This window comes from Trichosurus vulpecula, chromosome 6 (genome assembly GCF_011100635.1).
Source record: "Trichosurus vulpecula isolate mTriVul1 chromosome 6, mTriVul1.pri, whole genome shotgun sequence".
Lineage (NCBI taxonomy): Eukaryota > Metazoa > Chordata > Mammalia > Diprotodontia > Phalangeridae > Trichosurus > Trichosurus vulpecula.
Genome location: NC_050578.1, coordinates 139,250,788 through 139,394,966, shown reverse-complemented (window position 1 = coordinate 139,394,966; position 144,179 = coordinate 139,250,788). Strand labels below are relative to the sequence as shown.

General features: G+C 39.4%; 1 protein-coding gene and 1 pseudogene across 1 annotated transcript; one reads left to right on the top strand and one right to left on the bottom strand.

Annotated features, from left to right (window-relative positions):
- Positions 1–44,963: 44,963 nt before the first annotated feature.
- Positions 44,964–129,405, bottom strand: QRFPR (pyroglutamylated RFamide peptide receptor). The gene is made up of 6 exons (XM_036764801.1): positions 129,066–129,405; positions 67,182–67,340; positions 54,787–54,848; positions 51,928–52,163; positions 48,384–48,481; positions 44,964–45,241 (listed from the first exon to the last, which is right to left on the bottom strand). The coding sequence occupies exons 1-6, from the start codon at positions 129,403–129,405 to the stop codon at positions 44,964–44,966; spliced, it is 1,173 nt and encodes a 390-aa protein (XP_036620696.1).
- On the top strand, positions 72,114–77,113 carry LOC118853236 (annotated as a pseudogene).
- Positions 129,406–144,179: the final 14,774 nt, after the last annotated feature.

Here is a 144,179-nt window from a genome sequence, read left to right as displayed (position 1 = left end):
TGGAAAAAAACTGTATTCCTGTACCAATAATTACTATATAATGAAGCAAACAGCACCTAATAAACAACACCATTTTCACACACAAACTTAATTTGTTAATTAGCAATAATGATAATAGTCACTTTGTATGTAAGTCCTATGAGTGCAGGAGATGAATGAGAAGAAAAACAAAAAGTGAAACTAACACATAACAAAAAACAGAAACAAAATTAACATAATAAATGGGGTTTAAAAAAGAAACAAAACTAAACTAATAAACAGATTTTCCCTCAATTTTTTAATATTTTTATTTAAAGTTTTGAGTTCCAAATTCTATCCATTCCTCCCTCCCTCCTTCCCTCTCCTTCACCCTCCCTAAGACGGAAAACAATCAGATCTAGGCTATACATGTGCAATTGTGTGAAACATTTCCATATTAGTCATTTTGTACAAGAAAGACTCAAAAGAAAAAGAAAGTGGAAAATGGCATGTTTCAGTCTGTATTCAATCAATATCAGTTCTTTCTCAGGAGGCAGATGGTATGCTTCATCATTAGTCCTTTGGGATTGTCTTGAATCACTGTATTGCTGAGAATAGCTAAGTCATTCACAATTCTTCATCGAACAATATTGCTGCTACTGTGTGCAATGTTCTCCTGTTTCTGTTAACAGATTTTTTTAAAAAAAATCAAGACTACAAAAAACTTCTGAAGAAACATAAAAATATTTTGCTCTTTATTAGTGTTAGAAATCATTAATATAAAGAAATTTATTAGGGTTAAAAAATCAAAAAGGAAAATATTTTTAAAAGAGAAAATTTGGGCTAATATTAAGCTTATAATTTGAAAGTATCAAGGAAAAAGAAATCATCCAAGTGAGAGTGATCCACAGTGCCACCAGCTTCAGTTTTGTGAAGCGTTCTGCTTTAAAACTCTATTTGAATAGTAAAAGGATATGAAATACACTTTTAAAATTCAAACAATCAGGAAAAATAACTTTAAAATCCTATAAATGGAGTTTCCATATGTCTATGGAGTGTGTTTTAAAGGGTCCATGGATAGGGGGTGCTGTGTTCTCTTTGGACTTCCCTTTGTGTGGTAAACTGAGTTTTCAATGGGCCAGAAGCCTTCTAGCACCAAAGGCATGGACCAAAGGCACTTTCAGGTAAAAAATTGCCCAAACCCTTCCTCCACACTCTCTTTCTGGAAAGAGCTCAAACTAGCTCTCCAGAGCTGACTATTAAATTTTCACTGTGAGCATTTACAACTCAGCAACCAGCCAAGGCTACAAATCACAGCTTAATTCATTGCTTTGTTGATTGTCCAATCTTTTAAAAAATGATGGAGAAAATGTTAGGAATATAGATTAAAATTAAGCATGCCCTGTACTCATCAAACATTTAGCAGCACATCACTGCTTCCCTGCATTGCCTTATTGCCCTTACTAGCTCTTCTTGTACTAAGTTTAAAAAAAGTCCAATAAAATATGATTTGATCATGTATCTCTACAAAAACACCTAAGCAATTTTGTATTTTTTTAAATAGCAGGCACACTGTTATAACCCACTCCCACCACAGCCAAAATGTTGAAAGTGAAAACACAAAAAACAAAAAACTTCCTCTCTTAATCTTGAGCCTTTCACTCAAGGTGTTGGATGCAAATCATAGTGAAGGGCCATAAGCTTCTTAACAGCCTTATATAAAATGCAAAATCCAATAAGCACCAAAGAACAAACAAGCTTTCAATTGTAGTATAATTGTAGCCATAGGGTCCTTGGGTCCCTTTTACTTTCCTTTCTTTCCCTCACCTCTGATCAACTAGTGCTCTCAGAGGAATGATGGGAAGGATGGCTTTGGAGAGCTGAACAGGAAATAGGCAGCAGCTTCCACTACCTAAACTCCCACCGAAGGAAAGGAACAAAAAGGACTTCTGATCATCCTCCGGGCATCTCACAGACAACAGGATTCTTGTTCCTCATAGTCTCTCACCAGTCGCTAGACTGGGACTGTCTATCCATCATATCTTCACGTCTGGCCAATGCCCTCCTGTCTCCTTTGCTCTCCTTATCCCACTGTCTTCCACATGACTGTTCAGTTAGCAATGGTGTCATGCCACCACTCTACTCTCCATTTCATTGGGCAAGATAAGAGTCTGGCCCTAAGGAACATAAATTATAAGGTTCATTAGCTGGCAGAGGTGAAATCAAATCAAATGCCTTTTTAAAAATAAGATATCTGGGAGGGCAGAGCCAAGATGGTGGCTGGAAAGCAGGGACTTGTGTGAGCTCCCCACACCAGGTCCTTCCAAAAACCTATTAAAATGGCTCTGAACAAATTCTAGAGCTGCAGAACCCATGGAATAGCAGAGGGAAGCAGGGCTCTAGCCCAGGACAGCCTGGATGATCATTGGGTAAGGTTTATCCCACAGGGCTGGGAGTGGAGAGGAGCAGAGACCAGCCTGGGCGGCACCCAGACCAACTAGATGGGGAGCCAGGTAGAACAGGCCCTAGCACCCTTAATCAGTGAGCTGTGACAGTTTCCAGACTTCTCAATCTACAAACACCAAAGACAACAGAGAAGGTTAGTGGGAAAAGCTGTTGGGACAGAGTGAAAGGAGTTCAAGGTTCGGCCACTGCCCCAGAGGCAGCCAAGGTGGTGCAGCTCTGAGGACAGAATTACAACTGCAGTTGCTTCCAGGCCCCAGGCCCACCTGATGGGAGGAATTAAGAGGTGGATCAGAGCAGGAGTACAGAGCCTGCTCAAGATCTGAGTCTCGGTCCGGGTTGGCAGTTCTTGGGAGAGGAGGAGAGCTGGTGTGGCAGAGCTTGCTGTGTAGAAATAGCTCTGAAAACAACAGCACATGCCCTCAAGCTTGGGACAAAGTACTCTCTACTCTACAAGCAGTCATACCCTGGCAAAAAACTCAAGGGTCAAGTAGTTGGCTGGGAACATGGCCAGGCAGCGAAAATGGACTCAGATTCAGACTCAGACTTTGGAATCTTTCTTTGGTGACTAAGAAGAAAAAAACATACAGCCAGAAGAAGTCAACAAAGTCAAAGAGCCTATATCAAAAGTCTCCAAGGAAAACATGAACCAGTCTCAGGCCATGGAAGGGCTCAAAAAGGATTTAGAAAAGCAAGTTAGAGAAGTAGAGGAAAAATTGGGAAGAGAAATGACAGTTATGCGAGAAAACCACAAAAAAACAAGTCAAGCACTTGCTAAAGGAGACCCAAAATATACTGAAGAAAATAACACCTTAAGAATCAGACTAACTCACATGGCAAAAGAGCTCCAAAAAGCCAATGAGGAGAAGGATGCCTTGAAAAGCAGAATTAGCCAAGTGGTAAAGAAGGTCCAAAAGACCACTGAAGAAAATACCACCTCAAAAATTAGATTGGAGCAAGTGGAAGCTAGTGACTTGATAAGAAATCAAGATATTATAAAACAGAATCAAAGGAATGAAAAAATGGAAGACAATGTGAACTATCTCATTGGAAAAACCACTGACCTGGAAACTAGATCCAGGAGAGATAATTTAAAAATTGTTAGACTACCTGAAAGCCATGATCAAAAAAAGAGCCTAGATATTATCTTTCAAGAAATTATCAAGGAGAAGTGACCTGATATTCTAGAGCCAGAGAGTAAAATAGAAATTCAAAGAATACACCAATTGCGTCCTCAAAAAGATCCCCAAAAGAAAACTCCTAGGAATATTGTCACCTAATTCCAGAGCTCCCAGATCAAGGAGAAAATACTGCAAGCAGCCAGAAAGATACAATTTTAGTATTGTGGAAACACAATCAGAATAACACAAGATCTAGCGGTTTCTACATTAAGGGACTGAAGGCTTGGAGTATGATATTCCAGAGGTCAATGGAGCTAAGATTAAAACCAAGAATTACCTACCCAGCAAAACTGAATATAATGCTCCAAGGCAAAATATGGATTTTCAATAAAATAGAGGCCTTTCAAGCTTTCTCAGTGAAAAGACCAGAGCTGAATAGAAAATTTGACTTTCAAACACAAGAATCAAGAGAAGTATGAAAAGGTAATCAACAAAGAGAAACCATAAGGGACTTACTAAATTTGAACTATTTTGTTTACATACCTACATGGAAAGATGATGTGTATAATTCTTGAGACCTCTGTATTAGGGTAGCTGAAGAGAATATACATACATATACATATGTATGTATGTGTATATATATATATATATATATACGTATATGTATATATGTGTGTATATATGTATATGGGGCACAGTTGAATATGAAGGGATGATATCTAAAAAAAATCAAATCAAATTAAGGGATGAGAGAGAGAGAGAGAAAGGGTGAGATAGAATGGGGTAAATTATCTCACATAAAAGTGGCAAGAAAAAGCAGTTCTATTGGGAGGGAAGAGGGGGCAGGTGAGGGGGAATCGGTGAATCTTGCTCTCATCGGAATTGACCTGAGGAGGGAACAACATACACACTCAATTGGGTATCTTACCCCACAGGAAAGAAGGAGGAAGGAGATAAAAAAAGGGAGAATGATAGAAGTGAAGGCAGATAGGGGGAGGAGGTAATCAAAAGGAAACACTTTTGAAAAGGACAGGGTCAAGGGAGAAAATTGGATAAAGGGGGATAGGATAGGAAGGAGCAAAATATAGTTAGTATTTCACAACATGAGTATTGTGGAAAGGTTTTGCATAATGATACACATGTGGCCTATGTTGAATTGCTTGCCTTCTTAGGGAGGGTGGGTGGGGAGGGAAGAGGGGAGAGAATTTGGAACTAAAAGTTTTAAAAGCAGATGTTCAAAAAAAAGTTTTTGCATGCAACTAGGAAGTAAGATATACAGGCAATGGGGCATAAAAAATCTATCTTGCCCTACAAGAAAGTAAGGGAAAAGGGACTGGGGGGAGTGGGGTGACAGAAGGGAAGGTTGACTGGGGGATGGGGCAATCAGAATATATGCCTTCTTGGAGTGGGGGGAGGGTAGAAATGGGGAGAAAATTTGTAATTCAAACTCTTGTAAAAATTAATGCTGAAAACTAAAAATAGTAAATAAATAAATAATGATTTAAAAAATAACTTAACAAAAGAATCTGAAAAAAAAGAATAGTAAAAATCAAATAAAGCGTTAATTAGATGCTCTAAAAAAGCAAAATAAAATATCTGCTTTTGAGAGCTATCTGTTAATAGTCGAAGCATAGAATTGAGGAGGTATGGAAATATGGGGGACCATTTGGGAGCATCTGAAGGTTCTTGGAGGAGATTGGTGAGCACTGCTGGAAAGGGTAGTCTACATGGGGGAGATTGAGTAGAGAAGCAGGAAAAATAGCAGGCTAGAAAAAGATCAGAAATGATAGTAGAGTCATATATTTCAGTAGGTAATGCTGAATGTAACAGTGTAATGAGAGCATAGTCATTATCATGGGAGGGGAGCAAAGATAGAAATCACTGGGAACACTGAGAATGTTCATGTTGAATTAGAAATGTACCCTAAAAGCAGCCACTAATTTTAATTAGATTGCCTTCCAACACTTGAAACTAGGACATTTGGAGAGTGACACATATGGGACTTGGGGGTGGGGTGAGGATGGATGTGTATGTAGAAGCATGAGACATAAGAAGAAAGGAGAGAGAACTAGGTGGATAGATCTGCATATGCTGCTACAGCAGAGATTCCTGCATGCATTCAGTCTATGTGTGCTATGAATAGGGTCACCAAAGCCAATACTATAGAAAGTCATTCTAGCAGAAGAGGCAAAGTGCCCTGCACCAAGTCTTATAGGCTGAGAGCTGGAAAGGACCCTAAAGGTCAAACTGGTGGCCCCTCAAATTTTCCAAGGACATGGAGGACCAGAGTCACAAAGGAAACAGAGCTAGAGTTTAGACCTGGGTGATTGGAATCCAAATACAAAGATCATTCCAACTCCTTCCAGGGCTCACCCTCCTTCTGTTACTGAGCCCAGACTGGTCAAATGCCAGTTAGGGAGCAGCCCTGATTCTGAGGAGAATAAAGGAGTTAGAGCATTGCAAATGCTGTGGAGATTAAAAACCACAAGAAAACCACATACATCTACTGGGGTAATTTGCCTCCTAGATGGCTTTTCTTCACCTCCTAGCAGTCAAAGCAGTTGTTGGGTTATTCAATAACTCCCCGTCTCTCTGTCTCTCCCTCTCCATGTCTCTGTGTGTCTCTCTGTCTCTGTCCTTGTGTCTCTCTCTGTCTCTCTGTCTCTCTCTCTCTTTCTCCTCTGACTTTCTCATTCCCCTCCCCAAGTAGGTGGTGTAGTAAAATATAGTAGACAGTATAATCTGAGATTGAATCTTGCCTATTATCAGCTATGTGACCCTAGGCAAATTGCTTAATCACTCTCTGCCTCAGTTTCCTTATCTGTAAAATGTAGATAATTGTAACACTTACCTCCCAGGGTTAATGTGAGGATCGAATGAAATAATACAAAATTTTATATTACATTCATTATATTATATTATATTATATTATATTATATTATATTATATTATATTATATTATATTATATTATGACAAATAAAATATATATTACTGTTATAAGATAATAAATGCTCTGCAAACCTTTAAGTGTTAGATAAATGCTAGTAAATACCATAACTACCTTACTACCACCCCCACTAAAGATAGGACCATCACCACCACTACCTTCCACCACACCATTACTCTTAGTGATTCTTGATTATGGGCTCCAGATTTTCATGCTACCGAACTTGAAAGAGTGGACAATTTTGGGAGGTATAGTAGTAGTGCCAGAGGATTACATTTCTTGCCACTATCCTTGCCTATCATTAACATTAATTAACACTTAAGTGAGAGAGAGGGGCAATGTAAGTACTAGTAAGTACTAGTAAGGGTAATGAATCTCAAGTCATAAGATTGGAGTTTAAATCCCAACTCTGCCTCTTATGCCTCTTGGAAAAAGCTATTTATTTTCTCTGCACATCAAGTTCCTTGTCTACGAAATGAAGGTCATTAAGACTTTCACGCCATGTGAGGATCAGTTGAACGAACCAATAGATGCTTTGGTGGGCAAAGAGAAGTCTCAGGAGAGATGGGAAGATTGTCTATAAATATTTGAAAGGCAATTTGTGGAAGAAGCATCAGGCTTGTTCTAGTCCTCCCCAGAAGTAATTCAGAGTAATGAATACAAGTTCTACAAAGGCAAATTCAGGCTTTAGAACAGAGAAAAAATTTTAATGGTGTCAGCCCAAAGCAGGAGAAGGCCCCAGGAGGTAGCAGCTTCCCACTTTTGTTGGATATCTTCAAAGGCTGGATGACTATATGTTGGTGTTCTGGGAAGCTATTTCGGATGTCATGGGTTAGACTGGATAGCCATTGACACCTCCTCTAACTCTGACAGTCTGTTATACATATGAAATGGTAGTGAGCTATGAATTAGTTGAGTATGGATAGCAGAAAGACAAGAGAGCAAGGAGATCTCAGTGGTAGAGAAAGAGCAAGGAATAGTTAAACTTAGAGGCAAGAGGGTAAAGACTGAAAAGTGAAGGCAGAGTAGTAGAAGTTCTGAGGCCTGAGAAATAAAGTGAGAGGATGATAATGGGGGTTTTGATGAGGATAAAGAAAATATGTAGGTGAGAAGATGGAAGGACTAGACATTATGATCAAATAGGGAAATTTCAAAGTTCAAGGTGCCTGAGGCAGCATTTATGGATATTAGGGGTCTAAGGCAGCCACCATGTGGGTGACCAAAGCTGGTTAAGGATGAAGATTATGGAAGTAGAGAAAACTGATCATCTGGGAAGTCAAAGAGTATTTGAGTGGAAATCATTGTAAATGGTAAAGTCCATAGGAATGAGAACAGAGTGGAGAAGTAGATAAGTCATGTACATGCAAAGATTGATGGTCAACATTGGGTTCAACGTTAATATCTAAAATATCACTATGTATGTTTCAGATTCTAAAATGTCTATTATTGTGAGTGCCAGATTGTATAAATATTACATACTGTGCTGCTGTGCTACCTTGTGAATGTCTGGTTATATAAATAGGAAATCCATTAGACTGATCCTCAAGAGCTAGAGTGATGAGTAAGAATATTATATTGCTTCTCAACAGTGTTGCCCTAGGATCTGAGTGTTTGAATGCAACTATGTAGTGGTAGTCTATCTCTGGTAATATAGACTAGCAGGAGTGCAGGTTGAACAGAGGAAACCAACCCAAACAGTAGTAAGTATGGACATGCTTCATGAGAGTAGTAATGGATTTGGACATTGTGTAACATTGGGGGTTGGCATGTCAAGGAATATGCCATACCCCAGGTACCTGTAGTGTCTTGGCATTTCTCTTGTTATGGGTATCATTGCTCCCACTATCAGTACCTGTGAACTCCCTACCCTGCAATCAGAACAAAACTCTGAATGAACAATTGATACCTGTCACTGGCTTTCTACCCTTATCCTTCAATAAGGGCTTGGATTTTCAATTTTTATGCCTCAGAAAATAAGAAAACAGAGGAAGAAAAGTATAGCAGTGTGTAAGAACACAGCTGACCAAGAACTCTTTCCATTTCATATCTCTACATGGAAGTGGCTCGTTGGCAGTGGATTTGGCGGGGGAGGAGAAATGGAAATGGGGATTTCCTATTAAACCATAATACTAAAGATACCTAAATAGACCCATCATGGAGGAGTTGTGGGGAAGTATGGACAGGAAATATATAGTAAGTGAAGGAATGGAGGAGCTGTGATCTACATCTGTGAAGTGAATGCATACCCCAACAAAATAATGAATCTTTCCAAGCCTAGAGGAATGTGAGAGAGGATGGGGACAAGAATGAGGGGAAAGAGACAGACAGACAGACAGAAAGAGAGAGACAGAAAGAGACAGGGACAGAGAGACAGACAGAGACAGAGAGAGAGAGAGAGAGAGAGAGAGAGAGAGAGAGAGAGAGAGAGAGATGTTATCTCAGATAACTATGAGCCTTGGTGACAGAGACAGTACAGAGCAAGTCATGTGGATCTAGTGAAAAAAGTGTTGGATCCAAATTCAGTAAGACCTAGATTCAAATCCTTCCTCAGATACTTAATGGCCATATGATCCTAGACAAGTCACTTTCCTGGTTTGTGCCTCAGTTTCCTTATCTGTAAAATGAGAGAGGAGAGAAATTGATTTTCCTCTAAGGAACATTCAGCTCTTAATCTATGATCATACGATTCTTTCCATTTCTATGTCTTTCATCATTTGAACCTTCACCCTCTGTCAAAATACATATTTCACTCTTGAACTTTCAAACCGAAATATGAGTTCTGGAGTCCCTAATCTCAGGATTTAGTTTCAGAAATTGGAACGAATGCCTTACTGAAGGCATTCTGAAACAGTCTTCTGAAGCTGTTTTAGACAATTCTCTTCCTCCCTGTGGGTTCAGAAAGCATTAACAAAGCTAAGTTGCTTCATATGATCATAGTAGTTTCTGAAATGCCACTGAAAGCTTCAAGTCAAAGATAAAAGGCCACTTTTCAAAACATACACAACCACTTCAAAGAAGGAAAAAAGAAGAAAGGAAGCCCCAAATTTAGGCTGATCAAATTAACAAGATTTTATACCCAGCCTCCATTTCTCATATGGAAAAGGAAATGGTGATTCATCACAGTTTCAACCTCTCCCCAGAATGCTCAATCTCATTTTGGCTAGACTGGGTCAATCACAGACTGGAGTGGGAGGGCGTGTGGGAGCCATCGATGGGGCACTGGGGGAGGCTTTAAAATGCTTCTATTCTTTCCATTTATTTGTTAACATCATATGAGTACTCAGCAGCCACAGCCAATGCCACATTCACTTCTGCCAACTCTAGCTCCAATCTCACAGCTAGCTGCTCCAATTCCCCCTTGGAGTCATGGAACTCAATAGCACAATCTCAAGCCACTCTAGCCTGAGGAACTTCACCTTGCCCAGCCGTGTACCAAAAGCACATGGATCACATCTGACTGTTTCCCAACCTATTTGGTGGTGATCTAAAATGGTCACTACAGTGACACCCCCTCTCCCCATGCCTGCAGCATTATTTCTTGTTTAAAACTCACCAAAAATCAAAGCAGAATTCAATAGGGGACAGAATAGTGCCTTGGAATGCCAGGGCTCTCTTGCATCTCACGGAGGAACTTTGGCTCTGGCATCAGTATCCATGCTCCCTGTATGATTTTTGGCAATAAGCTGTTTCCCTCTTCAGATTTTAGTTGCCTCATCAATAAAACTAAGGGCTCAGATGAGATGGTTTCCAAGGACCCTTCCATCCAGGATGCCATAGGATTTTATTTGGCTTATTTGTTTTGTTTTTTGGTTTGGTTTGACCTCCCCCATTTACAAGCCCTTTCCAGGTTTGTATCTTGCATTCCCTTCCTATTTTCTAAGGTTCCCTAAGGCCTTGAAAGGGCAGCTAAATGGAACAGAGGATAGAACATGGGGCCTGGAATCAGGAAGACCTGAGTTCAAATCTGGTCTAAGACACTTACTAGCTGAGTGACCCTGGACAAGTGAGCTGTTTACTTCAGTTTTCTCATCTAAAAAATGAGCTGTAGAAGAAAATGGTAAACCACTCCAGTAGCTCTGCCAAAAAACCCAAATGGGGTCACAAAGAGTTGGACATGACTGAAATGATTGAACAACAATAAAGCCTTGAAAGCTTTGCTTTACTCCCACCCCTTCTCCTCCTCCCTAGTAACAATGCATCACATGTAAGGTAAACTAAAGGAGGTTTGCTAGGAAATACCATAAGCAAACATCCAGGCAAGTTAGGTAGGGCAGAAAAGGCAGGCCAGGGGAATTGGGTACCCTATCTCATATTCTTCAATTTCACCTTGGGCCCTGGTATTGCTATCTACTGTTGTCCAAGGCTCCCTTCAGCCTAACTTTCTTTGACCCCCTTTTGGCTTTCCTATTAACCCAGAACCGGATCTTTTGATGATTTGCCCCCTGCCCAGGGCTGCTGTCCTCAGTGTTCAGAAATTTCCATCTGCAATTCTCAGGTATGGAATATGAGAGTCTAGGGCTTAAGTAATGTTGGTGCTTGCCTGTTTAGCTGTCCTTGACCACGTTGTAATTCCTAGCTATTTGTAAGGGATCTTTCCTCTACTCATCTCTGATGAGAACAACAGGTGTCCAAAAAGGAAAGCAACAAATCACATGAAAGGATTGTGTGGGTAGTTTTCCCTGTTAACAGGTTTGGATCTCCCTCCTTGATCTGAAATCTTTTTTCATCAAAAGATAACAGTGCCTACCAAAAACCCTCTGATCTGGCACAGAACTTGTAATACATAAAGTGATATATTTGCCTCCAATCCTCATGGGCTTTAAAGGTGCTGGTTCTAGAGATGCCTTCTTAATAGAAAAATAAAATGGAGAGTCTCTTGGAATGTGTGCCTTTTCCTTACAAATTCTTTTTCATAAGATTTATACTTAGAAAAAATATTCAAGGTGATCTGGTCCAACCCTTCCATTTTGATACATGAGGAAACTGAAGCCTTGAGACAAAATGTGTCCTGCCCAAGGTGACAAGGATAGCAAATGGCAGAGCCAAGGATCAAATTCTTGTCTTCCTGATTTCTATATTGCCACAAAAGATGATCTGTGCCCCTAAGTGGAATCAGGACAAGTACTTGAACACTCTAGTCCAGCTATAATCATAGTTAATGGCAAAGGGAGATGGAAATGAGGCTACCTGTGAAGGCTCCTATATTCAGAGACTCTAAGACACAACCTGATCTTTGAGTCAGAAAATCTAGGCTTCACGCCTGGCTCTAACATTTTCTCATTGTGTGACTGAACAAGTCACTACCATTTCTAAGGGTCAGTTTACTTACCTGTAAAACACTTGTAAGGGACTTGGTTTCTATAAACCCAATACCTAATCAAAGAAAGTAAGGCATCAGTAAATTATATGTATAAAAAGTTTACCATGTTCAATGATCTTTTTCAAAAGAATGAACAAATCTTTGCATTAGAAAGGCCAAAGAATGATTGCCCACACCTCCAGACAATCCTTCAAAAGGAAGTTGGTTCAAGTGGGTCTAGGCAAGAGAGGAAAGTTAGCTCCTGATGAGAGGGTATGCATCTGAGAAGAAGGGGCTGCAAGAGGCTATGTGTAAGAGGGAAAGTGGAAGCACTGGAGAATCCTCTTTAATCTCCCTTCTTTTCTTTTGGTCCATTCTCCAAAGAAGATCCAGTTAATGCATTAAAACAGGACTCTAGTGGGTTAACCTCGTATGGGGTTAGCATAACTGAATGAGAAAAATTTGGCAACAGTAAAAGGTTTCTGAGTGCACAGCAACCAAAAATTAATTCAAAATCAAATGTGTAATGAATCTGAAGTGTTTATGGCAGTTCTTGCCCGTGTTGCATTGCATGACTTCACTGCAGCCTTGGTTCTGACAACCTCAATTGCTTCAATGAAATATGAAGCAAGATTCTTATCTGGGGAAAAGGGAAGAGATGGGAGGCTTGAGGTGGAATAAAAAGGTTTGAAACAGTTGCTGTAGAGAGTTGGATAATAAACTGAGTAGAAAGTTGTAAAAGAATTGCCTAATCACAGTAGGGGTCAATTAAAATTATGTAACATAAATTTGTAGTGGACCCAGTCAGCATAGTTTCAATATATCTTCCAGATTTTCAACAGCACACAAGTAGGAATAACAGTTGGTTGTTCTCCTTCATTCTTGAAGAGGACCAAAATGGTATCACTGTGATGGAGTCAAGTGTGTCTGACTGTGGCTGATCAGACCAATATGAGCTCGGAAGGCTTTACCACAAGTTGGACACAAATAATCCACATCAACATTTGGAGATGTCTCTAAATTTGCAAACCTCACATTTCTTTTGAACTGCTGTAATTCTGCTTTGCTCATAGAGCTGGTCAGTCCTGCACCAGTGTCCCTCATGTCTCACAATTGATTCCAAAGTCTTTCAGGGAGATCTTGAGAATGTCCTTGTATCAGTTCTTCTGACCTCCATATGAATGTTTGCTGTGTGTGAGTTCTCTGTAAAATAGTCTTTTAAGCATTCAAACAATGTGGCCAACCCATTGGAGTTACACTCTCTGCAGTAGAGTTGAAATGTTTGGCAGTTTAGCTGGAGAAAGAATCTCTGTGTCTAGTAGCTTATCTTGCCAGGATATCTTCAGAATCTTCCTAAGACAATTCAAATGGAAGCAATTCAGTTTGGCAAGCAATCCAATACTCTTTTCTCCCACACTTGACTGCCCACCTTCTTTACATCTGGTGTTTTTTCCTGCACTACTCTCAACACTTCAAATTAGAGCCTCTTGGGAGTCAATGATTCATCTTTTCTTGTGAAGTACAACTCATTTAATGTACCTTTCCATCACTTATGAAACCACTGTCCTTGTATTTAATCACCCCATAACCTCGAAAAATGTGACTTAGTTGACCACTGTCACATTTCACCCCTCAAGCTCCCCAAAACAGTGGCATATAAATGGGCTGAGGAGCCAAAATGCTCTTCAGTCTCAGTCATTTCTTTATCCCTAAACTGATTTTTTTCAGTCCATTCCTCTCTGTGCCACATCTCTCTCCATACTTTTTAAGAGTCTGCCTCACTTTGATGTTTCCATGAAAATACTGTGCTTCTTTACATGAAGATTTTATTAGTTTTTCCTGCACAAAAGTTATTTTTTACCCCCTTTTAGTGACCAATTTGCTTACATATGGAAGGGGAAACCTTTTATATGCATATAACATTGTATTTGCATTTCAGAAATACAAAGCAGTTGTACAGGATATGTGTGTATTATATATTATTACTTCATAATGTATATGTATAAGTGCAGGTGTGTATATATAATATATATTCTCTAATGCACTTAACATAGTCACATTTGGAACAGAAAACAGCTCGGGTTCTCTGCTCATGTCTTGATGTGATATTGTTATATTGAATCATTGTGATCTAGGTCATGACTTCCATCTCTAACGCTATCTTCATTTCCTCTTGCTGATGATTTGGGCCTCAGCTTCACTAACACCAAAATTGCATTCTTTTCAGTGCATAGCCAATCTGTTCAGAATCATCTTCTCTGCAGTTGTAAGAAATCATTAACCTTGCCAGAAATTACCAAGCAGTCTCTGAATGTTTGACTTCCCTTTTAAATATTTTCATAATGCCCTAGTTTGTATTTTCTAGCACTAAAATCAAGAGACCTCTATTTCCAGATTGTATATTGAAATAGTGATAAGATAAAATTCAAAGTTAAAAAGCCCACAATGCTAATAATTAAACATACATTCTATACAAAAATAAATAATTAAAAAAGGATTACATGCAACTGATATGTTGCAAACCTGAGAGTGATATGGCATAGTAGAAGCGTGCTCTTCTCAGACTTAGAAAGACCCATATTCACATTCCACCTGTAACATATACTATCTGTAGGTTGGGGCAAGTTACACAGCTTCTCAGTGACTTAGTCAGCTCTTGGATAGTATAAATTGAAGAGAAGGTGGTGACTTGCATTGGTAGAAGGAGGGATTTTTTTCATCTAGGGGGTCATCACACTAATGAAATCCCAGCTCCAGCCCTCATCCATAGAGAAAATGGTTTGAGTCAAGTCAACATTGCTCAGCAGCAGCAGTACTGTCAGAGACTTTGCATTTATGAGTCTTTGAGAATATCTCTATGAAAAAGAAAGGACAATAAAATATTTTAAACTTTGGACAAATCCCCGCATTTATGTAACAGGCTTTTAGTATGGACCTCTCTCAATGGTTAGCCTACATGGGATAGTAAGTCCTAAGCCACTATCTGCATCATTACAATTGACATGATCATCATCCAAAAGTCTAAGGGAATCTTTGGATATTTCCTTAACAAATATTAAAATTGTAACGTCTTTCTCATTGACGATTTAATTCTAAGCCCCCATCCTAGTATAGTAAATATTAATAATTTTGTAAGCTGGTGAAAACTCTGTGGTCATAAGCAGTTGCTTCTCTCTGTCTCTGTCTATGTGTGGGCATGTGTGTGTCTCTCTCAGTCTCTCTGTGTCTCTGTCTCTCTCTCTCTCTCTCTCTCTCTCTGTCTGTCTCTGCTTCTCTCTGTCTCCCTCTCTGTCTCTATCCATCTCTGTCTGTCTCTGTCTCTTTGCCTCTGTGTCTCTGTATCTGTGTCTCTATGTCTCTGTCTCTCTCCCTCTCTGTATCTCTGTATCTGTGTCTCTGTCTCTGTCTCTCTCCCTCTCTGTGTCTCTCTGTCTGTCTCTATCTCTCTGTCTCTCTCTCTCTCCCTCCCTCCCTCTCTCCCTCTCATATTCTTTAGACCTAAATAAGCATCAAAGTTACTGATAACACAATCTATTAACCACAGAGAATAATATCAGAAATATATAATTATTTAAGATGCTTTATTATAATTGCAAGCAAGTTCTCATCACTTCTGAAAATAAAGTCATACTATTCAATTTACTCAGGACACCAATTGAAGTCTCTACTCAAAACAATCTTTTCCTCCTTTTTACAAGATGAGGGGAAAAAAATGAAAACAAGCCCGTCAAGAAAGATCTCTTCATCTTTTTCTCTTTTTGTCGGGCTTCGTTTAACCCATCACTTTCTACAACTACATTCCCCTGAAGTCTCTGCTTTCTCGCAGAATGACAATTAGCCTGTCAGTCCCTTTACTGTCGTCTCTGTGGGAGAGGCTATTAAAGATGCTGCTGCAGAAGTTTTTCTTTATCATTGAGCTGAAATCTGCCTTTTTGCAACTTCTACTTATTAATTCTCAGCCTGTCTGCTAGTGCCAAGAAGAACAATCTCTACCAAATCCCTTATCTACATCAAAGTCCTACATGTGGTTGGAAATAGCTACCATGTCTTGTCTTTTCCCAGGTTATACAACCTTGGGTTCTTCCATTAATAGTCATATGACGTGTTTCCCAAGCTTCCTGCTGTCCTGACCCCCCTCCTCTGGTTGCTGATAACAATAGCTGCTATTTATGGAGAAGCATACCATCTGACAGGCCAACATATATGGAAGCCAGCATCTCAAGCTGTGTTAGAGGGGAAAAGATTGTAGAACAAGTTCTGGAAGGAATCTCAGATGCCAACTAGCCCAAGCCCCTCATTTTGTCTGGGCCGCATAGAGTTTAAGTGTTTTACACAATGTCACACAGGTATCAGGCAGGATTTGTACCCAGAGGCTCTGAGTTAAGTCATTTTCTTTCCTTACACTACACTGCCTTCTTTCCTTCACTGGCCAGCCCTTGGCCATGACCCAAGGTCATTTTGCCATGACAAAAGCCTTTTCATGGGGCCTGCCTTTTATCACCAGATACCCTCCCTGATCCCTCCTCCTCTTTCTACCTTCTCCTTAAATTTGAGAATTGAAGGTACAGGACCACGACACAGTCCCCAAATTTGCATTTGCCATCCCCATCCCCACCCCAGGTGCCAGGATTCTACTTATGGTTAGTTCTAAATTAATTTATGATCTAATGAGGGGAATTCTGATGCCTTGTTAAGTTCATTCTATTGTGATGAACTGACATTTTCCCATTACAATGTGAACTTTCCCTTGTCCTATGGCCAGCTGCCATATTTTTTTTCTTTAGTGGAAAAATGCTGATGTTTCTTAGAATTGTCTTTGACCTTTGCCTCCATTAGTGAATGCCATTATATGTTTATTTGTTTTTCTCTTCAGATATAAGAACCTTTTAATTCTAGTATATATGAAGACAAGGTTACTCAGCTAAAGTTTTAGGGTAAGCAGAAAAAACCAATACAAAAAGGACACAGACTCATCTGATAAACTTTCCTGTCTTTCTGACACTGGGAACAGACATGAACCATCTCCAAGCTTACACAAACAGAACAGGTTCCATCTTGAGGCTACTCAATATCATATTGGTTTGGTTCATTTCTCCCTATCCAGATGTTCTTGTCAACCAAATTGGACGAGAGTAAAAAGGATCCCATGTCCCATGTAAGCATCCATTGGAATAAGGAATAACCTTTATTTTTTCCCCATGAAAAATGAAAGAAAAAAATGAGGACTCATAGCAACCCCAAACAATTCAGTTCTTTATCCCTCTCCAATGAATCCCATCTTCCCCCACAATAACCTACATGATATAGTCCCTCAGATTCATAGCATCATCTTTTGAGCTTAGATTACCCTCGAAAGGGAAATGAAGTTGGATTGTCTAGAGAGGCAATTCTCCAACATTCAAGTGAGTCCCATTATTACCTTCCCCCATCACATAGAGTCCTCCAGTCTTATAATACCATCCAAAGGTTTTAGACTCTCCTGCAGAAGAAATACACAATTTTTTATTTCTAAAGAGTCCAACTTCATCATCAGAAGCCTGATCACAAAGTGAAGATACTTTTTTCCCCAACAGAGCAACTCATAAAGACATTCAGATAAGTTGTAGAAGGGCTGGAACCCACAATGGTGGAGGTAACATACACATCCAGCAAATCATGGACCCTCAAAGGATGTTTTTTGCTAAAGGCACAAAATCAAAACTGAGATTGATTTCTTAATAATTGCAGTGATGATCATCATTATTCTGATTCTTTTAGTCTAGCTCCTCAGGATTCATTAGCAGAACTGACAATGTTGCATTAAGGGAAAACCTTTAATATTTTCTTTTAACCCAGGAAGAGCTTGATTGTCCAAACTCCGCATAATTTATAGCAAGGCTACACAGTTCTCAGGTAATAGCTTGAGCAATAATCATAATCATAATATCTAACATTTATATAACCTTTAAAATTAATTAAATTCATTAGTTCATTAAAAAACCATGATATAGATGCAATTTTTATTTTTATATTTTGTTTCTATGTTTTACATATGAGGAAACTGAGATAGAAGAAATTAAGTGACTTGCTCAGGGTCACACAGGTTGTAGGCTGGAGATGGGCAGAGAGCAACAGCAGGGCATGTCCAGGGCCAGAGACTCTACTAATCCGGCTGGAGTACAAATTACATAGCAAGGAATGATGTAAAATGAGGTTGCCAAGGTAACCTGCCCGAAAGAATGAGAAGCCCAAGTACAGGAGGGGCGGGGCCTGTGAAACACCTCACCAGAAGAGCAGGCCCAAGCCAGGCTTTAGCCACAATAATTTATGGAGGCCACTGCAATAGTTTAGGAACTTGGAGCCAAAGGGGAAACAGAGGCTCAGCTCTCCCCCATTTCTAACCCTGTGCTTTGTCCTTCTTCCTCTCCTCCTACTGGATATGACTCTCCACATCTGCTCTGCTTTTGATACTGTTCTGTGTCAGAGACACTGAAGAAGTTAGCAGCAGAGGAAAAGTGACAGAGACAGAAACATGGGGTATGAGGATGGAGACAAGGAGAGAGACCGGAATGTGGAGAGACAGAGACTGAGACAGTAGGAAAGAAAGATAAGAAAGCAGAGCCATCCCAAGAGAGGCCAGTTTGGTCCTTGGTAGGCTAGGACAATGTTTCCTGCTTTGGACAGTCCCAGGTGCCTGCTTCCCTCGTATTTAGGACTCAGTGCTTTCCAAAGCTGGAACCTAGGAGAAGGCATGCCCATCTGTCTAGAGTGGGGTGTTCAGTACTCTTGCAACCAATCAATGCCTCTCCTATTCTTCCATCATTTTGCTTACCACCAATAGGAACTCTGGTTCTGGAACCTTGGTCCAAGAGCTGTTGGGCTCTGGGAGCATAAAGGAAGCCCCTGAACTCATCGTTGAATCCCCATGGGCACAAGGCTGAAAGGTTTAGAGTCCAAGTTGTAATACGGGGCATTCCTAAAGTCTGGACACATAGGCAAAAATGCATATTTTCAAGAAATGAAGTGATTGAAATTTTCAACATTTTATTTAATTGGAATATTAACAAGTAACATATTCAACTTCAAATAACATCATAGGATTTAATATTCATACTCCAAGAGTGAATGTGCTAACATTGCCGGCAATGTGGAGTTCTTGAGCTATTGCATTGAGTTCACATGAATGTTGCAAAGCACATCAACCTTTGCATCACAAATGATGGAAATCATATTGAAGATGTTACTTGTTAATATTCCAATTAAATAAAATGTTGTTGAAAATTTTAATCATTTCATTTCATTTTGCCTATGTGTTCAGACTTTAGGAACACCCTGTAGATGTTACTCACCTGCCACAAGATCACAGAGTGTTTCGGCCACAAGCACAGGGACAGCAGGATCTTTCTTGGGCTTCACTTGAGTCTTATGTTTGAATGTCAAGTTTTCTGTTCAGCTCCGGTCTTTTCACCAGCAATGTTTAAAAGTCCTCAATTTCATTAAATATTCATTTTCCCCTAAAGAATTACACTCAGTTTTGCTGGATATATTATTCTTGATTGTAATCATATTCGCTCTTTATGGTCATGTTGTTTTATTGTGATTTGCTCATTTTCCCAGCCTATTTCTTGACTTTGCATTTTATGTTACAGTTGGGCTCTGCTCACCTTGGTGTGGGGAGGCACTGTCCCAAGCTTCAGGAATTTTTGTGCTGCTGTTTTCAGATCTAGTTCTGGGGGGCTGTAAGTTTTTGGTGCTTCCAAGATGGTGGATTTTGGAGAGAGATATGGCCACTGCTCTCCTGGCCTGCACTTTGGCCCCTGCTTTCCTACAGCCACAAGTGCTAGTGCTCTTCTCTGCCTTGTAGTTAAGACCAGAGCCCCTGCTCCCTTGTGAATGATGACAGGTGCTCCTTTCTGCCCTGGAACTGTGACCCAGGACTGTGTAGGAAGAATAGAGTTGCCAATCAGCACCAGCTGTACTCAGTGCCAGCAAAAGATCTCCCCTGTAATCTCTGACCAGTTGCCCACCCTCTTACCGTCTCTGGGCTGAGATGCTAGAGCTGCTGCTAATGCTGCAGATGCCTTCAAGGCCCACTCTTGGTGCTGTTATCATCTGTGTTATGGGCTTGTCCCCAACCTAGTGTCACAGACCTCTTCTGGTGACCTCTGAAGTTGTCTTAGGCTGGAAAACATCTCACTTTGACTTTTTGCTGTCTCTGCCACTCCAAAATTTGGTTTGAGAAGTTATTCTAAAATGTTTTGGAGAAGAATGTTGGAACAGCTCAGCTAGCATGCTGCCTGTACGCTACCATCTTGGCTCTGCACCTCCTTATACCCTTAAAAATTACTGAGGACCTGAAAGAACTTTTATGGGGGTTATAGCTATTGATACTTACCATTTTACAAATTAGCATCATTATAAAATGATTTTGACTTCATAGACCCCTTGAAATGATTTCAGGGTCCCTGGGGTCCCTGGCCCATAGCACTGAGGGGTTAAGTAACTTACCCAATGTCACAGGACCAGTATGTCAGAGGCAGGACTGGAACCCAGGTCCGGCTGGCTCTCTATCACACTCTGCTGCCTCTTCCTCTTCCTCTATCAAAGCTCTTAATAATAAGGTGCCTTTACATTTTCAACCTGTTTGCTCTTTTATTCCATTCAACCTGGTCTCCCCACTGACTCCCCCACTGTGTTGGTAAGCAAAATGGCCTTTGTTTTCTTTGAGTAATTCAATGAGCCTTACTAGGTGCTAAGCCCCAGGCCCAAACCCCTATTAGGTGTGGAACCTATGTGGGTGTGGATTGTTGACTGCGGTGGGGCCCAAGGTGGGGCTGGCTAAGGGGAGGTGCTAACTCCAGAGCCATGCCTTACTAAGTGCTAAGCCCTATTAGGTGTTAACCTAATCTATGTGGATGTGAACCTCCCAGGGTCCTAAGGGGAGGGGCCAACTCAAGAACCAATCACTAGAGCCTAAGCTCTGGTCATTCAGATGACGTTTGATGATGTCTGAAGCCCTATAAGAAGGGAGGACAGAGCCATTTGTGCAGGGCTCTGGAGATGTGTTGATGAGGAGACTCCGGGCAGCTGTAGCTAAGGAGCCCTCCAGCTTGTAAACCCGGATGCTGAGACCTTGTTGAACTCTGGTAACTATGTGCTGGGGTTTGAATCAGACAAGGTCTGTCTGTTGATGTTTGTAATTTGTTCGTATTTTGTTCTGAAGTTCAGGGTCCTGGCTTTTTCCTGTGAACTAAATGAATAATATTTGTATGCTGAATTAAAGTAAGCTTGTCAACCCCTTCACCTTGCTTTCTTTAGTTAAGCAGATCAAAAGAACCTGTGCTGTTGGCAGCTTTCCAGGTGCTGGCTGTGGGTGGATCTTGTACCCCCAAAGAAGCTGCTAGCCGGATTGTTGAAACACCCACTCATCATTCGAATTGCTCTTTTTATGATGTTGCCTTGAGCTCACCTGGCTTGGTTGACTTTTCTCTTCCTCCCTAACAAGCCCCACCTAATTCACAAAATCTGTTCCTGTCTCTCCAGAATACACTAATCCCTTCCTTCTCTGACCTTTAATTGCACTTATTGGACAGGAAAGTTGGTACATGATTTATTTGCTATTTAGTGATCTAATATCTCCATAACTTATTTCCTAAATTAGATTAGAAACTCTCTGTGTGCAGAGACCAGGATTTGTACTCTTTTAATACCCTTCCCAGCATGTAGCCTGACATTAGGAACATAAATACGTGCTCAACACATTTTATTCACCAAAAGCAATATCATTCATCCTGTCTGCCACTCATAGGTGCTTGCTCAAATTTGCATGAGATTCTTCTGTTCTCTAGTACTCAGCTTCCTCCTTGATAAATGAGAGCCTGGGACCAGATAATGATCTCTAAGATTCTTCCAGGTTTAAATGTATGATCCTATAACCCTAGGGTGGTCTGAATTTTCTTCATATTTATTTTCCTTTTAAATGGAATGGGCCAGATGGGTAGAGAGGATAGAGCACAGGAGTCCCAAAGCACAGGAGTCCCAAAGACCTGAAGGCAAATATTGGCTTCAACTCTTTGTAGCTGGGGGACCTGATTCTGGCTGGGCAAAACACTTCAGCTTCAATTTTGTCTTCTGTAAAGTGATAATCGAACCCTCTTCCTCCCCAGGTTGTTGTGAGAATCAAATAACATGATATAAGTAATGTGCTTTGCAAACCTTGCAGTGCCATAGAAATGACAACTCAGTACTAAACAGAGGATTTATTAACTTTAGTTTACCAAATAAGAAAACAACAAATTTTAAAGTAAAGGTTACATGAATTATTAATGAATGTCCCATTAGGACAACCTTTACCTGACTTGTCTAACCCAATTTTAATACAATGAAATAAAAATGTCATTTCTGTGTGGGTTTTTGTACAGTTAGTCATAACACACAAATAAAGCTGGGAGGGGCAAGGGAATATATGCAAATCCAATGTAGGAGCCCACTCATTGGTCCATTCACTGAAGACTAGATGTGGGCTTGGGCTCATTGGCTCCATTATCTTTCCAGGATTTTATTGTTAGCCTCAAAATTTTGGAAAACACAGACTAGAATTCCCAAAACAAATAGGGGAAGGCATCCAAGGACTTACTTTAGTGACATTTTGCTCTTCTGAATTGAGGCGAATGCTGGGGGTTTTAGTCAGAGAGGGCAGTACCTTCTTACTTAGAGTTGACAAAGGTCAGAACTTTGGCTTCTTCTCTCCTCCAAGGAGAGATCAGTCAGAAGCTTAGGATTATCTCCTTCATTGACAGTATGCAATAATACTCTAGCTGAAAAGAGCATGCTAACACTCCAATGGAGAGCCAGAATACCACCCTGCTGAGCCAGTGGGAGCCGTCTGTGAGAGAGAGAGTGATGTCCAAGCACACTGGCCCATCCAGCAAAGACTCTGTGCCTTCCAAGAGCCCAGTATCTATCTGGCCCAGCCCAGGAAGCTATAGCCCAAGTGCACTGGCCAAGCAATCTATCCTGTCCAACCCAGGCAGCTGCAGCCCAGCAGTACAGCAGTCTACCCAATCAAGTGTGGCAGCAGGCTATTGACCAAGCAACCTCAGAGCAGGCTAGTCAAGCAGCAGCCTAACCAAATGAGGAGCCAACACAATAGCCTAAGGAACTGCTTGGCCCTTCTCATGCACACATTGACTCATTGAACTGAGACATAGCACTCTACAAAGAGCAAGCCCAACTGAGCCCTCCTCCTATCCTATCAGTGGAGACACCAGACCCTGCAGGATGTCTGCACATCTCAAACATGGGGTCACATACCTGTAATCTTAGCTACTGAATGGCTAAAGCTAGTCAATCACTGAGTTCTTAACTGAGTTGGGTCATGACAATAATGTGTCTATTCAAATTTGACATCAAGGTAGTCAGCCTCCAGGAGCCAGGGGCTACTAGTTTGCCCAGGGATAGGAAAGAGGACCAGGTCAGAAACAAAAGAGATCAAATCTTCCCTGCTCATCCTGTACTTCCAGCCTGAACAACATAAGGACACCCAACCTTTAACACAAAATATAAAAGAAGCCAACCAAGCTGAGTAGCAGCATGGCACCTTCACTGGAAATATCCTACCCCACAGTTAACATCGTGAGGATCCTTGCTAAAAAAAAGGACCACAAAGCTTTGCAGTTTCAAAGCTATGATTCCCCTTCCCTTTATGTGTTTCCTACACATGTGCTATGCCTCAATTCCACTGCTATGTGAGTTTGTATTCCTTTCTCCCTCCATGGACTCCATGTGTATTAGTGCACACAGGGCACCCCTGGTTTTCTGGAAAATGCTTCGCAAATACTGTTCTTGCTGAGCTATTTGTGTAAAAGCCTTTGCTTCTAAATGAAGTGCTGGCTGAAGAGTAAAGGCATTGAAGTATAGATTAGGATAATAGCCACATAGAAAACATTTTGGGAGCAGAGTAGCCACCCCATGGAGACTCAAATGCCACTGCTGGTTTAGGTTGACAGAGTGAGCCCAGAGGGGCATTACAATTTCATGTGTATATACACACACACACACACACACACACACACACATATATATATATACACACACACACACATATATGCATATACATATGTATATGTACACACACTATTATATGTATTATACTATAGTATGTTATTATAATGTATATTATTTATATTGTATTAATAGTATAACATAAATATATAATATTAATATACTATGTATAATTATATGATTGCATGTATACATGATTGAATGAAAAAACATTTATTAAACACTTATGGGCCAAGCATTGTGCTAAGTTCTGAGGCTCCAAATGCAAAAGGAAGACAATCTCTGCCATCAAGGAACTTACATTATATTGAGGAGGAGACAATCCAGAGGGCAGAGTGGTATGCAGGGAAAGGTGCTTTGGTCCAGAAACCAGAAAATGTCGAGAACAATTGGGCAATAGACTGACATGATCCTTCCTAGAGACAGTGAGAGTGCTGGTGTGATTACAGTTTTCAGAACAATATGTAGAAACATGGGTTGGGAGGAGTACAGATGTGGTGGGGGTGAGAAGGGTGAACATACAGCAGTAGAGTGGAAAATTACCTGGGCGAAAAAGAGCCAAGGTTCTAAAGTGAAAGTTCCAATGGTTTAGTCCCTCCTGGTCATGGAGGTTTGGTTTAGAAAACTGAGCAACAACAGTGGCAGTATGATGGGAAAATGTATGAATATGTTTGTATGTTTGCATGTATGTGTGTATGCCAGGACTAAGTTTACATACAAAAGAAAAGATGCTAAGGTCTCCCAGGCCTTTCTTTCCAGGCAGTAAGTGAGGTAGAACTGTTATATGCCATCAGGTAGAGGGGGAGGGTGGGGCATGGTGCTGCCCCACCCCATCCTCCTACCTGGCCAGCAAGCATTGCATATAGCATACTTATTTGCTTGTGTTTATTCGTTCCTAATCTTGAATGAATGTTCCAAGGTTGGGTTGCATAGGCAGTAACTTTGTGAGTTATGGAGATCCTTAGGTCTCAGCAGAAGTCCCTCCAGTGAACAGTGCTATTAGCAGAACCTGATGGAGAGATAGTTACCAATAACAGAGAAAGCACCTGCAGGTGTACGTGGAAAGACAATCATGTGAGGAGAGCAGTGACATTAGGGAATATGGTGCCTCATAATAGAGAGAAACACTAACTAACTAGGCACTCTAGAAAGGCAATTATCCTTGGAGTCTAGTAGAGACCTACATTTATAAAAGTGGTACATGGAATGCACTCTTGGGTGCTTAGACACCTAGATACTCTCTGGGTTGGTCTGATAACTCTGACCTGTTCTCTAGGTTCTCAGGGAAGGAGCACCAGTATGTGGTTACATCCAAATTTTCTCAAAGTCCTAGGGATGACCCTGTTTAGGGAAACCATATCTTCCCTACTTACTACTCCAGCTTTCGAGCCCCCACTGATGTGTTTCTATATACAATACAAAGCACCTCATAATGATGACAAATCTTAAAGATAACCATTTAATTAAAAGTAAGGCAAAAGTAATGTCACTTGTATTCATATATTAAAGCAAATATATAAATAATAAGTACGCTATAATCCATACCCTAAAGGAAAGGAACACATTAACATAAGTGGAAATTTTTTAAAAGTGCATGTGCTCAGGATAACTCAAAACTCTGAAACTGGAAACCTTGGTGTTCTCATTCTATCTCAGGAACTGTCTGCATGCTTCTACTACTAAGTTTTGTTGATCCACACTATGATTGACCAACTCTTCACTGGGCATGATGTCTCAGTCAAACTAGGTGATCTGATAAGAAATTTATCTGATTCACTGCTTCCAGTCTGATCCTCTACTTAACTAGATTTTCACATCACTGGCAACTGTAATAGCCATCATTTCCATCCTGAAACTTAGCCATTATGAAATCTGTCCTTTTTCTTAACTTTCTGGATTCAGATCTACAAACAGATATTTAGATATATTTGTCCCATAATTATATAATAATTCTACTTTACCTATCTCTTCAATATATAACAGCTTGTCATATTCAAAACTCAATGATGACTCTCTCAGAACTTTGAATCAGGCTCACCCTCCAACAACTCTGTCTCAAAGAAAAGGATTTTCTCTTAGAACTCTGAACAAAATCATTCTAATTCAATGACAAACCTTAAAGAGACTGTGGATTACACCTGTAAAACTACTTAAATTTGGCTGTGTCATTTATTCCTGCTTACTTACATACCCAGTTCCCCTCCATTCATGAAGCAAAGTAGAAACACAATATGGTATCAACCAAAAGATATTTATTAAGCACCTATTATATACCAGGCACTGTGCTTAGCTCTGTGGATACAAAAAGAGACAAAAAGACAGTTGCTGTCCTCAAGGAGTTTACAATCAAATAAGGTACAGTGAAAAGCATGTCAATCTGGAATTTGACAAACCTGAGCTCAAATTTGTTTTGACATTTGCTACCTGTATAATCTCAGGCAAGTTAATGCCACTGAGCCATAGTTTCTCCATCTAAAATGGAAGAAAAGTGATGGGAGTTGCACTATGACTATATGATCTCTTAGGTCCCTCCCAGCTGTAAGTCTATCATCTTTCTGGGGTGAGGGTAAGACTCCTAGATCCATTAATATTGCGAATGTTGAGTAGTTTAATTTTTTTTAAATAGTGGTGATATATTTGCACTTAATAATACAACTCCCCCAACAAAAATATGATAGTATAAAGGGAAGAGTATTGTATTTGGAGTCAAAAAACCTGTCTTGAACCCCAGCTTTGTCATTGTGTTCCTTCTTTCTGAGCCTAAGTTTCATCTTCTATGAAATTAAGTATTTGGTCTGGATGCTCATTAAAGTTCTTTGGAGAAGTGATTCAATCTTATTATCATATTCTATGAACAAGTTTACTTTGTGTTTAGCCGATGAGATTTCTGCAAGAGGCCAGGCACTAGCTAGCAACACTGTAGAAAAGGAGAGAGGACAAATTCTTCTTTTATGATCTGTTCCTGATGAAACCATGTTGGCTCTTATTGGTCACTGTTTCCATTTCAAGATGTCAACAAATCATATATTCATATGTTCTAAAATTTGACAGGTATAGGAGTCAAAAATCACTGGCCTACAGTTTACATATTTCACTATGTTTCTTTTTCTAGTTGACAAGATAAATGCAAATTAAAAGAACTCTGAGGAAAGAATAGTTGTGGAACATAAACACTCTTGCCCATCAGGTTGGTAAAGATGACAGAAAAGGAAAATGACAATTTCTGAGAGGCTAAGTGAGGATAATCACACTGATGAACTGCTGCTTGCAGACCTGTACAACCATTCTAAAGAAGAATTGGGAATTATATCCCCAAAAGAACAAAGGAAAAGAGAAAGGAGACTTGTGTTGACAGTTACATTATTTGTACAGCAAAACAAACAAAAATGTAAATAAAATGGATGCCCATGAGTTAGGGAATGACTAAACAAACTGTGCTATCTGAATGTAATTAAATGTTATTGTTCTCCAAAAAATGATTAAAAAGAGGTAGATTCAGGGGTAGGGAACCTGTGGCCTTCTAGGTCCTTGTGTGTGGCCTTTTGACTGATTCCAAGTTTTACAGAAAAATCCTTTTATTAAGGGGGTTTATTCAGTGAAGTTTGGATTCAGTCAAAGGGCCACACTTGAGGACCTAGAGGGCCACATGTGACCTTGAAGCTGTAGATTCCCCACCCATGGATGAAGCCTGGAAAGACTTGTATGAACTGGCATAGAGTGAAGTAAGCAGAACAAGGAGCACAATTTACATGATGACTACAATATTGTAAAGGAAAAAAACATGAAACACTTAACTCAGTTGATTAGTCACTACTCCCAGTGATTAATAATCTAGCATACTTCCTATCTCTTGATGAACCACAGTTATGGAATGAGATGCACTGCTAAATATAACCAATACATACTGTATCTGTTTTGTTTGACTATACTTATTTATTATAATCAATGACATTTTTCAGTGAAAGAGATTATTTCGGGAGTGGGGAAGCTGAAGGATCTGGCTAGTGATTGTGACACAAGCTATACTGATTTTCTTAGGACAGTAGGGAGGACACAGAAAGGTAATTTAGGTTTAAAGGCAATTGGGCTACCTTCTCATGCATTGATGAGGCCAGGATTGTTTGGGGGCCTTTCTTCTCCTTACAGTCACAATACCTTCTTCTTCCTTTCCGTTCCATCCTTTGCTTCCATTTCTCTTTTGCTTCACCAAACTTACACAGCATTTTTATGCCTGGCTGCTTGAGATTTAAAAGACCAGGCCTAAAGAAAATGATAGTCTGAGGCTCTCCCTGAGCTCCATCTTCTTGAAAATTGCTTTCCTGCCTTCCTAACTTGGTAACCATGGAAAGAAATATTTTATATCCTTTTAACTTTGAAGTATGTTTTTTTAAATTCCTTATTAGTAAAGTGGCTTTTACTTGAATGTTTATGATCCACAAATACATCATTGTATTTTACTCTAAAGGATGAATCATTGGGCTAGCCTAGTTTAGGTCTGTCTTAGAATAGTGATTAAAAGAAAGAAAGGAGAAGGAAAAGAAGGATGAGGATGAGAAAGAGGAGAAAAAGAGGAAGAAGGAGGAGGAGGAGAGGAGGAGGGAGAGGGAGAAGAGGAGGAGGAGGAGGAGGAGGAGGAGGAGGAGGAGGAGGAAGAAGAAGAAGAAGAAGAAGAAGAAGAAGAAGAAGAAGAAGAAGAAGAAGAAGAAGAAGAAGAAGAAGAAGAAGAAGAAGAAGAAGAAGAAGAAGAAGAAGAAGGAGAAGGAGAGGAGGAAGAGGAGGAGGAAGAGGAGGAGGAGGGGAGAAGGAGGAGGAGGAGATATCAATGAAACTTTTTTCAATATACAAAAAGAGCAAAAGAAAGTTCAGAAGAAAACAAAGACAAAAAAGACTGTGATGGTACTAACATGTTAAAATTGATGTGTGCTTACAAAATCTTGTGTTTTGTGTGATAGATTCACAATTTCCTATGCAATCCCCTTTTTCTGTCCTTTGTGTATGTAAATGTTCATATTAGTTGATGACTGCAAATTCATAATAAAAAATAAAGTAGAGTTTGAATGTGACCACATTTGCTCTTTAATACTGCTTTGGCACTCCCCTTATTCCCCATGTAATTTTGAATTGTATCATCATAAAAATGTAAAATGCTTCCCCAGAAAAGCTCATATTGAGATGGAATTGTAGTTCTATGACTGTTTTGTGGAGATTTCTGAAAGAAAGAAATGAGAAGTTTAGAGCTGGAGAATGTGAGGTTCTCCTACCATTTAGGCACCATAGACTTATCAGGAATGAAGCATTATCTGGGTCTCTGGATAGCAAATCTGTTCTTTTTAAAGGTTTTGTCTGGTGTTGCCAATGTTTCTGTTGTCGTCAAGGCAGTATTTGCTGTGGGGATCAGACTAGGTTGTGAGCTGGTCCCCAACTTCTCTGCCCCTCCCACCATGAAACTCCTTCTACCATGACTCTGAGTTAGTAATATTCCAATTCCTTTAAAGTTTGGCCTCAATTCTTCTCCAAGAGAGGAAGGAATTAATGCAGGAAAAAACAAATTCTGACTACAGATAACAGCTCTCCATCTCTGACAGCAGTTATTTTCAAATTGTTTCCTTCACTTGTATTCCCTGCTTTTTTCTTTCTGCCTTTTCCTGATGTTATATAAAGAAAATAGTGGTTACTAAACCTTGTTGTATATGCTGTTAGAGATTTGGGAAAATAGATAAGGATGGAAGAGCTGAAAGAAATCAGATCCAAGCTAAGTGTGAGATAAAGAGGGAGGCTGCAGAGGTAGTGACCACTCCTCCTTGACCCAGGAAATCAAAAACTCTAGTGTCACTCTCTGGAGGATGGACCAAATATGCAGAATGACACACATTTTGGGGGCATATCCAACATGGAAACTTGTTTTCTTAACTATACATATTTGGTACATGATTTTTTTCTTTTATTTTTCTTTCAGTGGGAATGGAGTGTGGGAAGGAAAGAAAATAAATGCTTGTTAATTAAAAACATAAAATTTAAATTTTAAAAAGATTTTGCTCATTAGTCAGCTCAAGATGGATTTATAGGAGAAAGGAAAAGCAAAGTGAGGTGAATAATCTCAAATGAATCAAAATCTCCTAAAAGTAGTGAAGATGAGTGCCTTTGGACATATGAGAGCCAGCCTGGGGATCTGAGAAAGGGGCCCATCCCTCCACCTTGTGTAGGTCACCTTTTGAATTCCTTTACCAACGCCGCTGTATTCTAGTCCTCTTCCAACAGTTTACCAAAATGGGAGATGAAAGGGAATCACCTTATCGACCACCTTAATTCTACTTGTGGAAGCTATGTCGCATGGTATTATTGTTCTCCCTATAGAAGATCATATGTTATATCCACAGTCTTTCAAAGATCTCTGATGGTGGCTCAGCAATCACACCTACCAGTTCTTTCAAAACTTGGGATTTCAACTCCCTATTAGTTATTTTGATCTTGTCCTTTTCAGTCCAAAGATTCTTCTCCTTAGCAGAGAAACAGAAACAAAATAAACAAAAAATCTGCTTCACATCTTCAGCCACTATGTTCTCACACATCCACCACAAACATCTGTTCCTATGCCTTCTTTGATCTTTTTTTCCTAAAATCACTTTTAAAACTTTGTGGCTATTACTGTTCTTAGCATTCCTCTCTCATTCTTCTTCAAGCAAAAGGAGTTATAAGAGAAAGATGAGTTGTCTAAAAAGAAGCGGACATATAGGAAATTCAAAAACCAAATTCAATCTAAAAGTGTCTTCCACATAGAGGGAATGGAAGCCAGGATGTTTCATGCAAATGTGTGCCTTCTTTCTGTAAGAACAGTAACAAGAGTGCTGAAGCTCAGAAGGAGGGCAAGCTCCTTTCATCGTTACTGCCTTTCTTCATGACAGCTAGGCACTTCAGTGGACAGGGCACTGGAGCCAGAGGCAAGAAGACCTGACTTCGAATCTGACCTCAGACACTTACTAGCTATGAGACCCTGGACAAGGGTCTCTTAACCTCTGTCTACCTTTGTTTCTCCATCTGCAAAATGATGATAATAACAGCACCTATCTCTTAGGGCTGTTAGTAGGATAAAAAACTTATACATTACTTTGCAAACCTTAAAATACTATGTACATACATATCCACATGTACTCCTATGAGAATTTCATGTTTCTTTCTCTCTTGATTATCATCTAAGTGCTCCCCATCATAATTCCTCCTTCTGCTTGCAGAATTTCCTCAGATAAATATAAAAGCATTTTGTATGTAACATAAAACCTCTTTATGTAAATGCCATGGTGACATGAAGTGTACTATATTAATCTATGCTAAAGATCATTCAAACCACATATGATATTCTTCAGAGTGAGAGCCACAAATGAAGCTGTACTAAGAATGTGACCAACCTGGATACAGTCACATAGTACAAAAAGAGAATCATTTTTTAAAATATTTTCAAATAGTTTTCTTGAGCCTTCATATCCACATTTTTTCCATGCCCCAATGACTAAAACCTTTTAATCTCTTCTTACCCAAACTGTTCTTGGGCTGGGGACTTGAAAAACAAAGAAGAAGAAAAGATGGGCAAAGTCAAAATGTGTCCCTGGGTTTATTCAGAATTAGAACCCAAGTCTGAGAGACAGAGAGACAGAAACAGAGAGAAAGACAGGGAGAGACAGTGAGAGATGGTGACAGAGAAACAGAGACAGACATAAACAGAGATAGAGACAGTCAGAGACAGAAAAAGACAGAGAGGAGAGGGGGGAAGGAAGGGAGAGATGGAGAGACAGAAACAGACAGAAGAGACACACAGAAAAAAAGAATGAAAAGAGGGAGAGGAGGGTGGGATGAGAGAGGGAGAAAGAGGGACAGACAGACAAATAGTCAGAGACAGAGAGACACAGACAGAGACACAGAGATAGAGACTGAGAGAAAAGAGACAGAGTGAAGGGGAAGGAGGGAGAGAGAAAGGGAGGGAGAAACAGAGGCAGAAACAGACAGACAGAGAAGAGGTAGATGGAGAGAGGAACAGAAAAGGGAGAGAAAGAAGGGGGAGGGAGAGGGAAAGAGAAGGAGGGAGGGAGAGAGACAGAGACAGAAAGAGACAGAGACAGAGAAAGAAACACATTCTGGAGCAAGAATGAAAGCTATTTTTTGCCCACTCTCCACCCCAAACTCAACAAATCAACCAGGGCATATTTGACAAATTGTCCATATCCTCTTTCCTGGAAAGACATCTGGGGTCCTAGAGGACTCTCAAGTGTTATCCTTTCAAGTGCATCTCTCCAGTTCCTCGTACTAAAGAGTCTCAGCAAACTCTACTTGGCACAATTCTTAATTCTCTATAAAGAGTCTGAATCGGTCTTTTCAGCACAGTACTTAGGCAAGCTAAAATTTTTTATCATCCAGAGAGAATCCAGGTCTAAAATAGCTGACTTAGAGATCCCAATCACCTCCAAATACAAAGCTATACAAACTCAACAAAACACATTTTACAATGTTTACCATTTGGGGGACATCGTTTTTAAGGCACAAAATACATTCACATTTTGTTTTAGTTGCCAAAGACTCTCAGACACTTTACTTTCTAATCCCATTGAGTCGATGGGCCCCCTTCTTTTTTCTGTGAAGATGATCATAGAAAAAAATGAACTGAATGACTCAGCATTGTGTTGATGACCAGATCTATTAGAAACAATATCTTATTTTAAAAATGAGACAATAATATCTAAACAACACTTTGTAGGATTGTGGTCTGAGAGAAATCCATTTCTACCAAAAATTGTCCCAGTAAGACACAGGCGCCCTTTTGTATAAGAAAAGCTCTACCTATGACCTCAAGATGTTCAGTTTTAAGTTAGATTATAACAATATCAGACAGGGTATTTGTCAAACAGAAGGGAAAACAATAAAAAGAGCCTTTCTCTTCTTTCAGGTAGAAGATGATGTGTTTCTTCTACACACAAAAAAATGCTAAAAATACAAAAGACTCACACTCACACATTGCCAAATCCCTAAACAAGAAGCAACAATTTACAACTGCTGTACTGTGAGGCTGGGTGGAAGAAAAAAATCAGTGCTCCAATTCACAAATATGGCAGAGACAAATTGATTAATTCAATCATTCTAAGCATCTTCTTAAAGAAAATCCAAAGGAACAAAAATTTATGCTGCCTTTGAAAATTTCTATTCCCAACCTATGTTCTTTGTTTTGTTTTATTTTTTTAAGAAGCAAGGCTTTTTATTTATTAATCCATCTTTTCGATCTTTGAAAACATATCAATAAAACTGAAAGTGACAAAAATTAATCTCTCCCACTATTACTTATCCCTACTGAGTGTATATATGTACACATATATATACATATATGCATATGTATATATTTATACACATCATATGTGTATACCTGCATTGTGTGTTTGTAAAGACATGCATGTAAGCATGTTATACACTGTGTATGTGCACGTGTAAATATGTGTATGCTATACGTGAAATACACAATTTAACAACAAAAATAATTTAAAATATAGATAGATAAATCCTTTCATGATAAAGAATGGCATTGGGTTATAATATAATTGCAGTGGCTATGATCTATTGGAACTGACCTTTTGAGGGAAACATGCAAGAATCCAGCAGTCTGTTCAGTTAGAGACAGATATAGATAAGGAACTTCAGTGGCTTTTTTCCTCTGATAGATTTGGATAATACCAGACTTTAAACTGTCTATGCACCCTTTCAGAGAAGTTTAAGCAAAAGTGATAATGTCTTTGCTCAATATTAATTTCTTACAAAAAGGATAAATACATCAATCTGCAAATGCCCAAGGGAGAGGTAGCAACGGGCTACCAGGAACATGCATCCCAGAAAGCTGGGGACATGGGGACACACTCAGGATTTTTAAAAATTTGCATCTTTAACAAAACAGTGTGATATGCATAGAAAAATGCTATTATACTTCTTTTCAGTATACCAACCTCTTCTGACAACCTTGGTCAGTTCTTTTTAACTCTGATCAATAGCAAAGAAAATAATCCAAAATATTTCACTCAAGAATAGTCATAGAATAATCAGGCACGTTTACTTCAGGAACTAGGAGCTAGCAGGAGACTTTATGTTGATGTTGTGGCAAATGCTCTTTGCTTTAGAGAGGCAAAGATCCTTTTCACCACTGGAAACTTTGCTCACCACTTATCTCGCTGTATTTATATTACCCCTTGACTAGCACTCAACATGCTCCTAAGAGTAGTAAGAAAGGTGGCCAGAAGCATCACATTAATAGAGTGAAAGGCTCCCATATCAAGGCATATTGTCTTTCTACCACATCAGTCTAGAAGTCATTATGATCAAATCTGTACCATACATTCAGAGCCTTGCTTGACTCAGGTCCCTTGGTTTGGGATGTGGATGGTTTGATTGCCTTTTAGGGAAAAAAACTATTCCAACCTAAGTGAAGTTGGTGTTGCTCCTACCAGGGGGCACAAAAGCTGTATCTTTGTTGTTGTGGTGGTGGTTTTCCAGTGACTAGCATGTATCATGCTACAATTGTATGCTTGCTAGGATTAATGTTAATTTGAGAAACAAATGTATTCTGCTTCAGGTTGTAAGAAGTGGGATCTTGTTATATGAGATGGGAACTCAGAGCGTGCTTGAATTGATCTCAATAGGGCAACTGAGCCTGGAGTCAAGAAGACTCATCTTCCTGAGTTCAAATCTGATGTCAGACTCTTACTAGCTGTGTGACCCTGGGCAAAGCGCTTGACCCTGTTTGTCTCAGTTTCCTCATCTGTAAAATGAGCTGGAGAAGGAAATAGCAAACCACTCCAGTGTCTTTGTCAAGAATACCCAAAAAAGGGGTCATGAATAGTCAGACACAACTGAAACAACTGAACAACAAGAGTGTTGATCCAGGTAAGAGAGTTTATGCTGCTGTCCACCATACAAGATAAGGTGCCACAGCTGTCCACAAGAACTTCCAAATGTTATACATGGGTATAGATTGCTAGGAATATCAGGAGAAAAGGGAATGGCAGGATCTTCTTTTCTCCATTTCTTTACTACTTTTTATCCTTTGAATGGGAAAGTCTACACTTTAGCCCACAAGTTCTTAACCTCAGGTCCACAGTCCCCCAAGGGGGCACATGGATAGATTTCAGGAGATCTAAAAAAATTACCTTTTTATTTAAACAGAATCAGTTTCATCTCTAAACATAAGTGTTATATTTTACGCATTTTGCAACATGATACTGAGAAGGGTCCAGAGGCTTCAGCAGATTGACTGCCCAGAAGTTTAGGACACAAAAAGGGTTAAGAAGACCATGGGCCTGGTTATGATACAATTTTTAAAATGTGGAGTCCTGACAACTGACTTGGTTGTTCCCATAAGTACCTGCTAGTTACCTGCAATTAAGTAGAGCTAAGTGGGTTTTGTCCCATTATTCCTATGATAGGTCAATCTATTTCTTTCAGGTCAAAGCCTGAGAGAGCAGTATTAATGTTGTTACAAGCACAAAATTTTTCTCTTTTCACAGAAAATTTCTGTAACAGGGGCAAGAGCCACCCAAATATACAGCTATATCAATAACTATATAGATATCAGCATCTGTAGCTATATTTTTAGAGCTATATAAAAATATCTAGAGAAAAGTATTAATGAGCAATTAAAATATTATAATGAGATTCTAAAGAAATGTTTGCAAAGAACATGTAACGTATGTTTGGCCTTTGTATAGACCCATTGATGTTATCACTTTAGGACTCCATAATTATTATGATGTTGTAAAAAATCTAATGGATCTTGGAACAGTTTTTTAAAATGGATAACCAAGAATGTAAAGATGCACTGAATTTGCTGCAGATGTTCAGTTAATGTTTATGAATTCCTAAAAGTATAACCCTCCAGATCATGAGGTTGTAGCTTATGATGCTTTTGAGATGCAGTTTGCTAAGATCCCAGAGGAAACCATTGAAAGAATGCATATATGGTATGTTAAAAAGGATATCGCAAAAGCTTTTTGTAGAGAAAATAGTAGTGATGCTTCCTCTGAAGGCAACTCTGAAGAGTCACCTGATGAATGAGTACAGCACCTTGTAAAGCTTCATGAGCAGCTTACAGTCATTCATCAATATCTACAAGTTCTGGGTCAAGTGTCCTACCATAAGCTAAGAAAAATAATAAAAGATCTAATAGAGGGAAGAGGAAAGCAAATAGAAATTTATCAAGAAAGATGAAAGTCAGAGAGAAAAAAATAATCAAAAAGAAAAAAAATTAAATTCAAAAATTTAGGAAAAAATTAATCTCAACACTTGTCACATTTTACCCAAAATATGTTTGTATGAATTTTTGGTCTTTTTAATTAAAAATTTAGGTCTTATATTTATCACTATTAAATTCTATCTTATCAAATCCAGCCCATCATTCAGATATGTCAAGCTCCTTTGGGATCCTATTTCTATCTGTTTTTTGCTGCTTACTATTTCAGAGGTCTGCACTTAAATAACATTGCACTTGATTCTGACACCTCACTACCATCCCATTGACTTGCTAATTCGTAATTAGTAAAATCATTTTGGATGAAAATGTACTTCAGAAAGGGCTCTAAATCTCAGTTCCTATTCTGACCTGCACCTAAAATTATATGACTTAAAGCTTAAAAACAAAACAAATCTGCTTAAACATTGTCTGGGATCAACTGATGGACCATACCATGAGTAATTAGGCTCAAAAATCACCTCAAATCTTAATGATGTCTCTGAATCAGTAGGCCAGCCCATACTGGAACAGCAAGGAACTCTAAGAGAAAGAGGCAGCATGTGCCAGGAGAGTCAAACCATCATCACCATCTTGACTGTCACGGAAATAGCCAAGTATCCTGATTCTAGGAACCCTCAGAATATCTGTGTCTCCCTCCCCAGTCTACAAACCCACCTTCTAGCCTGCCCACCATTGCCATTGTTGAGGAGAGTATGCCCTGTGGAGAATGGACCTGCCATTTTCACCACCACCAACACTAACACCTAACCAACTACCATCAATAAATTTCCCTTGAAAATTCTCTGCCTTGTTGCTTCATGCCAAGGACTATGGGGTCTTTCCATCTCCCATCATGTGTGGTGTTGTTTCTCCCATTAGAATGTGAGCTCTTTGAGAGCAAGAGCTGTCTTTGCTTTTCTATTCCTATTCCCAGAGTGCTTAGGAAAGTGTTTTCTATATAGTAAGTGCTAAATAAATTGTTTTCCATTCAATCAATCATGATTTTGAGTTTGCAAGGAGGCTCAGGAGTCTTTCAGGTCAGTCAACCCTCCCATCTCCACTATAAAATACTTGACAAGTAATTGTCCTGTCTCTGAAGACCTACAAGGATAAGTCACCCACCACCTCTTGAGGCTCTGTGTTGTAATTTGAGGGAGCTGTACTTGTTACGAAGTGCTTTCTCACGTTAAGCCTAATTCCTCCTCTTGGCATCTTCCACCCATTTATCTTATTTCTGGCTTCTGGGGCCAAGCAGAACATGTTTAAATCCCTCTTTCTTTTTTTTGATTTAGTTATTTATTTAATATTTTTAGTTTTTAGCATTGATTTTCACAAGAGTTTGAATTACAAATTCTCTCCCCATTTCTACCCTCCCCACCCCACTCCAAGATGGCATATATTCTGGTTGATCCATTCCCCAGTCAGCCCTCCCTTCTGTCAACCCACTCCCCACCCCATCCCCTTTACCCTTACTTTCCTATAGGGCAAGATAGATTTCTATGCCCCATTGCCTACATATCTGATCTCCTAGTTGCATGCAAAAACTTTTTTTTTGAACATCTGTTTTTAAAACTTTGAGTTCCAAATTCTCTCCCCTCTTCCCTTCCCACCCACCCTCCCTAAGAAGGCAAGCAATTCAACATAGGCCACATGCATATCATTATGTAAAACCCTTCCACAAAACTCATGTTGTGAAAGACTAACTATATTTTGCTCCTTCCTATCCTAACCCCCTTTATTTAATTTTCTCCCTTGACCCTGTCCCTTTTCAAAAGTGTTTGCTTTTGATTACCTCCTCCCCCATCTGCCCTCCCTTCTATCGTCCCCCCTTTTTTATCTCCTTCCTCTTTCTTTCCTGTGGGGTAAGATGCCCAATTGAGTGTGTATGTTATTCCCTCCTCAGGTCAATTCCAATGAAAGCAAGATTCACTCATTCCCCCTCACCTGTCCCTTCTTCCCTTCCAACAGAACTGCTTTTTCTTGCCACTTTTATTCAAGATAATTTACCCCATTCTATCTCTCCCTTTCTCCTTCTCTCAATATATTCCTCTCTCATCCCTTAATTTTATTTTATTTTTTAGATATCATCCCTTCATATTCAACTCACCCTGTGCCCTCTGTCCACATTGTATATATTGTGCACATCATCTTTCCATGTAGGAATGTAAACAAAACAGTTCAACTTTAGTAAGTCCCTTATGATTTCTCTTTCTTGTTTACCTTTTCGTGCTTCTCTTGATTCTTCTGTTTGAAAGTCGAATTTTCTATTCAGCTCTGGTCTTTTCACTGAGAAAGATTGAAAGTCCCCTATTTTATTGAAAATCATATTTTGCCTTGGAGCATGATACTCAGTTTTGCTGGGTAGGTGATTATTGGTTTTAATCCTAGCTCCATTGACCTCTGGAATATCGTATTCCAAGCCCTTCAATCCCTTAATGTAGAAACTGCTATATCTTGTGTTATCCTGATTGTGTTTCCACAATACTCAAATTGTTTCTTTCTGATGGCTTGCAGTATTTTCTCCTTGATCTGAGAGCTCTGGAATTTGGCAATAATGTTCCTAGGAGTTTTCTTTTGGGGATCTTTTTCAGGAGGTGATCTGTGAATTCTTTCAATTTCTATTTTACCCTCTGGCTCTAGAATATCAGGGCAGTTCTCCTTGATAATTTCTTGAAAGATGATATCTAGGTTCTTTTTTTGATCATGGCTTTCAGGTAGTCCAATAATTTTTAAATTATCTCTGCTGGATCTATTTTCCAGGTCAGTGGTTTTCCAACGAGATATTTCACATTGTCTTCCATTTTTTCATTCCTTTGATTCTGTTTTATAATATCTTGATTTCTCATCAAGTCACTAGCTTCCACTTGCTCCAATCTAATTTTTAAGGTAGCATTTTCTTCAGTGGTCTTTTGGACCTCCTTTTCCATTTGGCTAATTCTGCCTTTTAAGGCATTCTTCTCCTCATTGGCTTTTTGGAGCTCTTTTGCCATTTGAGTTAGTCTATTTTTAAGGTGTTTTTTTCTTCAGTATTTTTGGGGTCTCCTTTAGCAAGTCATTGACTTGTTTTTCATTGTTTTCTTGCATCACTCTCATTTCTCTTCCCAATTTTTCCTCTACTTCCCTGACTTGCTTTTCCAAATCCTTTTTGAGCTCTTCCATGGCCTGAGACCAGTTCATGTTTTTCTTGGAGGCTTTTGCTGTAGGCTCTTTGACTTTGTTGACTTCTTCTGACTGTATTTTTTGGCCTTCTTTGTCACCAAAGAAAGATTCCAAAGTCTGAGTCTGAATCTGAGTCTGTTTTCACTGCCTAGCCCTGTTCCCAACCAAGTTACTTGACCCTTGAGTTTTTCATGTGGGTATGACTGCTTGTAGAGTATAGAGTACTTTGTCCCAAACTTAAGGGGCTGCACTGTTGTTTTCAGAGCTACACAGCAAGCTCTGACACACCAGTGCTCCTCCTCCCCCAAGAACCACCAACCCAGACCATGACTCAGATCTAAGCTGGCTCTGCACTCCTGCTCTGATCTGCCACTTAATTCCTCTCACTAGATGGGCCTGGGGCCAGAAGCAACTGCAGCTGCAGTTCTGTAGCTGAACCACTTCTGCTGCCCCCAGGGCAGTGGCCAAACCACAAACTCCTTTCACTCTGTCCCAACAACTTTTCCTACAAACCCTCTCTGTTGTCTTTGGTGTTTGCGGTAACTGTCACAGCTCACTGATTCAGGGCACTAGGGCCTGTTCCAACCAGCTCCCAGTCTGGTTAGTCTACGTGGTCCACACTGGGCTCTGATCTGCTCCCAGGTCCATGCAATAGACCTTACCCAGCAACCATCCAGGCTGTCCTGGCCTGGAGCCCTGCATCCCTCTGCTATTTCGTGGGTTCTGCAGTTCTAGAATTTGTTCAGAGCCATTTTTTATAGGTGTTTGGAGGGACCTGGGTGAGAGCTCGCACAAGTCCCTGCTTTCCAGCCACCATCTTGGCTCTGCCCCCCTCTAAATCCCTCTTTCTAATGACAGACTTCAAAAATTTGAAAATGGCATTCATGCTTTCCACCCAGCCACCCCATTTTGTCTTCTCCTCTCCCAGCTACCACCCAACCCATGTCCTTCAACTGATCTTTAAGTGACTCAAGACTTTTCACCACTCTGCCTTCCTCTGGACATTGGCCAACTAATCAGGGTATTCCCTAAGTTATGATCTCCCCAAACTGAATACAATAATCCCAATGAGGGCAGATTATGGAGAGACTTGCCCCTCCCATCCTGGAAGATATGCCTTCCTAGCTGCACCACAAAACTCTACAAATTTAGAAGTAGAGGACTTTAATGAGCTAGAAATACAAATTGCTGACATTCTGAATATGGAACTACATTCTGATTAGATTTTGTAAGGAACAAACCATATGGCATGAGATGAAGGATTTAATTCTATTCCATGAGTAAGTATGAAGAGCTTTATATGTGGTAGGTCTAAGAAATGCCCCTCTAATCATAAATATCTCCCCACTACCATGACTTGTCTCGATACCTATTATACTGTATCACCAAAGGTCTGTCCCTATAATTCTCAAAAGCATTTTCAATTTTCAAGAGCTTCTAATAAAATGCAAATATACACGAGAAGGGTAACACCCTAGACCTTAGTCAGATTAATGAAATAATACCTCAGTACAAAGCCTTATAAAAAATGGAATAGGACACAAGTAACAGCAGTCAGTCAACAAACTTTTATTAAGCAGGTATCATGTGCCAGATACTGTAACAATCCCTAGGGATACAGAGAAAGGCAAAAATTGTCTCTCCTTTGTCTCAAGGAGCTCACATTCTAATGGAAGAAATAACATGCAATAACCATGTACGTACAAGATATATACAATGTAAAATGAAGGTTGTCTCTGAATGAAGACACTAGCAGAGGGGTGGAGGGGGAAGAGGTAGCAAAGGCCTTCTGCAAAAGGTAGGATTTAAGCTGAGTCTTAAAGGAAGCCAGGTGAGGTTGGAAAGCCATTCTAAGCATAGGGGGACAGATAGAGAAAAAGTAGTCAGAAAATGGAATATCATGTATGAGGAACAGCAAGAAGAGCAGTATTGATAGACTATAAAATATGTGGAGTCAATCAATAAACATGTATTAAGCACCTACTGTTTACCAAGCACTGCAAAAAGCATGGGCATACAAAGAAAGCCAAAAGAGAGCAAGGCTCTGCCCTCAAACTCACAGTCTAATGGGGGCAATAATATACAAACAACTATGTACAAACAAGCTAGATACAAAATTCTTGGGAGATAAATTAGAGTTTATTTCCAGCTAGAATTAAGGGGGTTTGGGAAAAGCTTCCTGCAGACGGTGGGATTTTAGTTGTGACTGGAAGGAATTCAGGAATTGAACATGAGGAGGGAGAGAGCTCCAGGCACTGGGGACAGTCAGAAAACGTTTTTGGATCCAAGAAATAGTATTTTGTTCATGGATCAGTCAGGAGACAAATGTCTCTGGTTTGAAGAGTATGGGGTGGGGTATCAAGGTAAGAAAACTGGAAGGGGAGGTATGAATGGCTTTGAGTGCTGAACATAATACATTGTATTTGGTCCTGGAGTTGAGAGGGAGCCAATGGAGTTTATTGAGTGTGAGGGTGACATGGTCAGCTCTTCACTTTAGGAAGATCACTGTAACAGCTGGATGGAGGATGGGCTGGAGAAGAGAGAGACTTGAGGCAGGTAGTACAACCAGGAGGCTGTTGTAATAGTCTAGGCATGAAGTGCTGAAGGCCTGTACTAGGGTGGTGGCTGTGTCAAAGAAAAGGGGGTATATATAAGAAATGTTTTGAAACTAAAATCAACAGGCCTTGGTGGCAGAATGAATATAGGGGTGAGAAAGCCAAAGACAACATCTAGGTTATGATCCTGAGGGACTAGGAGGAAGGGGATGCCCTTGACATTAATGATGAAGGTAGGAAGGATTGAGAAGAAAGATGAGTTCAGTTTTGGATGTGTAGTATCTAAGATGGATGTCTAAAGGCCATCCAATTTTAAATTGGTCCAATATGCCATTGGAGGTACCAAACTGGAGATCAGGGGAGAGGTTAGGTGGAGAAAAGTAAGGCTTAAGAAGACTAAAAAGGGAACAAGCATTTATTAAGCCCAAAACTAGAGCAGGGCAAAATCAGAGGGGACAGAAGGAACAGGAAAACTAAGAACCAAAGAAGGAGTCTAGCTGCCAAGCTTTACCTCCTTCAACAGCCCAAGAAGGGCAAGACAAAGGTCAAGGGAGAGCTTTCAACTCTTTCTCTCTTGCTAGGAGCAAAGTCAGAAACCATGGAAAGAGCAAGAGAAAATCAATGCTTTCTTCTCCCTGAGGCAAGCCAAGGACCAAAGGAGGAGCCCAACTATGAGATTCTGCTTTTCCCAATAGGCCCTAGGCCAGAGGACCCAAGCTGAGGCAGAACCTCAGGCTTGGGATCCCTAACCAACGGCAAGAATAGCAAATATAGGAGTAAAAGGAGAGCCTTCAGGACATTTTTCCAAGGGTGAGAGAAAGCAAAAAGAACAGCCATCCACCCATCTTTTAATTCACTCATCCATTCCCCTCTCAATTCAGAAGTCTGACCTGTGGTGAGGAAGGGAAAGAATTTACATCTTGGGCTCATACTTGGGTCCAGAAAAATTCTCTTCACTTTCCTAGACCTTTATTTTCTACTTTGAAAAATGTAGTCTTGCACAATGGCTTTTAATATCTTTACCAGCTCTAAATCTGTCATCCTAGGAGCAAGCAATTCTGTCTCTGGTGGGGTCATGGGAGAGGTTGCTTAAAAAAATCAGAACATACATGAATCTGTCCATCCATCCATCCAACCATTCATCCATCCATCCATCCATCCATCCATCCACCTGCTAGTCATTCTCTCACTTAGTTGCTAAGTCTTTCATTTCTTTGTGTCTAGTCTCTGTGGTCTATGGCAAATAGGAATGAAATGGGATATTAACTGATCTGGGTATAGACAGAAGAGAAAGCTGTTGAGTCAGTATACCAAATAATCATAGTGAACTGCACTCAAAAATTAGTACTTTCCTGCAGGAATACACATGTACACACATTCTCTGCTCCTTTCAAGCTTGAGGGCACATCTCATTACCCTTGCTGGGAGGCATAGATAGAATGACTTCCTAGGTACTGACCAAAATGGCAATTACCAAAAATTCCATAGAGGCAGCTTAGAAAAGTAAAGATAAAATGGATTCAAATACCACCTGGAACCCTGAATGGATGACACTGTTTGCCTCTGAGCAAAGTTCCCCAGGGAACTCTTGAAGACTGAAAGTGGTAGGAGTGGTGCCAAGAATGAATACTATATAGATATGGAACATTATATACACTTTCAGGCTGAATGTATGAGTTGGAAGCTTGTGATGAATTGCCTCTTTCCTCTCACCCTCTTTTGAATTCTTTATCTAAGGAATAAATGAGGGAGGAGCTGAGGGTCCTCTCAGGAAATGAAGGTGATGTCCAAACAACAGAAATTTCTAAAACTTCCCTTAATCTTTCAATGTTTTAAATTAATTATCTTTAAAGGGGGTGGTCTCTTATTTGCCTAAGTCATAAGTCCCTACCATTTCCAAAACTCTTTGAATTCATCATAGCCATCAAAGGAGAATCTCATTCTACCTGGAGAATGACAATAATGGAAGGGATATCCCAAAGTGCATCTAGGACTGTGTGGAGCCAAATCCACCTAGTATGGGGATGGGGACACTCTTTCAGAACAAATCCTGGGTTCTCCTAGAGGAACCCTCTTGCCACAACCAGAAGATCAGCTGGAGCTCTCTGTGGGGCAATGCTTCATTCCCCCGGCACATGCCCCATGAAAACAGAAACCCTTAGAGTATGTTCCAGAGCTCTAAACAGAATTAGTTACAAGCATATGATCTCAATATAGACAAACACATGTAGAGCAATAGATTGTTTCATTTCTCAACATCCCCCCTCCCACCTTTGTCAAGTGTCAGAACATTTGGATTGGATTGGAGTGGAAGTGGACTTGCAGGATTGGACATGAATAATGATTTTACCAAAATTTACTTTGTAATCCTCCAAGTCTTTTACATTCCTTTTCAATGACTTTATATCATCAGAATGGATTTTTTTATTCTTTGGTCATTTTTCAGTCTTATCCAACTCTTTGTGACCCCATTTGGGGTGTTCTTGACAAATACGCTGTAGTAGCTTGCCATTTCCTTCTCTGGCTCATTTTACAGTTGAAGAAACTGAGGCAAACAGGGTTAAGAGACCTGCCCATGGTTGCACAGCTAGTAAGTGTCTGAGGTTAGATTTGGGCTCAGGAAGATGAGTCTTCCTGACTTCAAGTCCAGCACTCAATCCACTGTGCCACCCAGCTACCCTTGTACTGGCTAGTTACTCTGAATACCAAAAGATCTCTATACATTTAAGCTGATAACACTACAATATTTTTCAACGAATTCAGTACCCATCCTTTAAAGAAATGGCTCCATATTTTAGAAATCCAACAAAATCATCAATGTCCATTTTGCTTACATCACATGGAAACATGTATTTAGTTCTCCTAGCAACTTCTGGAGACATTAGCACTTTTGGATATACTCCAATCCAACACTCACTGCAACAAATATCCAAAATAACCACAGACCCATTAAACACTCTACCATTCAAAGCTGACAAAAAGCCTTTAACCTTTCTTCCTCCAAATGGAAATTGCCCAAAATGATTCTGTATAATGCACAGAAGTGCCAAATGTGAGCTGCAATTAATGTCCATTTCCAAATACAGAGTTCTCCAAATAGAGAATTCTCCAAAAGGTCAGAGCTAAGCTAGGTGAGATGCCTTTGGGCCTTCATGCTACTTCTGGTTGCTAGCACAATTTGACTTCTATGTTGCCATCACTGAAGGCTTCTCTCCTCACTTCCTCCACTGGACCCTTCCGATGATTCAGCCTGCCGCGCCTTCTGCCTGGAGAGAGAGACCCTTTGACAAAGCAAAAGCAGATCGCAGAGAGGTAATTCTTTTTGAAGTTTTCATTCATGAAAGCATAAATGATAGGATTGCAGATAGAATTGGAGAAGCCAATGATCTGCACGATGGCAAAAATCATCTTGATTGTGACATCATCATATTCCTTTTCAAAATTACCTAGAAAAGAAAACCAATAGTTTTAGGACACAGCTTCATTGAGTAGGGATAGTGATAAAATATCACCACCCATTTTCCTGGTTTTCCAAAAGATATCCTGATACTATGAGCAGTGCATTGGTGTAAGTGGCAGAAGATGGGATTTGCCCATTAGCTGCTGAAACTCACTGGCTGTGGGAGCGCATGTAAGTCCCTAAGCCTCAGGCCCACAAAATGGAAAAACACACTTTTTTCATAAAATCAACTTCTAGTTGTATTTATTAATGAAATAGGTTTTTTTACACTCAATCTCCAAACTTGAGCAGCTTAGAAGGGAAACAGATCATCCACTCCAACCACCTCTTTTTACAGATCAGTAAATTGAGAATGATGTGAAGTGACTTCTCTAGGTCCACCTAGACAGGAAATGATAGAGCTGGAACTCAGAACCAAGATTTTGGACTCTAAACCCAGTATTTCTTTCCACCATGTCACAAAGTGTTGAGTGCACATCACAGGAAGATTTTTATGGACTTTGGAAATTTAAAATTCCTTTGATGTAACAATGTGCCTGTCACATAGGAGGCTGCAAATTTTTTTTCTTCCTGGCAAGGCAATATTACAGAAGGTCTTGGTAACCCTTGCCTTCCTTCCCATTTTTCTCTTCTGTATATCAAGGAAAGGAGGTTCAGGTAATTCAAAAAATTTCACCCAGTTTTTTCCAAGACTTATGAGTCTTAAGGACCCAAATGAGAAGGGAACACTAAATTAGAGGTCCTACTGAACCTCTAGAGTGGGGTTTCTGAATCTGAAGTCCACAGATGATTTGTGGACAGATTTAAGGGACTCCATGAACTTGGACAGAAAAAAAATTTACATCTTTATTTTCACTAACCTCTAACTGAAATTTAGCATCTCCTTCATTTAAGAATTTTTAAAAATATTCTGAGAAAGGTCCCATAGGCTTCACCAGATTGTCAATGGGATTCATGACACAAAAATAGTTAAAAACCCCTGCTCTAGACAGATGGGAGTCATTAAGACAGGTAGGAGACACACTGTTCTGATACTGGTGGGGGGCAGGGGGAGAGCACTGAGCAGTCAACCCTGACCCAACCTGATATCGGGGACAGGGCTACAATTTAGAAGATCCATGGGGGTCAAGTGGTTCCATCTATTGAGAAGGATTCTATGAAGGTACAATTCAGAAGGTCTGTAGGAACCTTTGTGAGTCACAGAATTAAGAGCAGGATGGATTCAGAAGGCCAAGTATCTCTGCCAAGACAGGGCAATTTTGGAATATGTCCTATGATTCCTGGACTACTTTCTGGGACCACCATGAGCTGGGAATGGCAAAAGAAGGTCACTGTCAACTGCTGAAGAGAGGTACTAGTCCCTGACCAGCAGCAGAACCACAATGGGAAGTGGGAATGTGGAGTGCTTACCCACATCGCTTCATCTATGGCATGGAAAGCCATAAGCTATATTGTATAACTATCCAAAGGAACTGGAAAGTGAATGAGACACTAATTAGGGGAAACCATGAGAGCTTCAGCAGGAGAATCATACTGAGCAACACTCAAGAAGCAACACTTCCTGGGGTACTACCAAGGGCATGACTCAGTTACTCAGATTTCTTATTTAGGTAGCTTGTAGATAGATGCCACTGTTTCCCATGAGGTCTGTGGAACCTCATTTGCTTTATTTATCCTAGAACAGAGGTTTTCAAACTTATTTGACCTGCTGCTCCCTTTTAAAAAGAAATTGTTCAGAGCCCCCTGGAAATCTACTTTCTTTAACACTTTAATGTTTTTTTCTTAATTTGCATCATTTCAAAAAATATATTTTTCAAATGACACATCTCAAATTTAATCCTTTATGTAAATTTCTGGGGTTTTCCTGCATTGAAATTTTGATGATGCAATATTGTATCATGTAACTGCATGGTATCATATTACAAACAAGACATTACAAACGCATATTCCCACTGATGCTTGCTGGACTTCACAACAATGTGTGGCATGCTTGCCTACCAACACTTGCTTGTTAAGATCTGTCAGCAGACTTGACTACTGATTGTTTATCACTTGCATTTTGGGTGTTCGTTTGGAAAAAAAATGTAATCCCTATGACTTTAACTGTTATACAATAGATGAAACTTGTAAGAATGCTTTTTCGAAATTTTATCTTCTCTCCTTATGCTTCCATCACCCCCTTATTTTTATTCAACACCCCCCAATTGCACCCAAAGTTACTACCACCCCCCTGGACCATTCCAGCACCCCCCAGGAGCAATATTGCCCACTTTGGGAACCCATGTGACCTAAAAAGAAACCAGTCCATTCTTTGAACCTTGTTGAGTCACATGATTACAAAGAGGATTTATGATAATAACTTGGGTGGTGGTAGATTGTGAGGTATCCTGATGACCTGGGAGGGCAATAGGCCAGAGAAATGAGAAATCCCTCAAATCCAACTCATACCCTTTACATTATGTGAGATCCTCAGCCAGCAGGGTTACACATCTCTATTTTTCCCTAAATTAAGTTTATAATCAATTCCAGTTAGGTCAATCTGAAAGCTCTAGACTCTGAACAGTGTGGGTTTTCTCTCTGTGCTTTTTCAACATTCACTAGCATATTAATAGAACATGAGGTTGTAAGGGCAAAAACACAATGGGGAAAAATAAGATCTTAGGTAATAAAAGAAAATAAAACAGAAGTCTCTGACTGAAATCCAGGACATCTACCAGGTTCAAGCCATGACTTAAATTGGGACAATTTTCATCTTTTAAGTCTCACAATGTGCACACTTTTAAAATTAGAATAGGAAGACTGACTTTTGGGAATGTGTGTTGCACTGGTATGGCCAAAGAATGTTGGGAACTTCCATAGTACCTTCAATGATTCAAGCCGTGCTTGCAGAAATGTAGGCTAATTACCACCCTGGTCCCTTGGCCCAACAGTCTGGTGCTTCTGAAAGAATGGGGAATGGGCCAATGTTAAATATTAAGTACTTTCTGCCCTCAGTGAAAGGTCCCTCTCTTCAATTATTTCATATTATTGTTATATAATATTATATAATTATATATTATTAGTCATGTACTAATTATGAGAGGCAAAGGAATGGCACTATCCTGAGACTAGGAACAACAAGCACTTACTGTATTCCATCATCATGTGAGTTACATGGAAAGGAGCCCAGCATACAGTGAAGAGGGTAACAACCATCACCATCATGATGACAGCTCGCTTCTTCTTCCTGGGAGGGAAAAAGCCATCAGCTGCAGAATGATTGGGACTCCATGCATCTTTACATTTCTCGTTGACATCATTATCCAGGTTCTTTTGCATGTGAGTATGTTTATCTGCTAGCTAGCCATCTGAGCCTGGCACCCTCCCCCACCATTTCTCCAATATTACTCCAGACATCACCAGAAGAGCCAGCTTTGGTCTCACAATTCCATTCCACAAGCATGGCTCCATAGATATTGCTGGATTTGGAGTATGTAACATGAGGGTTCAATTCCTGCCTCAGACAATTCCTACCTGTGTGACCTTGGGCAGGTCATCTCAGCTCTCTTAGTCACAGTTTCCCCATCTACAAAATGGGGATAGGAACAAAATCTACCTTACAGGGTACTGTTAGGATCACGTGGGATAATGAATATAATGTGTTTTATAGACTGTAACACGCTTTGTAAATGTTATGATAGACTTAGAATCAGAAGGAGCTTTCGAAATCATCTAAATCCAACCAGTCTGAGCCAAGCCCTTCATATCACACAGAAGCAAACAATTAAATATTGGCTCCTCAGGTAGTGAGTAATAATAAGGACAACATATCATTTTAGGGTTTGCAAAGTGCTTCATGAGTTATCTCATCTGATGCTCACAATAACCCCAGGAGGCAGGAGCCAATATCATTCTCATTTTACAGATGAGAAAACTGAGGCAGAGGTTAAATGACACGTCCAGTGTCACACAGACATTAAGTGTCTGAGGCAGGATTTGAACTTAGATCTTTCTGAATCCAAGTCTGGCACTCTACCCACTGTGCTACCTAACATGTGCATTTTATTTAAGGAAAACATGAGTGTGTCCCCAGGATAGTTGACAGCAAAGTATGTAAATAATAACAACAATAAACAATAATAATAACTAGCATTTTTAATCCTTTTTACCTGAAAAGTGCTTCATATGTATAGTGGAAAGGGCACATGATCTGGAGTCAGGAAATGGGTGCAAATCATGGCACTGTTAAACACAAAGTACTTTTAAAGCTAAAAAGAATTCAATATATGCCATTTATTGTTATTATAATAATTATTATTGTCATTGTTATTAATCACATACTCTTCTGTCAGCTCTCCTGGCAACACACTCATGTTTTCCTAAAAAAAATAAAAAGTCGTATTCTCTGAGCTTTATTTCTTTTAGCTTCACTTTTTTAAAAAGAATCATTTGTTCTGAAAATGAAAACCTCAAAAAACTTGAAAGCATAACATAAAAGTAACATAAAGTAACATTCAAAACAGGATAATCCTACAATCCCAGAATCTGAGGACAGGAAGGAATTGCCCAGGTCATCAGGTTAAATTTATATTTCAGTGATGTCTCCAGCAACCATATGGATACCTGAAGTGAGGGGAAACTCATTACTTTCTAAGGTACCCCCATTCCACTTTTAGACTGCTGTAATTGCTAGCTATGTGACCCTGGGCAAGTTACTTAACCCTTTCTGCCTTAGTTTCCTCATTTGTAAAATGAGCTGGAGAAGGAAATGCCAAACAACTCCAGTTATCTTTGCCAAAAAAAAAACCCAAATGGGGTCACAATGAGTCAGAAATGACTGAAAAAATGACTGAACAACAAAAGAGAAATAGGCATGCATGGAATCCAAAGCGGAAAGCAAGTGTTTATTTTAACATACAGGCCACTAGAGTTTGCTACATACGTACTTCAAGAAATAATGAAGTTTCTGACAATCACTATGGTACTCTACAGAAAGAAGATTTTATAAGATTACACCTGTGTGTATAATATCCACACTGTGATAAATAATAGATATATGTGTATATACATACATGCGTACATATACACGCATGCATGTATACACACAGGGGCATCCTGGTAAATGCTTAGCAGTCACCTCCTCCCACTCCAAAAAAAAAGTTTGCAAGACCGACTTTCAAGTTTGGCCTACATTATTAACAGTTTCTCCATTACTTTCTTAAGTCTAAACAATCAACAATGATGAGAACAACAAAAACCAAGCCCTGATTTCTAGCTCCACTTCTTGAGGTATATATGTGTGTGTGTGTGTGTGTGTATGCATGTATATATATGGGTGTGTGTATGTGTGTATGTATGTATATATGCATGTGTATATGTATATATGTGTGTATGTATATATGTATATGCATGTGTATATATGTGTGTATGTATATATGTATATATGTGTGTATGCGTATATGTATATATATGTGTGTGTGTGTGCGTGTGTATGTATGTTCACACTGAAAATTTAACAATTGGCTCTTGATAACTGGTTCAACCTGACCCCAGTACACTCTTGAACATAGATAGATACAGATATATATGTATAGATTTATATAGCTATAGTGTGTGTATATGTACAAATGTGCATGTGTAGGTAGATGGGATCCATATGTACATGCACGCATGTATGTGTATGCCCATTTATACAGACAACTATTTATATAAGTGTATTGTATAATATATGTATATGTGCACATACATACAGATATTCAGAAAAGTGTTGGAACCAGCTCCAGTGGACATGTACAAGTATGTATACGGATGTATTTATCCATGTGCTCGTACCATGGCTACAGATGGACAGCAGTCCTGAGGAAGATATATCCAACCCTATTCCCTTTCATCTGGATGGTTTAGGACACAGTCTCAGGAAATTTGAATAACCCCATCCAGTGGCCCCTCAATGAACCTTGGTGAACTAAGAATTACCTGGGAAGAGACTAGTGTTACTGAGTGTGATGTGATATGGAGGGTTGGGAGGGAGAGTGTGAGCTGGATCAGAAGAGGGGCCTATGGGGCAGCTGGGTGGCACCAGCCCTGGAGTCAGGAGGACTTGAGTTTAAATCCAGCCTCAGACACTTGACACACTTACTACCTGTGTGAACTTGGGCAAGTCACTTGACCCCAACTGTCCTGCCTTCCCTCCTCCAAAAAAAAAAAAAAGAAGAGGGTCCTGTTAAAGGAAGTTGTAGTGAATGGTTTTCATCTAAAGGAGTGTCTATCTCCACTGCATAAAGACAAATAGTGTTGGTAAACATGTGCCAAATACTAATCTTTGGGTCCCTAGATCCCTAGGGTTAAGGTCTTAGAAACATTCAATTAAAAAAATGTTCAATTAGCAGCCATTCAATTCAATTTAATTCATCTGAGAGGCAGTTGGAAATGATACTGTGCTGTATGGACTCAGGTAAGACTTGGGTTCAAATCTTGCCTGTGATACTAATGAGCTCTGACCCTGGACAAGTTACTTAAGATTTCTGAGCCTCAGTTTCTACAACTGTAAAGTGGGGGGATAATATTATTTCATAGACTCATTAAGTAGATTCTCATGAGATAATGTATGCCAAGAGCTACATCAATGTCATTTTTATCATTGTGCCATTTACGGGAACATCTTTTAAGTAGGAGTAAATCTGTCTATTGAACCTGGCTATCTTGGACATTTCATTTCCATGAATAGCTTTGAGAACCGAAGAGTCTCCCACTCTTCTCTTAATCCAGAGCGCATAGCCAATTTTAGTGTACAGGACAAGCATCAGCACAAGAGGCAGCAGGAAGAGGATGATGAGGATAAACGTAGTGTAGATCCGCTGGTGGGCAGGACTGCTCCATTCTTCCAGGCAACAAATGTGCTCTTTTTCATATAGGAAATCATATTTAATCTATAGAAGAAAAAAGGCAACCAGCACTCAGAATCCAAAGAACAGAATGGTCCACTTCTTCGTTTTGATATACCATATAAAATTGCTTGTGTCTTCTACAATTTAATGATTTTTAAAGCACTGATAAATTTACCTTCCAATGATCAAAGTGACTGAAGAATGACGTTTTTCCAATAAGGTTCTTCTGCACCACCACCAATCATGGGATCATAAGGTAATAGATTCAGTGTTGGAAGGATTTTACAGGTCATTGAGTTTAAAACATTAATTTTACAGACAAGGAGACTGAGACCCAGAAAAGTTAAGTGATGTACCCAAGATCCGCATACACAAGTACTGAGACAAAACCAGGATTTGACTCTGGTCCTCTCACTCCAAAACCATCACTCTTTGAACCAGGGGTGTGGAAACCTTCAGCCTTGAGGCCACATGTGACCCTCTAGGTCCTCAATCAAAAGGCTGCACTTGAGGACCTAGAGGGGCCACAGGTTCTTGTTCTATGAATTTTGGATTCAGTGAAAGGCCATACTTGAGGACCTAGAGGGTCACATGTGGCCTTGAGGCTGCAGGTTCCCCACGCCTGTGAGTTTGAACCATACCATGTAGCTTCTCAGTTTTTCTTTCCTAGTAAGACACATCTCCTCTTTGTAACTTGTAAATTCATTATAGTCACAGGTCTGCTTTTGAGCTCTGAGAGGAGATAAGATCAGTGGATGGTCTGACACTGTGCTTACCCAAGTGGACATAGAGAAGCTTTTTGAATTCCCAAGCCTAAGACATCCTTCTTGCTCCCTGTGTCAGATCAGACCTTGCATCCCCAGGAAATACTCAAGCTTCTTCAAGTTTGCAGTGGTTGCAAGTTTCAAAAGTGTTAGTATTCTACAAGTAACTACACCTGTAACCTGGGCCAAGAAAGTCAGGCCTCCCTGGGATGGGTGATTTGTCATGGTGAGCACAACAAAAATACTCTTTCATCATGTTTTTTCTTGGCCTGTCTCCTCCTTTGCAAATGTAGGTGTTAACCTTTTTGCAGATTCATAAGCAGTTTAAGTTGGTTTCAAAAACAGCATAGTTCTGGCCTCTAGACTCATTACCCAAACTTTCCTTTCCCTTTCCCACTTCTATCTTTGCTTCCCCAATATCACAATGGAAGAGGCAGCACCATGCCTCCATGGAGAGAACTGTATTGTGACTTTCCTGACAAAAAGCCAGGAAGAGGAGGAAGCAATCCACATCTGGGGTGAAGCACAGGGAACATGGGAGCTTTGGGGTACAGGAAGGTGTTTCATAACACATCTAGCAAAAGTGGTGGCATCCTCTTTGCAAATCACTGCAATAGAGGATTTCTGGTGCCCCTTCTAACTCTAGATCTGATGGTACACTTTGATGTTATTTATCACTATAGGCACCTACTTCCTCAGCTATACTTAGCTAGTTCATCATTTCCACTTTCACCAAGTTACTTTTTAGCTGATCGGAAGGTGATGGGGTAGGGAAGGCAGGGTTACTCTATAAAAGCTCCCACCTTCTTATCCAGCTGCAGGCAAAGCACAAGTCTCAGTAAAGTATTCCCCAAAACCAGTCAAGTGACTCAGTTGAGTAGGTGGTTTTCTGCTATTAACAACATAGAAATTCTTAAATTCATCTCTAATGACCAAATTTGACAGAATGAGGGGACCACCATGAGTTATATGCCTGGATGAAGAAAGAAGCCTTCAATTATTACTAGGGCAAGCTCCTTTAATGAAAAAAGAAACCATTCCTTGGAGGGAAATGGAGGCAGAAGTAAGTGCAATACCACTGGCCCTGCCACTTTCATCTTGAATGTAGGAGATAGAATTTTTGCCTTTAACATTCAGAGAAGCTAAGGAGGCATGTGATCCAACAGATTAGAAATAGGGGGAAGATCTCTCCTGATGGCTCTGCTCTCTGGAACTGACTTCACCAAGGGAAAAGAGAAAGAGAGAACAGCACAGTCTTTCACATTCTCTGTTGGAGGTCTTTTAGCTATCAAACTCTATGACCTTAAAATGGAGCTAATCCTTGGACTCTTACAGGGTCACTGTACAAAAAAAATGCTCTATAAAACTTAAAATGCAGTTGGAATACAAGCTATTATTACTCTGGCTATGAAGCTATGGAGGAGAGGATCCAGGGTCTTAGAGGAAAATTCAAAAGAAAAAAAGCTTGAATATGAAGTCAATCAATTGGAATTTTTTTAAGTTGTGAATTGTAAACAACTCAAGAGAGTGATCTCGAGACCATCACAATAATAAATAAGCAAAAATCCTACTACTAAATGGAAACTGTTTTCCACTATGAAGATGGGGGTAGTAATAGGGAATAAGGGAAAGTACTGTCAGGGGGCAGAGTTGGGGAGATAGAGGTCTTAGCATCTGTTTTTCAAGCAATGATTTCCCACCAAAAGTAATAACAAAGCGGAACTTGGGTCAAACGTTAGGGAACCCCATTTACAAAACAATTTCTTCCTATCTGAGCTTTCTGACAGATTGCCATGGAAATTCATGCTTGTGAACAGTGCTGTAAAAGAAAGAGAAAAGGAAAGAGTTTCAGAGCAAGTGGGAGAGGGGCAGATTTCCAAAACGAAGTGGTATATGTATACCTCCAATTGCTGCACATGCCACATGGGAGATCCAACGATCACGGCGACCAGCCAAACAACACCTGAAAAACCATTAAGTCATTAACAACCACAGTAATTAACAACAACAGCTAGCATTTATATAGCACTTTAAGGTTTTCAAATCACATATATCAGTTACTTAATAATCATATTCAAAGATGAGCCGTGGAAGTAGATGATATTTGCAGTCGCAACTTACTTTGAACTTTAAAATCTAAACCACTGAAGGCTACAAGGTGGTAACTGAAAGCATCCCAGGCTACAAACACATGGAGTATTCTGACCCTTCATAGACATCCCTCTATCCTTTACCACCATTGTCTTAAAAATTCAAGGCACTTTCATATCATTCCATAATACACATGCTTTTTCTCCATTTCAAGAATGACATCACCCACTCCCTATAAATTTATTCATAGTGGGATCACAGGATTGAGAGTGGAAAGGTGTTTTCAAGATTCTCAGATTCAATCTGATTCACTTATGCAGAAACTAAAGCACTTCGGGGAGCTGGTCCAAGTCTGCACAGGGAATAAATCGCAGAGCTTGGATTTGGACCCACTTGCATTTATAGAGCAATTTAAGATTAGCAAGGACTTTCAGTTCAACCATTTTCAAGGTACCTACTTTGTCCCAGGCACTGATCCTTGGATCTGATGATATAAAGTCAAAAACAAGCCATCCTTATCCTCAAGTAGCTTACATTCTACTAGGAACTCACCAGAAACCTGTGAAGTCTATAGTGGGCCTACTGTTAACCTGTTTTACAGATGAGGAAACTGAAGTGCAGAGAGGTAAGTGGTTTTTCCAAAATCACGTAGCTACTAATTGTCAGGTATCCAGATTTGAACCCAGGCCTTTTGGTTCCAAGGTCAATGTGCTTTCACATGCCACCTCTCTACCACTCAGTTTATACCAGGGGATTTATTCAGTCTTATCATGTGGCAAGAAAAGAGAGAGAGAGCCAATACCATGTATTACAGCAAGCATCATTTCGATTCAATTCAATAAGCTGGGTTTTTTGGGTTTTTTTTTTCATCAAGGCACTCTGGCCAAAAAGCCATGGGCTGGGAAGAGATCAAGACCAGAGTATCATAGAGTTATAGGGGGAAAGGACCCTAGAGATCACTTAGTTCAACTCCCCATTTTACAGATGAGTAAACTGAGGTCAAGAGAGGTGAAGAGATGGGAAATGGATATAATATCAGGCCAGGGTGTGTTGGTTAATTTGGCTGAACTGGTTATTTTTCCTCTCTTCTTTACTCTTTGTTACAAGGGATGTCTCTTTGGCTCGATACAAGGGGAGATGCTTACATTGGGAATTATAGATGGTGTAAAAACAAAAGATTTCAATGTAATTATTGTAATTTTTTTAAATAAATCAATGTTATGTCCAGGTAATTGCAGGTAACAGCTGTCTCAAATTGGCCCAGTACCAGTACAGCTTATTTCTTGAGAGTTCAAAGATATTTTGAGGTCATTTTAGGGAAAAGATCAAATGATTAATGTTCTATCCAATGGAGAAGAATATTCATCCAAAGTTGTGTTTTGTTACGTTGTCACCTTTCCCTTGTTCAAGACTTTTATAAATATTACATCAAATTGCCTTGCATTAGAGAGATGTCTGAGGACATGAGGTGGGGGACTGCATCATTTAAATATTTCTTTCTCTAGACAAGAAATGTTTGACTCAGAGCAATAATGTATTATTCTGACATATTAGAATAACAATGAATTAATAAAAATTGTCTTGGACATGTCTAAAGCACAGAGTACAATGTTAATTTTCTTCTTTAAAACATTTATAAGATATATATAAACATTTATAACATTTAAAACATAAAACATAAAATTTCTTTAAAACTGTGAAATACAAAGAAGCAAAAACTGCATTTCCCCCAAAGAGCTTTGCCTTCTAATGGGGGAGACAACGTGTTCATATGTGGGCATATACAAACTACATCATTATCATCAACATCATCATAGTTAGCATTTACGTAGTAATTAAAGACTTTTAAAACTCTCTATATATTATCTCATTCAGTCCTCATGACGACCCTTTAAGATAGAGCATTTCCACTGTACAGATAAGGAAACTGAGGCTAGAAGTTAAATGACTTGCCCAAGGTCACATAGCTAGTGTCTGAGGCAGGATTTGAGTGCAGGCCTTCCTAACTCCAAGTCCTTCACTATATTTGCTGTACCACCTACCTGTAATATATAAAGATGGAGTTTATACAGACACTATCCAAGTATAATTCATTATCCTTTATTCTTTTATAGTCAGTGTTTTGCAGACTATGACACAGACCACCTAAATGCTAGCTTTTGGTAGCTGAATTGGAATATTGGATTAAAGTGTATCTTTAGAAAAGTTCCAGTGCCAGATAGGACAAGAAGCACGCATACCTTATCTTGTATCCACATGTTTTTCATTTCTCAAGATTTTAGGATCAAGGTACTTATGATATCAAACCTCACAGAGGCAGCTAGTGGTACAGTTGCAATGGATAAAGCATTGGCCCTGGAATCAGCAAGACCTGAGTTCAAATCCAGCAGCAGCCACTTACTAACTTTGCATCCTTGGGTAAGCTTTTTGTCTTTGTTTTATCAACCTTAAAATACTGACAATAGCAGCATCTATCTTGTGCTGGGTTGTTTGAGGATCAAATGAAATTATATTTGTAAACAGTGCCTGGCACATACTAGGTACTATGTAAATGTTTATTCCCTTGCCTCTCCTCTTAAACGCATAAAGTTGCCTCCACAACCCCTTTCCATCTTTGGTGAGTCACTCTCTTGATGACTAATATAGGACTGCTTCATCATTTCAAAGAGCAAGACTTTCAGTAGGAACATAAACTTAAAGTTTCTAAATGAGTTCCCTGGGATGACCCTTATGCGTGTTCCCCACCGACTACAACTTCAAATTCAATCCCAGACACACTGTAAGCCACCATGAAGCATTTGACCCAATCATTTTGAATCTTATCCATTCTCACCATTTTCCAGTTGTGCAGAGAAACAAGCATTTCATATAACTATTCTGCCTTTCATTATGTTAATAGCATGGAAGCTTTCTGTTGAACATTCAACCCAACTTTCATTTCATTGTGTGATGTCCTATGTAGGAAACCAGAACTTTTCCATATCTTTCTTCATATCAGAGAGAAGGTCGTGCACAATACAGACTTCAGGAGACATCCAAAAATGCATACCATGGGGGAAAACTGATTTTATTGAATTTTAATCTAAATACAACTATTTGCATGAAATATGTATCCATTAAGTGTTATGAAAAACTTTCATTTCTTTATCTATTATATAACTCTATATCTTGTTAATGAGGGAATTGAAATCATTTGTGTTGAATATTATCAGTAGTGTATTTGACTTTTCTTCTGAAATTGTAGCTATGAAATTATATATGACATGCATTACTATTCATGAAATTATATGTGTATTATGTATAATGCCTGTTCTCATTCTTAATGTTGAATTGTTTCTTTTGTTCTTTGAACTTCTTTGACTTTTTAAATCACCTTGACCTTTTGGCTTTTGCTTTCAATAACTGATAAAGGATATCAAGGTTTTCAGATTTTTTTTGTTTTCCACATTTCATCTCTACATACTTCTTTTGTGTTGCCATTAATTGGTCGATTTGAGTTTCAAATATTCTACAGGTACAACTGTGAAGAAAACTCCCTTTCTATTAAATTATTAAATCCTGGCTGCAATGTAAGTGTCTCATTTCATTTCCATCCTGAACCTGAATCCACTGGACCAGCCTGAGTCAGGCTGGCCCAGAATCCTTGGTGTTACTTAGCAAACTTGAATCTTGATGGTCAGTGAACTGACTAATTGAATTAGGGGAAGGTTTATGTGGACAAAGCAGAGCCTCTGGTGGTCAGATGATTGGATGTAGCAGCCTGGCCTTCTGTGGCCACAGCTTTTCTTGTTGAATCATTTCTGTCAGGTCTGACTCTATGATGTCATTTGGCGTTTTCTTCACCAAGATACTGGAATATTTTGCCATTTCCTTCTCCATCTCATTTTACAAATGAGGAAACTGAGGCAAACAGGGTTAAGTGACTTGCGCAGGGTCACAGAACTTGTAAGAACCAGATTTTACCTCACATCTTCCTAACTCTAGGCCCAGCCTATCCACTGCACCACCTAGCTGCCCTGTGGCCACTGCACTTCTAGCTAATTTAGTGGTGAATCCTTTCAAGGGACAGAGAGGGGTCCCCTACTAATCCTATGAGATTAACCTAATGCAGGGGTGGGAAACTTGCAACCTTAAGGCCACATGTGGCTCTCTAGGTCCTCACGTGCAGCCCTTTGACTGATCCAAACTTCACAGAACAAATCCCCTTAATAAAAGGATTTATTGTGCAAGGAAATGGTGGAGACTGCATAACTGCAAATCCTTAATAAAAGGATTTGCTCTGTGAAATTTGGATTCAGTCAAAGGGCCTCACTTGAAGACCTAGAGGGCTATATGTGGCCTTGAGGCCACAGTTTCCCTACCCCTTTTTGGCTACTTAAGGGATTGAGATGGAGCATAAAAATATCACCATCAGATTATGTCTTGCTAGGTATTTCATGCGTGCTAAATTTTTTACAACTTACTATGATACATTTTGCAGTCTCCATCATTTCCTTGCACAATATACATAAATCACTATATCTGGGCTCTAGGCTAATCCTACTGTAATTTCTGAGAGCAACATCCTTGATCCTATATTACCATCATAAATCCCTTCACTTCACAAAGAAATGTGTGTTACTTAGCCATTCTTTTCTTTCTCCTTTATCCACATAGCATTGATTGAGTTCCTATGGATGTTGCCCAAGCAGTGTCTGTAGATTCTATTTTTAGATCTCAGTTATTTCATAGATTCCATCTGGAGGGAAGCACCTTGAGGCTAACATTTGACAAATCCAATGTCATATACTTTATTTCTTGGTGAATCAATAACATCTGCTTATTCCAAAAGCATTTATGTACTTCTTTTTCAAACTCGGTTGCCTCAGACAAACTGAGAACTGGGAAAGATCTGATTTAGAAAGGTCAAGGCCACCCACTCATCCTGGGCTGTCACCAGTCATCTTGACATTTGTCTTGCCACTGGACTCCAATGATTCTGGAGGATAGAGTGAGGCTGATGACTTTGTACAGCTCTTCCTTACTTAAATCCAATTCCCTTGCAAGTCAAGACATCATCCTCGTGATGTCATTGATCCTTTTTGAGAAAGAAAGTACGCAAACAATACCAACAACCTCTGTATCATTGCCTGTGAGATTGTCATTTCTCTTCCTCCTTTTTGTCATGAAAGTGTTAATCTAGTCTTTAACTAGGCAATAAAGTCTACGATCAGTTAAAATTCTGTGTTTCTTTCTAAATGTTTATGGTTCATTTCATAATTCAAAGGGTTGCTTTGTATCACTTACACTGGGGATGCATAGGTGTTAATCACATTAAGTGTCTTCTTCCCATTAGCTTTTGTCTCAGAATACTAGCAAGTCACTTATTGTATACAGCCACTACTTTGTACTTGATAATAGTAACACTTGCTGTGTTTCACTTGGAGGAAGTCAATGCATTTATACATATTGCCTTCATTCAGTGGTTTGAAGTTACCTCTGGATTGAAGCTTGAAGACTTCAGTCTCCACCTTTCTTGGTGTATGTTCAGGATGTTATACTTACTGAGTTGGAATAATGTTTAGATAATACTGGAGAAAGGTTTCAAAAGATGAAGGAGTTATTTCATTTGTTCCCTCCATTCTCCCCAGTGGAACCAAATAGTTTGATGTCATCTACATTCATCAAGTGGTTAATAAGATGTCTCAGTTTGACTCCTTGAGCATGGAAGCCATACTTAGTTCTATTTAAGAGAATAATGAATCTAAGGGTAGGCAGAATCATGTAGCTCTAAACTGTCTTACTGGAAAATAGTGCATAGGTCCCCTATGGCAGAAAGAGATAGCTCATCTGTGAGTAAAGAAAGAGCTAGATCTTCTCAGTTGATAGGATGCTATACCTGTGTGTGAAGGACAAAATTAAATAAATCATTGCAGAGAGACTTTGTGAACCAGTGTTAGGAAGCTTTTCCAGGAAAGTACCATGTCCTTCCTGGGAATAATTGTGAGAAAATTGGGCCAGCAAGGTAAAAGTATCACCATGGATTCAAATAGTTATCAGAAAAGATGATTAGATTAATGGAATGCTTCAGCCTCTGGACTGGTTCAAGAGATATCCAACCTGGACTCACATGGCAAACCTTTTTAGAAAAACTAAGATAGAGAATTGGTAGGATGCCATAGGAAGCACAAAATTGTTTTGTTTAGGTTACTCCTCAGTATAAAGAGGATAAGATTGCTAGCTTTGTAGTTCATGCTAACACAAGTAAAGAGATAACTACACAGGGGAGCAGTAAAACCTGAGATTAGACTGGACCAAAGGCGTAATGCCTGGACACACAGCCCGGAGACTACATGGCATCTAGTTTATATTAAGGAGCATATAGGTGGCACAATGGAGGGACTGCTGGGAAGATTCATCTTCATGAGTTCAAATTCATTCTCAGACACTTACTAGCTTGTGACCCTGGACAAATTATTTAATCCTGTTTGCCTCAGTTTTCTCATCTGTAAAATAAGCTAGAGAAGGAAATGGCAAACCACTTCACTATCTTTGCCAAGAAAATGCCAAGTAGGGCCACAAACAGTCAGACATGACTGAAATGACTGAACAAGAACATTACCCAGATCAGCTATTTTGGGGCAGCTAGGTGGTGCAGTAGATAGAGCACTGGGCTTGGAATCAGGAAGACTCATATTCATGAGTTCAAATCCAGTCTCAGACACTTTTTAGCTGTGTGACCCCTGGTCAAGTCATTTAACCTTGTTTGCCTCAGTTCCTCATCTGTAAAATGAGCTGAACACCAAGTTGATATTAATGTGTGCCAGTCTCTTCCCAATTCTGAAAAGTTAATAAACGTAGTCGTCAGGATGGAGTATGAGTGCAGAGCTGCCAAAGGGTGCTTGGGATAATTCAACACTTCCTAGCTCTAGCGTGTCCTCTCATTTTTGACCTAAAGAAGCATGAAAAGAGATACAGATAGTAACAGATTTGAAGACACTTTTATAGAGAATCTGTAAATGGATTTTATGATTTTACAACAAAGTGTAATCACAGACAAAATCATCGTATGTAAAAATTTTAAAAAATATAAGACATTTTAGCGGAAGGAGAAATTGGAAAGTGGGCTGAAAAGAAGGTCGATGTTATTTTTTAAAATGAGATTTCCACATTGTAGATACAAAGAGACAGTTCATCACTGAAACAAGACCATCAACATGATGCAAAATAATCACTAAAACATGATTTAAAAGAAACTACTACATTGAAACAGCAGCTGAAGAATACTGAAGCTTAACTTGCTTCCCAGATAGCCAGAGAGCTCCTGAAAAAAAGATAATAAAGCATCCCTTCAAATAAAGAAGACATGGTATATTAAAACGAATAATTTTATGTAGGACTGAGGATACTCAATTCAGATAAGATGGGAAGGGCTAAACCCAGAGATCATGCCTTTGATACCTAAAGATTTATCTGCAGAGTACTTTAAGATAAAAAGAGTAACACAGTTTAGAAATACGGGTAGTGTGCCATCAACCATTTCCCATCAACCAGTTAAGGTTAGATGTAGAAAAAATCAATAGGTCATAATAAATAGAACTCTTAAAACTATAAATTGGCTAAATCATGATGTTACAGAAATGGCTAGTCATTTAGTTAGATTTAATTCATCGTTAAATTATATGTCATATCACTTTGTACTTTTTCTGTGCACATGCAGTGCTGTCAATGCCTAAATTGTTTAGTTTATTATTACTGGTATTTCTACTGTGGTGTTTCCTTTCTCCTTATTTGAAGTAGTCTATTAAATGGTGCTTTTTATTATGATATTTATATTGTATATATGTGTTGGTAAGCAAAATGGGCTCTTAGCACTTAGTTCAACAAGTGCCCTTGAAGAGTTTGGCTTTGTTTGCTTTGAGTAATTCAGTGTATTCCATTGAGTCTTACTAAGTGCTAAGCCCCAGGCTCTAACCCCTATTAGGTGTTAACCTAATCTATGTGGATGTGAACCTCCCAGGGTCCTAAGGGGAGGGGCTAACTCAAGAGCCAATCATAGCAGCCTAAGTTCTGGTCATTCACATGACATTTGATGACATCTGAAGCCCTATAAGAAGAGAGGACAGGGCCATTTGTGCAGGGCTCTCACTCATGGTGGTGCTGAGGTGGAGACTCCAGGCAGCTGTAGCTAAGGGCCCTCCAGCTTGTAACCCAGATGCTGAGACTTTGCTAAACTCTGGTAACTATGTATTGGGATTTGAATCAGACAAGTTCTGTCTGTTGATGTTTGTACTTTATTCGTATTTTATTCTGAAGTTCAGGGTGCTGGCTTTTTCCCCTGAACTAAGTGAATGATATTTGTATGCTGAATTAAAAGTAAGCTTGTCAACCCCTTCACATAGCTTTCCTTAGTGAAGCAGAACAAAAGAACCTGTGCTTTTGCAGCGTGCTGGTAGCGTTCTTGTTGTTGGGCTTTCACCCCCACAATAGCTGCTAGCCGGATTGTTGAAACAATATGTTATTTGAACTTGATATACCCCTGAATGATTTTAAGGGAATGAAATTACTTGGCCATAGACAGAAATTAACACCAAGCTACAATTGCCTCTCCCACACTGATGCGTATTCTCTATCTTTAAGAGGTAATGGGATCTTGGAGTAGGAGTTTAACTGTCATTCTTTAAGAAATCACTAATGGGACTGGGATTCTTAACTGCTCTTCTGAAGGAACAACTGTGATGACTGAGGAGAGGAGAGAGGAAAAAAGAACCTGTTTCCTAACAAGCGGGGTGTAACCCTTATGTTACAATAAAACATGAAGATAATTCTTGAGAAAATACTTTAATTGGTCTGAGAGAACTGAATGGTGGTGTTGTGTTTCTACAGTTGAGGCCAGCATTTGTGGTGATGGCTAAAGGTGACTGTGATCTGTCTCATATTGTAAATAATTAAATATGTCTTTGTTTAAGCTTGAAGAGCTTAAAACTTCACTAAGATTTTTGGAACACTGTGTGTATGTGTATGTGTGAGTAGACATACACACATACATATACACAAATTATGCATATATACATGTTTATATATATATACACACATCATAAATACCTATAGATATACATAAACAAAAGTGCATATGTGACAGAAGGAGGAAAGGCAGGAATGAAGGAGACAGACAGGGACAGGGAGAGAGAAATACCTATAGAATGTCTCCAGTTTATTAAATAAGTAACATTTAATAAACTATGGTAAGACCTCAGAGCTGATGTTTAATATTTAATAAGAAAGTTGTTGCAATTCTACTAATTAATATGGAAATACCTGAGAACCTGGAATGACAGAGCAAATAAGAAAAATGATGTAGTAGCAGGCAGAGGGAGAGATAGTGGTGAGTGGTCAACCCTAAACCTATGGCACACTATGTATTTGTAGCAAGTGAATAAATCATAAGTGTGGAAGGCTTTGAGATCATCAATAAAGGTGATATAAATGTTATATTGATAACATATTTATTAGTAATAGGTTAAGAATTTAATAACACATTATTATTTTATAAATTCCCCCCATATCTGCACCTTCCACATCCATGCTCTACTGTTTTCTGAGGTTAATGATGTAAGAAGGATGTTAATTCTTCATAGTTCCAGCTCTTTGAACTCTTCAGAGGGCAGATGGAAAACAAACATTAAAATAAATATGGCAGGTCTACTTGATTGTCTTCCCTATTGATTTCTCCCTCTGTTTTGGTATTTCTGTAACAAATAGAAAGTTAACAACCCTGTGGAAATGCTTTTATTCCATGGTAAGACTGTTTTGCTTCTTATTCTAAAAATAAAAATTTAATCACCTCTCTCAAGTGGGGGATTAGGAGAATTTGCTTTCTCTGAGTATTAGGAAAATTGATTGGGGAAAACTCTCATTACTGAGAGCAGACAAGCATAACCTTCAAGGAAAATTATTGAGAAAATTAAATTCATGCTATTGAACCAAGAACCTTCCCTATTTTGGTGTGCTGGACTTTTAAGACATCTTTTCAAGTTTCTCATTTATTGCCTGTCCATCATTCTTCCTAGGCAGAACAGAAATAATTGTGGAATGCTGAAGTTCATGAAAGAACCCAGCAAAAGATAGGCAATGAATGTTGTTGATCTTCAGTCATCTTTCCTGGTACCATTCTGAGGTGACTAGATCCCAGGTGTCAACAAATAGCTTCTCAGCTAAAGCTTTAATCAGACCTCCTTTCTTAGGCTTTATCTTCTCTCCAACATTTTCCAGAAGCCTTTTTCCCATGCCCCATATGTATCATTAGAATTTGTTCTGTCCCTTAACTTTTCCCTCATGGCCTAGCCAAATCACGACAACAATTCCTTAATCAAATGAACTTAGTCATTCTAATATAACAGAGGTAGGGAATAGATTTGTGATTTCATTTATGCAGGGGACTCCCAAGTGAGGAAACTCCCTTACCAATACAATGCAGCACGTTTGCTGTAACTTATAGTCTTAATGAGCTGCTTAGAATACTGAGAATAAGTGACTTTCTCTGAGTCACAGAGCCAGCATGTGTCAGATGGAAGAGTTGAACACAAGTCCTATTGGCTCTAAAGGTATCCACTCAGTATTTTTTTTATTTTTTTTATTTTTTTTAAATTTATTTATTTAACATATTTGGTTTTCAGCATTGATTTTCACAACAGTTTGAATTACAAATTTTCTCCCCGTTTCTACCCTCCCCCCCACTCCAAGATGGCTTATATTCTGGTTGCCCTGTTCCCCAGTCAGCCCTCAGTATTTTACATTCCTGTCACACAGCATCTAACAAAATAACCCTTTTAACCTTTCCTAGTGACAAGTTTTAACATAGACCTTCTACAGTGAATGCCCATAACCATGTAGGATAATGGAGAAAGTGCTGGATTTCATTCAGAATATCTATATTCTAATTCAAGCCCTGATACTTACGACCTACAAAGCCCCAGGCCAGTCATAGATCAGTGTGACAGATTTTGAGGTTAAAGGTCATATGGTTCAGTCACTTTATTTTACAGATGAGAAGCCTGAGCTTCAGAGTGGCCAAGTAACCTGCCCAAACTATATAGACAATGAGTAGCTAAGCTTGGATTTGAATCCTGGTCATCTAACTTAGACTCTAGTGCTCTTCCCAGGGTAAGACCACTGAATTTAAGGCAGAAAACCTCAGTTCAAATTACATCTCCAAGATTTAGTAACTACGTGGGCCAGAGGAAATCACAAAGAATCTTCATCAGAGCCTTGATTTTATCATTTCTAAAATATGGATAATCACAGAATTGTTGGGAATCAAGTGCTTTGTAAACGTTAGGGCATTATTGCAATGTGGGTTGTCAAGACGCCATAACTTCAAGACTGTGGTCTGCTCTGTGTTGGCACTGTTTCCACTGAGACAAATCCTAAACCCTGAACATATTGGTCTTCATGGGTTGGGGTGGCCAAAAATGTCATGCCTTGCTCAACAGATGTGAAAGACATTGCTGTGCCGGTGCTAGAGGGTTTGAAGTGAAGTCAGCTTGGGAAGACCTGCCCCAGGCTTGGTTTTGCCTGCACAGCTTTAGAGAACCCAGGAGCACCTTTCCACTATGATGAGGTTTTAAAAGAGATTGGCAAAGGATCATTATGACTATATAAATGCTGTCATTGGAAGGAAGAAGGAAATTGAGGCAGGTGTGTGGTAAAGCATATAGAGTTATGGACTTAGAGTCAAGAATATCTGTATTTGAAAATTGTCCCAGACATTTGCTAGCTGTGTGACCCTGGGCAAGTCATTTATCCTCTCTGAGACTAAACTGCCTCATCTATAATAACAGTACCTCCCTCCCAGGACAGTTGTGAGCCTCAAGTGAGATAATGAACGTAAATCTCTTCGCAAACCTTAAGGCACTATATAATTGCGACTTATTACTTATAATTATTATTATCATCATTCATTACTATTCTAGCTAATATTGGTGAACTATAGGTGAAATATTGGTGCACAAATAAAACTCACATTTATAAGACACATTAAGATTTCCAAAGTTCTTTCCTTGAATCTAAAAGGAAGCTAGGGAGCAACACATGGGCTCACCTGACACCTTAGAGTGGTGCCAGAACAGGTTACTCTACTAGCCATCCCGTATCATTGCCCAAGGCCTTCTGACTAAATAAAATACAGTAAAAGCATAGAAAAAGCCAAATGTCCTCGTGAGCTCACCTAGCATCGTGAAGGCCCTTTTGTTGGTATACTGCCGTTTCATTTTCAAAGGGTGCACGATTCCCTGATGCCTCTCCACAGCAATGCAGGTCATTGTCAGAATCTCGGAAACAACAGCAGTACACTGCACAAATGGCACCATCTTGCAAACAAAGGCACCTGTGATGGGGGGGTTGGGGGTGGGAATAAGGCATTTAAAATGAGTCTCATTTAAGCAATGTGTGATAAGCATGATCAATGCATTTGAGGCTTACGGGCATTTATTAGTTTATATTATGCAAACAGAATGCAGGTTTGGCACTGGTCCACTTATACACAAGCAGCCCCACCCAAAGACATGGCATCCAAATGGACTCACAAACCCCCTTCAATCGGGGTTGGCTCACTCATCTCACCTTGCCTTCATACTAGCAAGTCTCACATTGTTTCTGTGTTTGTTCTTCACAACAGGGCCATTTGGGTCTATGACTATATGACTACAATTCTACTTGTTTCTCAGGGTCCTTAGATACTGCTGGTGTGGCAGAAATATACTCCTATTACTCACTATAGTAACACCTAAGCCCCAGATTGCTTCTTATTTACTCAAAATCAATCTGCATGACACTATTTATATAAAACATTTACTTAACAATGAAACAAACATAAAAATAATGATAACATTTTTACTCAATAAAAGGCATGAGCACATAATCGAAATGTGAGTCCACATACAAACTGCATCAGACTTTGTCATCAACGTACACAGTTTCTGTGGGGAAGAGTGGGCATACACTTAACAGAAACCCATTCAGGGAGGCTTCTGAAGAGGGGAATCAGCGTGCCTTGGGCAACTCAGAACGTTGGGTGGCACGTCTTGATGTCCTAGGTCTCTTTAGACAAACTGTCTGCAAACGAGTGATTCCCCAATTGATAAATAGTCAAAGGATATGGATAGGCAATTTTCCAAAGAAGAAGTCAAAGCTATCAATAATCACATGAAAAATGCTCTATTAGAGAAGTGCAGATTGAAACAACTCTGAGGTATCACCTCATACTCATCAAATTGGCTAACATGACACAAAAGAAAAATGATGAATGCTGGAAGGGAAAAATAGATACATTAATGCATTCTTGGTGGAGTTGTGAATTGATGCAACCATTCTGGAGAACAATTTGGAACTATGCCCACAAAGTTATAAAATATGCATACCCTTTGACCCAGCAATTACCACTACTAGGTATGTATCTCAAAAATATCCAAAAGTGGCAGGGGTAGGGGGGAGAAGGCCTACTAGTACAAAAATATTAATAGTCACTCTTTTTGTGGTGGCAGAGAATTTGAAATAGATAGGATGGCCATCAATTGGAGAATGGCTGAACAAGTTGTAGTATGTGATTGTGATAGAATACTATCAAAATTGAAATGATGATCAGGACAGTTTCAGAAAAACCTTGGAAAACTTATACGAACTGATGCAAAATAAAGTGAGCAGAGAGCCAGTGTACACAGTAATAGCAATATTGTAACAATGATCAATTGTGAAAGACTTAGCTACTCTGGCCAATACAAGGATTCATGACAATCTGTTGAACTGTGAGTGTGGATTTATGTTTCTTACTATTTATTTTTTGGGGTTTTTGGCAACATAATTAATACGCTTTATATGTATAATTGATATCATATTGCTTGCTTTCTCAAGGGGTAGAAGTGGAATGGGAGAGAATTTGGAACATAAATTTTTTTTAAATAGATGTTTAAGATAAATAATTTTTTTAAAAAAATAGTTAACTCTGCAACATGCATTACCTTCTGGGCAAAACAACTACTGTGATATTTGCTCTCCTGCAATGATGCTTCTTTGCAACCTGCGCTGTATTCTAGCTACTGAGTGACAAAGTCTTTTAGTGCACAGCTAGAACTAGCAAGGGACTAAGAAAGTCTTACACTCTTTTACTGACAAGCAGTTCCCTTAAGCCAGATAACTGCCAATCTGCTCAGATCTTCAAACAGCAATAGATTTTGCTTTATCCAATCATTTCTTAGCAAAATCAAGCACTTTTTTCACAACAAAGCCTGTCTTTCTCCTGTCTCTCCCTCTTGTGTCAGAGAAGACAGTAGAGAGCAACAAAAGCATCTGTGAGAGGTTGTCCTTCTTTTGGGCTGTAGATAGGACCAGAGAGCTATAAACCCGAATGATTCTTCACATGCCAACAGGATTCAGCTTTCTTCCAATGAACTAGCAGCTGCAGAGCCTATCAGACTTTAATCAGATATCTCAGTTGATTCAGACTCAGTCAGCTTGCTATGTAGCATGTCTTCTGCAAGTAGTTTTTCTCATCACTTTCTGTGCCTTGTTTCCAACTCCTCTTCTCCTTGACTTCCTTTCTTCCTTTTCTACTCTTTCTCTGCTTGCTCCTTCCTACAGGTTCTTCCCTAGCTTTGAGCTACTGACTCAAAGCAGTGACTCCTAATAAACAATGACCAGCTTTTACAATGCGAAGCTGAATAATTCAACTTTTTAGTCAAGTATGGCCCCAATAGTCCTTAAATAATTTCCCCATAGTTCTCAGTTATATTGTTTACTCTTTTTCAATTTTGGCCTTTAAAACTCTGAAACTCTTGCAGAATTATTGTTAATTAGCCATATTTTGGGCCATAATAACTCCTGAAAAACAAGGTATGAAGGAAGTGGGATCTGCTTGTATCACATTCAAATTAACTGATGGACCACAATGTCCTACAGCAATTACCTCAGTAATTGGTTTCCCTTTAAATAGGTCACCTCAGTACATTCATCTGAGGACCAATTCTCTATTTGAACCTCAGAAGAGTCTACGTCTCTCCTCAACATTTTATCTCAGAGGATGTGTTTCTTCTCAGGTTGATTATTATGAGGATTTTTAAAAAAAAATTTTCTGCCCTTTGAAATGGGAAGTACCTTACATATATATGAGAAGGATCTTTGGTTTCTCAGCATGAATAATTCTGAATGTAGGAACACTCTCTACCAATATGAACACAACCCATATAATCCACTTGGGACCTGACAGAACCACACAGAGGTTAAGTGACTTGTTTAGGGTCACACTGATAATTGGTGTCAAAGACAGGATTTGAAACTTGTAGTTCCTAACTTAAAGCTTAGCATTCTATACACTATGGCATACTATCTCAGTTTACACTATTACTATGAAATAAGAGAGAATACTTGTTTCATGCATGTTTGTCATATCTTATTTAGACTTTGAGTATGTCCAATTTCTTCCCATTAGTTGCTAAGTTTATAAACTATTGATTATTATTCAGTAAAGAAAATTAGAGAATGAGCCAGCAAATGATCAGAAGCTGGTTGTATGGAATAATCAGTAACTGCAATTGGAGGGAGGGAGAGAAGGGAGAAGTGAATGTATGTTGAAATCTTCAGAGAATTTTTCAGGATGAGATTACAGCTAAGCCTTAGCATTAAAATTTTGGTCAATGACACTACCATGTTACCAATTCCCTATGCTAAAAAGAAACCTAAAATCTATTTCTCCTTCACCTATAATCACTTGGAAGGATTCTTCCTCAGAAATGTCTTTCAAATCTGTCTCTATCTTGGGATTCATTATCATTATCAGTCCAGGCATTCATATATGGAATAAAACAACATTTTTACTTGGTGTCTTTTGGTCTACTCTATCCTGACTCCTATCAATCCTGAATACTGATGGCAGATATTACTATGATAATATATCAGTAATAAAAGTGTGTAGTAGTGGAGGTGAGGTAGTTATTCGAATACTCCATTTTGTCTCTCACTCCACTACTCCTAATAACAACTCTCTTTCTCTTGAATACTACCAAATTGTAATTCTCTTTATCTGATTTGTTAGCTCAGAGCACCAAGCTAGAGATAATACTTCTGGCAAAATGACTTGTTGGATCTATCTCTAGTTCTTCCCTGGAGATGTTTCCCCTTCAGTTGTCTCCTCCCAATTGTGTTTCTAATTAGTACATTCAGACTAGCAAATACCCATTATTAATGCTGTTTATCAAGAAAATGCAATACCTAAAGCAAGGAAAAATTAACAGATTTTTCCCTGTGCCCTGGAAGGAAATGTTTCAGATATCCATGAAGAAGCCTATGAGTATAAAGGAGAAAAAGTGCAATCAAGTCTAGATGGATGATGGGAAGACATTTATATCTACCATCCCAGTCTTCTTTTGCTTTATTCCTCTCAGTGTGTTCTGTGACCCAGTAATACTAACCTTGCTGGTCCTCAAACATGACATTCTCTCTCCAAATTCATGCCTTTTCACTGGCTATCCCCCATGCCTGAAATGTTCTTCCTTCTCACCCTGCTCCCATCTACTTGCTTCCCTTAGGGCAAGCAAGATGGGATTTTTTTTCTGTTTGAGAGCACTGGCAGAGAGGGAGAGAGCAGGGCCCAATGGGAAAAGAATGCTAATGGAAAAAGAATGCTTGAGAGAGAGAGAGCACAGGCAGGCAGAGCAGAGAGTGAGAGCAGAGAAGAGAGAAGTGAGTGTGAGAGGGCGGAGGGAGGAACTGACCTAGGGGAAGATCGTATATGCCACGCCATTGTTTGAAGGGCCTCTGGGCTATGAACGTGAACCCAGAGGAAGATTGAGAAGGCTAGTGGGCTGCAGCAGCCGCAGCAGCAGAGGCTCACTGAGGGAGCCTCCCAGTAGTGAAAGTGAATTGAGCTGAAAGGCAGAGACTGGCCCGCAGGAAGGAGGCTTAGCTTAAGCCCCCTTTAAGAGCTGTTATCACAGAGCCTCTGCACTTTGCAATGGAATTGAGAAGGCAGTGTTGGTAATGTGGGTAAATATTGTTGTTACCCTGTTAAGCTTTGTTTTCCCAGAGAAAGAAGCTGGGGTCAGGAGCCCCTGGAGCCTGCTGTCCCGCAGGAACTGGAAGAGCTTGGAGTGGAGCCGTGAGCTGAGACATGGAGCAGGAGTGGAAAGCCATTTGCATTGAGGACCTTAGGTGGGAGCCAGGAGCTGTCAGCCTGCAGACCTGCAGCCATGGGGCTCAGAGTTAAGCCGCAAGCCAAGATGAAAGAGAACTTTACTTGGACATTCTGTTTGGATTGAGGGGATTGTAACTTACTGTAACCTAGGGATGGACAGTGAGGCATTTTCCGCTACCCCTTAAGGACGTGTTGTGCAAGAGAAGACCCTGGCCTGGGACCCTCTGATTGTATAAACAAGTATTTGGGGGATGCAGTGATATATACTGTGTGCCATATTACATATTGAGTGCTGTGTCATATGCGGGATGGTATGTCATGTTTAAGGCTATCTGATTACCTTAGTAATAAGTTGTTATGTTACTACGAATGTTATGCTTTAGTTTATTGAACAATGTTTAGTTCTGAATAAAGAGAGAGAGTTCATTATACTGTGCGATTAGACCCTTCAAATTATTCACAGCAGCAGTCCTCAAGTGCGCTGCCGTGATTGGCATTACACTTCCCTGGCTTCCTTCAAACCTCCTCTCAAATCTCACTTTCTACAAGAGGCCTTTCTAGGTGCCTTCCACCACCCTACCACCGCCACTAGTTTCTTCCCTCTGAATTTATCTCCCATTTATACTGTACATAAAATATATCATATGTGTACATGTAGTTGTTAGCATGTTGTCTCCTCCATAGCATGCAAGCATCTTAAGGTCAGGGAGAATGATTTTGCTTTTCTCTGTGTTCCCAGCCCTTAGCACAGTGTCTGGCACCTAGTAAGCACTTACTAAATGCTTGTCAATGGACCGATAAAAAACTTGTATCCTAACACTCCTTATACCCAAATAACCAAAGCAGTCTTTCTTCCCAAGTGCTGCCTCCTTTGTGGCTGTCCCCTTTCTGCCTGTGTTTCTGCGCTTCCACACCTACTGCCTTTTATTGTTTATCTTTCTAAAGCTCCATATGCCTTCTCCTCTACACTATGAACTGGCTTCCCCTTCATGTCCCTCTTCTGGACTGATTTTTAAAGGTCAGCTGAGACGTGGCCTGTTTACATCCTATGGCACTGGTTTTTCTGCTTCACTGAAGGGACTCATTCCTTCCTTGGCAAAGCATCACCTAGGGAGACAGAATTGTTACAGTGAGGTTTCCATCTCATCTGATCCCTTTTCTGTGTTAAATTTGTGAAAGACCAACTCCCTTACCTAAGCATAGCTTAAATGTATCCATTACTTTGACTTTTCAAAGTGCTTTATGTGTCATTTCAAGGGTTCCCTTGGATAGACCTTTTAAATATATTACAGGGACAGAGAATATGAGACGTGGAAGCGACTGTTCGAGAGCATGCAACCCAGTCCTCTGCTGAACCTAAGAATCACCTCTAGGACATCAGTAACAAGTTAGCAATAAGTCTAGGAGTAACACCTCTGGTGCTGGAGAGCTCATTATATGACCAGGCAACTTAATTGTTTTTGGATAGATGTTATTCTATCAAATTAAAAGGATTTTATTAAATATAGATAAGTGAAAGACATTGGGGACACTGAAACAAAAATAAAATATTCTCTACCATCAACAACCTACTGAAGGTACAACATTAAGGAATGAAGGAACATGGGCGTGTTTCATGTGCACAGATATGCTCTGTGCAAATGCAAAGTGGTTTGAGGAGGGAAGAGAATATAAATCATAGTAATAACTGATATTTAGTACATTAAAGTTTGCCCACATTATCTCACTTAGTGTTTTATTCTGGAGGCAAGGGCAAGGTACTGACAATTTGTGAGAAGATGGACATGGTTATATATGTGTTTTAGGGAGTTTGTTTTAGCTATATGGAAAATGTATCAGATGGGGCAGCCACTGGAATAAGGAGACCTATTAACATTCAGGAAAAAGATGATAAGGACTTGAACTATGCTGGAAGCTAGGTGAGGGGAGAGAAAGGGATGTCGCAGCAGGGAGGGGAAGATTGGCAAGACTTGATAATGAGAGAAAGGGAACCATCCAAGATAACCCTGATATAGTAAACCTGTGTAACTGGGAGTGTGGTAGTGCCTTCTACAAAAATTGAGAAGTTTGGATCTGCGGTCTGGAGCCAATCCACTCCCACCTAGCGCATCCGGCTGCCCACCTTCTCCGTCTGCTCTGACCCTTCGAGCATTCGCTTCATTACAATCCAGCACGAGCGCTGCTCCAGAGGCGGCTGCTCCAACCGCAGTGTGTTGGTAAGCAAAATGGGCTCTTAGCACTTAGTTCAACAGCATGCCCTTGAAGAGTTTAGTTTTTGTTTGCTTTGAGTAATTCAGTGTATTTCATTGAGTCTTACTAAGTGCTAAGCCCCAGGCTCTAACCCCTATTGGGTGTAGAACATATGTGGGTATGGATTGGTGACTAGGGTGGGGCCCAAGGCAGGGCTGGCTAAGGGGAGGTGCTAACTCCAGAGCCATGCCCATCTTGAGTCTTACTAGGTGCTAAGCCCCAGGCCCAAACCCCTATTAGGTGCTTAGCCTATGTGGGTGTGAAGCTCCCAGGGTACCAAGGGGTGGTGCTAACTCAAGAGCCAATCATCGCAGCCTAAGTTCTGGTCATTCAGATGATGTTTGATGATGTCTGAAGCCCTATAAGAAGAGAGGACAGAGCCATTCGTGCAGGGCTCTCACTCAAGATGGTGTTGAAGTGGAGACCCCAGGCAGCTGTAGCTAAGGGCCCTCCAGTTTGTAACCTGGATGCTGAGACTTTGTTAAACTCTGGTAACTATGTATTGGGATTTGAATCAGACAAGGTCTGTCTGTCGATGTTTGTACTTTGTATTTTGTTCTGAAGTTCAGGGTGCTGGCTTTTTCCCCTGAACTAAGTGAATGATATTTGTATGCTGAATTAAAGTAAGCTTGTCAACCCCTTCACGTAGCTTTCCTTAGCTAAGCAGATCAAAAGAACCTGTGCTTTTGCAGCCTGCTGGCAGCTTTCTGGGTGCTGGCTGTTGGTGGATCTTATACCCCCACAATAGATGCTAGCTGGATTGTTGAAACACCCAGCCACCCCGGCTTTGGCCCCCGCCGCCCGGGCCCCAGCCCTGGCTCTGCCCAACTTGGACTGCTCCCCGAGCTCCAGGCCTTCATCAGTCTTTGCCGGCAGGACCCAGGCCTTCAGCACAAGGATAAGCTGTGGTTCCTCCTGTGTTGGTAAGCAAAATGGCCTTTGTTTTCTTTGGGTAATTCAGTGTATTTCATTGAACCTTACTAGGTGGTAAGCCCCAGGCCCAAACCCCTATTAGGTGTGGAACCTATGTGGGTGTGGATTGGTGACTGGGGTGGGGCCCAAGTTGGAGCTGGCTAAGGGGAGGTGCTAACTCCAGAGCGATGCCTGTCTTGACTCTTACTAAGTGCTAAGCCCCAGGCTCTAACCCCAATTAGGTGTTAACCTAACCTATGTGGATATGAACCTCCCAGGGTCCTGAGAGGAGGGGATAACTCAAGAACCAATCACCAGAGCCTAAGTTCTGGTCATTCAGATGGGTCAAAAATTCTGTAAGAGGAAAGAACACAGCTTGGAGATTGAGACTTGTTGGAGCCAAAGACAGCTACAGCCAAAGCTGAAGATGAAGCCGAAGCCAAGGGAGCTGAAGAAGCAGGAGCTGCTGGTAGCAGGGCTGACCCACCTGTGGACCGGGAAGCAGTGAGCAAGCGCTTGAGGCCAGTGGGTAATCTTCTTACCGGAGTGGGGGAGCATTAATATGATTTGGTTTAATGCCATCATGTTTTTCTGTAGCCTCCTGGTTACTCTTGTGAGGCGGGCTTATTGGGCCTGGAAGCTTTTGACCAGGATATCAAAATGGGGACACTGGTTTGTGGGTCTGCTACTTTGGAGCTTGAATAAATGCTTTAATTCTTCTGCCTTCTACTTAGAGAATTCCTTATATCCTGTGGTTCTGAACCATTCAGACATATATATGATTCTTTTTGAAATCATAAATTCTGCCTTCATAATACACCTCCAGAACTGGGTGAAGAGTATGGGTGGCAAAATCTCACCTGCTCCACATAAAGCAAAATCAGAAGAAAAAGTCAAGGAAGAAAAGACTGAAAGAAACCAGAGGAAGCCCCCAAACTAGAAGAGCTGGAAAGTGAGGAAAGTGATGTGGAGACTGATGATGGAGTGTTTGAAGCAGATGCAGATTTCCCTCAGGAAAGGGGAGATAAAAATGCTGAGGTAAGAGATGTCGGACCAGGCTCATGAAAAGAAAGTGTCGGCCATTGATGCCCGCACTACTGGTGACCTTAAGACTGCCATTCAGTTACTTACAGAAGCCATCAAACCGAATCCCTGTTTGGCCATTTCGGATTCTAAGAGAGTCATATCTTTAGAAAAGTGCAGAAGCCCAATGCTGCTATTAGAGATTGTGACGGAGAGATTGAAATAAACCCGGACTCCATGTAGCCCGACAAATGGAGAAGGAAAGCCAGAAGATGCCTTGGCAGCTAGGAGGAGTGAGCCCAAGATCTTGCCATGGCTGCATAAACTGAACTATGATGAAGATGCAGGTGCTGTGCTGGAGGAAGTCCAGCCAATGGCCCAGAGGATTACCGAAAGTCAGCGAAAATATGCAAGCAAAGGAGAGGAGCGAGAGATCAAAGAAAGGCTGGAAAGAGTGAAGAAGGCTCAGAAGGAACATGAACGCTCCCAAAGGGAGGAAGAAGACCGGCCAAGTTCGAAGGTCCAGTGTGGTTCTTTTCCAGATTTCCGTGGAGTTATGACTGGGAACTTTGGAGGTAAGCCTAGCATGGCAGGAATGCCGGGGTTCGAAGAGATTCTTAGTGACCGGAAAGTGTTTGCATCTTTGCAGGACTCAGAGGTGATGGTGACATTCCAGGATGTGTCACAGAACCCTGCAAACCTGTCTGAATATCACAGGAACCCTTTGATGAGGGTTGAATCAGATGAATCTCAACAGCAAATTATCAGCCAAATTTGGAGGTCAAGCATAAACTTCCTTTGAACAAATAAAGCTCTTACTAGGGAAAAACAACCCAGATCACTTAATGGACCACGCAATAATACAAACCAAATGTACAGCCGAAGTGCTGATGAATAAAACTGTAGCCCTTGGAAGACAGTCCCCCTCTCCTTCCTCTGCCCCCGATGCAACAGGAGCATTTTATAGTGATTGGTTGGCCTTCAGTCTATCAGATAATGTTGTCCTACTCTGAATCACAAACTTAAGAAATATAAAAGCATTTTCCAAAACTTCAAAATTACTTAAAGAAGAAAGGAAAGACAGTGCATAAAATTATTTTCTTTACTAATCATTTTGGCTTTCCCTTGGGCTTGATTAGATTTCAGGGTGAGGAAGAAAAGACTTATATTAAAGATTTCTTATTCATTCATGGTGGAAAATCGGTCTAATCAGAGAGAGGCAAACATTCTCATACAATTATGTAAAATTTGGAATGGCTTCATGCCTATTGGGGTTTTTTCATTTTTTTAATTCTGATGCTTTAAAAAAAAACACTTCTTTTGATGGCAAAACCAAATGTAGGACCATCAATGATGTAGTAAGTACTTGGGCACACTGGAGCTGCCGCAGTTAGGGCTGTGGCAGTGCTCTCAGATGTTCTCTCCCGTGGCATGGTGGAGAGGAATTAAACAATCAGACCCTGCATTGTGATGAGAGCATGCATTTTGGAAATGCTTCTGGGAGACTGGCTCACCACCTTGCAGTCTTGGCTCCTCTTTTGTCCATATGTCACTGTAATAGTTTGTATTTCTTTTTAGGGAAAGGAAGAAAGAGGGTCATTTTCTTTCTTCTTGGATGTGAATCGATTTCCTTTCCTCAACAACAAGACACCAGGCCCTCTATGGGGTCTATGTTTTCAGTTGTTTTCCATGGTCTATTTTTCCCATCCTATTAGGTTAAAAATAGCCTACAGTCAATATTTATGAAGGCCACTCTTCAAAGTATACTTCATTGTGCAAGCATTGCTGAATGCTTGGCTTAATGTAAAATGCAACACCTACTGTTTCTGTATATAGGCTACTGCCCTTAACTTCTCATTTGACCAAGAAATTTCATTTTTATTCGGTGAGATCCTGAGGAACCCAGGTGTTACTTATTTTTCTGTATTAAAACACAGAGGGTCTGGTTTCCTATCATTTATTTGGGAAATATCCCTTGAAAATTACATTCACATTGATCTTTCCATTTTGGGGAAGGAGAGAGTGAAGACTGGATTAGTGGATACACAAACATGTAGGTGAACTTGGCTATATTAAACCTGTGATTTATAAATAGATTAGATTTGTGATTCTTTTTGCATTATAGGATTGTTTATTTTATGAGAGATCTCAATAACTGCTCAACTGCTTTCTGGTAGGGAGCTGTTCCTTTCAGTAGGTGCTAGCTGTTGCTACAGCTGCCACCTCTGCTTTCCTTTCTTCAATTGACTTTTAAATAACAGTAAGCTTAGCATGATCCAGAAAACAGCTTTGGCTCTGCCAGCCAGACAAGGCCTCCCATCTAAGGACATTATGAAGGGCAGTATGTTACTCACGTGTTTTAAGGACAGGAGTAGCTGGGGAAGTAGGATGAATATGGAACATTTATGCAGTGATAAATCTTTGGTAAACTGATAAATGCTTTGCCTCTCAGGTAACTGGGAAGGATGGAGAATGCAGTGTTGAGAGCAGCACAGCTGGTGCAGAGATCAACACCCAAGCAGAGATGCTTGGATTTTTCCTAATGGTGTTCTCTCCCTTATAGTACCCCACTAGAGGACCACAGGTCCTCCCAGAGTCCTAGCTTTTTTCATTTGGTTTACTAATCCCTACTTCCTATATTTAAGCAGCCCAAAAAGCTTGTCACAGTTGAATCTGGATGAGTGTATTACAATAAGTCATCTTGATCTTAGGAAAATGGCCTCTATTCAGTGTGTTTGGCCTGATTACAAATACATAGTTTATTCTCCATTTGTCTAGGATGCAATGTAATAGCCAAGCCTGGCACTTTTTCTTATACTAACAACCCTATGAGAAAGAAAAATGTGAAAGGAGGGTTTTTTGTTTGGTTTTTGTTTTTGATGAAAAATAGAAGTATTTCATGGTGGAGCCAAGATGGCAGCTGGAAAACAGGGACTTGCCTAAGCTCTCCCCCAAATCCCTCCAAACACCCGTAAAAATGGCTCTGAACAACTTCTAAGGCTATGGAACCCACAAAATAGCAGAGGAAAGCAAGTCTCCAGCCCAGGAGACCCTGGATGGTCACTGGGAAGGGTCTATCACATGGTGGGCCATGCCAGGACAGACCAAACTGGGAACTGGCCTGGAGAAGGCCTAAGGGCCATGAATCATTGAGCTGTGGCAGTTACCAGACTTCTCAACCCACAAATGCTAAAGACTGTGAAGCAGGTCATTGGGAAAACTGGTAGATCACATTAGAGAGTAGTCTGGCCACCAGCCCCGAGAGTGGCAGAGGTGGTGTGGTAGTGGAGGTTCAGTGTCAGCTGCTTCTGGAGTTCCTGGCTCACACAGTGGGAGGAACTAAGCAGCAGACCAGAGCAGGAGTGCAGGGCTTGCTTTGCCTTGCTTGGATCTGGGTTAAAATCCTGGTTGGCAGTTCCTGGGGCAGGAGGAGAGCTGCTGTGACAGACCTTGCTATGACAGCATAGTAGAAGTAACTCTGAAAACAGCTGCACAGCCCCTAAAGCTGGGGACAAAACACTCTATACTCTAAAAGCAGTCATACCCTGACAAAAAACTCAAAGGATTCAGACTCAGACTCTTGAATCTTTTTGGTGACAAAACATACAGCCAGAAGAAGTCAACAAAGTCAAAAAAGCCTACATCAAAAGCCTCCAAGAAAAATATGAATTGGTCTCAGGCCATGGAAGAGCTCAAAAAGGATTTGGAAAAGCAAGTTAGAGAAGTAGAGGAAAAATTGGGAAGAGAAATGAGAATGAGGCAAGAAAACCACAAAAAAAAGTTAATAACTTGCTAAAGGAGACCCCAAAATATACTGAAGAAAATAACACCTTAAAATAGACTAACTCAACTGGCAAGAGTTCCAAAAAGCCAATGAGGAGAAGAATGCCTTGAAAAGCAGAATTAGCCAAATGGAAAAGGAGATCCAAAAGACCACTGAAGAAAATACCACCTCAAAAATTAGATTGGAGCAAGTGGAAGCTAGTGACTTTATGAGAAATCAAGATATTGTAAAAACAGAACCAAAGGAATGAAAAAATGGAAGACAATGTGAAATATCTCATTGGAAAAACCACTGACCTGGAGAATAGATCCAGGAGAGATAATTTAAAAATTATTGGACTACCTGAAAACCATGATTAAAAAGGAGAGCCTGGACATCATCTTTCAAGAAATTATCAAGGAGAACTGCCCTGATATTCTAGAGTCAGAGGGTAAAATAGAAATTGAAGGAATCCACAGATCACCTCTTGAAAAAGATCCCAAAAAGAAAACTCCTAGGAACATTGTTGCCAAATTCCAGCTTTTCAAGGTCAAGGAGAAAATAATGCAAGCAGCCAAAAAGAAACAGTTTGAGTATTGTGGAAACACACTCATGATAACACAAGATCTAGCAGCTTTTACATTAATGGATTGAAGAGCCCGGAATATTATATTATGGAGGCCAAAGGAGCTAGGATTAAAACCAAGAATCATTTACCCATCAATTTGAGTGTAATGCTCCAAGGCAAAATATGAATTTTCAATAAAATAGAAGACTTTCAAGCTTTCTCAGTGAAAAAACCAGAGCTGAATAGAAAATTTGACTTTCAAATACAAGAATCAAGAGAAGCATGAAAAGGTAAACAAGAAAGAGAAATCATAAGGGACTTACTAAAGTTGAACTGTTTTGTTTACATTCCTACATGGAAAGATGATGTGTATAATTCATGCGACCTTTCTCAGTATTAGGGTAGTTGAAGGGAATATACGTATATATAGACAGAGGGCACAGGGTGAGTTGAATATGAAGGGATGATGTCTAAAAAAAATTAAATTAAATTAAGTGATGAGAGAGGAATATTGAAAGAGGGAGAAAGGGAGAGATAGAATGGGGTGAATTATCTCACATAAAAGTGACAAGAAAAAGCAATTCTGTTGGAAGGGAAGAGGGGGCAGGTGAGGGGGAATGAATGAATTTTGCTCTCATCAGAGTTGACTTGAGGGGGGAATAACATACACACTCAATTGGGTATCTTACTCCACAGGAAAGTAGGGGGAAGGGGATAGAAAGGGGGATGATAGAAGGGAGGGCAGATAGGGGGGAGGAGGTCATCAAAAGCAAACACTTTTGAAAAGGGACAGAGTCAAGAGAGAAAACTGAATAAAGGGAGATAGGATAGAATGGAGGGAAATATAGTTAGTCTTTCACAACAGGAGTATTGTGGAAGTGTTTTACATAATGATACATGTGTGGCCTATGTTGAATTGCTTGCCTTCTTAGAGAGGGTCGGTGGAAAGGGAAGAGGGGAGAGAATTTGCAACTCAAAGTTTTAAAATCAGATGCTCAAAAGAAAAGTTGCTTTTGCTTGCAACTGAGAAATAAGATATATAGGGAAGGGGGCATAGAAATCTATCCTGCCCTACGAGAAAGTAAGGGGAAAGGGGATGGGATGGGGAGTGGGGTGACAGGAGGGAGGGCTGACTGGGAAACAGGGCAATCAGAATATATGCCATCTTGGAGTGAGGGGGAGGATAGAAATGGGGAGAAAATTTGTAACTCAAAATCTTGTAGAAATCACTGTTGAAAACTAAAATGTTAAATAAATAAATGATTTTTTAAAAAATAGAAGTATTTCTAGTTGCCTTCGCAAATAAACTGTAGTTTTCCAACCAAAAAATAGGGAAGTTTGGGAAAAGAGCAGAGTGAAAGAACATAATCATTCTTATTTTGAATGTGTTGAGCGGACATGCAAGTTGAAATATCTAATACAGAAGGGAGACAGGTTGGTGTAATGAAGGGAATTATTAGAGTCCAGCTCACCCCTCTACACTTCCTCAACAAAGATCTAGAGCAGAGGTGGGGAACCTATGGTCTTGAGACCACATGTGCCCTTCTAAGTCCTTGGATGTGGTCTTTTGACTAAGTCCAAGTTTTACAGAACAAATCCTTTTTATTAAGAGAATTTGTTCTGTGAAGTTTGGATTCAGTCAAAGGGCTACACTTGAGGACATAGAGCACCACGTGTAGCCTTGAGGTCACAGGTTCTCCACCCCTGATAAAGAATGAACTAGACCAAACACTAATTGGGAAAGCCAGGAAAAAGTCACTATTCTAGTCTAGTCAGCAAGACTTCTAGCTGTACTAGATATCATTTATCCATACCAAGGTTGCTTAGTAAGATAGACAAGAGAGGTATGTGGACACTGAGGTGAGGGCTGGCAAGGAGCCCTGGGGCAGCTATAATAGCAATGGAGAGCAATCCGGTACCCAGGGACTAATAGAAGGCTGCAGCAAGGCACCAGAAAGAGATTTCAAGGCATTCCTGAGCAAGCTTTGGTACAGGAATGGGTGTCATCTGAAAGCTTTGTTGTCCACTACCCAGTGCCAAGTCACAGATGTAGGACCTAGAGAAGTGATCATGAGCTTTGACTCTAACTGTGCATGGGGCACAGAACAAGTTCTGGAAGCAAATTGCAGCTGTGTGGCTCTGATCCCAAGGAAAAGAGCAGTGTTCCATGCCAAAGTGGAGCTGGCAGCTCAGCTATTCTGAGCTGTAGAGTCTCCCAGAGGGCCAATAATGGCTGAGTTAAGCAGCAATCTGCTGAAGCTGTCCACCATTGACAGAGTGATAGATTGAAATCCATGTCAGGAACTTGCAGAACTCATACCAGGAAGGCAGTGAACACACCTCTAAAGAGCATACCACTTTAGGAGAACTAAAATCTTGTAGTAAGAGTTGTGAAAGCATCAGAATGACATGAGGAGAGAAGCCCAAGTGACACATGACTCTCTCAAAAATGTACAGAGCCCAGAACTAACATAAAAGTACAAATTCAAGTAGTAAGATGGAAGAATGATCAAATAAAGTACTCAAATATAAAGATCTATAATGGTGACAGGGAAGTTCAAGGCACAAACACAAAAGAGAATGAATCAAAAACATTTGCAAGCTGCAACACAGCTCCAAGTTAAAAAAAAAAGTTTTAAAAAAGAGTTAAAATAATTTTAAAAGTTAAATGAGCAATTAAAAATAAGAAAAAAGGCCAAAGGAAGGCAGAAAAATATGAAAAGCGTTTGGAAAAAAAGATATGAATACAGCTTGGAAAAAGAGGTACAAAAACTAATTGAAGAAAATATCTTCTTGGAATTGAGAACTGGCCAAATGGAAGTTAATGACTCTATGAGACATCAGGAAATAATAAAATAAAAGTCAAAAGATGGAAAAATAGAAGAAAATGTTAACTATTTCATAGGAAAAACAACTGACCTGGAAAACAAATCAAGGAGAGATCATTTAAGAATCATTGAACTACCTGAAAACCCTGAATGCTTAAACATCACACTTTTTAAATCATAAAAGAAAACTGGTCAGATACAGTAGAACCATAAGGCAAAGTAGAAATTTTAAATTTCCACCAGTCATCTGCTGAAACAAATGCCAAAATAAACACTCCCAGGGATAACAGAGCCAAAATCAAGAACTCCCAGGTCAAGGGGAAACTACTGCAACAAGCCAGAAAGAAGTAATTCAAGTTCCAAGAAGCCACAGTCAGAACACCACAAAATTTTGAAGTCACCACTAAAATGAGAGCTTGAAATATGATTTTACAACCAAGAATAATGTATCCAGAAAAATTTGGTATTATCCTATGGAGGGGGCTTCTAAGCATTCCCAATGGAAAAAAAACAAACCTGGAGCTGCTTAGGAAATTTCACATACAAATACAGGAGTAAAGAGAGGCATAAAAAGGTAAACTTTAATGAGAAATCATAAGGAACAAAACAAATTTAACTTTTTACATCCTTTATATGGGGAGATGATACATGTAATCTCTCAGAACTTTATATCACCAGGAGTCATAGAAGGAGTCTAATTAGAGAGGAAAGCCTGGTTTTGATTCTGTTGTGTTTGGATAGTCTGAAAAGAATAATGGGATATGAATAAGAATATAAGAAAAAGGAATTCATTGAGGAAGGAAAGATGGAGAGGAGGAATGAGGACAATTATATCACAAAATAAGATCCCCAAAGAGGACTTTATAAAACGATAAGGGGGTAGCAGGTGTAGGGATTGGGCAATGCTTGAACATCACTCTCATTTAAACTGGTTCAAAGAAGGAAGGATATGCATACATACATGGTTAGGTAAAGAAACACATCTTACCCAATAAGAAAATAGGTTAAGGAATAATAAGATGAGAAATAGGAAAAGGGTTAAGGGAAAAGAGAGGATTAAGAAGGAGCTTTTATGGTGGGTCAGGAAAAAAAGAAGATAAGTAAAAGAGAACAAGAAAGAGAGAAATATATGGCCATCATAATTGTGGATGAGAATGGACTTACACATAAATAGAAGAGGATAGCAGAATTGATCAGAAACCAAATTCCAACAATATATTGTTTGCAAGAAACATACCTGAAACCAAAAGATATACACAGAGTTAAAGTAAGGGGCTGGAGCAGAATCTATTTGCTTTAGCTTAAGTTCAAAAAAAAGCAGTTATAGCAATCATGATTGCAAACAAAGCAAAAGTAAACCTAAATAAAAGAGATCTGTAGGGAAACTACATTTTGCTTGGAGGTGCCAAAGACAACAAATTAATATCAACATTAAATACATATGCACTAAATGCATAACATCTAAATTCTCAAAGGAAAAGTTAAATGAGATACAGCAATAAAAAGTAAAACCATAATAGTGGGGGATATTAATTTACTTCTCTAAGAACTAGATGGAACCAAAAAATAAACAAGAAAGGAGTTAGAGTATTAAATAGAATTTTAGAAAAAATTAGATATGCTAGACCTCTGGAAAATATCGTATGAGAATAGAAAGGAGCATACCTGTTTTCAGCTGTGTATGGCACATTCACGAAAACACACCATGTATCAGGGCATAAAAACCTCATAAACAAATGCAGAAAAGCAGAAATATCAAATATATTTTACTAACTACAATGCAATAAAAATTACATTCAATAAAAGGCCTTTGAAGGAAAGATTTAAAATTAATTGGATACTAAATAACTTAATCCTAAAGAATTGGTGGGCCAAATAACAAGTTACAGAAACAAACAATAATTTCATTAAAGATAATGACAACAATGAGATAACATACCAAAATCTGTGGAATGCAGCCAAAGAAGTAATTAGGGGCAAATGTATATCTCTACACTTTCAGCAATAAAAGAGAACAAGCAGATCAACAGATTGTGCATACAACTAAAAAAGTAGAAAAACAACAAATTATAAACCTCCAGTTAAACAACAAAACAGAAATCCTGAAAATCAGAGATTAACAAAATGGAAAGTACAAAAAATTTTAAAACATTGAATTAATGAATAAAACTAGGAGATTTTAAAAAAATAAAACAGATAAGCTATTAGCTAATTAAGGCAAATAAAGAAGAAAACCAAATTTGCAGTATAAAAAATTAAAAAGGTGAATTCACAACTAAGGAGAAATAAAAGCAATTATTAAAAACTATTTTGTCAAACTATATGCTAATGAATCTGACAATCTAAATAAAATGGGTGAATATTTTCAAAAATTTAAATTACATAGATTCGTGGGGCAGGAAATGGAACACATAAATAATTTTGCCTTAGAGAAAGAAATTGAACAAATCATAGAAAATTTCCAAAGGGGGGAGAAAAACTCCAAGACCAGATGGATTTAAATGCGAGTTCTACAAAACAGTTAAAGAACAATTCTTTCTAATACTACATAAATTGTTTGTTAAAAAAAAGATCCTACTAAATTCCTCCTAATACACAAATATGATCTTAATGCCTAAGTCAGGGAGAGTTGAAATGGAGAAAGAAAACTATAAAGCATTTCTCCAGAATTTCCAGTTCTAATGAATATTGAGGGAAAATGTAAATAAAATATGAAGGAGACTACAGCAATATATCACAAAGATTATACCCTATGACCAGACTGAATTTTTACTAGTAATGCAGAGCTAGTTCAATATTAGGGAAAATATAGGCATAATTGACTGCATGAATAACAAAACTGACAAAATAATATGATTATTTCAATAAATGCAGAAAAATCATTTTATAAAAAGAAACCAATCTCACTTTAAAAAAAAAAAACCACTGCAAAGCATAGGAATAAGTGGAGTTTTCCTTAAAATGATAACTACTGGGAGTCAAGATGGTGGCTGGAAAGCAGGGACTAGCGTGAGCTCCCTGCCGAGTCCCTCCAAAAACCTATAAAAATGGCTCTGAACCAATTCTAGAACTACAGAACCCACAAAACAGCAGAGGGAAGCAGGGCTCCAGCCCAGGACAGCCTCAATGGTCTCTGGGTGAAGTCTGTCCTGCACGGAGCTGGGAGCAGAGCCGAGCGGAGCAGAGCAGAGCCCAGTGTGAGCGGTACGGACCAACCAGACCAGGAGCCAGGAGGAGTGTGCCCTAGCACCCTGAGTCGGGAGACTGCGGCAGTTACCAGACTTCTCAGCCCACAAACACCAAAGACAACAGAGAAGGTTAGTGGGAAAAGCTGCGGGAGTGGAAGGAGTTCGGGTTTGGCTACCGCCCTGGGGGCAGCGGATGTGGGGCAGCTACAGAAGTATGGCTGCAGTTGCTTCCAGCCCCAGGCCCACCTGGTGGGAGGAATTAAGTGGCGGATCAGAGCAGGAGTGAAGAGCCTGCTGAAGATCTAAGTCCAGTCTGGGTTGGGGGTTCTTGGGAAAGGAGGAGTGCTGGTGTGGCAGAGCTGGCGCATCCCCCCAAGCATGGAACATAGTTCTCTTAACTCTACAAGCAGTCATACCCCACTGAAAAACTAAAGGGTCAAGTTAGTTGGCTGGGAATATACCCAGGCAGCAAAAATGCACCCAGATTCAGCCTCAGACTTTGGATTCTTTCTTTGGTGACAAAGAAGACCAAAACATACAGACAGAAGAAGTTAACAAAGTCAAAGAGCCTACAACAAAAGCCTCCAAGAAAAACATGAACTGGTCTCAGGCCATGGAAGAGCTCAAAAAGGAGTTGGAAAAGCAAGTTAGAGAAGTAGAGGAAAAATTGGGAGGAGAAACAAGAAGGATGCAAGAAAACCATGAAAAACAAGTCAATGACTTGCTAAAGGAGACCCAAAAAATACTGAAAAATATACAGAGGAAAACAACACCTTAAAAATAGACTAACTCAAATGGCAAAAGAGCTCAAAAAGCCAATGAGGAAAATAATGCCTTGAAAGGCAGAATTAGCCAAATGGAAAAGGAGGTCCAAAAGACCACTGAAGAAAATACCACCTCAAAAATTAGATTGGAGCAAGTGGAAGCTAGTGACTTTATGAGAAATCAAGATATTGTAAAAACAGAACCAAAGGAATGAAAAAATGGAAGACAATGTGAAATATCTCATTGGAAAAACCACTGACCTGGAAAATAGATCCAGGAGAGATAATTTAAAAATTATTGGTCTACCTGAAAGCCATGATCAAAAATAGAGCCTAGATATCATCTTTTAAGAAATTATCAAGGAGAACTGCCCTGATATTCTAGAGCCACAGGGCAAAATAAAAATTGAAAGAATCCATCGATCGCCTCCTCAAATAGATCCCAAAAAGAAATCTCCTAGAAATATTGTTGCCAAATTCCAGAGCTCCCCGAGCAAAGAGAAAATATTGCAAGCAGCCAGAAAGAAACAATTTGAGTATTGTGGAAACACAATCAGAATAACCCAAGATCTAGCAGCTTCTACATTAAGAGATCGAAGGGCTTGGAATACAATATTCCGGAGGTCAATGGAGCTAGGATTAAAACCAAGAATCACCTACCCAGCAAAACTTAGTACCATGCTCCAAGGCAAAATATAGACTTTCAATAAAATAGAGGACGTCAAGCTTTCTCAGTGAAAAGACCAGAGGTGAATAGAAAATTAGACTTTCAAACACAAGAATCAAGAGAAACATGAAAAGGTAATCAAGAAAAAGAACAAGAAAAAGAAATTGCAAGGGACTTACTAAAGTTGAACTGTTTTGTTTACATTCCTACATGGAAAGATGATGTGTATGATTCATGAGACCTCAGTATTAGGGTAGCTGAAGGGAATATATATATATAATGTGTGTGTGTATATATATATATATGTTTATGTATATATATAAGTGAATGTGTATGTATGTATATATGTATGTGTGTATATATATAGAGAGAGAGAGAGACAGAGAGACAGAGAGAGACAGAGACAGAGACAGAGAGAGACAGAGAGCGGGCACAGTGTGAGTTGAAGAGGAAGGGAAGATATCTAAAAGAAATAAAATCAAATTAAGGGTTGAGAGAGGAATATATTGAGAGAGGGAGATAGGGAGAGATAGAATGGGGTGGATTATCTCGCATAAAGGTGGCAAGAGGAAGCAGTTCTGCGGGAGGAGGGGAGAGGGCAAGTGAGGGGGGAATGAGTGAATCTTGCTCTCATCAGATTTGGCCTGAGAAGGGAATACCATACATACTCAATTGGGTATCTTACCCCACAGGAAAGAAGAGGGAAGAAGATAAAAAGGGGGGATGATGGAGGGGAGGGCAGATGGGGGTGGAAGTAATCAAAAACAAACACTTTCGAAAGGGGATAGGGTCAAGGGAGAAAATTCAATAAAGGGGGATGGGTTGGCAAGGAGCAAAATATAGTTAGTCTTTCACAGCATGAGGATTGTGGAAGGGTTATACATAATGATACGCATGTGGCCTATGTTGAATTGCTTGACTTCTTAGGGAGGGTGGGTGAGAAGGGAAGAGGGGAGAGAATTTGGAACTCAAAGTTTTAAAAACAGATATTCAAAAACAACAAAAAAAAGTTTTTGCATGCAACTAGAAAATAAGATACACAGGCAATGGGGCATAGAAATTTATCTTGCCCTACAAGAAAGGAAGGGAAAAGGGGATGGGAGGGGAGTGGGGTGACAGAAGGGAGGGCTGACTGGGGAACAGGGCAACCAGAATATACGCCATCTTGGAGTGGGTGAGAGGGTAGAAATGGGGAGAAAATTTGTAATTCAAACTCTTGTGAAAATCAAAGCTGAAAACCAAATATATTAAATAAATAAACAAAAGGAAAAAAAAGAAGAGCATGTAGAAGACATCGAGGAAAAAAAAAATGATAAGTACTATGTATCTAAAACCAAGAGCAAGTATTATCTGTAATTTATTTAAGCTAGAATATTTCCCAATAAGATTAGAGGTGATGTAACAATGTCCATTATTACCATTACCCTTCAATATTATACTAGAAATGCTAGCTATGGCAATTAGAGAAGAAAAAGAAATTTAAGGAATAAGCATAGGCAATAAGAAAACACAACTATCATTTTTTGCAGATATGATGGCTTACTTAGAGAACCAACCAAAATAGTTGAAACAATTAACTTAAGCAGCTACAAAACATTAAAAAAACCAACACCAATCATCATTATTTCTTTTTACTACCAAGTAAATCCAGTAGGAAGAGTTAAAAAGAGCAATTCAATTTGAAATAATTACAGACAGTATAAAATACTTGTGGTTCTGCCTGCCAAGACACACAGGAACTGCATAAACACAATTACAAAATATTCTTCTTACAAATAGAGAGGGATCTAAATAACTTGAGAAATATTCATTGCTCATGGATAGATGGAGGCAATATAATAAAAATGACAATACTACCTAAATTAATTTAATTATATATTACCATACCAATCAAACTAGCAAAGAATTATTTTAAGTGCTAGAAAAAAAAAGCAAAATTTGTCCCAAAGAACAAAAGGTCAAAAATATCAAGGAAGACCAATGAAAAAAAATGGGAATATTGGGGGCCTGGCAGTGCCAGATCTCAAATTACTTTGCAAAGCTGTAATCACCCATCAAAAAATTTGGCATTGAGCAAAAAGTAGAGAGGTAGAGTAAGCACATAGTGTCAGAAGCAAATGAATAATATAACCATAGGTTTGATATATCTAAAGATCTTAGCTATAAGGGCAGAAACTCACTATTTAGCAAAAACTGTTGAGAAAACTGAAAAGTAGTCTGGAAGGAACCAGGTATTGGTCATTATTTCATGCCACATACCAAGATAAGTCAATGATTTAGACATAAAGGATGATACTATAAGCAAATATGTAAAATCCACCCCTCATGAATTTCCCTGCTCCTGTTGAAGGCACTATAATTGCATTCAGTTCTGGGCACCCTAGTTTAAGAAGGATATTAATAAGCTGGAGAGTGTCCAAAGGAGGGCAACCAAAATGGTGGAAAGCCTTGAGTTCATGAGTTATGAAAGCTGGGTGAAGGAAATGGACATGTTTAGCCTGGAGAAGAGAAGACTAAGGGTAATATGATGGTTTTATTCAGATATTTGAAAGGCTATCATGGAGGAAGGAGTCACCTTGTTATGCATGGTGAGAATGCAGAACAAGGAGCAATGAAAGGTGGAAGGTGGAAAAAGGCCAATTACTTGATATCAACTTGATATCAGGATAAACTTCCTATCAATAAGAGCCATCAAAAATTGAAATAGATTGTCTCAACAGAGGTAACTTTTCTCTTTTCAGAGATCTTCAAGTAGAGGCCAGATGACAATTTGTTTGGTATGTTTTAGTGTGTATTCTTCTGTGGGGGGAGGGGGAAAACTCAATGGTCACCAAAGTCCCATCCACCTCAAATTATGTGATTTTGTATTACTTCCAGTGTTCCAGGATCCTGAATCCAAGATTAAAACATACCCATCTTGATATTATCTTGGTATACAGTGTGAGATATTGGTCTATACCTAGTTTTTGCCAGATTACAGTCTTCAGTCTTCCCAACAGTTTTTATTGAATATTGAGTTCTTGCCCCAATGGTAAAGTTGCCAGACTTTGCCATTTATACTTCCATATCATCCTTTGCATCTGACCCTTTCCCTCTACTTATATTCTCATCACGTTGGGTCACGTCCTCATCACTTCTCAAATAGATTATGACAATGTCCTCCTAATGGCTCTTCTGGCTTCAAGCCTCTCTCCAAAGCAGTCCATATTCCCACTGTTCCCAAGATTATTTTTCTTAAGCACAATTCTGGCCATATCATTCCCCTACTCAATGAACTCCAGTGACTCCTTATTACCTCTAATTTTAAAAAAAAACCCATAAACTGACCTTGTAAAGCTGAACACAAACTGCATCAAACCCATCTTCCCAACCTTGGGATACACTACTCTCCCTCCTGCACTCTAACATCCATCTAAACTGGACTTCTCTATTCTTCATACATGGTTCTCCATTTCCCAACTTGGTACTTTTCCACTGGCTACCTCCCATGCCTGACATAGATTACTTCTTTACCTCCACCTCATAAAAATTACTCTCTTTCATCAAAACATAGCTCAAGCACTATATTCTATATGAAACCTTTCTGGACCCCATCAATCACTAGAGCTCTCCCCCCTCCACCTAATATTTTTTTTATTCTCTTTATATGAATTACGTATATACTTATGAAACAGCCTATCCCAGGGTTGCCCACATTCCCTTTTAGGTTGTCCTGCTACTAGCCATGTTTACATACTTTCCCATTACTTAGAAATTGCAGCACCTCGATTCATTAAGCAATTACCTCAGAATCCCTATTCCAGTTTATTAAATATTGCTTATTTAATAAACTAGAGAAACCTCTTTCCTTATATGCAAATTGTCATATGCTCTGTATATCAAAGCTCTAATCTCCTAAGATTAAATAAAATTCATTACCAGCTGTACAATTCACTAACATGGTATTCAATAATAACACAAATAAATAATTTCAATATTTTAGCTATGAGAAAGAACATGACCGAAGGCACCTCAAACCCTAACTGTAACTGAGGATGACTTCTGAAAACAGCATGGACATTCAGTTCCCTAAAGATACCAATCAAAGTCTCTTCCCAAGAAGTTTTTTCATTATCTTCAAAAATTAAAAGGAAAAACAATCCCATCAGGAAAGATATCTCCATCTTTTTTGCTATCTTTTCCAATTCCTCTCAATGTATTTGCATGAACTCTGTCTTCTTGGTTTCTCAAAAACTGCCATGGCAGAACTGCCTCATAGAATGATAGTGAAAACTGTTACTCTCCAAGTTTCCCTACCTTCTAAAGAGGTAATAAAAGTAACTACAACCTCCAGAGGATGGTTTTTTGAAGCAAGTAGAACACTAATATATGTACTTGTTATCCTAATTACGGTTTATGTTCCTTGAGAGTAGGGATTTATTCACATCTTCAGTTTAGTGATTGGCAAATAGTACTTAGAAATTCCTTGTTAATTGATTAAGTGATATGTCTTGTAATCTGTTCATTGGACAATTATAATCTGCAACAACTGGCTAATTTTGTTCCTAATTTTCTGCTGTTAGAAATAATGCTGTTCAGAATATTTTATAGTCTTTTTCTGCCAACAATATCTCCTTCTCCCTTTCCCTCTTTCTCTCTTTCCCCCATCCCCTCCCCCTTCTCTTTTCCTCTCTAGCTCTCTCTCCCCCTCTCCCTCCTTCCTCTCTTTCTAGCTCTGTCTCTCTGTCTCTCCCCTCCTCTCTCCCTCCCTCCTTTCTCTGTCTGTGTCTCTGACCCTCTCCCTCACACACACACACACACACACACACACACACACACACACACACATTGATGTTAGACTTAGCATCACTGCCCTTTTGGTCAGCTCAGAATTCCTGCGTTTAAACAATCTACCATTCTCAGTTTCCCCAGCAGAAGAGACAGGAAAGACTAATGGTGTGTACCACTACACCTAGTCAATAATCTTTTTAGGTTACAATTTCTGTAGTAAAACCACTAGTCCAAAAGGAAGAATGTCTCCCTAACTCTGACTGGAGAATTCGATCCTGTTTTCCTCAGACACCAACCCAATCCTCAGTTCCACTAGCGGTGTAATCATGGACTTGTTTTATCACTACCTCACAAGCAACAAACTTTATCTGCAAGCATTTGAAGGGCTTCCATGTAGAAGGGCAGGACTTGAAGCAGTTGGAAGGAGCTACCAAGTCTGGTTCAGGATCAATGTAAGAAAAATCTTCATAACAATTAAAGCTGTTTGACAGTGGTGTCTCAGAAAATAGTGGATGCCTCTTTCTGCAAATCCCACATTCTGTGGGAGGTATTTCATGGTTCATTCCCCTCACCCCAAATACTAGAGCCTTTCCTTGAGATTACCTCCCATTTTCACTGTCTCTATTTTATTTATACATAGCTATTTGCGCATTATCTCCCCATTAGACTGTAGGCTCCTTGTGGGCAGAAACTACCATTTCCCTTTCATTGTTACCCCAGTTCATAGTACCAGACACATAGTAGGTACTTAATGAATGCTTGATGACCGATTGATCAACTAGAGATCTCATGGTACAGATTGGGTGACAATTTCTGAAATCACAATTTCTATTTAGGACAATGTTGACTTAGATGGCCTCAGGTATCCCTGGCAACTGTGTGGTTCTGTAATTCTATGAGAGGTAATGGGATAGACTAAATATCCTGAAAGATCCCCCTCATTTCCCATAACTTCTAAGAAAATTTAAGATCCAGGGGCTGTGTCTTTTCTAAATTCTTAATTCTGTCATATCCAATTCAGCATTCTGTGGAAAACAGTGATTAATATATTTGTTTTATGATGCATTAGATTGTCTCTGTAGTCTTATACTACTTCCTCTAAAGAGCCCAAATGTTAGGCCAGGAAGTAGGAAAGATGGACAGTAGATGGGAAATTAGTTGACCTATGAGGTAACTTAAAATGCCCAGGTTATACCATTCATTTTCCAGAACTGGTAGGTAAATTCTACTCCCTTCCTTGCTCTTTGAATACTTAAGGGTGGTGACAGAGGAATGTGTAACCAAGATTCTATTAAAAAATCACAGAGGATATCAAGCAAGAATGGAGCAGAGTTAAAGAATCTGAATGGGACCTGAAGCATCATAGGATTCCATAGGATCACACTACAGCATTCTAGAATGTTGAGGGTTGGAAAAGACCTTAGAGACCAGTCTGACAAAGAGTCTGATCATTTTACAGATGAAGAAGAGACCTCAAGAAGGAAGTGGACTTTTCTAAAGTCATCATACAGGTTGGAAAGACCAGAACCAGGACTGTGCCTGCAAATCCAGAGGTTTTCAATTATACTGAAATGAGTTTATGCCCCAACCATCTCATTTTTCAGATAAAGACATTGGGACTTGGAGAATTGCTATTTTATTTACTTGACAAACCCAAGGAGAGATAGGACTTAAATGCACTAACTCTGTTAAGTATGTTGGAAATCTTAAGGCACCCTGTAAATGCTAGGTATTAGTGGCAGGTTAAAATGCCTTCAGGTGCTATGTTTGATATTTATTATTAAAAGGGTTACTCACTGTTCATTAGAGGAAAAAATAGCAGCCCATTTCTTTCTCCATGATTTCAGAATCAGAATTAGAATTTCTGGAGTGAACAGTATTGCATGAGGGAGAGCATTAAGATCATAGGACAAAATCCTACCTAAAAGAGTCACTAATGAGAGTTTGAACGTTTCCTAGACCTTTAGTGGCTTCCCAACCGTGACTGTGTAAATCTCTAGATAAGCACTGAGTTAGTGTTTAAATGCTCAAACCAGGAAAAACTGCATTTTCACACTGCCTTAAATAGAATTTCATTAGCGGCATTAGTTACTCTATCTGAATCCACGAAGAATATATTTTTCCACAAAGTCAATTTGACTTTCTGAAAATTAATACATATAGATGAAATGCACTGCACATTAGCTCGCAAATAAGATACTACATTTAGCATTTTCTAATCAGAGATTCCCACAAACTCCCAATTAGGGAACCATTAACATAAAACAGGGTAAACATAGCTTATACTCTTTTTTTAATCTTCTGATTTCCAAAGCCCATCTCTTCTTATAAACAAATAATGAAAATTAACTCATTAGTGACTTGAGTCAACTCAAATTGACTCTGCTGGTAGGCTAGAAATAAACTACTTTCAATAATGAAACACTAATGAAGAACAGGGGCCTCTGTGGTGCTAATATTGATTAAAGATCTTCCCTACCCATTAAACCCACAATAAGCTTAACAAGTGGAGCTAGTTAAGGGAAGCTTGATTAGGGGAGGCTTGTTTGTTGGAAGGCCCACACTCTTTTGCTAAATAGGTGCTAAGCCCAAGACCCACACCCTTTAGCTGATTAGGTGTGAAGTCCTTGAGCCCTAAGAAGGGTACACACACACACACACACACACACACACACACACACGCACACACACACACACACCCTGAGGGTAGCCATTACGGTCATAATTCAGCCCAAGAAGAGAAAGAAGAAAGAACTTCGAGAAAGATGGAGAACTGAAAGAGATGGAGAGACAGAGAGAGAACTTGGAGGGCTGAGAGAGAGGACTGCAGAGATGCAGAGAAGGAGAGATGCAGAAACAGGAAGAGGGAAAACTGTAAGGGCTATAAGAATTGTAAGGGCTTCCAGAACTTTGGGAGGAGGGGACACAGGCAAGCAGACGCTTAGAATTCATGAGTGAGTATTTATGGAAAGGCCCTAGTGGAGGGGAAGGTTACAGGATGACTTGGCTCCTTGCTGTGATATTGTGTTTTAATTTCCTTGCTGTTACATTGAAGTAGACTTACTGGTTTGGGAATACAATTGTTGCTATGTTGAATTGGAATTATTGGTTTTAGGATTTGATCCTCTGGTGTCTGAATAAATGTTTTACTTCTTCTGCCTTCTACATAGAGTGTCTCTTATATTTTGCAATTCCAAACTATACAGGTATATTCATGGTCATCCTCAATATCATGAATCTTACCTTACCGATACAGCCTTCCACAAAATGCTTCCATAAAACTGAAGAGAACACACATATTCCCATCACACAGGTCCACTATTCCATCCAAAAGTCTGTAAATGGCCACCGTGAGTGGTCTGCACCTAAAAGAAAGGTGCCTAAACTGATGTGCCGCATACAGGAGTTGCTCTCCTATTTTTTAATGAGTTAATTTATTTATTTTTAGTTTTTAACATTCACTTCTGTAAAGTGGCACACAATCTGATATAGGCTCTACAAATACATTCCTATTAAACATATTTTCACATTAGTCATGTTGTATAGAAGAATTAGAATGAATGGGAGTAGCCATGAGAAAGAAAAACACAAAACAAAACAAGAAAAGAAAATAGTCTGCTTCCATCTGCATTCAGACTCCATGTTTCTTTTTCTGGATGTGGATGGCATTTTCCATCAAGAATCTTTTGGAATTGCTTTAGGTCCTTGCATTGCTGAGATCTCCCATCTTTATCCAAATATTTGCACTAGCTGTTTTTCATGCCTGAAATGCACTTCTTCCTCATAGTCTCCTTGTGGAATATCTGGTTTCCTTCAATACTCATCTCAAGCAAATATATATATGAAATCTTTCCTGATCCACCAAGCTTCTAATGTCCTTCTCCCCAAACTAACTTATTTTAGATGGATATACGTGCAGTTTTATAGGTTGTATATACTTATATATGTACATATTGGCTCCTCATGGGACTGTTTGCCTTTTGCCTTTATTATTTCCAGTGCCTAGCACATGGCAGGGGCTTATTTTTTTTCTTAATTCATCATTGTATTAATTTTGTTTTAAAAATTCTTTGATTGCTTTTGTTTTTAATGCCACAGTCATTTCACCTGAACAATGCCCTCCCCAACCGAATCTTCCCTTATAATAAAGGACAGCAAGGCAAAACCAACTAACGGCAATTATTTCTGATGGTGTATGCCATCTGTAACACCTCAATGCTCTATTGAGAGGAAGAATGTTTGTGCTATCATCAGTTCTCAAGCACTGAGACTGATCACAATTAATCATGTGTTTGACTTCATTTTGGTGTCACATTTGGGTATATTACAATAGTTATTGTGTATATTGTTTTGGATCTGATTACTTCCCACTGCATCACTTCTCTATATTCCTCATACTTGGTTTGTAAGTGACAATGATATTAATTACATTGATATACCAGTTTGTTTAAACATTGACATTTAACCTGGCCTTGCCCCAACCCAAATATTTATTGCCATGAAAACAAGGAATCTGTCTGGAGCCTGGTAGACTACCTAGAGTTCCTGAGGTTTTGTGATCTTTTTCTTGACCTTGAACAAAATTCAAGCCAAAGGGGCAGCTGCAGGGTAAATGCTATTAGGGGCAGAAGGACTAACAAAGGGTCAGGATGCACTATGCCCAGGACTCTAAAATGAATCATGTGAGCATAGAAAAGAATGATGGTCAAAAATGTAAAAAAGTAGACATTATTGGATTAGGTAATGGTAAAATTGGATTAGGTATTGGATTAGGATATGGTAAAATCATGGGGACAGACAAAAGAAAAAACTAATCTGGCATTAAAAAAGAGGGGAGCAAAGAGAAAAGCAGCACTGTCAAAATCTGAAAGTCCTGCTCTTAGCCTGAGAAAACCTTGGAATGGCTAGTTTTTTCTCTCCAGGTCTAATACTTTAGTCCAAGGGGGAAGAGAGAGATGCTTTACACCAGCCCTCAGAGCTGGAAAGCCTCAGTTGCAGAGACAACAGACTACCTAGGCCGAAAGTGGTGGATGAAAAAGAGAGTGTTAGGTCTTGCTCACACATTCCCACTGGTGGCCATCCACAGAATCACAGGATTTGGGAATTTTAAGAACTCGGAAGCTGTCCAGCTGAACTCATACCCAAAAGGCACCACAACTATAACAAAAGTAACAAGACGTCATCTAATCTGTGCTTGAAGTCCTCTACAGAGGGGAAGCCTACCATCATTTGAGGAAGCCCATTATGCTTTGGGACAACTCTAATCATCAGAGAGTTTCTTGTTTTGTTTTGTATATCAACTTTAAATTTGTCTCTGCAATGTTCGTGCATTATTCCTAGGACTGCCCTCTGAGGTCAAACATTCTGCAACTGATGGAAAAACACTTGGTATATATGAGACCTGTCTTTCAGTCTTTGACTTGTCTGAGATACACAGTCAGTAGTGGTATTATTAAGCCAAAGAACATGAATGGCCTCATGACTTTTCTCACACGATTCCAATTTAGTTCCTCAATTTGATTAATTTATAACTACACCACAAATGCATCAGCATCCTTGTTTTCCAACAGTCCCTCTAACACTGAATATTTTTCTCTTTCATCATCTTTTTCACTTTGAAGAGTGTAAAGTAAGAACTTAAAGATCCTATTATTAATCATTTGTAACATTCTTTCATAGCATTATGATAGTCTGTAGTCTATCTTTTCAAAACTATTCATAATCTTTGAATCCTTTGTCAACTTGGGCAATTGCTCTTAGCCATACATGTGTGTTAATTCCCTATGTATCTCACATATCAGAGACAAGCAACTCAAAGATTTTTCCTCCACTCAAGAGTTTCTCTACTCATCTACTTGTATTGATTTTATTCATGAAGAAAGGTTTTTTTCATGTTATTTTTTTAAAAATGTAATTATAATCACTTCTATCCCTTTCTTAGTTAAGAATTTCCCCTATCATAACTGTGAAATATGGCTGTTCTCAGCTAAAGTCTCACCTCCTGCAAGAAATCTTCCCCAGTCCTCCTTAGTCTTAGGGACTTTCCTCTCACACTAGGCCCAATTTATTCTGTATAGACTTTGTTTCTTCCTGACTGTCTGCCTATTGTCACCCCATTAGACTGTGGACTCCATGAGAGCAAGAGCTGTTTTTTGCCTTTCTTTGTATCCCCAGTGCTTAGTACAATGCCTGCAACATAGTAGGTACTTAATAAATGTTAATTGATTGACTAGCTTCTGTTCTACTCCATTTTAAAAAATTTTCTGCTCTTTGCTATTTCAATCATATATCTGTTTGGAGTTAATGTGGCACATATTCTAAGAATCTCAGCTAAATCCAATTTCTGCCAAAGTGCTTTTCCATTTTGCCAACAATTCTATTGGAATAGGGAGGAATTTTTCCTTATTAAACACTGGACTTCCTTTTTTAATTGCTTCTGGATCTTGATTTTCTAGATATTTCTACATAAATTCCTCTTAAAGCAGAACTTCAGTTTTTGAAAGGTTATTGACAAAACTGAAGCTTGTTTTCTTTTTTAAAATTTATTTATTTATTTTTCGTTTTCCACATTCATTTTTATAAGATTTTGAGTTCTAAATTTTCCCCTCTCTCCCTTCCTGCATCCCCCCTCCCCATGCTATCAGGAGATCTTATATAGGCTATACATGTACAATCATATTAAACATATTTCCACATTAGTCATATCATGAAAGAAGAATCAGAACAAAATGGGAAAACCCTGAGAAAGAAAAAAACAAGAAAAAAAGGAGAGAAAACGTTATGCAATCTGCATTCAGACTCTGTAGTTCTTTCTCTGGATATGGATAGCATTTTCCATCATGAGTCTTTTGGAATTGTCTTAGATCATTGCATTGCTGAGAAGAGCTAAGTCTATCAAAGTTGGTCATTGCACAATGTTGCTGTTACCCTGTTATCCTGGTTCTGCTCACTTCACTCGCCATCAAAAGCTGAACCTTGAAAAAAACTATTCCCATAATCATGGGACAACAGGATGAGCTAGAAGGGACTTTAGAGACAGTTTAAAATCCTCTCTTCCTTCTATGTCCCATCAAGATAGAATCACAAAATTTCACAGTTCAGAAGAACTCCAGTTCCAATTCATAGTTGAACAAAAACCCACTCCAAAACATGCAAAAAGTGGTCAACCCTCCTTTGCCTGAAAATCTCCACAGAGAAGCTGATGAGGTCCCAAAACATCCCATTCCACTTTGGATCATTCTAGGAACATTTTCCCTTCCACAAAGCTTAAATCTCCAGTAACTACTTCCAAGTCTACTCTCTGGGACCCAGCAGAGAAGTCTTTCTTCTCCCCCATTAGAGACAGAGACTACACCTGTGATTTCATTTGTATATGGAACCAGCTGGTGAAGAAATCCTCTCAACTGGTACAGATCTCTGAAATTTAGAATGTTAGTAACATTAAATTACTTGCTCAGGGTCACAGAGTTAGTACTTATCAAAGGGAAGGCTGGAACCTGGGTTCTCCTGGCTTTAAGATCAGTTCTATTCATTAAATAATATTTTATTGGGGGGCGGAGCCAAGATGGTGGCTGGAAAGCAGGGACTAGCATAAGCTCCCTGCCGAGTCCCTCCAAAAACCTATAAAAAATGGCTCTGAACCAATTCTAGAACTGCAGAACCCACAAAACAGCAGAGGGAAGCAGGGCTCCAGCCCAGGACAGCCTGGATGGTCTCTGGGTGAGGTCTATCCTGCACGGAGCTCAGAGCGGAGCAGAGCACAGCTTGAGCGGCGCGGATCAACCAGACCAGGAGCCGGGTGGAGCATGCCCTAGCGCCCTGAATCAGTGAGCTGCAGCAGTTACCAGACTTCTCAACCCACAAACACCAAAGACAACAGAGAAGGTTAGTGGGAAAAGCTGCGGGAGTGGAAGGAGTTCGCGGAGCTACGGGTCAAGTTAGTTGGTTGGGAATATGGCCAGGCAGCAAAAACGCACCCAGATTCACTCTCAGACTTTGGATTCTTTCTTTGGTGACAAAGAAGACCAAAACATACAGAGAGAAGAAGTCAACAAAGTCAAAGAGCCTACAACAAAAGCCTTCAAGAAAAACATGAACTGGTCTCAGGCCATGGAAGAGCTCAAAAAGGATTTGGAAAAGCAAGTTAGAGAAGTAGAGGAAAAATTGGGAAGAGAAATGAGAAGGATGCGAGAAAAGCATGAAAAACAAGTCAATGACTTGCTAAAGGAGACCCAAAAAAATACTGAAAAATATATAGAAGAAAACAACACCTTAAAAAGTAGACTAACTCAGATGGCAAAAGGGCTCAAAAAGTCAATGAGGAGAAGAATGCCTTGAAAGGCAGAAATGGCCAAATGGAAAAGGAGGTCCAAAAGACCACTGAAGAAAATACTACTTTAAAAATTAGATTGGAGCAAGTGGAAGCTAGTGACTTTATGAGAAATCAAGATATTATAAAACAGAACCAAAGGAATGAAAAAATGGAAGACAATGTGAAATATCTCATTGGAAAAACCACTGACCTGGAAAATAGATCCAGGAGAGATAATTTAAAAATTATTGGACTACCTGAAAGCCGTGATCAAAAAAAGAGCCTAGATATCATCTTTCAAGAAATTATCAAGGAGAATTGCCTGGATATTCTAGAGCTGCAGGGCAAAATAGAAATTGAAAGAATCCATCGATCACCTCCTCAAATGGATCCCAAAAAGAAATCTCCTAGGAATATTGTTGCCAAATTCCAGAGCTCCCAGATCAAGGAGAAAATATTGCAAGCAGTCAGAAAGAAACAATTTGAGTATTGTGGAAACACAATCAGAATAACCCAAGATCTAGCAGCTTCTACACTAAGAGATCAAACAGCTTGGAATACAATATTCCGGAGGTCAATGGAGCTAGGATTAAAACCAAGAATCACCTACCCAGCAAAACTAAGTATCATTCTCCAAGGCAAAATATGGATTCTCAATAAAATAGAGGACTTTCAAGCTTTCTCAGTGAAAAGACCAGAGCTGAATAGAAAATTTGACTTTCAAACACAAGAATCAAGAGAAGCATGAAAAGGTAATCAAGAAAAAGAACAAGAAAAAGAAATTGCAAGGGACTTACTAAAGTTGAACTGTTTTGTTTACATTCCTACGTGGAAAGATGATGTGTATGATTCATGAGACCTCAGTATTAGGGTAGCTGAAGGGAATATGCATATATACATACATATATATATATATATATATATATATACATACATATATATGTATAAGTGAATGTGTATGTATGTATATATGTATGTGTATGTATATATATATTTATATACGGAGAGAGAGAGAGTGGGCACAGGGTGAGTTGAAGATGAAGGGAAGATATCTAAAAGAAATAAAATCAAATTAAGGGATGAAAGAGGAATATATTGAGAGAGGGAGACAGGGAGAGATAGAATGGTGTAAATTATCTCGCATAAAAGTGGCAAGAAAAAGCAGTTCTGTAGGAAGAGAAAAGAAGGCAGGTGAGGGGGGAATGAGTGAACCTTGCTCTCATCAGATTTGGCCTGAGGAGGGAATACCATACATACTCAATTGGGTATCTTACCCCACAGGAAAGAAGAAGAAGAAGAAGATAAAAGGCGGGGCTGATAGAAGGGAGAGCAGATGGGGGTGGAGGTAATCAAAAACAAACACTTTCAAAAGGGGACAGGGTCAAGGGAGAAATTTCAATAAAGGGGGATAGGTTAGGAAGGAACAAAATATGGTTAGTCTTTCACAACATGAATATTGTGGAAGGGTTATACATAATGATACACATGTGGCCTAGGTTGAATTGCTTGACTTCTTAGGGTGGGTGGGTGGAAAGGGAAGAGGCGAGAGAATTTGGAGCTAAAAGTTTTAAAAACAGATGTTCAAAAACAAAAACAAGAAAAAAGTTTTTGCATGCAACTAGAAAATAAGATACACCGGCAATGGGGCGTAGAAATTTATCTTGCCCTACAAGAAAGGAAGGGAAAAGGGGATGGGAGGGAAGTGGGGTGACAGAAGGGAGGGCTGACTGGAACAGGGCAACCAGAATATATGCCATCTTGGAGTGGGGGGGAGGGTAGAAATGGGCGGAAATTTGTAGTTCAAACTCTTGTGAAAATCAATGCTGAAAACTAAATATATTAAATTAAAAAAATAAAATAAAATATATAAGCAAAAAAAATAATATATTTCCCCAATTCCATGTTAAAACAATTTTTTTTATTTTTTTTTAATTTTGAGCTCCAAACTCTACCATTCCCTCCCTCTTTCCTTCTCCTCCCCCTCCCCGAGACATTAAGCAATCTGATATAGGTTATACATGTGCATTCATGTAAAACATTTCCATATTAATCATTTTATACAGGAAGACTCAAACAAAAAAAAGAAGAATGAAAGAAAGGAAGTGAAAAATATCATTCTCCAGTCACAACACCATAATACCTCTCAAAAAAGTAACTTTAATCGGGGCACTAGCACTTGGGATTGGGGACATCAGGAAAGACCTCGTGTAGAAGTTGGCACATGAATTGGACCTTGAAGAAAGCTAGGAATTCTAAAAGGAAGTGAAGAGGAGGTAGCATATTCTAGGAATAATGGAGAAACTGTGAGGGGGTGAGAGAGAGAGAGAGAGACAGAGACAGACAGAGACAGAGATACACAGAGACAAAGACAGAGAAAGACAGAAACATGTATTTATTAAACACCTAGTATACATGTGCCATACACTGTGCTAAGCACTGTATAAGCAGCATCTCATTTGATCCTCGCAAGAACACTTGGAGGCAAGTGCTGTTATTATCCTCATTTTACCATTAAGGAAACAGAGGCAGACAGAGGTAAAGTGACATTCCCAGTATTTGAGAGCATATTTGAGCTCAAGTTTTCTTGACTCCAGGCCCAGTGCTTGATCCACTAAGCCTTTCAGTTGCCTTTAAATCTCATGGAGACAGGAGAGAGGATATTGTATACGAGGAGCAGCAAGGAAGCCAGTTAGGACGGGACATAGAATGCACAAAGAGGAGCAACACACAATAAGCTGAGAAAGGCCAAGCAGAGCTAAATTGTAAAGGGCTTCAAATGCCAGGGGAGCCTGTATTTTATCCTTGAAATGACAGAGAGCCACAGAGCTCTGGAATATTGTTGACTTCTAACTTTGAAAAGCAATAAAAGTTACTGAACTTGTTAGTGATCACATTTAAATAATGGAAAAACAGCATCATAACCTTACTTCAGTCACTCCAAGGCCCCATTAAATTTCTTTATCTATCCTGGTGTTCTTTATTGTCTTTCATATATTTGAGACAGAGGGGGAGAGGGAGGACATTCCAGTATAGAGGATACTACTTCTCACCCTATGGCCTTTCAAACCCTTGAAGATAGCCATCAGGTCTTCCCTATGACTTCTCCACACAAACATTCTCAACCCCATCAGTCAATCATGCTATTGACTATTCCTGAGCCTTCTGATAATCCTGGTCCCTCTCTCACTTTCACCTCTGGATACCTTTGAGCTTGTCAATGCCCTTTGTAGAAATCAGTACCCAGAACTGAGCATAGGATCCCAGATATGGTCCATCCAGGGCAGAGAAGAGCAGCTCTCTCATGCTTCCTTTCTGGACACTCTATCACTTTTGACACAGCCAGATTAAGGTGAGAGTAGCATTGGAGGCTACCATGTCATATTGCCAAATCATAGCAATTTTATCCCAAATGTCACTCCTTTGGCACAAACTACTGTCTAGTCATGTCTTTTCTAGTTTCTGTCACATTTATCCCTATTAAATTCACCCTAATTAGATTTAGCCCAGCAAATTAGACTGTCAAGATCCTCATAGAACCTACTTTTCCATCCAGCCTATTATCAGTCCCTTCCAGGTGCATGTAATCTGCAAACTTCCTAAGGATGCCATCTATTCCTTCATCCAAGTCATTTGTGAAAATGTCAAATAAAGAGATCTGAGGTGCTCCACTAGAGACCTTTATTCAAGTAGACATTGGCCTATTAATGGCTATCTGAATCTGCTTATCGGTCACTTCCACATTCCTCTAACTTTTAAGCCATGAGCCAGTATTTCACCAACTTATCCACAGACATGTACAATGGGCAAATCACCATAGAAAATAGACCAAATTGTATTGGGGAAATTGTGTAGTGTTTTCAATGCTTCAGAGATTCTCCCTGAAACAAAACAAACAAAAAAAATCATTACCAAGGATGATTTCTTCATTTAGAATATATTTCAGTTCTCCTGACTTTGTGTACTTTCTATTTAACTATCCAGTTCTCTCCTCTAAAATTTCTGGATGGTAAACATTAGGTTTATAGTAACATATCAGAGAGATATATTTTATAAATTTATATATACATATATATGCACAACTTTTATTTTATGGAGAACTCACAAAGGGCAACCAAAGTGTTCACTTAGTGGTCAGGAGAAGTGATACAAGGACACTCACAATGTCTCTCTCTCTCTTGAGACCTTTGAAATTAATTGTGTGACATGGGAGACATTGGCACAGAACTCCCCAGCATGGCATGCCCACATCAGAGAAGGCACTGTGTTCTATATGCAAAGCAGAATTGAAATAGCTTAAAAGAAATGTGAGATGCGCAGATTTAGAGAATCCACCCCAAATGTGTCCATGGAGTATTTGGACCTGACCTGTGGTAGAGCATTCCAAGCTCATATTGGTCTGATCAGCCACAATCAGATGCATTAAGCTTGACTCTAACATAGTGATATCATTTTGGTCCTCATTGAGAATGAAGGACAACAACCAAGCAACTCCATGGTGTGTGTGTGTGTGCGTGTGTGTAATTTTATAAAGACAAAATAACACAAGAATGACAAAGGCCTAAGGCCTCTTCTATTCAGACCACAGTGTTCAAGGACCAGTACAGCATAAATGAAATTTCCTATAGGACTTTAATGGTATAGAAAGCATTTCCCCTGGTATCCTTTTGACCCTGATTTTGTGTTCTTCCTTTAGAGTGTGGGCACCTAAAGAACAAGGGTACTGGAGTCCATTTGGACTGACTCATTAAGCTAACTATTCAATTAATTTTGTGAACAGTCACACTTTGGAAACCAGCATACACTACAAATCAGGGCTTGATTTATTGTTCTATTGACTGTCTAGACTTAAGAAAGTGATGGGGGCAGCTAGGTGGCACAGTGAGTAGAGCACCGGCCCTGGAGTCAGGAGGATCTGAGTTCAAATCTGGCCTCAGACACTTGACACATGTACTAGCCGTGTGACCTTGGGCAAGTCACTTAACCCCAATTGCCCTGCCAAAAATAAAAAATCAAAAAAGTGATGGAGAAAATATTACTGATGCAGACTAAACTTAGCAACCAGTCACCAGCTCTATGGAATAACAAATAGAGCCCTGGACTTGAAGTCTGGGGACTGGAGTGGTTTGCCATTTGCTTCTCCACCTCATTTTACAGAGGAGGAACTGAGGCAAAGAAGTTTAAGTGACTTGGCCAGGATCACAGCTGCCCAAGTCAGATTTGAACTCAGGTTTTCTTGATTCCAGGGCCAGCACTATATCCACTGCTCCACATATTTTTAGACTTCACTAAACATCTCCCCCTCCAGAGCAAATTTCTGTAGTTATGTTGTGGGGTTCACTGAGATCAAGGCCTAGAGACCTCAGATATGGGGTGGGGTTACCTCAAATCCAACAGCTGATGGAAGTTGAGGAGTTCTCTTCCAGCAGACATTTTAGCACATTTTAGAAAAAAAACATAGAGGCAGTTTTGTTTTTGTTTTCATATGCTCAATGTCTAGCAATATCTGACATTGTTTTATTAAGGCTAGTTATTAATAAATGCTTGCTGAATTAAACTGAATCCAGCTGATCCAGGAGAGTGATAGGAACAGAGAACAAGCAATATGAGAGTTAGTTGAAGGAATGGAGGCTGTTTTAGCCTGGAGAATAGAAGACAATGAGGGACGTGAGAGCTCTCTTTAAATATGTGTAAGGCTGTCATGTGGATGAGAGATTAGACTCACTCAGCTATTCTAGATGGCAGAATTAGGAGCAGTGGCTACATGTATTAGAGAAAAAGAGATCTGAACTTGATAGAAAGAAAAACTTCCTAACAAGTAGAGTTGTCCAGAAGAAGAATGGGCAAAGATCTAGAAGTCATAATGGATGAATTACCAATGTAAATTCCTTTTAAATCAGACTTAGGATTTTAGTTGTCATCATTTGTGATGCAAAGGTTGATGTGCTTTGCGAGATTCATGTGAACTCGATGCAATAACTTCACATGGCCTATGTGTCCAGACTTTAGGGACACCCTGTAGATTCAAGCATTCCTAATGAAAAGACCAAAGCTAAATAGAAAATTTGACTTTCAAATACAAGACTCAAGAGAAGCATAAGAAGGTTAACAGGAAAGGGAAATCATAAGGGACTTAATAAAGTTAAACTGTTTACATTCCTACATGGGAAGATGATACCTTTAACTCATAAGAACTTTCTCATTATTAGGATAATTAGGAGTATATATAGACAGAGGCCAGAGGTGTGAATTGAATATGAAGGGATGATATTAAAAATTAAAATTAAGGGGTGAGAAAGAGGAGTGCACTAAGAGGAAAGGAAAGGAAGAGGTAGAATGAGATGAATCATCTCACATAAAAAAGGAAAGAAAAAGCTTTTATAGCTTTTTACTGGAAGACAGGTGAGACAAGGCAGGGAGTGAGTAAACCTTACTCTTATCAGAATTGGCTCAAAGGTGGAATAACATACACACTTAATTGAGTATAGAAATCTATACTAAACTATAGGAAAGTAGGAGGGGAAGGGGATGAAAGGGGGTGGTGATAGAAGGGAGGGCAGATTTGGGGAGGGGGTAATCAGAAGCAAACACTTTTGAGAAGTGGTAGGGTGAAAGGAGAGAGAGAATAGAATAAATGGGAAGGAATAGGATGGATAGAAAAACCATTAGCAGTAGTAACCGTGAAAAAAAATTTTGAAGCAACTTCCTTTGATAAAGGCCTCATTTCTCAAACATATAGAGAATTGAGTCAAATTTATAAAAATAACAGCCATTCCCTAATTTATAAGTGTTCAAAAGATGTGAGCAATTTTCAGATGAAGTAATCAAAACTATCTATAGCCATATGAAAAAAAATGCTCTAATTTACTATTCATTGGAGAAATGGAAATTAAAACAATTCTGAGGTACTACCTTATACCTATTAGATTGGTTAGTATGATAGAAAAGTAAAATGACAAATGTTGAAAGGGAAAATGAGATATTTATGCACTGTTGGTGAAGTTCTGAATTGATTCAACCATTCTGTAGAGGACTTGGAACTATGCCCAAAGGACCATAAAACCTGGCATACCCTTTGACCTAGCAATGCCACTACTAGGTCTCTATCCAAAAAGAGACAAAAGAAACAAAAAATAAAAGGACATGTATCTACAAAAATACTTATAGCGGCTCTTTTCTGGTGGCAAAGAATTGGAAATTGAGAGGATGCCCATCAATTTGGGAATGGCTAAACAAATTGTAGTATATGATTGAGATGGAATACTATTGTACTATAAGAAATGATGAGCAGGATACACTCAGAAAAACCTGAAAAGACTTACATGAGCTGATACAAAGTGAAATGTACTGTGTACAAAGTAACAGCAATATTATAAGATGATCAGCTGTGAATGACCTAGCTATTCTCAGCAATGCAATGATCCAAAAGGACTCTGAAGGACTTATAATGAAAAAATGCTACATATCCCCAGACAAAGAACTAATGGTGTCTGAGTACGGATCAAGGAATACTTTTTCTTACTTTGTTTTCCTTGAGTTTTTTTTTGTCTATGTTTTCTTTCACAACATGACTAATATGGAAATGTTTTGCATGGCTACACTTGTATAACCTATATCAAATTGTTTGCGTTCTCACTGCGGGTGGGGGAGGGGGAAGAAGGGAGGGAATTTGGAACTCAGAGTTTTAAAAATGAACATTAAAAATGGTTTTTACATGTAATTGGGGGAAAATAAAATATTAAATAAAATTTTAAAAAAGAAATACTGTTTCCGGAGCATTAAGTGAAATGGTTATAACACCACATTGCTGACTTGTTTCCCTGGCAACAAAATCTTTGAATCAAAACAAGCAATCTTCCTAATCTATCTGGTTATTTACTTTTATTTCTGCACTTTCCTGCACCAACATATGGACAGAAGGCCCATCAGTGGAAACATAGCTGAGCTACCAACAATCTTGTATGATACCTACAGGCAGTTCTGCCCCCAATCACATACGAATACCCTCAGACAAGCTACCCCAGGTTGAAAGAACTCTGCACATCCACATCTATTAAAAAACCATAGCTCACAAACCCCCAACAATGTGTTTGTTTATATTAGTCAACTAGAGAACATAATTAGTTTAAAGCAAAGACATTTAATGAATGAAAATACCAATAGAATATTTCCCCACACAAACTTTGGGTACATTTTTTCACAGGTGCACATGCACATGTGTGTACACACATGCACATGCACACGCACAAATACCAATCAGTGGGAAGTGTGAACACATTTCAGGTTATTTTTACATAGAGACATACAGGTAAGAAAAACATAAATGCACATATGGAGAAGCACTAATGTAAAAATGTGTGACTGGGGCACAAATGGAGAAGTGCTCACACCCAGGGAACTCATGTTCCTTGGGATGGATGCATAAGGGAACAAGTCATGCTTCTGGTGTTGTAGGGCCACCAATGTCATTTGGTGATATTGACAAGTTGCTCCTATTGGGCCTTCTTCCCATTTGTCAGAAATAACATGTTGTGCCAGACCAGCCATGCTCCTCTCTTTGGATCGCTCTTCAGTGTTCTTCTTTTGCTGCCCCTTCAGACCCTTTTCCCACTGGTGAGTTCCTTCTAGAACCTCCATTCTGATGGAGGGCCCAGGCCAGACATGCTTCCCTCAGCACTCAACACAGTACCTGGCACGTAACACGTGCTTAAGAATGTTTCTTGATTAACTATTGACCGATTCTCTGGACTTTACCACCATGCTTTAGTTGCCTTTTCCTTCTACCTCTGCCCCTGCCCCAATCCCAATGGTCAACTCCTCCATTTTGAGAAAGGGCTCATGCTTCATTCTCCAAATACCCCCCCCCAAAAGATACCTCCCCACCTCTTTTCATCTTCCCCAACTAGAATGTAATATCCTTGGGGCAAGGACTATTTTTCCTTTTACCTATATTCCTGGTCAATTTTTGACAGTTTTCCACTACTGGCAGTAATGTGGAGATTTTCTCTGCCTTTAGCTTCTAGCTATCACAATAATCCTTAGCCAAAGTACTACCTCTCCATCAGAGAAAAGATCTCTCTCTCTCTCTGTCTCTCTCTCTCTCTCTGTCTCTCTCTCTCTCTCTCTCTCACACACACACACACACACACACACACACACACACACTAGATTATCACAATACACCACCAAGGTGCTCCAATCATTAACAGAGTCACACCTCCTCCATTAACACATTAAAGACTTTCAAAAAATGAAGCATTTGATAACATGAGATGTTTCCTTGCCATCCTTGGCTCATAGCTTCTATTTAGCTAGTGAATCTGGGAAAATATATTTGTAGATCTTACTAGGATGCTAAAATTGACTTCCTGGTTATTGTCCCATGATTCTAGTCCTTCCCTCTGTTTATTATTTCCAACTTCTCCTGCATGTAGTTTGTTTCTATGTAGTAGTTTGCATGTTGTCATCCCTCTTTGGCTGCTAGCTTCTTAGGGGCAGGACCTGTCTTTTGCCTAAATTTATATCCCCAGCACTTTTAACAGTGGTTGTCACATAGTAGGTGCTTAATAAAAGTTTGTTGACTGACTGGCTTGTGAGCATGTAATTCATTGTTACAGAGATAAGATTAATTTTTAAAGAAATAAAAGAAACTTGCAAAATGCAGCTATTAGTTCCAAAAAAATGTATAAATCTCTACTATTACCCATTATCTGTAATAGACAAAAAACTTAATTTTACACAAAGTGAAATTGCCAAACATGGTTAAGTAGGCACCTTCCTCAATGAGAGTGCCCACCCAGAGAAATAAAAGGGTTGTTTCTGCTTCCAAAGCTGCTGAAGAACTACATTGAGATTTGACTATGTGCAATGGTTCATGGGACCCCCTCAGGACCTGGAATCACCCTCTGATCTCTGCTAACTGCAGGAGAATGGGGATAAGGCAGCTTTTTCTTTTCCTCCAAATCTTTCTCCAACAATCCACATGGTTCTGTGGACAAGGTGATAACAAATCTCTAGGGCACTCCAGCACATTAAATGTAATTTCCCCTTTAGTGTGAGCTAAAAGCAAAACTCCCAGCATCACCCTTATTTCGTTGATCAACACCACTCCCTCTCTTTTCCCTCCCTGCCATTCACCCTTACTTTCTTCCCCTTCATTTTCATCAGTTATCAGCACCCCCCATTCATCAGCATGCATGCCTTCAAGTGCGAACCCCATTTCTTCTCCCCATCACTCAAATGGAGAGGAAGAGGGAGAGAGGCCATCATTATCAGCCACATTGGTATTTTGTGTCGTAGAGACAATTACCACAGTTATCAGGCCCCTAACCGATTTGTTACCTTCTTGGATCAGGACAACACTGAGTCGTCAGGCAGCATTCCATGTTTGCCTGATTCGATAACAAATAATACCCTTTTGATCTAAATCAACTATGTGTACATTTCAAAATTTAAAATAATAATAATAAAAATAATAAGGCTACACAGAGGAATAAAATCCAAATTTTCAGAAGCAGTAGAATTGATTTTCTCAAAGAAAGCTCAAGGCTATTGAATTTGGTCTCTTGATTCCTTTGAGCTTTAAGAGAAAAATGAGATGCTTATGGTGCAAGTATCTGTTCCTATTCTTACCAGTATAATTGTAGAGTAATCCCTTTTTTATTTCAGATGAGATTCAGTCAGCAGGTACTTTGCTGACACATTCCTTCATGAAACTAGGATTTCACTGCTGTCCCTCTCCCTATACCGGCGCCAAATGCACCATGTCAATATCTAAATGGGTATTTTTTCTAAGTTACTATGGCTGTCCATCTCCAAACTTAGCTAGGCTGATGACTGACACAGAGCACAAGGGAAACAGCATGGTGCCAAGCAAAGAGAGCTAGGCTGAGAATCAAAAGACCCAAGTTCTCATCACTTTGCCATGAACCACCTGTGTGTCCTCAGTTGTAACTTCACCTCTCTGGGCCTCAGTTTCTTCATTTTTAAGTAAAGAGATTTAATTAATTGCTTCTAAGAGTAGCTACAATTTGGAATCTATGGTCCTGTGATGCATTATGGGAGCCATATTCGGAACATTTCCGGTTTGGTAGAACTTGACAGAACTTCTATTCTATTGGGATGTAAAGTATACCAATCCATCAGTCAGTCAATAAGAATTTATTAAGCACCTACTATGTGCCAGATACTATGCTAGGGAAATAAAGGGAAAAAATACTGCCTACTTTCAAGGAGCTCCCAAGCTAATAGGACAAAAATAAGCTATTAATATGTACAAACAAGCTATATACAAAATTGATTGGGTGGTGGGTGGGTGGGTTGTTGTGCTTCATTCTCAACAAGGAACAAAATGACATCACTGTGCTAGAATTATGTTTCAATGTGTCCAGCTGTGGCTGATCAGGCCTATATGAGCTCAGAATGCTTTACCACAGGTCAGGCACAAATAGTCCATGTGAACATTTGGGGTGGATACTCCAAACTTGCGCATCCTGCATTTCCTTTGAGCTGTCTCAATTCTGCTTTGTTCATAGAGCCCAGCCCCTTCTCTGATGAGGGTGCACCATGCTGAGTGGTCCTGTGCTAGTGCCTCCCATGTCACACAAAAATTCCAAAGTTCTTAAGAGAGACGTTGAAGGTGCCCCTGTATTGCTTCTTCTGGCCACCATGTGAATGCTAGCCCTGTGTGAGTTCTCCATAAAATAGTCTTTTTGGCAAGCATCTATTTTGCATTCAAATAATGTGGCCAGCCCATCAGAATTGTGCTCTCTGAAGCAGAGTTTGAATGCTTTGCAGTTTAGTTAGAGTAAGGACCTCAGTGTCTGGTACCTTATCCTGCCAGCTGATCTTCAGAATCTTCCTAAGACAATTCAAATGGAAGTGACTCAGTTTCCTGGCTCAGCCCTGGGTCTCACAGGCATACCACAATGAGGTCAGCACAATGGCTCTGTATACCTTCAGCTTGGTATTCAGTCAAATATGTCTTCTCTCCCATATTTTCCTTCGGAGCCTCCCAAACACTGAGCTAGCTCTGGCGATGCATACAACAACCTCATTATCAATGTGTACATCCCTGGAAAGTACACTACCAAAGTAACTGAATTTATCCACAGCATTCAAAACTTCTCCATTTGCCGTAACTGATGGCTCCACATATGGATGGTGTGGAGGTAGCTGCTGGAGCAGCTGTGTTTTCTTGGTGTTAATTGTTAAGCCAAAATGAGCATGAGCAGCAGAGAATTGATCCATGCTTTGTTGCAGCTCCAGAGGCTGCATTGAGGGCACAATCATCTGCAAACAGAAAATCGTGTCAGCACTTCCTCTGCTTTGGTCTTGGCTTGTGGCCTTTTCAAGTTTCAGTGCAGTAGGTAACCTTGATGCTGTATTCATCCTCAGTGAAAGCATTTGACAACATGGCTGGAAACATCATGCTAAAAAGCATGGGAGCAAGCACACAGCCTTGCTTCACTGCACTGGTGACTGAGGAAGCACAAGAACATTGTCCATTATCCAGAACCCATGCAAGCATGCCATCATAAAATTGATGTACAATGCTGATGAACTTCTCCAGGCAACCAAATTTTGACACAATTTTCCATAAGCCCTCATGACTAACAGTATCAAAGGCCAGAACAATTAAAAGAGAGAAAACACTAGAATTAAGAGGGGAAAGAAAAGGTTTCCTGTGGCAGATGGCACCAATGTGCATTTAAAAATCCTGGTACCTGCACGCCAGGATGAAGCCTCAGAAGAGACTATTTGCAGAGATGTCTATCTGACATTTAAGGTTTATGAAACACTTTACAAATGATATCTGACTTGATCCTCATAACAACCTTTGGAGGTAGGTGGTGTTGTTATCCTTACGTTATAGATAATGAAACTGAGGTAGAAAGAGCTTAAGTGACTTGCCCAGGATCACAGAGCTAGAAAGTCTGAGTTGAGACTTAAACCCAAGTCTTCCTGGCTGCAGGTTCAGCATGCTATCCACTGAAGCACCTAGTGCTCTTGAGCTCCCTCTAGAGTTACCTTAATAGAAATGAAATCTACTCTTCTTAATGCTGTCTCACCTAGCAATGAAGGGCTCGTTGAATGCTGGAGCTCAGGAATCCTTTTATTCATGGAAACACTGGAAAAGTGTCATCTCAATAAACCTGGAGAAAATGTTGCAAGGAAGGGGACCAAAGACATGGGAAGGAAATAGAGGTAAAGGGTGGAAAAAAGAAGGAAAATGCTAATAAATATTCACAAATTGGGTCTAAATACATTCAAAGTGTACATCTCCAAAGTATATTTAGGCAGTGGCAGCAAGTATCTTCCTATACAAAGGCCAGGGGGGAAGCTTAACTGAGCCAGTTAAGACCTGAGCCTTCAATAGAGCTTTTCAGTGGTTACTGGGCAAATATCCATTATCTGGCTCACGACCTGCCCCTTAGTGATGAAAAAATTTAAAGGTGTATAGAATGGTCAGTCAGTCAATAAGCATTGATTAAGTACCTACTATGTGCTGGGAACTGTACTAAGCACAAGGAACACAAAGGTAAAGATAACCCCTGCCCTCAATGAGCCCCCTTTCTAATGGGGGAGACAACATGCAAACAACTATGTACAAACAAGTTATGTATAGGAAAAGCGCTAGAAGGACATAGTCATCACCAGCTAGAGTGAGGTCTGCAGCAAAGGTACACAAGTCCACAGACTAATGCAGGGAAAAGTCCAAAAGAAAAGATTAAGTCTGAGGAGATTAATTAGCTAGAAGGGATCCTACTGTTTGGTCTAACAAGCTCATTTTCCTGGTGTGAGACTCTCTGGTTGGGGATATGAGTTGTAGCCAAGACCATAGAGAACAAGAAGGAAAACCTAAAAGCAGGGGTTTTTGCCATCCAAGAAAAAGATTTATTCTTTTTCTAAAGATTCATGGCAAGAAAAAGCCTACTGGCTTTAAGCTAAAAAAAATCACGGTGGAGCCCATTCTTCTAATGGAAAAGGAGAAGCCGACAGAATCAGAAGTTGGAGTCAAAGAGAAACTACAGAGACATTCATCTGGCAGAGGAGCCTCCCACAGAGTAGAACCTGATAACCATAATACATTCAGTGAAGGAGCATTTGATGGTGCAATGTCCAGCTGATCATCATTATGCAGGGATGAGCAAGGAGAGCGCTTAGGGAGAACAGTGGAATGACATTACCAGAAGACATCAGAGTCTCTGCTGTTCTGAGGGCACATGCTGCTTCTCCACTCCTTTAGCTGAGGTGGGCATTTGTGCCCCAAGTTTATTAGAGGAATGATTTGTTGCTATTTTTCTTTCTAATCCATTTCATTAAAATCCCTTTGCTTTGAGTTGACTGTGTCTTTTGGTTATTAAAGTTAAACTCATTGAGGGGAATGCTAGTATACTCTTGTTTTAGAGGGACCTATTGCTACCTACTGCTGTCACAGAGTACCTTGAAACTGGGGTGTCCATTATTTGAGATATCTGCCGCAGGATAGAGCTAGGTCATCATGGAAAAAATATACAGACATGTCACGATATACAAATTATTTCCACTCTATTGGCCTAGGTTTCCTTTTCCATAAAAAGAAAAAGTTGGAATATATGATTTCTAACATCTCTTCCAGTTTTAACAGGCTAAGAATTTATACAATGAATGAAAATAGTACTGTAACATAATGGTATGGGGCAATTAAGAGTAATTACAAAGAAATCTGGAATGGTCTTCACAAAATAAAGGAAAGTGAAAAAAGAACCCCAAAGGATGGAAGACATACCAGCCATCATCACACAAGAAACAAGAAATGGGAAAGAATGGGCATAGGGGCATAAAAAGTTTCTGCTTCCAACATCAAAATTCATCTCAAAGTGCTCTATCCAAAGTTATCAATTACTTAATTGTCAAAAATAATCATCTTGACCTCTGCAGCCCTTGACACTGTCAATCATTGTCTCCTCTCGAATAATATCTCCTTTCTATATTTCCATGATGCTCCTCTCTCCTGGTTCTTCTCTACACACCTGTCTAACCACTGCTTCTCAGTCTCCTTTGCAGGATCTTCATCTAGGTCATACCCATTAACTTTGAGTGTTCCACCAAGATTCTGTTCTTGGCATTCTTCTCTTCTCACACATACATACACACACACACATATGTATGTATGTGTGTAGGTATTATATATATATGCATATATATATACATATATGTGTGTCTGTATGTTTCATGGATTGAATTCTCATCTATATAGAGATGAGCCTCATTTCTATATATCTAGCCCTAGTCTCTTTTCTGAGCTCCATTTCTGTGTCACCTACTCCTTTCTGGACATCTTAAACTAGATGTTCTGTATGATTTCAAATTCAATAGATCCAAAAAGAACTCATTTTCTTTCTTCCCAAAACCTCCTCTCTTCCTAACTTTTCTATTACTATCAAATGTTCTATTACATCATCCCCATCAGTCATCCTTCCTGACAGTGTTGTCCTTGACTCTTTATTCCCACTCACTGCACAGATCCAATATTTTATCAGATCTTCTCATTATTCCCTTGACAACATCCCTCACATATATCCCTATCTTTCTATTCACACAGTACAACCCTTGCACAAGCCTTTATCACCTCTGTCTTGGACCATTACAACAGCCTTCCAATTTGCCTTCATGTCTAAAATCTTGCTCCACAGCAATCCAACCTCCATCCACCTTCCAAAGTGATTTTCATGGCCTCACCCTACTCTCTAAGTTCTAATGGGCAACTATTGCCTCCAGGATAAAATATAAGGTCACTTGTTTAGGATGCAAATCCCTTCACAATCTGATCCCTTCCTGTGTTTCAAGTTGTCTTACACCTTACTCCCCTCTTGTGTTTGTCCTTCATTTTCAAAGAGGACCATGGCATCAGGGAAGTAATGATATGACTTGCAGTTGACCTTGATTTGAGTGAGGGAGGGCAGTGCAAGGTCAACAGCATCACTTTCTCCTCCAGAGCCACAACTCCACTGATCTAGTTGCCATTCCTCATATGCAGGACTCCAGCTCCCATCTCCATCCTTTTTTCCCCTGGCTCTGCCCCATGGCTGGAATGTTCTCCCTCCTCACCTCTGCCTCCTATGTCTCTTAAGTCTCAACTCAAACCCCACTTTTTGCAAGAGGCCTTTCTCAGCCCCTCCTTCCAACACCACTGCCAGAGCCTGCCTTCCAATACTATCTCTCCTTCATGCTGTATATCTCTTCTAGGTACATGGTTATTTGCATATTTTTCCACCTCTTTAGAATGAGAGGTCCTTGAGGGCAGGAATTATTTTTATCTTGTTTTGTATTCCAGCATGTAATGTAATGTCTGCCACATATTAAGCATTTAACAAATGCTTATTGGATGATTCAAGAATGCCCCCACTCTCCACTGTTATCTGGCATAATACTAGGAATGCTAATTCTTCAGTCTAAAAAAAAGAGAGCAAGAAACTAAGGGAATAAAACATTGATCCAGAAGAGGACAAATTGTTCCTATTTACATATGATGGCATATTTAGAATATCTTATTTGAAGGGACTAATCAAGATGATGAATAACTTCATTAAAGTAGCAAATAAAAACACAAAAGTCACAAAGAATCACAAAAGCATTTCTATATATTACAAAAGTAGGAGGAAATGAAAGAAAGAGAACTTTCATTTTTAATAACCACAAAATACATTTAAAAACCACAAAAGCATTTCTGCATATGGCAAAACCTGAGAATGGAAGATAGAAAAGAAACTTCCATTTAAAATAACCACAAAATATAAAACATTTGGCAGTTACTGTTAATTAATTTAATTAACTAGTTTGGCAGCTTATACAGAAAGACAACCATAACATATTAGATAAAGGACTGATCTTGGAATTATGCAGACTTCTGATACATAGTATCTGTGTGATCATGGGATAGTTTCCTGAACCCTCGGGGCCCCAAGAAACTACAGACTATCCTATAATACAGCTCAGCAATTAGTTAGCTGGGGTGGTGTCAGTATTTGGAATGACAGCTCCCCACACTGATGAAATCATAAGTTCTGTCTAAAAATAAAAGGCACTAAAACACACAAGAGACTTACATAAATACAACTTTAAAATGGTCTTTACAGAAACAAGGGGAGACCTAAATGATTGGAGAGATAGTCAATGTCCATGGATAGGTCCTAACAATAGAATAAAAATTGCAATGTAAAGCTCAGGTGTTACCTTCCATAGGAAGCCTTTTCTGATGTACCCAATTGTTATTGAACTTTCCTCACTAGTAAATTTGCTATTTCCTCTGTTTCACATTCATTTCTACTTCACTATGCATACATTTTCTCACCCCAGTAGAACACAAACTCCACAAGGGCAGGAATATTTAATTTTTACTTTGTAGGCCTACGACTTAGCATAGTTACTAGAACTTAGAATGGAATTCAAAAAATGATTGCTCTGTTGAATTAGATAAATTAATTTATGAATTCAGTGCTATACAAATCAAACTACCAAAAGATTATAAAATTAATTTTGAAAAGCAAAATTTCAAACATTTCAAGGGATGTAATAAAAATAGGAATAAAGGGACAAACAAGTAATAGAACTCAAATTACATGACAAAGCAGTAATTATCAAGCTTTTTGGGATATGGATATATATACATATATATATATATATACATGCATATACATATATGCAAGTCAGTGTAATTTACCAGTTAAAAAAGCCCAGAAGTAAAGGAGCACAGCAGTCCATTGTTCAAAAAAACCTAAAACACAAACTACTGAAAGGACCTCTTTGTTTGAAAAAAACAACTTGTGGGAAGACCATAAAGGACTTTGACAGAATATTGGCTTAGACCAGTATTCTGCCCCATACACAGCAATAAGTTGCAAATGGATAAGTATAAAAGGCCATAATGCTTTTTATAAAAAGGAGATTGAAAAGTTATCTATTTCAAAGCTGTTATTGGAGGGAAAATCCATAGCTAGATAAGAAAAAAAGAGATTAGCAAAAAGATGATTGTATTATATAAAATTAAAATTATTTTTAACAAACAATACCCATGCCCCTAGAATAATATGGAAATTGGTGGCTTTGGAGGGATTTTTTTCCTCAAACACCAGATAAAAGTCCAATCCCTTTGTTATGTACTTTTGTTCCTCTCCCCTACCATCTTCTCTAGCATGTGGCCCTCACTATCATCTTCATTCTCTCTCTAACATTCCAACTTTCCCTCTCAGTGGCTACTTCCTACAAACATGCCCATAATTCCCTCATCCTTAACAACAAAATGTATGCTCACTTGGGCATAAGTTCCCTACTATCTATCAACCTATATCTGTCTTTCTTTTTGTGATTAGACCTCTACCTACCAAAGTTCCTTCCCTCTTCCACATGGATTAAGCTAGTTTTTCATTGAAAGAAGACATACTAGTCCTATGGACTTGATTGGTCCAGGGGACAAAGGCTAAAGCCATGCCTCCTTTGATGCAACTTCCTCAGAATATCTGGTCATATTAATGTGTCTTTCTGATCATCTAAGGGCATAAAAAGTCCCACCAACATGAAGTCAGGGTCCTTCATACTCAGCAGATTTTCCAGGAGCACAGGAATCTGACCCTATTAATCAGACACATTTCCAAAAGGAGATGAAGAGGACCCACATCAACCCAAGTTAAGCATTGCACTACCGTAACTTTGTTAAATATCCTTTCTATGCTATGCCTAAATAAACCTCCATGTTAACCGTTGAGTGACCTTCAAGTGCCTCATTTCATTCCAACATGAAACTTGAACAAGATACCAGCTTCAGCTAAGCATAACACTAACACCCTTCTCAACCAAACTCCTTGGGAAATCTATTTGCATTAGATGCCAACACTTCCTTTCCTCTCACTCTCTTCTAAACCTCTGCAGGATGGCTTCCAACCTCATATTTCAATTGAAACTACTGTCTCTAAGGTTACCAATTATCTCTTAATTACCTTTTCTTGATTTTCATCTTTCTGGATGTTTCTGCAATAATTGACACTGTTGATCACTTTCTCTTAGACTCTCTCTTCTCTAGGTTTGCTTGATATTGCTCCTCTCTAATTCTTCAACTTGTCTGATTTTGGATTTTTCATTACGTTTTGATAGTTCTTCATCTATGTCAGGGCTGTCCAAAATATGGCCCACAGGCTGCATGTGGTCCACAGTGCAATTTATGTGCCCACCTACAAGCATAGAAATTTACATAAATGCTTTAGTAAATGAAGCTGAGCTACCGCAGAGTTCTCACTAAAATGACAAATCAAAATATATTGTCTATTTTTTCAATAAAAACCTAAGGTTAGACAGCCCTGATCTATGTCAAATACATTAACTGTGAGCTCGAGGCACTGTCCTGGGGCCTCTTCTCTTTTTTCTATACAGTATCTCACTTGGTGAACTTATTCACTGCCATTGGTTTAATTATCATCTTTCTGCAAATGATTCCCAGATTTATATACCCAGCCCTAGTATCTCTCCTGAGCCCCATTCCTACATCAACAACTATCTTTCTAATGTCTCATATTGGATGTTCCTTAAGCATTTCAAACTCAATAGGACTAAAGCATAATTCCTTCCAAACTTTCTTCCACTTTCCTATTACTGTGAAAGGCATCACCATCCTCCTTCGACTTAGGCTCACAATCTCAGTTTCAATCTCATCACCTCTAAATGGTCTTACTGCCTCAAGTATCACCCCACCCCAATCCATGTGCCAAAGGGATTTTCCTAAAATACAGACGTGTCCCTCCCCACTCAATAAATGCCGATGGTTCCCTAATATGTCAATGTTCAAATATAAGGTCTGCTGTTTGGTATTACAAAGTGGCCCCTTTCTACCTGTCCTTCTTAATCCTTTACTCCTCCCTAAATGCTAGAGATTCCATGATTCAGTTATACCTGCCTACTGCTGTTCCTCACACACAACACTCAATCAACTCTTTTCATTCCTTTGCAGCAGCTCTCCTGTTTGCCTGAAATTCTCTTCCTCCTTACATCTGCCTCCTAGATTAACTGGCTTTCTTGAAGACTTGGCTCCAATCCTACATTCTACCTTTTACACTCCAATAGTTTAGTACAACCTCCTATTAGGTTACTTTCAATCTATTCCAGATATATATGTATATATATATATATATATGTATATATATATACATATATATATAGTACATAGTTATTTTGATATTGTCTCCCCCATTAGAATGTGAATTATTTGTTGGGGCTTTGGAGGGGCTGTGTTTTTAGCCAATACTTAAGACAGTGCCTGGCATATACTTAATGGTTAATAAATGCTGCCTGACCAACATCCAGAATCTATAGGGAATTGACACAATTCTCTAAAATCAAGATTCACTTCCTAACAAATAAGTAGCCAAAAGATAAGCACAAATAATTTTCAGAAGAAATAGAAAATGTTAACAATCATGAGGAAAAAGTTCCAAATCACTTATTAGAGAAATTCCTATTTAAATAAATTCTGTCATAAACTCATGCATCGAATGGACAAAAGTTATAAAAGATGAAAATACTCAAGACTGAAGGGTCTGTGAGAAGTCATGAAAACTAGTACACTGTTGATGGAGCTGTGCAATGGTCCAACTGTTTTGGAGAAGAATTTAGAATGAAATGGGAGGAAAAATCATTAAACTATTCATACTGAATGAACTAGAAACTGCACCATTGTGGTTACATACCAAGGAAATCAATGGCCAAAAGAATGGCCCCATTTAAACCAAAATGTCTATAAGAGTGCATTTATGGTAGCAGAAAGTTGGAAACAAATTCTCATCAATTGCAGAGTGGGTTATCAAACTGTGTTATGTGAATGTAATAGAATGTGATTGTGCCATTAGAACAAACAAAATTGAAGAATTCAGAGAAATTGAGAAAGTTCTAAAGAAGTCATGATGAGCTAAGAAAGCAGAACCAGGAGAACTGACATCATTCTTTGTGTCAATACAGAGATTACACTGATGAAACAACAACAGCAAAAGAAAATAAGAGAACACTAAAAGTCATCAGAACTCAGATCAATGCCATGACCTGTCTTGGTTCCTGAGTATTAAAAAAGAAACATATCTCCTTCCTCTTAGACATATAATGGGTATGTGATGGGACCCCTCATCCACAAGGATTGGAAAAAAGGTGACAAGTTGGCTTAACTGGCTCAGGGATAGGGCAAAGGTCAAGTTGTGCCACCCTTGACTGAGCTTTCTGGTGGCCTGTAGCTATGGCATGGCTTCCGGTCACCAATAGCATAAAAGGTCCTACCAGCGGGGAATAGGGCCCTTCTGACTTAGGGAATATCTGAAAACTAGGAGAGTAACCAAGATAAGTTTCCAAATAGAGATTGGGGAGGGGGTGCATCTATGAAGCTAATTGTCACTGTATCCTATTGGCTATCTTTGTTATATTAAGGCCAAGCAGACCTTTTGTTAACTGTTCAATGACTTTCAAGTGCCTCATTTCATCCTGACATCAAAGCTCAATTACTAGGCTACCAGTACAAATTCAGTGTCCTGTAACAACGGATTACAAGACTGGAATGAGGCATATGGTTTCAGATATCACCATTGTGTTGGCTTGTTTTACTCACCTGTACTTCTTTGTTATGAGAGGCTTCTAGGTAGAATTTATTGGGAAATGACAGTGATTTTTAAAAATAAATAAATAAAACATTCCAAGAGATTATCTACAAAAACCACCACAATTCACATTCATACAGCACCTTAAAGTTTTCAAAGCTCTCTACAGAAATTATCTCTAATGTCTATTTGCTCTATATAAGAACAGAATATTACATGTTCCATCAGTCATAATCACTATATCAGATGGTTTTACTTAACATCGTGTTGTCAATGTTTATGTTGTTAGGAGAAGGTACCATGGGGGAACTGGTTGATTTTGAATTGATAATTATATCAATACAAAATGTGTCAACACCTGGACCATAAAAACCAAACCTTATCGATGGCCAAAAATGTCAGCACAATATGTGGCTATAAGTGATTGAGTTTTGGGATCTTTTTAAGAACACAAAAGAGCTTCAGAGGACCTCAATTCAACTCATAGCTTACTGGTTATGTTACCTTGGACAAGTCACTTTATATCTCCAGACTCTCCAGGCCCAAACTAAATGTGCTCTGAAGCCCCTGGCAGATATAAATCTATGATCCTAGGAAGGATATACTCTTCAGAGTCACCACTTTGGGAAACATGGTGCTCATGCCAATGATGTGGCAATTACTTAAGTAATTTGGGAGCCCTCTTTTGAAATTGCCTACAGAACCCAATTTCAAATTATAGAAGAACAGCAATTTCAGTGGCTTCTTTATTTTTTACCAGAAATCATGTCACTCACATTTTGTACTCACACTACTCAACAGACTTGATGGTGAATGATTCTTGGCTTTTCCAAAATCCAACATAGTCTGAATGATGGCTTGGTTCACTGTAGGGGACAGAGCACAGCCTTGAAAGTTGGAAGCCCAGGATTCTGGTCCCAGCACCTTCCATACTCCTGTAAAGCATTCCTATAATTCAGAGCTACCCAGATGCTGAGTTCCAGGCCATGTAACAATCTTGATGAAGAAACAACTTCTCCGAGCCTCAACTTACTCATTCCTATGAAGGATATCATCTACCTAATCTACCTCAAAAGGTTGGAGGGAGGATACATATGTGATGCCTCTGGCCTTACTCTATGATTAAGAGTCTCAGGTCTGTAAAGGACCTCCAAGGGCATCTAGTCCAACCACTTCTTCAGCCATGAATTCCCTCTACAACACACTCAACAAGGGGACTTGAATATGTATTAGAGGTGAGTGCAGATAGTGGGGTCCTGTACGAGGCATATCTGGCTTCCATTCAACCACTTTTATTAATGAGGACACAAATACCACAGTTATCATTGGTCACTGCCAAATGGGTCTCTGAATGAAGAGAATAATAATGATGATAACAATAACTAGCACTTACATAGCGATTTAAGGTTTGCAAAGTGCTTTACAAATGTTGTCTTATTTGATCCTCATAACCCTGAAAGATAGGGTGTATTATTATTATTTCCATTTCACACATAGAGAAATTAAAGCCAACAGATGTGAAGTGAGTTACCCAGGGTCACACAACTAGTAAGTGGCAGGATTCAAGCTCAGATCTTCTGAACTCCAAGTCCAACACTCTATCCACCACGCTACTCAGCTGCCTACCATAAGAGATCCTGAGCCTCAGGGATCCAGAGATGCTGCACTAAATGGGACAGACAACCATAAGCAAGCCAGAGCATATCCGTCGGAGATCCCCAGTCTCAAGTGCATTGAAAGCACCACAGGATCAGCCTTCCAGGGACTCAGACTCTGAAAGTGGAGTTCCTAACCTAGTGACCACCTTGATCAAGTCACATGCTCCACATGCAGGGTACCTTCTGAGAAGATCTCATCCCCTACCATTTAAGTAATAAGTAGTCTTCCAGCTGGAGTGAATTTTGACCCTAGAGGCCTGAATACCAAGTATTTGTTGACTAAGAAACCCAGACAGAAATCCCTACCACCTACACACCCATCTCCCTAATGTTTGGAGTGGCAATCATTGGAAGCAGATGCCACTTCCCCAAACTGATGCTGTGCTTGGTCATCACAGAGCACTAGAGATGGGAGCCTCAGTTTTCCAGCCCCTCCCCATCCTAGGGCTGACAAACTCTAACCAAATGCTCCCCTTCATTTCTGTGAATCAGTCTCTCACTGATGAGATGAACATTCTTCCTCCACCCAATATCTCTTTTTTTCTTTTTTTAAGCAGGGAAGGCAAGGTAATTGGGGTTAAGTGACTTGCCCAAGATCACACAGTTAATAAATGTGTCAAGTGTCTGAGGCCAGATTTGAACTAAGGTCCTTCTGACTCCAGGGCAAGTGCTCTACTCACTGCACCACCTAGCTCCACCTCCCCCCAAATATCTCGTTCTGCACTTTTATCTGAATCTTCCTCAGTCTATACCCATGCATTTTTTTCATTTTGTTCTCTGAACCACCTTCAAGTCCTCTACCATTAACAGAGTGCCCTTCATTCTATCTCTTTTTCAAAGTTCAATGCTTCTTCATCAAACACCCTTTACATCATCTATTATTCATAAAAATGAATATTCATGCCACCTAGGAGACACTAATTCCTGTCCAGCCTATCTTACTAGTTATTATGCTCTATTAAATATTGGGTCAAGAGAAGAAGCAGGCATATTCCTTGTTACTGGATACCATTTGCAGACCTTTCCTCTGCCACCATCAATCAGAAACCTCTCCTAGGTTCATCACTCTATCAAAACCATTGTTTCATTCACCTACCAACATCCAAGTCATTCTTGCTCCTTTCTTAAGGAATTCTACACCTCACTCATTACACTATAGTGAGTGTAGTACAATTCCTGGCACATAGTAAGCACTTAAAATGTTTGTTAATCGATTGACTGACATGAAAATTCCTATCCTCATACTTGGGGACTTAATTGACCTCCTTAATTCCCAATATACCTCAGCTTTGTGAATTGAGTAGCAAATATGCTCTTAATGGTGATAGTTGCCATACTTCTATTTAAGGAATCCTGGAGAATGGCAGTTATGCTGCAGGACTGGAGACGGGCCAGTTGCACTGCAGGATTACAGATGGGCAAATGTTGCCCCCATTTTAAAAAGGAGGAAAATATTTACTCTTCAATGTATTCCTGGAAAAATACTAGAACAAATAAAGGTTTGGTTTGTGCGTACTGTCAAGAAACAGGGATCACAATACAAGTTAATTGCTATTATTGTTCAGTCACATCTGCTCTTTGTGACCCCACTTGGGGTTATCGTAGCAAAGATACTGAAGTGGTTTGCCATTTCCTTCCTCAGTTCATTTTACAGATTAGGGAACTGAGGCAAACAACATTAAATGACTTGCCCAGGGTCACACAGCTAGCAAGTGACTGAGGCCAGATTTTAACTCAGAAAGATGAGTCTTCCTGACTCCAGGCTGAGCACTCTATCCACTGTGCCACCTAGCTGCCCCTACAAGTCAATATGGTTTCATTGACAAGTCACGCCAGACTAAGCTCACTTGTTAATTTGGCAAACTTGGTAGATCATAGAATGGTTGTGTCTTAAATGTTACCATCAAACATACCAGTTGGATAATACACATTTAGAGCTGGAAGGAACCTCAGAAGCCATCTGGTCCTACACCCTCGTTTTCACTCCATACTATGGGGCTACCTATCTCCATGGTGCTGAAGTCTGAAAGTCTGTCCTGACTGTAGTTCTCTATCCTGCCATCTCCATCCTAATCCTCCCAAAATTATTCTTCATCCCCACCTTGACCTATAATCCATCTACTGCAACCAGTCCATCACCCTTAATCTGGTTTCATTCCCCTTCTCACAGTTTTGAACACATTTATTTCATATTACACCATGGTATAATCACAAAAACATTTGATTTGGAGTAAGAGGATCTGTATTCAAATCCTAGCAATGTCACTGCCTGTATGGCCTTAGATAAGTCATTTCTCTTCTCATCAGTCCCCTCATCTAGGGGTCTGACCTTGATGGCCCTTAGTAAGTTTTTTTTCTAACTTTAACTTTTGTGACTCTATGAGTTTCTGCACTCTAGTCTCTAGGCTATCAAGAAATGAGAGCTACAGATTCTATCATCTGATATACTGACTTCCTTTCATCTAGAAATGTGTCTTCATTGATAAAGGTACTGGACAAAACAGAGCCAAGGACAGAGTCCTAGTGCACTTTACTACAAACTTCTTCCCAAGTTGGCATCAGTCCACTGACCTCTACTCTTTGGTTCTGCTCATTCAAATAGTTCTAACTCACCTAACTGTTGCATCATCTGGCCTTCATTCCCTAATCTCAACCACAAGGTTGAGACTGTCAAATACATTACCAAGATCCATGTATTCAATACATTTGGCATTGCTCTGATCTTTCTTTCTTGTCAGTTTTTTAAAAATCATGTCAGTCTGGGATGCCTTGTTTTCAATGAGTCCATGCTGGCTTGTAGCATGACCACTGTTTCCCTAAGGTGCTTGTAAACCACTGCTTTGTCTGTTCTATTATTTTTCCGGGGATCAAGACTATCTATCTATACAATGAAGAGTATACCTCCCCTCTCCTTTTTATTTTTTTTAAATTTGATTTTTTTCCCAATCAGTCTTGCAGAAGTACTTAAGATTCTCTAAATATGTAACAAGACTATCACACAAAAAACAAATTTACAATCCAACTCTCCAAGCTTTCATTAAGTCTATCACACACTATGGAAGGCACTGAGCATAACAAGAAAAACTCTGGAGAGTGGAACGGGTGGTGTATTTCTCGATGTGCTTCAGTGGTTTGACTCACAGCCTGGCTCTTTTCATTCACTGTGTTAATTGAAAAACGTAGCTTGTTACAAACCCCACATAGAATAATTCCATCACAATGTCTAAAGAAAGCCAGTCACTCCTGCATTTTGTACTCTCACTGTGGGTCTAATGAGTAATGAGGTCTGGAAAACCTTCCAGTCCTAGAAAAGAAAAGTAAACAAAGCTTTTAGCACATTTGTTAGGTGGCACAGACTCCTGCCAAATGGAGTCAAATGGAAGTGAAGCATTTGTATGGGCAGAAATCAAAGGTTATGAACTGGGAACCAAACTTAAGACTTCTCTCTGGGCAGTTACTAAAGAACTGGCTAAAATAAAACTCCACTAAACAATTACCCTTTTTCTCCCTCAAGCCTATTAATATGTTGGCAGTTTATTTACATCAATTCCCTGCCTAGCATCAGCCCTATTTTCTTTCCAGGTACAGAGGATGCCCCAAAAGGGACAAAGCCAGTGTTAATACTTGAAAATGAGTGGGCTGAAGCTTAATAGTGTGCATCACATCTGAGGCCCTCTAGCCTTTCCTTCTTTTCCCTGTATTTCCCAGGAGTCCCTAACTCATTGTACCCAAAAGGTCTCCCTCCTCTTTAGCACTATCCCTGTCCCTGAAGTCAAGCTAGGTGGCTTTTACCCTGAGCACACATATTGAGAGGCGGCCTAATGATGTAGTAGGAAGATACATTGCATTTGGAGTCAAAAGACCTGGGTTCAAATCTTGGCTCTTCACCCTTATTCATTTTATCTGACCTTTAGCAACTCACTTGGCTCCTCTTGGCCTTAGTTTCTTCCACTGGAAAAATGAGAAGATTGGACCAGAAAATCTCTAGAATCTGCCAACTCTGAACTCCATTATCCTAAGTACTAGTTGTCAAATTCTTGGCTCTATCTCCCTACCTAGTGGACTAAGATAGAACTAAAAAAGCTGAGGGAGGTAATGAGACCATATTTCTCCTGCCTGGTTCTTGCTTAACCCCTGTCGGCTAGTGCATGGGGAAGCATGGGAGCCCAGTGCACTGGATAGAACACTGGACTCAGTCAGGAAATCTGGGTTCCAGACCAACTGCTAACACTTAGCAGAAGTGGAATCTAGAATGAATCGCTGCACCTCTTAGCCCGATGTCCTCCTCCAGGGAGTGGGATAATAAGCCTTCACTGGTGCCTCCCAACCGAGTGGAAAGTACATTGCAAGGCTTAAAATGCTACATACAGAAACAGGAGTCACCGTCATTAATGTGGAGCTGAACGTGAAAGATATAAATAGAGATGAAAACCTATCCAAAATAGAGAGATGAAAATGAAATTCTAAAAACATCAGAAAAGTACCCAAGAAAGAAAAAGAGGAGGAAAAGATCTGGGAATTCCTGGTTAAGAATAAGACAGGGGGGAGGAGGAGGATGCTAGTGGTGGCTTTGGTGGAGGGAAGGAGAGGAGAAAAGACCAAAGCACAGGGTCACGCTTACCACCTAGCCAGTCACTGGAGATGTTCTGGAGCATGGTGACCGGGATGCAGAAGAAGGTAACGAGCAGGTCGCTTAGTGCTAGGGAACCGATGAAGATGTTGGTGACCTTCCGCATCGCCTTGCTGCGGGTAACCACATAGAGCACCAGGCCGTTGCCAAAAAGCGCCAAGACGAAGATGAGCACGGAAGTGAGCACGAAGGCTAGCTTGGCGGCGCCTGGCAGCTCGGGGCTATAGACGAGGGGCCGCAGCCCGTACAGGGCGATGAAGTGCTCGCGACTGATGTTGTGCTCCCGCAGGAGCCGGGCTAACTGCTCCGGCGTGATGTTGAGGGACTGCATGGCACCACTGCAGAGTTCAACACTGGACTAAGGAAATAGGTACCTATTCTCCAGCTCTGACCCCACAGCAGAGACTCCAAGAGCTGTCCAGGGTGCTAGCCGCCTCTGTCAGCAGCGCGAAGTAAGAGCGCGGACAGCGCGGTGGAGTCTGCTAAAGTGTGTCTGCTAGGGTGCTCTTGGGCGCACCAGTGTGCAAGGGGAAAGCTGGGAAGCCCGTGCGGAGGCCGTGGGGATCTGAAACATTCCAAAGAAAGGGGAGAGCTTCCCACTGCCCTCCTAGAAGCTGGGGCCTGACCGTTGGGCGCGGTTCCTGCTCGGCTCGTTCTCTCTGGTCTGAGCCCCCTGCTCACCCTACTGAGGGAGCGAGAGGACAGAGCTGGAAGGGACTTCAAAGGTCATCTAATCCAACCTTCTCATTTGACAGATAGGGAAACTGAGGCGCAGAGAAGTCAAGTGACTTCTCCGAGGTAACTCGAAGAGTCAGGATTCTCCAAATCCAGCTCTTTCTACTGCACCTCAGAAGATTGGGGGAAATAGAAAGAGGAAAAGGAAAGGAGGATGCTCCCAAACAAAAAGAAGGTCTCAAGAACAGGGACCAAGAGGACTTTCAAGCTCAGAGAAACTTCTTTCCTACGCGAGGGTCTAGGAGCTGCAAAGAAAATCAGGCGAAGACTCTGCGGAACTCAACCCAGCTCGCGAGGAGGAAAAGCTGCACGGAAGAGCTCCCAGCCCGGTTTCAGTTTCGCATCCTTCTCAGCTTCTGGGAGGCGGGAGCGGCTATGCCAGAACCCAGCTGTCCAAGAGAAGGAAGGTGCAGGAACGCATGGGGAGACCACTTTTCCGGAGCACCTGCTTCTGGGCTATAAAGTCAGGAGAAGGCGGGCCGGGGGCGGGCTTTAATGTTGGCGGCCGTCCAATCAGAACGTAAGACGCGCCAGCTACTCCCGCACCTACAAGCCCAGTCAGCCTGGCTTGCCCACTTCACGTGGATTTACTCTCACACTGATTGTAGCCGTCCTCTGGCTTTTCTTGGGCTCGTCTCCTGTCATTCAACTTTCTTATTTTAGTGGTGAAGAAACTGAGGCACAGACTGGAAAAGAGACTTGTCCAAAAGTGGACATTCAGTTCAGATTGAGTCCTCAGTCCCACTTTCAGAGTTTTCCCTCTATATCTGCTGTTTCCTCAACTGGGAACTTTTCTTATGCCTGTTAAATGAATAATTCAAAACAAAACACTAATCATCTCCACCAATTCGTGATCACAGAATCATATATTTAGAGCTGGAAGGGACCTGAGAGGCCATAGAGTTCAACTCCCTCCTTTTACAGTTGAAGAAACTGAGTCACAGAGAGGTTAAATGACTTGCCCAGGGTCACATAGCTCATTAGTTTCTGAGACAGGATTTTAACCCGACTCGTCCGCATTCTAAGCGCAGTGTTCTATTCCAATAAGTCTAGGTAGAGGATTTTTTTTCTTTTCTTTTTAATTTATGGAATAAAACAAGTATTTCCATAACATAGTATAATTTTTTAAAAAAGATGATTGCACATGAAACCACAAATCTGTCGTGTACAATTTGCTATTAGATTGAGCCACATAGAGGGAAGAGACTTGCCTAGGGTTATGTAGTTCCTGCATGTCAGAAGGGGACTTCTTAGCTCCAGGAACAGCCTCCTATCTGCTAGGGTTCCCTGCCATAAGGAGACACACACACACACACACACACACACACACACACACACACACGCACATCATTGGCTAGTAGGCAAACTTCTAGTCTGAAATGATACCAGAGAACTCAACTATGACTGTTCTCTGGTGATTGGAATAGGCCAAGTGCTTCACTGGTCTGAAAGCCTGTCTCAGTAGGACTGTCAGAGCTTGTAACCCATATCAAATTTGAGAGCCTTAGTTCACCAATTTGATAAGTTTAGACTGAGGATGGAAGTAGCAAAAGAGTACTTAAGGCAAAGCCCTTTTATTTTTTTTAGACAGTCATCTAGGTAGCTTGGGGAAGAACCTTGCTTGGTAGAGCAATATGCCATTTCCACAGCACTGAGATACAGAAGACTCAATGAATTCCCACTCCATTTTGGAGATTCGAGGGAAGAAAATAACTTTGAAGTGCTTTCATAAACTTTTCTGGGGAACTGGCTTTTCCAGATCTGAAATTATATTATAAAGCTGTCATTTCTAAGTTACTTAGTACTGGGAAAATCATAGAAAAGGAGATGAATGGAATGGATTAGAGTAGGAAGATTTAGGACAATGGCTCAATAAATATAAGAATGAAAACTATATGAGTGAATATTATTTATTTAATGAAAACTGCTGGGAAAACGAAAAGGTACTTTGTGGGAAATTAATTTAGACAAATACCATAAGCAATTCCAAATGAATCAATGATCCAAATGTAAAAGGACACATTTTTAAAAAGAGGAAAATTGAAGATTATTTCTTTAACAACTGTGGTTAAAGGAAGAAATGATTGAGCAACTGCCACAGAAAGAAATATTAAAGGACAAAAGATTGTTTCTATGGAAAATTTTTTGAGCTTTTGGACAAATAAAAACACTGCAGTCAGAATGAGAAAAGACACAGATTAGAAGATAATCCTTGTATTAGATGTATCTAACAAAAGTATGAAATTCAAAATCAATAGGTAATCGAAATCTAGCAACTGAGATGCTCCTGTATTCTGGACCTCCCCCAGAATGACTGCTTGAGGTTTAGGGTTCTTTGTGGATCCTCATGCACTCAATATGATTGTTCATTCACATATCTACTTTTCTCCAGTCAACCAGGGGGTATAATTAGTGTGGAGTAATATATACTAATGTCTCTTCCATGTAGGCTGGGCTTGTTTTTCTCTAAATAAATAGTGGAAATCTCCTTGAAATCTACAGTACTTAAGTCTAGGTGACTAAGGTAGCTTCCGGGTTGGCTGAGTATGAATGCCAGCCTATGAGAAGCCAAGACCTCTTCTGTCCAGTTTTACCAGTATGCCAACAGGTAAATGGCATTCAAGTGTATCAATGCTGTCTCCTTATGAATATCCTATGTTTCCTTTTTTAACCTATCATATGGCCTATGATTCTCTCACTTCATTCATTCTGATGCCAAACCTGAGTCATCTGGCTGGCCTGAGCCAGGTCCAGCCTACGACAATTCATTCAAAGCAAAAGGATTTCATGAAATAGCATAGTAATATTTTCAACAAAAGATTCCCCCAAAAACCTAGGGTATGATCTCCCACAAATACACACAAGTCAGGGGGAATAGAAAGCATGCAAAGGGATTACACATGAAGGACCCACAGGGCTGGGTTGGGGTGGAGGGAGGCGAGGAGGCAACTCATACCTCTAATACTACATTATCCTTGTTATCTTCTGATTTTTTCTTGATGAGAGCATTGGGCCTGCTCCTCAATGAGTGTGACTTTTCTTCTGGGTCTTTTATTCTACTGAGCTCTACGGTTCTCCACACTTATCTCACGTTTATTATAATTGTTGCACACATTGTCACTAAGACTGCATCTCCCTGTTGATTCTTGAATGTCTCTGGTCCTACCTTCATTGGGCACACTGGACTGCTGCTGTCTGCTGGTCTGTGTTAGGCATTGATCTTTAGGCTCCTAAAGAATGGAGTCTCTTCTGGGTATTACTTCCTTCCTCTTTCTTCTTGCCTCATCTCTTCAGACTACCACTCAGTGTTAGTATGCTAGGATATAGAACCTCTCCCTGTTATGGGGAGACTTTATTCAAGGCCACTGCATCCAGCTAACAAAATCCCAGTAAAGTGATCCCCAGCCTAAGGTTAGATCTTTTCTTTAAATTTTATTTTATTTTCACCATATGGAATAAAACAAACATTTCTATAAGATCGTATAATAAAAAAAAAAAGATGATTGCGCATGAAACTGCAAATCTATTTGTACAACTTGCTATTCCTTTTAAATGTATAATAAAATTATCATGTAAATTTCTTTTTTTCCTTCCCTCCTCTCCCCACCCCAGAGATGGCCACCATTAGACACAAATAGGCATGTGTCTGCATGTGTGCATGCATGCATTGTGTGCATGTAAAATTATTCTATACATACTTTTATTTATCAGTTCTTTCTCTGAATGCAGATAGCATTTTTTTCATGTCCTTTATTTTTAATTTGTGCATTTATAATAGTAAAAATGACTTATTTGATCAATGTTATTCTTAAAACAATATTGCTAAAAATTTAAAATCAACAAACAAATAAAATAAAAATAATCAATATTGCTGTTACTGTGTACAGTGTTCTCTTGGTTCTGCTCATTTCACTCTTCGTCATTTCATTCAAGTCTTTCCATGTTTTTCTAAGGTCATTGGGCTCATCATTTCTTATAGCACAATAGTATTCCATCACAATCATATACCATAACTTGTTTAGCCATTCCCCAAGTGATAGGCATCTCTGCAGTTTCCAGTTCTTTGCCACCACAAAGAAAGCTATTATAAACATCCCATTCACATTCAAAGTTATAATTACTATTTGTTAATTTCCTTCCATCTTATTTTTACTCACTATTTTCCTTCTCACACTCTTTTTACCCTATTCTTGTTGCCTTATCTTCTCCCACTACCCTCCCTCTCCTTTTTTTACTCACCCCTCCAAGACTCCCTCCTTCACCCCCTCCTCCCACCCCCTCAGTCTCAATCCACATGCCCCTCCAAAAGTCCCTCCCCCATCTTCTCCCCACACCTCCTAATCCCAATACATACACCCCTCTAAAAGTCACTCCCCCAGTTTTCTCATCTCCCTACAATTTCAGAAGACTTCCACACCCTTCCAGATGTATACATTGTTTCCTCTTCAACTCAGATGAGGGTAAGTTTCCAACACTACCAGCCTTCTACCCTCACCTGCTTCCTCTGTATTAGTTCTTCCTTTCACACCCTATTTTATGATATAATTTCTCCTTTTACCTTTTCCAACTCAATTTTGGTTTTTTAGAATCATAGGATCACATACAACTCAGCCCCAACATCTCTTTCAAACTACCTTAGTAATGATGACAGTTTTAAGGATGCTGATAATATTTTCACATATATGATAAGTAAACAATTTGACTTCAGTGAGTGCCTTATAATTAGTCTTTAATGTTCTTTTCTTTTCAACTTCTATATCTCAGAGGAAGACTTTTGTATGGATAACAATCTAATTAAATATTAAGAACTCCTGTGTACTTCTAAGATCCTTTCTGGCTTCTTAGTCTGCAAATGAATTTTAGTTAAAACCAGAATTATGCAAAAAAGTCCAAGTCAGCTTTCTCTATCTAGACCACATTCCTGATTGTATTATGCACATCAGTCAACTGCAAAGCCTCATTGTTTTCATGCCCTAGTTTGGCTATTGATGAAGCTCAGCTTTCCTGAATAAAAAATAATTAAAATCTATTATCCCAGCTGAGAATCAGTAAACAGTTATGACTAGACAGTTTTCAAATGAAGAAACAGAAGCTATCAATGACCTTCTAAAAAGGGTGTAAATCTGTTCATGATTAAAGAAATTCAAATTACAGCAATTCATAGGTATCACTTTGTACCCATCAAAAATAAAAGATGGACAAACCTTGGTAATGGCTAGTCTATGGAAGAATAAGCATTTTGACCTGCTACTATTGGAGCTGTCCAATCATTTTAGAAAGCAATATGGAATTAGAATAAAATTTACAATACTATTCATTACCTTTGACCCAGAAATCATAAAGCTAGGTTTTCTCCCCCAAGCTGATAGAGAGATAGAGATATATAGAGACATGAGGGTATCTAAAGATATATATCTATATATGCCCAACTTATGTGCATATGTAGGTAAACATATCTGTATTTAATTTGACTCAGTTCAATTAAATAAACATTTACTAAGTGCCTACTATGTGACAACACTGTGCTAAGTGCTAAGGATATAAAAAGAGACAAAAGAATGTCCCTGCCCTCAAGGAGCTTACAATTTAATGGAGGAAACAACATGCAAACAAATATACACAGATCAAGTTATATACAAGATAAATAGGAAATAATTAAAATCAGGAAAGCCCTGAAATTAAGAAGGGTTAGGGAAGATTTTCTGTAGAAAGTGGGATTTTAGTTGGGATTTCAAGCAAGGCAGGGAAGTCAGAGGAAGTAGAGCATTCCAGTTGTGGGGAACAGCCAGAGAAAATACCCTGGGTGGAGAAATGGGCTGTCTTGTCCAAGGACCGCCAGGAAGCCAGTGTCACTGGATCAAAGAGTATGTGTCAGGGATTAAGGTGAAAAAAGGTTGGAAAGGTAAGGGGAGGCTAGGATTTGAAGGACTTTGGATGCAAACAGAACATTTTGTATTTGCCACTGGAGGCAATAAGAAGCTTCTGGAGTTTATTGGGGGAAAGCAGTATATTGAGAGATGGTTCTGGCTTTGGCAACAGCTTAGATATGAGATAAGATAAGAGGTAGTGAAGACTTTTCTTGGGGCACAGCCAAGATGACAGAGTAGAGAAAATGCACAACTGAGCCCTCCCAAAAGTCCCCTCCAAAATACTTTAAAATGGGACCTCAAGTTGAATTCTAGAATGACAGAACCAACAAAAGATAAAGTGAGACATTCTTCCAGTCCAAGACAACATAGGAGATCAGAAGAGAGATATGTGACACATGGGAGGAGGCTGGCCTGGAGTCCAAATAGATGAAACACTAGGGGGACTAGGTGGTGGCAACAGAATCAGCAACAGTTTCAGGAGCTCTCAAGCCAGAATGGTAAGGGGACCTAGAAACTGGTCAGAAAGAGACTGTAGTCTCTGGACTCCTGTGCTAGCACTGGACACAGGACCAGATGCTGTTTGGCAACTCCATTGCCTATATTCAACTCTGGGGCATGGTTCAAGGGCAAAGATGAGGACTTTTAGTCAAGAAATAGTGGAAGCCCTCAGGGACAGTATCATTTCCTGTCCCAAAGGATTGGGGACCCTGAGGAGCAGTATTGATTGCAATATCAGGGATCAGGGCCCTTCCTGGGTAAGGAACAGGGTGCAGACCAGAAGAGCAGTGACCACATCTCTTCCTAGATCACACAACCTTGGAAGCACTAAAAACTTCCAAATTCCCATAACCAGCTCTGAAAACACCAGTGCAAAAAAAAGCCTGAAGCCTGAGACAATGACCCTTTTCCTCCATACCAGAACAGATTCTAACATTAATATAATGTTCCAAATCAGGAAATAGGGCAGAAAATGGGCTTAAAAAAAAGAACCTGACCATAAAAAGCTACTATGGTGATAGGGAAGATCAAAACACAAACTCATAAGAGGATAATGAAGTCAAAAGCTGCCACAAGCAAAGCCTCAAAGGAAAAAAATGTGATAGGACACAAGCCCCACAAGAATTACTGGAAGAGCTACAAAATTAATTTCAGAATCAAATAAGAGTGGTAGAAATAGAGAAAAACTAGGCAAAGAAATAAAGGCAAAGGAATTAAATCATGAAAAGACAATTTACAGCTTAGGTTGTTTTTTTAAAGGCATGAAAATGCTGCAGAAAATAATTTAACAGAATTTGCCAAATGGAAAAGAAGGTACAAAAGTTCACTGAAGAAACTAATTCCTTAAAAATTAGAATTGGACCAGTGAAAGCTAATGACAACATGAGCCATCAAGGATCAATATAGCACAGTCAAAAGAATGAAAAGAAGAAAATGTGAAATATCTCATACAGAAAAAAATAGACATGGAAAATAGATTGAGGAGAGAAAATTTAAGAATTATTGGATTACCTGAAAGCCACAATCAAAGAAAGAGCCTAGAAATCATATATCAAGATATTGTCAAGTAAAAATGTCCACATAGCCTCAAAGTAAAGAATAAAATAAAACTGAAAGAATCCATTTATCAGAACCTGAAAGAGATCCCAAAATTAAAACTCCCAGGAATATTACAGCCCAATTACAGAGCTCCCATATCAAAGAGAAAATATTTCAAGCAGCCAGAAAGAAACAATTCAAATATCATTGACTCGCAGTCAGGATCACATAAGATTTAGCATCCACCACAAAAGGAGCCTTGGAATATGATGTTCCAGAAGGCAAAAGAGCTGAGTTTACAACCAAGAATAATTGACCCAGTAAAAGTGAGTATAAGCCTTCAGGGGAAAATGGAAATTTAATGCAATAGAGGACTTGAAAACATTCCTGATGAAAAGACCAGAGCTGAAGAGAAAATTTGCCTTTTAAATGCAAGGCTCAAAAGAAGCCAAAAATGAAAACATGGAAGATAAATCATAAAGAATTAAATAAAGGTAAACTGTTTATCTTTCTATATGGGAAGATGATACATGTATCTTCTAAGAACATCATTATTATGGCAATTAGAAGAATTCTACATAGAAAGAGGGTCCAAAATGAGTTGATTATGCTGGAATGATGTAAAAAAGTAGATCGGCAAAAAAAAGAAAGGGGAAGGGAGAGAAAGAATAGGGAAAATTATCTCACATAAAAGAGGTGCACAAGGAAGAGATTGTACAGTGAAGGGGGAAATGTTGAGGGAGGGAACAGGTAAGACTTGAACTTTACTCACATCTAAATTGGTTCAAGGGGATGCATTTGTGTGTCTATATATGTGTGTGTATACACATATGTATGTATATTTACACATATATGTAGGTGTATATACATATGTATGAGTATTCACTTGTCAATAGAAATCTATTTTACCTAACAGGGACATGGGAAGGGAAAAGTATAAAAGAAAGGAAGGTTAAAAAGGGAGGCAAAAAAGGGAGGGCAGATAAAAGAAAGCAGTGGTTAGAAGCAAAACAGACTTTAGAGGCAGAACAGGATAAAAAGAGAGTGAAGTAAATAAACAAAAGAACATAGGATGGATGGAAATGCACACCTAGTAATCATAACTGTGAATGTGAATGGCATGGACTCACTCATGAAACAGAAACACATAGTAGAATGGATTAAACACTAGAATCCGACAATATGTTGTTTACAAGAAACATACTTGAAACAGACACACACAAAGTTAAAACAAGGGCCTGGAGCAGAATCTATTATACTTCTTCTGAAGGTTAAAAAGGGAGATCTAGCTATTGTGTTCTCAGACAAAGCAAAAACAAAAATAGACCTAATTAAAATGGATAATTAGAGAAACTACATCTTGCTAAAAAGAACCATAGACAATGAAGTTATATATTAAATATTTATGCACCAAATGGCATAGTATTCAAATTCTAAAAGGAAAAGGTAAATGAGTTATAGGAGGAAGTAGATGATAAACTAGTGGGGGACCTCTAGTCCCTCTCTCAGGGCTAGATAAATCTAACCACAAGATAAATAAGAAAAAAGTCAAGGAGATGAATAGAATCTTTTAACAGTCGAATATGATAGAGCTCTGGCGAAAACTGAATGGGAACAGAAAGTAATATACTTTGTTTTTGGCTATGCATGGCACTTTCACAAATATTAATCAAGTAATAGGGCAAAAAATCTCCACAACCAAATTCAGAGAAGCAGAAATATTAAATGCATCTTTCTCAGACCATGATGCAATAAAAATTATATTTAATAAAGGACCATGGAAGCACAGATTGAAAGTTAATTAGAAACTCAATCTAATCCTAAAGAATGAGTCAGTAAAAGAATAAATCATAGAAATAGTTATTTCATTAAAGAGAATGAGAACAATGAGATAATATTCCAAAATTTGTGGGATGCAGCAAAAGCAGTAGTAAAATGATTCAAAGGGAAAGTGACAAATGTTGTAGGGGATGTAGATAAATTGGGATACTAATTCATTGTTGACAGAATTGTGAACTTACCCAATCATTCTAGAGAGCAATCTGGAACTATGCCCAAAGAGTTATTCAACTACCTATACCCTTTGACCCAACAATACCACCCCTTGATCTATTTCCAAAAATGATTAGGGAACAACCTAAATGTTCTAAAAATGTTTATAGCAGCTCTCTTTGTTGTGGCACAGAACTGGAAATAGCAGGGATGTCCATCAGTTGGGGAACGGCTGAACAAGTTGTGGTATATGATTGTGATGGCATACTACTGTGCTTTGGAATGATGAGCTCAATGATCTTAGAAAAACATGGAAAGATTTGCCTGAAATAAAGAGCAAAATGAGAACCAAGAGAACATTGTATAAAGTAACGTAGGAATGACTTTAGGTAAATAAGTTATTTTGTCTATTGTAAATACCCAAATTAACTTTAAAGGACACATGAAGAAAGATGTTATCTGTATCCAGAGAAAGAACTGATAAATTGAATTATGTAGAGAATAATTTTAATATACATATTTATATATACCTATTTGTGTCCAGTGTTAGCCATCTCTAGTGGGGGTGGGGGGGAAGGAAGGGAAGGAAAAAAGGGAAAAAAAGAAATTCATATGATAATTTTGTTGTACATTTGAAAGGAATAGCAAATTGTGTATAATAGATTGCAGTTTCACATACAATTATCTTTCTCATTATACTATGTTGTGAAAATGCTTGTTTTATTCCATAAATTAAAAATAAAATAATTTTTAAAAGTGTTTTGCCCAATTATATGCCAGTAAAACTGACAATCTTAGTGAAATGTCTGAATATCTACAAAAATATAAACTGCCCAGATTAATGGAAGATGAAGGGAATACTTAAATAATCCTATCTTAGAAAAAGAAATTGAACAAGCTATCAATAAGCTCCCTAAGAAAAGAATCCCCAAGACCAGAAGGATTTACATGTGAATTCTACCAAACATTTAGGAAAAATTAACCCCAATACTATACAAACTATTTGGAAAAAATAGATGAGAGCTGTACCAATTTCCTTTTATGACATAAATATGGTGCTGATGTCTAAATGAGGAAGAGCAAAAGCAGAGAAAGAAAATTATAGACCAATTTCCTTAATAATCAATGCAAAATTTTTCAATAATGTACTAGTAAGGAGGTTACAGAAATATATCACAAAGATCATTCACTAAGACGAGGTGAAATTAATACCAGGGATACAAGGCTAGTTCAATATTAGCAAAACAGCATAACGGACCATATCAATAGCAAATGCAACAAAAATCATATTATGTCAATAGATGCAGAAAAAGTCTCTGACAAAATACACCACCCATTCTTATTAAAAACACTGAAAATCAGAGTAATCAATGAAACCTTTCTTAAAATGATAAATACTATCTAAAGCATTACCTACAAACTTGATGCCTTCTCAATAAAATCAGGTGTGAATCAAGGATGTCCATTATCACCACTATTATTCAATATTGTACTGGAATTTTTAGTTATAGCAGTAAGACAAGAAAAAAATTGAAGGAATAAAAAATAGGAAATGAGGAAACAAAACTATCACTCTTAGCAAATGATATGATAGGATACTTAAAGAATCCTAGAAAATCAACTAAAAACCTAGTTGAAACAATTAACTTCAGCAAAGTTGTAGGATATAAGATAAACTGCAAATAACAGGATTTCTATATATTGCCAATAAAGTCCAGCAGGTAGAGATAGAAAGAGAAATTCCATTTAAAATAACTGTAGACAACATAAAATACTCAGGAGTCTACCTGCCAAGACCACACAGGAACCATATGGACATAATTACAAAACACTTTTCATACAAATAAAGTCAGAGCTAAGCATTTGAAGAAATATTAATTGCTCATGGATAGGTGTAATATTAATTAAGTTGGGACTTTTTACTGTTTTAGAATGCTAAATTGACTAAGTGTCTTTGAGTCTAACTAGGTGCTAAACCCCAGGACCACACCCTTTTACTAACTAGGTGTGAAGCCCCAGGCTGGTTAGCAAACTAGTTCACCAGTTTGAGAGAGGAAGCCCCCAGAGCCCTAAGGGGAGTTAAGGGGGAGCTAAGACCAGAGTCAATAGTAGGCACCTAAGTTCTGGTTGCTCAGATGACGTTTGATGACAGCTAAAGACTATATAAAAAGAGAGAACAGAGTTGTTTGCTGGGGGCTCTCATTCTTAGAGGAGTGTTGATGTGGAGACTCCAGGAAGCTGCAGTTAAGAGCCCTCCAGCTTGTGAACCCAGATGTTGATGGTTTCTTGGTAACTATGAATTGTGATCTGGTCTGTTTATATTGCGTATGTTTGTAATTTGCTTGTATTTTCTCTGAAGTTCAGGTTGCTGCCTTTTCCTCCTGAACTAAGTGAATGATACTTTTATGGTGGATTGAAATAAAATTGTTAACCCCTTAACATTACTTTCCTTAGTAAAGCAGATCAAAAGAACCTGTGCTGACAGTGTTCTTGTTGTTGGGCTTGTGTTGGGCTTTCACTCCCACAACAGCCGCTAGCTGAATTGGTGCAACAATAGGCTAAACCTATATAATAAATGACAATTCTACCTTAATAAATTTACTTGTTCAGTACCATACCAATTAAACTACAAAAGATTTATTTTATAGAGCTAGAAAAAATAGTAACAAAACTCATTTGGAAGAGCAAAAAATCAAGAATATCAAGGGAATCAATGAAAAAAAGTGAACAAAAGCAACTAAGCAGTTATTAAAAAGAGTAATCTTCAAAACAGTCTAGTACTTGCTAAGAATAAATTAGTGGATCATTGGGAAAGATTAGTACACAAGGCAGAGCAGTAGTGATTTAGTGTTTGATAAACCCAAAAATCAAAGCTTTAAGGATAAGAACTCCCTATATGACAAAAATTTCTGGAAAAATTGTAAAGAAGTTTGGCAGAAATTAGGCATAAACCAACATCTCACACCACATACCAAGGTAAGGTCAAAATGGATAAATGTCTTGAACATAAAGGATGATATAAATTAATTAAGGGAACATAGAAAATTGTACCTGTCAGGTCTAATAAGGCAAAAGTTTCTAACCATACAAGAGATAGGGACCATCACAGGATGTAAAATGGATAATTTTGACTACATGAAATTAAAAGGATTTGCATATGTAAAAATAGTGCCGCCAAAGTTAGAAGGAAAACAGAAAACTGGGGGAGGGAGAGGATTTTTACATCAAGTTTATCTGACAAAACCCTCATTTTTCAAATATGGGGAACTGAGCCAAATTTATAAAAAATAAGAGCCATTCCTCAGTTGATAAATAGTCAAAGGATATGAAACTGAAAATCTAGAAAAGAGGAGAGAGTGATCAAGAATATCAAAGGCTTCAGAGGAGAAGGAGAATGAGGACTGAGAAAAGGCTGTTGGATTTGGCAACTAAGAGATCATTAGCAACTTTGGAAAGCAGTTTCAGTGGAATGATAAAGTCAGAAACTAGATTGCAAGAGATTAAGAAGGGAATGAGAGGAAAGAAAATAGAGGTACTTACTGAAGACAAACTTTTCAAAGAGTTTAGCAAAAATGGCAGGAAAGAAATAGGATGATGGTTAGCAGGGAGGGAAGTTGTTGTTGTTTATCCTTCCTTCTGGAAGAAGACCATGACAACAGGAAGGTTATATCATGACTTGTAAGTGAATTGGAGTTAAGTGAAGCAGGGCTGTGCAAAGTGACCAGCCTCACTCTCTTCTCTGGAGCCATCTGGTCCAGTGGCAAGATATAGATCAGGACAACTGGAAATGGAAGAATCAAGTGATGGGTTTTTTCAGGATAGGGGAGACATAGTCAGGTTTGTAGGAACAGAAAATGAGCCAGTAGAGAGGGAGAGATTTAAAATAAGTGAAAGTGGGGGGGGTGTGACATAGGGGCAATCTATTGGAGAAGATGGGGATGGAATTGGACCACTTGAGCAAGTAGAGTGGTTAGCTTTGGTAAGGAGTAAGGCCACTTCATTCACAGAATTTTTCCTGTAAAATATGAGGCTCTCAATTGAGAGAGTAGGGGAGGGGAACTATGGGAGGTTTGAGGAAGAATGAAAAGTTTTGGAAGAGTTGCTGTGGAGTATGGGATAGTGAGTTGATAATGGAGGTATAATAGTATTGCCTATAATAGGATATACCTATGGTCACTTACTACTGAAGACTTCTGCAGCTCATGACCTTCTCATCACTAACACTGTCTTCCATTTACCTAAATTCAATAAAACTTCATGGATGCACCCTCGCAGCAAACGTTGGCATTTAATAGACTATGCGATTGTAAGGAGAAGAGACAGGTTGTGAGAGTGACAAAGGCAATGTGTGGTGCAGAGTGCTGGACTGATCACAGATTTATCCTTTCCAAGCTATATGTTCACATTCAACAAAAGTGGCATCTCCAAGCCAAAATGACTACCAAAAGAATTAATGTCAGTAAATCAGAGCTCTTCTCTGAGCTAGAATGATTTGGTGCTAACTCGGAGGGAAAGTTGAACCAATACACAGTTGGCAACAGTGGAGCAGAAAAGGAGCAGGCAGCTTTTAGAGATTTGGTGTATAGCACTGCATTTGCTCCTCTGGATCAGAATACTCACAAACACCAAGACTGGTTTGATGAAAATGATAGGGAGATTCAGAAGCTGCTAAATTAAAAAGGAGAACTCCACAGGGTTTAACAGCAGGATAATTCATTCACCTCTAAGAAGGAAGCAATTAATTCCATCAAAAGTAAAGTACAAGCAAAGCTTAGAGAGATGCATGATTCTTGACTCAATAAGAAGGCAGATGAAATTCAGTTTTATGCTGATAGTAACAATCTAAAGTGCTTTTACAATCCCCTGAAGGCTATTTATGGGCCAAAGTCCTATGGTATATCTCACTTACTCAGTGCTGACAGAGCCATATTGATTAGTGATAAGGATATGATCCTAGAGAGAATGGCTGAAC

What these genes read in the sequence shown, in the direction of transcription:
- QRFPR (XM_036764801.1), bottom strand. Translation starts at nt 129,405, where the DNA reads ATGCAGTCCCTCAACATCACGCCGGAGCAGTTAGCCCGGCTCCTGCGG. An exon ending in CTCCAGTGACTGGCTAGGTG is followed by an intron (nt 67,341 to 129,065) that starts GTAAGCGTGACC and finishes CCCCCATCACAG; the next exon opens with GTGCCTTTGTTTGCAAGATG. An exon ending in AAGGGCCTTCACGATGCTAG is followed by an intron (nt 54,849 to 67,181) that starts GTGAGCTCACGA and finishes ATGGTTTTTCAG; the next exon opens with GTGTTGTTTGGCTGGTCGCC.